General features: G+C 38.9%; 1 protein-coding gene and 2 non-coding genes across 3 annotated transcripts; 1 reads left to right on the top strand and 2 right to left on the bottom strand.

Moving 5' to 3' along the window:
* Nucleotides 1-34,573: 34,573 nt before the first annotated feature.
* LOC126010563 (U6 spliceosomal RNA) lies at nt 34,574-34,680 on the bottom strand. The gene has a single exon (XR_007496586.1). It is a non-coding gene; the product is annotated as a U6 spliceosomal RNA (small nuclear RNA).
* A 1,858-nt stretch (nt 34,681-36,538) lies between these two features.
* Nucleotides 36,539-127,971, bottom strand: EIF3H (eukaryotic translation initiation factor 3 subunit H). Its single transcript, XM_049773549.1, has 8 exons — nt 127,809-127,971; nt 105,773-105,929; nt 53,612-53,779; nt 51,968-52,067; nt 50,217-50,366; nt 40,671-40,791; nt 38,496-38,628; nt 36,539-36,761 (listed from the first exon to the last, which is right to left on the bottom strand). The coding sequence occupies exons 1-8, from the start codon at nt 127,941-127,943 to the stop codon at nt 36,664-36,666; spliced, it is 1,062 nt and encodes a 353-aa protein (XP_049629506.1). The 5' UTR covers nt 127,944-127,971; the 3' UTR covers nt 36,539-36,663.
* Nucleotides 100,944-101,047, top strand: LOC126009774 (U6 spliceosomal RNA). The gene has a single exon (XR_007495981.1). It is a non-coding gene; the product is annotated as a U6 spliceosomal RNA (small nuclear RNA).
* Nucleotides 127,972-137,332: the final 9,361 nt, after the last annotated feature.

The following is a 137,332-nucleotide window of genomic DNA, read 5'->3' as shown; positions in this document are numbered from 1 at the left end:
AGAAATCGCCCCTGGCATGCACGGGGGACCATATAGGATGCCGGGATTTAAACCACTGTCCTTTTGGATGTAAGGCAAATGCTCTACCTCCATACTATCTCTCCGGCCCCGGTGATGAGATTTAAAACAAGGTTTATAAAGTATCCACTGCATGTTTGGCTCATAAGTGCTCAATAAAGACTAATATAATTCTGGTCTCCGCTGGTAATAGACATTTCCAAAGAGTAAAAATTCATTTTCTTTTTGTTTGTGTCTCTTTAAAAAAAAAAGGGGGGGGGGCGGCGTGGTGGCGCCAGAGGTAAGGTATCTTGGGTATCTTGGTAGCCTTGCCAGCGCTAGGACAGACCGTGGTTCAATCCCCTGGCGTCCCATATGGTCCCCCAAGCCAGGAGCGACTTCTGAGCGCATAGCCAGGAGTAACCCCTGAGCGTTACCGGGTGTGACCCCCCCAAAAAAAAGAAAAAAGAAAGAATCATAGCACTTCAAAACATTCTTCGATTTAAATTTTTAGTTATGGGAAAAAAAGAAGAAAAAAACTAACAACAAAAAAAAAAAAACTAGTTGTGTTTCATGTAACATCCTTAAAGCCACATGTAGAAATTATAGTTAATAAAATACAAACCAATTTGCAGGAACCTGTGAACATCCTAACTCATTTGTTTGATTCAATATTTATTTGGGGACAAAGCAGCACAGATACCAATAAAATGGAGACAGCTTTGCATTCTAGCTGGCTAATCTCAAAGGAGGCATGGAGGAAATAAATCATGATATATAATTAAAACTATCAAAAAGAAAATTAGGCAGTGTGGTAGGACTCAGAGGAAGGGCCAAGGTAACTAGAAGGTTGGAGTCTCACAAAATATTTCATTTCCGTTGGTGGGCTTTATTATTTTGAGGGAGACTCCCAAATGATGCTCAGGTCACTCCAGTAACTCTCGGCCAATGGGAGGTGTCTCTGCTATATGTAAGGCTCTGAGGATGTGGTGCTATGTAAAACCTATAGCATTAGGGATTACATAGGTGACTTAGGCAGTGCTCCAGGGTAAATAGTATTTGTGGGGATAAATGGAACTTTACTAATTGGAAAAAGAGGAATGAGGAATGAGAACTTCAAGAGTACTAGATATAGAAATCACAAAGAATCAAAAAGAAAATTTTGGGACTAGTATAAAGAGAAAAACCTCAATAAAGTACTTTTTTAATTAGAAAAGTATGAGAGAGGCTGGAGAGATAATATAGGGGTAGTGCTTGCCTTATATATGGCCTACCCTGGTTTTATTCTTTTTTAAAAATGAATTACTTTATTTAAACATCATGGTTATAAGATTGTTCATAATACTGTAGTATTTTTCCACGGATACAAAATTATTTATGATTAAATTTCAGTCATACAATATACAACACCTTTCACCATTTTCACATTTCTTGCCACCAATGCCCCAGTTTCCCTCCTCTCCCTCACCTGCCTATGAGGTAGACTTTTTTCTCTTCTTCTATTTTTCTCCTCCTTCTTCTTTCTTCTTCTTCTTCTTCTTCTTCTTCTTCTTCTTCTTCTTCTTCTTCTTCTTCTTCTTCTTCTTCTTCTTCTTCTTCTTTCTCTTCTTCTTCTTCTTTTTCTTCTTCTTCTTCTTCTTCTTCTTCTTCTTCCTCTTCTTCTTCTTCTTCTTCTTCTTCTTCCTCTTCTCTTCTTTTTATGTTTTTGTTTTTTGTTTTAGTTTTTGTGTCACACCCAGCATCACTCAGGGGTTATTTATGGCTCTATGCTCAGAAATTACCCTGGCAGGCTCAGGGGATCATATGGGATGCTGGGATTTGAACCACTGTCCTTCTGCATGCAAGACAAACGTCCTACCTCCATGCTATCTCTCTGGACCCTCTTTTTCTTCTTTTCTAATCATTCTTCTTTTTCTTCTTTTCTTCTTATACTTCTTTTCTTCTCTCTCCCTCTCCTCTCACTTCCTTTTCTTGTACCCCCTTTTAACCACAATGATTTGCAATATTGTTACTGAGAAGTATCATGCCTATAACTTTATTTCATTTTAGCATCCAATTCTTGTCCAGAGTAAATATTTCCAACTACCATTATCACAGTAGTTCCTTTTCAGCCCTATCTGCACTCTCCAGATATTTACAGGAAGTTTCCTGCCATGGAATGGTCCTTCGGGCCCTCATCTCTATTGTCTCTGGATATTTGTCCTGGTTTTATTTTATTTATTTTTTATTAATAATTTTTATTTTGACCAAACTGGATTACAAATTATTCACAGTAGTATTTTAGGTACATAGTGACATTGAATTGGGGGCATTCCCACCACCAATGTTGTCCTCCCTCCACCCCTGTTCCCAGCATGAATCCCATATCACCCCTCCTTTGCCCCCTGGGCTGCTAGTATAAGTGGTCCCTTCTGTGTCTAGCTTGTTGTAGATTGGGTATTGATTTTGTTTTAGTTAGCTTTGAATTTGGAGTTTAAGTCTGATCATTTTTTATTTCAATTCAATGTTCATACAACTATTTGGTCTTGGTGCCCTCCATTATTTCCCCCTCAATTTGTGAGGCAGAACAAGATGGTTCAAGTTATGTAGTTCTGTTTGAAGATAAGAAAAAGAAAGGACCTGCTGCCTTTTGAGGTTTTTTTGCTTAATTTTTTTCTTTTATTTTATTTATCTATTTATTTTTTGTATTCTTGTTATGTTTTTCTTCCTTCTCCCATCCTGCTCTTAAACTGATAGATATAGCCTCTAGATTTAAAGAACTCCTCTCATTTTTATTTTGCTTATTTGATTTTTGCCCCATTTTATTTTTTTTTCTCTTTCCTTCAAACAGAACCACACAACTTGAACCATTTTGTTTTGCCCCACTAATGGAGGGGAAATAATGGAGGATGAGACCAAATAGTCAGAAAAACATTAAGTAGAAATAAAAAAGGAGGCCCAGGAGAGATAGCACAGCAGTGTTTGCCTTGCAAGTAGCCGATCCAAGACCTAAGGTAGTTGGTTCGAATCCCGGTGTCCCATATGGTCCCCTGTGCCTGCCAGGAGCTATTTCTGAGCAGACAGCCCGGAGTAACCCCTGAGCACCGCCGGGTGTGGCCCAAAAACCAAAAAAAAAAAGAAAAAAGAAAAAACATAAATATAAAAGGATCAAAATTAAGCACCAAATTAAGCATCAAATTAAGCATCAAATCCAAAGCCAATGACAACAGAATTGACATTACAACATACTAGACACAGAGCGAACCATCTATTCTAGCAATCTGGGGGATAAAAGAGGGGGATTTGGGGTATATGCTGGGAACAGGGGTGGAGGGAAGACAATATTGGTGGTGGAAATGCCCCTGATTTGATTTCACTATGTACCTAAAATATTACTGTGAAATATTTGTAAATAAAAATAAAAAATTGTATAGGCTTGGTAATATGTAAATTAAGAATATTAATGAATATTTTCTAGGTAATTTGAGGATTCACTATGTTTGAGCATTTGTGCCATGCCAGACAATATTGTAATACTAATTCAGATGATCTGGGGGAAAAAAGAATGAAAAAAGGGGGGGCAAAAATTCAAACAAGCAAAAAACGGGATTTTTAACAATATATTTGTCCCCCTGAACACCACCAAGAATAAACACTGAGCAGAGCAGGAGTAAGCCCTGATCATAGTAAGGTGTGACCCAAAAACAAAAAAAGGAGAGAAGGGAGTATATAAATGGATATTGTAGTTACACACACACACACACACACACACACACACACACACACACACACACACACCACTTCATGATTCTGAATGGTGATGCTGGTAATTTTCCTCTCACTTTTAAACAGTATAATGCCCTAGTCAGAACAGAAGACTATGTGAAAATTCTCATAAATGTCTTAAAAGGCATTTTCCCCAGTAAATTATAAAAGCAACTTAAGGAAGTAGGGATGTTTCTGTAAGGATTAGGATATAAGATAGAGTAATTTTAAAGACTCTAGAACTCTGAAATGGACATAAAGTCTCTAAAACTATCTATATGTGGTGAATACAATACAAACTGTATCAACTTGAGATTTCAACATTTTGGGAATCTAAATGTTCACATACCTGAAATAGAATGGAAAGTAGGATAATAGAAGACAGGAGATGGAGAAAGGTAGAGGAGAGGAGAGGATAAGAGAGGATAGGAGAGGGGAGAAGATAAGAGAGGGGAGGGCAGGGCAGGGAAGGGGAGGAGAGAGGAGAAGGGAGAGAAGGAGAGGAGAGGGCCAAGAAAGAAGAGATGCATTCCTTCAATGTCTCAGGCTTAGCCACCCTAAGGATGGGGGAAATGCAGCTAAAAAATGGGTTCAAAGTACAATGTCAGGATATGCATCACTCTTTGTTTCTTTGGATAGGTGTAAGAAAACTATGAGTTTCTCCAATCTCATAGGGAGAGCCAAGCCTGCAGTTGCAGAGAGCTAAACACTCCAGAGAAAATGAAGCTGCCACATCTCTAGAAACTGGAGAAGAATTGGAGCAGAGAAAGGTAGCTGAAAAATGTAGAGTTGGGCAAAGAGCCTTTGCCTCCTTCACCATGATCTCCAGGAGTTTTTGGAAACTATAAAGCTTCTGTTCATGTGTTCACAATTTAAATACACAGAGACCATCTCCAAATGAATGTTGGAGATGTGAACCCTATGCATCTGGCTGAGTCAGCTTAGCTCCGGTTCCTTATAAATGATGCCTGTGAGTAAGTTAGCATTCATCTTACACTGGTGAGTTTATTTTATCACAGACTCACTGAAAAAGAAAAAAACAGCACAACTTCCCACAATAAAGTAAATATCACAAGATAAATGACAATGTTGGATGGAAACCACTTAGGGACAAAGAATGATCAGACGCAAACAGTTTCTAGGCTATTAGCTGTTAAAGGTTATGCCTTATGTCACCCAAAAGGCTTTTTCCTGAGATTTATAGCATGATCTAGAGAAAGATTTATTGCCATCTTAATTTTTTCTCCTCCTTTTAACTCTATGAACCTCCAGCATGAATTCCTCCTAAGCCATTTAGGAATAAAAAGTCGCTGGTTTCTAAAGAAATGCTTGTGATAGATTTTCTTCAATGTTAATGTCCTTATTATGAATCATATGTAGTGTCCTTAAGCAGAAACTAAGTAATCTTGCATTTGCCTCTCCAGATTCTTTCTCTTCTATCTTCAGTCCTACCATGTAAGGACATGGAATAAACGCTTTTGCTTTGGATTTCAAATAGGCACACACACAGGGATAATTGACCAGAGCAGAGAAACCCTGCCTTTTCTATTCCCATCTCTCCTGAACTTTTTAGCTGGCTACATACTTGATGCAAAGGTCCTATCCTGCACCCCTTTATCCAGCAGCCCCTTCCTCACAGTTTTGTCACCTCTGTTCCATAACTATTCTCTCCCAGTGTTAGATGGAGTCATGTGTACTCATCTTCCTCTCTCAAGGTCTGGTCAAGATTTTTTTCCTCACCCCACTAATTTTGATCTTATGTTTCAGCTGGAAAGAAGTTACTTTATATTTTAAAACACACAAAAATTAATAAGTAGTATTTTGGGAGCCAGAGCAATAGAACAGCAATAAGGCATTTTCCTTGCATGTAGCCAACACAGGACCCCCGATTTGAGTCCTGGCATCCCATATGGTCCCCAGAGCCTGCCAAGAGCAACTTCTGAGCACAGAGACAGTAGTAACGTTTGAGTGCCACCAGGTGTGACCCAAAAACCAATAAATAAATAGTATTAAAAAACTTAATAAATAAATAGCCTTTTTATTTATATAAGGCAATTACAACTTTTATAAAGCAAAATCTAAGCAGCCTTGGCCATTGGCAGATGTGTGCATGGAGGTGAACTTAAAGTGGTCCTGGCACATTTCCATAAAACACATTTTATGCCCAATCAGCATTTGACATGGTTCCTTGTCATCCTTCGTGGCAGTCCATCTTACAATCAAAGAAGTTCTTGAAAGGGCAAAACAGCACTCAGAAATGCTTTGTTAATACAGTTCCCCTAATTTTGATCTTGACGGAATTGCTCTGGTCACTGGAACATAGGTAGATGACATTCATCCCACCAGCACAGAAGCAATATATGAGCTCCTGGATGGCTTTGTTCTGCCCTTTGTAGTGAAAATAGCCCATGTCTGAGAGCTAACTGTCAGCCTGGGTTCTCAGATGAGAAGACATCTGATCCCAATCAAACCAGCCACACTGAGCTAGAGACTGGTAAGCCCACCACAGCCCAGCTGAGGAGAGATAAAGAGAAATTTTCTCAACAAATGATTACAAACAGCCAAAAGGAATATAAACAAATGCTCAGTATCACTAATCATTGAGAAGATGCAAATCAAGACAACAGATGACAAAGACAGTCATTCATCAAAAAGAATAGCAGGGCCTGGAGAGCTAGCACAGCAGTAAGGCATTTGCCTTGCATGCAGCTGATACATTATGGATGATGGTTTGAATCCCAGCATCCTATATGGTACCCCGTGCCTGCCAGGAGCAATTTCTGAGCACAGAGCCAGGTGTAACCCCTCGAGCACAGCCGGCTGTGATCCAAAAACAAAACAAGCAAACAAAAAGGACAGAGAGATAACACAGAGGAAGGACATTTGCCTTGCATTCTGCCGACCTGAACAGAACTGGGTTCGATCTCAGGCATCCCAAATGGTCCCTCAAGCCTCCCAGGAGTAATTTCTTAGTGCAGAGCTAGGAGTAACCGCCGATCACTACCAGGTGTGGCCCCAAATCAAAACAAAACAATAAGAATAATAAGGAGTGTGGGCATGGATGCCAAAGAACTAGGAACTGAGTTTCCATTTGACTCAGAAATTCCACTTTCGGAACATACCCCAAGAGCCCATTTACTATCTTAACTCTAGCTCACAGCTCAATTTTCCTTCCCTCATTGTTTTAATTATTATTTATTAATTTATTTTTAATTATGGGTTTGGGGGTCCACTGCCAACTGTGTCCAGCATTTAATCCTGCCTCTGTACTCAGGGATCACTACTGGTAAGCTCAGGAAACCCTAAGGGAGGGCTGGCAATTAAATCTGGGTAATGGCCATATGAAAGTTAAGTGCCCCATCTACTGTCCTTTCTCTCAAGCCCAGACTCACAATTTTAGATCCTGAGAAAACTGCTGTGTACATGTTGAAAATGAAGTTCTCTATCCTCAGCAAATTTGCAGTTTTTTTTATTTTTTTTCTTTTTATTTATTTAAATTGGCAGTTTTAAATATTAAACTTCTGTGCCCAATTTGTGATTTTAGGGGGGGTTTGGGCCACACCCAGAAGTGCTCAGGGGTTACTCCTGGATCTGCTCTCAGAAATCACCCCTAGCAGGCTCGTGGGACCACATGGGATGCCAGGAACCCAGGCCCAACCCAGGTTGTCCATGTGTAAGGCAAATGCCTCATGCTGTACTATCACTCCAGTCCCAATTCATAATATTTTTAATATAACAAAATTAGAAAAAAAAACTCCTTCAGTAAGCCAAATATTTTCTTAAAAATGCAATGCACTAATCTTCCGAGTCCCTAATATTCAATTATAATACATACTTAATTTCTGAAGTTCATCAAAGTTAGGGAGGCATAATTTTCTAGATTAGTAAACATGACACAAACCTCTCAACACCATGCAAGAGACAGCAACCCCATCAAACAAGTTCCAGTAAGCCCTGAGGCCAGTTGACCAAATCCCAGGGATCCAATATACAAATCTAGGGTGTGTAGTGAGTAAAGGGGTCCTCAAGGAGGTTGCTCTAGAAGCCTTCAGAGGATCCTCTGGGATCATCAACCCGGAGAAATGATTTACTGAAGTCTCCACTTTAAAAATATAGCATTTTAAAAAATGCATCCTTGCCAACAACTCTGGGGACAAAGTAGGACAAAGGGTTCTTGCACTCAAGAAGTCTATCCTCAGAGAAGATACACAGGGAAGTAAACCCTGCAGTGTTGAGGAAACTCCTCCTGGTGGAGGAAAGTCTCAGCAAGGTCAGTTGCATACAAAGCAAGTCCCTTAATCCTTATGTACAGTGAAGAGAGGCAGAGACAGATCACATGACCAGTAAGTGCATAATACAGGATCTTATGAAAATTAATTCATTCTTTGTAGAAGCAACCAGTCATGAAATCAGTATCCCCAGGACATTGATACCTGCTGCTCCTCTGTCTGGAACATGCTTCTCCTAGCTCCCAGAGACTGAATTTCCTGTGACAGTGGTGGCATGTTCAGATAGACTTCCATCTGCTGCTTCCATTTAGCTGTTTCCATGCTGGTGCTGGAAGTTAAAAAAAAAAAAAAAAACTACAACTGAAGAGGTGGTAGAGCTGTTTTCCTTCTGGGAGCCCCCAGAGAAGACTAGCTTGGACCTCACCCAGCTCTCAGAAGCCATCTTTGTTCCACTCCATCATCACCAATGTTTTATCTGGGGCAGAAGCGTTAATACAGTGCACAGGGTGCTTGCCTTGCATATAGCTGACTAGGGTTCAATCCCTGGTACCCCGTAGGGTCCTGTGAGCATGGTCAGGAGTGATTCCTGAGTGTAGAGCCTGGAGTAAATCCTAAGCACTGTTCAGGTGTGTCCCCAAAACAAAACAAAACAAAACAAAACACTTTCTTTCCTGTCTCATAATCTCTCCTATTGCTGGCTCGAGACTGCCAAAGAGCTAGCAAAAAGCAAAAGGGATGTCAGCAAAGAAACCTGAACAAGGATTGTGGTTCATTCTAGAAAGAGATTTGATCACACTGTTGAGGGCACTGTTGACTTTTCCACTATACCTACTGCAATAAACAAGCCCGATCTAAAACATAAGCCTACCCACAACACATATACATGCATGCACGCACACACACACACACACACACACACACACACCTGCTTTACATTTTATCAACAGGACTGAGCCTTGTGCTTCTCAGATTTCCATGGCTGCATGGGTTTGGTCCATGGGTTTGCTGGTGGGCCATACAAGCATGATATAGCCTGATCTGTGTCTGCTCAAAAATCATCTAGCCCCAATTTGTACACAGAGTATTTGATTTGAGGTAAAACTTGCCATGAAAGGAATCAAAATGACATTGTTTTTATCTCCGTATGGAAGACACAGGGGCCACAGGTATGGTTCTTTGGCACTGACAGTGTGTACCTTGCTTATGTGAGGTACTATCAGATTTTATTGTGTAGATATAGTCTAAGATTTCTCTTTCCAATGGGGTTGTTGTGGGATGTACTGCTAAGATGAGTAGAAGGTGAGATCACACCTTCAACCTTTCTGGAAGTAGGCCTGCTGTCTCCTTGATCATCCAAATAAAGTATGACATGGGAGGGTAGGGAATGGGGGGGTACCCACTAACACCCTTGTTCCCTTTGCAAATCCACCATCCTTGTGCATAAAAACCAAGAACAGTGGTGGCTGAGAAATTGCAAGCCAGTATCCCCCCAGTCAGCACTTTGAAGATAGAATTTATCGGCTCCAAAAAGGGTGTCATCTGGGTGATACAGTGATGCCAGCTGGTGGCTGTAACTCAAAGGACCAGCATCTTGGTCTGGACTATCAATCATTTAGAGCGAGCAGCAGCTGATCAGCTCTTTGTCATTCTTCAACAAAATCCCTCTCTCTTTCTCTCTCTGCTTTTGCTTTCTCCCTCTTTTCACTTCCTTTTCTTTTTTACTCTTCTACTTCTTTTTTATATATATATATTCTTGGAAGCACTTTTCTGCCAATCACTGTCAGCGGCTACTCAGGCCTGGTAGAACAACAGCAGATGCACAATGAGATGTACAGACTTGGAAATGAGCTGCGTAGGGTGCGTGGGAGGGTGCAGATAAAACGTGCACTGCTCACAGCCCCGGACCAAGCTCTAATCTAATCAGCATCTGTCTACAGGTGCACAGACAGGCAGAAAACAGAATAGAAGGCTTCATTATGCAGCACCGATTTCTTTTAAGGAATATTTGAAATGCCCCCTCATCAGAGAGAAAAAGGTTGAAACGCAGACCTACCGCTTGCTGAGGAATCTGCAGCGAAATGCTGGAGCTCTTCATCCCCAGAACATAAGGGGAACAAACGGGGCGGGACTGATAGCACAGTGTTAGGGTGTTTGCCGATCCAGAACAGACCTGGATTTGATTCCTGGCATTCCATATGGTTCCCTGAGCCTACCAGGAGCGATTTCTGAGCGCAGAACCAGGAGTAACCCCTGAGGCCCAAAAACAAAACAAAACAAACAAACAAAAACAAATAACAACAAACAAGGGGAACAGACGATGTAAGTGCCAAATGACCAAGGTCCCAAGAGACCAAGAGTCCTTGTTTGTTCTTCTGATTAGAAAGGTTGAAGAGGGGCAGGCTGGGCCTGAGGAACTCAGGGTCTATTTTATTTTATTTTATTTTATTTTATTTTATTGGTGCGCCCACACACAGTAGTACTCAAGGCTTACTCTTAGTTCTGTGCTCAGGGATCACTCCTGGCTATGATCAGGGTACCATATCAGATGCTTAGGATTAAACCTGGGTTGGTTACATTCAAGGCAAACAATTGTCCACTGTACTGTACAGTGGGTGTCAGCCCCACTTTCTATATTGAAGAAATGATATTGATTTCAGACAACGGCCCATAAAATTTTTAGATTTTGCTCTCACTCTCTCCTGGCCTCTCTTACTCAACTCTGAGTTACCCTCTTGGCATCTCTAGGACAGAATCAGGCTCACTCAACAAGACTCAGTGCCTCCTGAGGTAGCTGGAGCTGGGTGTAGATGGAAAGTCCCGACCTTATGCATGGATGCTGGCTGTCAGTCTTTAAATATGCACTTGGTACACGGCATCTCAAGATACACCTGAACAATTTGCTTTACAATTTCTTTTGGCATTGCACCATTTTTTTTATTACATGGAGGTATTAAACAGAGGGGTCTCTGATCATCACCTGGAGACAGTTGATACTAATGACTGAATCAAGAAAAACTTCATAAATATAAGCTGCATGTCCCTTTGTTTCTTCAAGAACAGATGCAGTCAGAAATCTTTGCACTTTATGTCCAGGGACGCACCTGAGTCATCTCAAAGAACATGCTAGGAGCTTGCCTTTTTCATTGGACCTTAGAACATGAATCAACTTGTTTTGCCTCATATTTTTATGTCTTCCTATAAATTGAGAAAACAAAGCAAAACAAAACAAAACAAAAAGTGGATGGGACCCAGGACCAAGTGGTCCCAGGTGCACTGAATGGAAAAAGAAGGTCAGATTTAAATACCCAAATCAAAGTCAATGACAATAGAATCAAGAGACCCAAAGTATAACAAGCTAGACACAAAATGGACCTGTTATACTGGTAGAGAACTGAGGGCCAAGGGTATAGGTAGGGGATGCATGTGGGGAACTCTGGTGGAGGGAAGTCAACACTGGTGGTGGGAATGAGCCAAATTCACTGTCACTATATATTCCTGAAATACAACTGTGAAAGACTTGTAATTCACAGTGATCTCAATTTAAAAAATTAAAGAAAAAAAAAAAGAGTATACTGGGAGCTAAGTAGGTGGAGGTAGGGTCACTCATTATCCAGACAAAAAAATGTAATCATGAAATGAGTCCCAAAGGAAAGAACATTAGAAAAAAAAAAGATCTTAATTTCTTTCTTTTCTTTTTTTTTTTTTTTTTGTTTTGTTTGTTTAAGTGGGGCTATACCCAGAGATGCTATGGGGCTATTTCTGGTTCTGGCACAGAAGTGATCCCTGGTGGTGCTCAAAGGATAAAGCACAGCACCAGGATTGGCTGCACACAGGACAAGCACTTTACCTCTTGTACTCTCTGGTCCAGAGTAATCTTTTTTTTTTTTTTTTTTAACCACCATATGACAGTTGTCAGGCTCCTTCTCTACTAACTCCCCATCTCTTTGCAAAGCTCATGGTCTGAATCTCTCACATTTTCTGGAAGTCTTGACACCTTCCCTTCTCCACATTCTTTGTATCTTTGTCATCTCAGTGCCAGGAAACCTCTTCCTCCAGGAAACCTTCAAACCTTGCAGAACTGCTGTCTGTCTATAATAGTACACCAATGGACTCTCCCCTCTTTTCCCTCCCAGGAACCCATACAACTGCAAATATCTGAGGGTTTATGTGATGATAAACATATAGATATGTTGTTTGTCTGTGCCCTGACATATTTTGAACACCTAAAAGCAACATGAGAGGCCAAATGATGTGCCCTTTCTTTCAGATTCCAAGCTGAAGGTTCACTTCCCATGGGCTCTTCTAAGATGCTGCGCAGTCCTAAATGCAGGAACTTCCTGCCAGGCCAGAAAGCCTTCACCAGTCTACTTGGCCTCTAGCACTCCCTATTCCAGGGGCCAATCATACTTCCTTAGAACTGGGCTGTCCCTGAGCCTCCATGCTCCCTGCTCTCCTTCCATCACACAGCAATCACCACTGCTCCTTCCCTCTTTCCCCTTTTTCTCTTGCAGATTTGTGCCTCCCAAGGACAAGAACCCCAGCCCCACTGGTACTCCTTCCTCCTGAGCTACACCGTTTCCCCAGTGACATGGTGTGTAGAGGGATATATGTAAAATAAGTGGATGGTCACAGAAGATCAGTGAGAACAGGGTGGCTGAGTCAGACCAAAGCTCATTCTTCGGGAAACTAACTCCTAGAGCACTCGCCAGAGAACTGGTAGGAATAGCACCTTCCTCATACCTTTTGTATGTCAAGACTCAACCATACAGGAGCAAAAAGCTAATTCACTTATGATCAGAGAGAAGTGCAAGGGGCTTGCTTGAATGCAGCCAAATTGGATTCAATACCCTGCATCTTATATCATTCCCTGAATACTGTCAGAAGTAATTATTGAGCACAGAACCAGAAGTAACGTTCTACTTTTTATCATTTTCATTGAGACCAATGTGAATTACAAGTCTTTCACAGTTGTATTTCAGATACATAGTGAGAGTGAATTAGGGCCATACTCACCACCAGTGTTGACCTTTCTCCACCAGAGTTCCCAGCATGCATCCCATACCTACACCCTTAGCCCATTGGACTGCTAGTGTAACATGTCCCCTTTGTGTATAGCTTGTAGTAGTTTGGGTCTTTTGAGTCTACTGTCGTAGACCATTTTTTATTTCCACTAAGTGCTCCTGAGACAACTTGGCCCCTGGGTCCCATTCTTTTTTTCTTTCTCAGTTTGTAGAAAGACAGAAATATGAGGCAAAACAAGATGATTCATTGAATCAGAAGTAACTTTGGAGCACTGCTGGGTATGAAGCCACCACACTCCGCAAAAGATGAGATGGGTCATATAGCTATTAAGAGGCATTCTCCATAACCAATATTCAACATTTTCAGTCTTCTCATACCAGCAGTAGAGAACCATGGCCCTCCATTTTCATGCATGAAGGCTCAGCAAATCAGAGAACCCCTCAAGGTTTTTTTCTAATTAATTATTCTATTTAAACACAGTTGTTCATAATACAGTCTGGTTTTTTAACAGATACAAATTTATTCAAGATTGAGTTTCTGTCAAACAATGTGCAACACCCTTCACCAGTGCACATTTCCCTCCACCAATGGTCCCAGTTTCTCCTGACCTTCCCCCTATCTGCCTCTTCTAGGGCAAAAATCTCTCTCTTTCTCTTTCTTCCTCTTCTCTCCTTTTTTGCCCCCTTTTAGGCACTGTGGTTTGGTTGTATTTTTTTTTATAATTTCTTTATTTAAGCACAATGGTTACAAACATGTTTGTAATTGGGTTTCAGCCATAAAAATGCATATAACTACATAAAATGTAGTTATTTCTCTAGCTGCACTTACCATTCTTTCTGATAAGCTTGTTATTATGGGCTGGTCCTTCCATCCCTCATCTTTATTGTCTCTGGGTATTATACTATCTTTTATTTTTCTTAAATCCTACATGTCTCTGGGTATTATACTATCTTTTATTTTTCTTAGATCCCACGTATGAGTGAGACTATTCTGTACTTATCTCTCTCCCTATGACTTATTTCACTCAACATAATAGCCTCCAAATCATCCAAGTATAAGCAAATTTTGTAACTTCATTTCTTCTAACAGCTGCCTGAGAAGCTATGAGAGCTCAATTTCCAGTTTTTTTGAAGAATATCCAAATTGTTTTCCAGAAAGGCTGGACTAGATGGCATTCTCACCAGCAGTGAATGAGAGTTTCTTTCTCCCCACATCCACACCAGCAGCGGTTGTTCTTGTTCTTTGTGATATCCTTTTAGACATTGTGGTTAGTAATAGTTACTGAGGGGTATCATGCTTATCACTTTATCTCCTTTCAGCATCCAATTCTTGTCCAGCATGATCATTCCCAACTATCAAAGGGCCATGAGGCCTTTCAAGGTTTTGCTCTGGTGGCAAACCCCAATTTGAGTGGTTTAACACAAACTGTGACTCACATATGTGCAGAAAGAATACTTGACAAGCCCATGTTTGCAAATATGTAAATAGATATGCCCATCTGAACTTCCCCGAGCATCACTGGGGCTAACAAGCTTCAGAACAGTACCAGGTGCTAGTTGATGCTTCCTTTGGCTGCAGGCTGGTAGGTGCATCTGGGAGACATTTAATGGCACCAGACTTCAATGTCCCATTATCATAGGGATACTCCTGGATCCCCTAAGACAAACTGTGCAAAACCCACCTGCCAGATGTTCTTGATCCTGAAGAAAGCTGGCGTGAGCCCTTCTTCAGAGGTAGCATTTTATTACTTTTCAGTTTTCACACCATGGAAGACCTGGTGCCCCACTCTGAACTGCTGTTTCAGATAGGCAACAACAACCAAAAAATGCTTATTTTCAGCTCTTGTTTTCTGTTTGTTTTAAAACCAAGGGACCACATTTATTATTACTAAAAACCTCCCTGGTTTGGGGCTGGAACAATAATACAGCAGATAGGACTTTTGCCTTGCATGTGGAGGATAGGGCTTTTATCCACAGCATCCCAATATGGTCCCCTGAGTCTGCTAGGAATAACCCCTGAGCACTGCCAGGGGTTATGACCCCAAAACAACAACATTAAAAAAAAGTCTTCCTGGATCCCTAGCAAAGAGTAAAAGGGTTAAAGCATTTGCCTCACTTGTGGCCAATTTAGGTTGGAGGGTCCAGTGATTATTACTGAGTGTAGCCCGAGGCCCCTAAGTACCACAGAGTGACCTCATCATCGCCCAAACCAGATAATGACCCAAAAAGCTCTGACACAATAGAGTGACCCTACAATCCCCAATATTGCAGGTTGTTAGTTGCTTCGCCTAGTCAAGCAGTGGTTAGCTGACTTTTGTCAGGGTCTTCCCTCGGGAAGCCCAGCAGAAGTGTGTGTGTGGAAATCCAGGATGCCCCACAAGTTTCATTATTGGTTGCCTCCAACTGTCCAAGAAAATGTAATAGAACTGTTTTTGCCCAAATGTCTTCACTTTTAACAAATGCCCACATGCATGTTATAGAACCAGCATATTTTTCATCTCCACAGTGCAAAAGAAAACCATGTCCAATAAGAGGCTTCACACTAGACTTCACACTCTCATTTCCCACATCCACAGAGGCCACTTTCATAGGGTCTGACATGCCCTTTGGTTGGGTTGTTGGTCACTGCCTTAGATCAAGACAAAAGGACAACTCAGAAGTGCTGAACAGATCTGAGAGTGATCAAATACAACCATCTAGACAAGAATTTGATTCGGTTCCAGGATACCTGCTCTGTGAAGGGACAAAATCAGCCTGAGCTACATGAGGGGCAGAATAATTCACCTCAGGAGAGGAAGAGGAGAGACCCCATTTCTATCCTGTCCCCCTTCTTTCTCTGGCTGTGGCCTCTGGACTTGTTACTCCCCTCCTTCCCACCAATGCTGCCAAAGTTCTTTCTCCTTGAAGCAGCACCTGGTTTCCTGATTCAAGCCTCTCCTGCGTCCGGATGAGTTCTCTCCAGCAGGGTCTCAAGTCCCACAAATATATCTTAAGCCTAATTGAAGTCAGGGGTCTTTGAAGCCTCAGCTGTTCTTGAGATCCAGCTAGTCTCAGCGAGGGAGACCGGGTCGCCTAACTAGGACCCACCAGTTGTGTTGGCCAGAGTACTACATCCAGCAACTTGTGATCAGAGCCAACCCTATAACTACTACTTCAGTTCCTCAGTTTCCCTGCCCATAAAACTCAGCTCTGGGACTTTGGGGCTGGGGGTTGGGAGGTCCTTAATGAGCATGGGTCTTTTCTGGATAAATTAACCAGGTGCCGGAAACATCTGTAGCTGGAAGCAGTCTGCTGTATAAACAAAAGACAGTTTTGTTATACACAAGGCTGTAGCTAAAGCCCAAATACCAGCTAAACCTGACTTCATTCTGAGTCCTTTTCAGAAAGGATCTTAGGAAAAGTCCATCTCTACACCTCTAAACTGGGTTTTATTTGAAGGAGTCACCTTTTTCATATCCTTTATTCAACTTAAAACAGACTTTTCTTTATAAAAAAAAATAGGAGAGAAAGAGAGAGAGAAAGAGAGAGAATAGAGAGGAGTGAGGAAAGAGAGAGAGAGAGCCTAAGTGATAAAAGGGTAAGTCTTTTTTTCCTTGAATGTAGCTAACCTGACCTTGAGTCCTACTAGGAGTTCAGAACCAGAAATAAATCCTGAGCAACACCAGGTGCGGCCCAAACCCCTTACCCCTCCCCCAAAAGAAAAATGGAGGCCTCACTCAGTCCAAAGTACCTCCAAAGTACTGTCCACAAAGGTTACTAAAAAAGAGCTTGCTGAGTGAGTGAGTGAGTGAGTGAGTGAATGAATAAATGAATACATAAACAGATAACAGAGCTTGAAAAGTAACATGGAGAATTGAGGATGTACTTCTGCAGTAGAATCCTTGCAATTGTGAGGCTCTGGGTTCAATCCCTAGCACAGAAAAACAAAATCCCTGCGTACATAGATCTTAAGAAAGCATTTCTGATATCACCTTCCATGTCATCTGTGTAGCAGGGAAGAAAATGCTAGACCTCTAGATCAACCAGTTCAAGTCTCAAAGAAATCAGCTGTGGGGATGGGAAGAGAGCTCAAAAAACACTTATTTTGCATGCAGAAGTTCTGGGTTCAATTCCCACCTTCACATGGTGACCACCCCCTGCCCACTTCAATCCCCCCCATATACATTCAAGTGTCCAGAGTTAGTTTCAGAATTGGAAACAAAGCCCAGCTCCCCAAATACCCAATTTTGCCATTTTGCTTTTACAACCAATGGCTTTCTTTGTCTGAAGTGAAGCTCCAAAGATCCCAGGCAGGGTTTGGGCCACCAGCTGACATTTATAAAGCAAGGGGTGTTGGTTGGCACACCACCTAGGACACTCCCCTGCATAATGCTCTGGCTCCTTTTCCACTCCAAGAGCAGCACTTAGTTGCCATGGATACCATATGGGCCATGAAACCCCAAACCTTTACCATCTACTTCTCAGAGAAAAGGGGTGAATGGCTGTTTTCTGGCATCCTTCCCATGAAATGCTGCATCTATCATAGAATTCATGGGAGACAGGCCCCGTGGTTCTATGACCTTGCTTCCTGACCTCACCATCACCCCTTTATGGGTACTTGCTGTTTAGAGACCAACAATGAACCCACCTCGTTTTATTTTATTCTCCCCATAATACTCTTAATGAGCCTGTGCTCATGACTTAGGCTGAGTCACATAAAATAGTCATTTGGGGAGTCCGTTCCAATGGAGGCAATTTCTGAGTATAATCTAATGTTTGTATCTGTATTTTAAAGATGGGAAAACAAGGACTACAGAGATAGTGCAGTGAGTAGGGCACTTGTCTTGCATACAGTTGACTGCGTTTGACACCCAGCATCCCATAAGGCCCTGCCAGGAGGAAGGACAAAGCAGGAATAAGCACCACCAGGAGTGGCCCAAATGTTGAGTAAATGTATCCCAAATACCAATCAGTTCATGTGTAGAGGACAGTGCTGGCTTTACTACTGCTTTTGGAAATTATCTGTTCCATGTCTCAGAGGCTGTTCTACTCTTGAAATCAAGCATCAGCCTTTATGCCAATTTTTCTAAAAATATATGACCAGAAAAATTGGGTCCCCAGCTTGTAGTTCTGATTATTCCACAGACTTGAACACATGAGGCAACACCTCCCCTTCGTCCAGCCCCTCACCCCCAAGCAGTGCCTGCCACATTTCAGGACACCACCTTCCCTGGCTACAGTTTTCTCCTGCTTTCTGGAACACCCCTCACAACTGCTTCTGGGCACACCCAATTGGAGATACAAAGCACCTTGCTTAAACTATCCAGAGCCTCCCACTTGGAATGCAAATCAACTGTATCTTCCATCAGAAAAGCTTCCTCTTCAAGCACAGTCTCGGGTTTATGTGCCGAATCAGTGACAGGCTCTTTTCCAATGGCAGGAGCTAAAATCTGAAGCTGTCTTTCAGACGAGGTCAATTAAGCAACATAGTACATGTTTAATGTGTTTAGTCCTAGGGCCTTATGCATGCAAGGCAATTGCTCTGCTACTAAGCTACATTCTTGATACTGTTTGGTCCCTTTTTTGAGAGAGAGAGAAAGACAGAGAGAGAGAGAGGGAGAGGAAGAGGGAGAGAGAGAGAGAGAGAGAGAGAGAGAGAGAGAGAGAGAGAGAGAGAGAGAGAGAGAGAGAGAGAGAGAGAGAGAACCTGCCAGTGCATATGAATTTTATAATCAGACCCATTTATTACAAATTTTCTTTAGGGGATGGTATCAGCCATCCTTTCCCAGAAGTCTCCTCCCCTACCCCTTCCTAATACACAAACTTAGTAGCTGTCAGGAGAGATGAAGTCATAAAATTTTCCTATACGTGGATGTACATGGAATCTATTATGCTGAGTGAAATAAGTCAGAGAGAGAGAGAAAGATGCAGAATGGTCTCACTCATCTATGGGTTTTAAGAAAAATGAAAGACATTCTTGCAATAATAACTTTCAGACACAAAAGAGAAAAGAGCTAGAAGTTACAGCTCACCTCATGAAGCTCAGCACAAACAGGGATGAGTTTAGTTAGATAAATAACTACGTTTTGAACTATCCTAATAATGAGAATGTACAAGGGAAATAGAAAGCCTGTCTAGAGTACAGGCTGGGGTTGGGTGGGGAGGAGGGAGATTTAGGACATTGGTGATGGGAATGTTGCACTGGTGATGGGTGGTGTTCTTTACATGACTGAAACCCAAACACAATCATGTATGTAATAAAGTTGTTTAAATTAAAAAAAAAAGAAATCTATTATAACCAATGACAGACATCCAGGCACAAAAATAGCAAGCCTCAAGTTTAATATTTTATTGCCATATTTTGAAACAACTGGTTAGGCAGCTGCTACTGTTATCTTCCAATTACTTCCCATTTCCCCAGAGTTTTAAATGCAAACTGTAACAAATTAAAACTAAATTTCTATATGCTAAAATTTTTTAAAGACAATTTGAGAAATCACTGCAAAAGAAAAGTTGGAAGTAGAGAGGAAGGGCTCTGCTAGCAACAAGAAATGAGAATTCTGTTCTCTGTGCAGCCCAGATTTGTTTCCATTGCCTCAAGGGATACAGAAACACCTTCTGCCAGAAGCCTGTGCAGTCTTCACTCTGCAGAGGCTCTCAGTTGGGCAGTCAGAGTTGAAAATGCAGCTAGCTCCATGCCTAGCCAATTCACATAAGTGTCCAGAAGAAATCCCTGCACCAAATATTGGACTGTAATGTCTGCTTTCGAGTGCTAAAATTCACAAGAAATCCCTGCAAAGATTTCACATGCTGTATCTTAGGGCTCTCAGCCCAACCAGTAGTGCACTTGGGATTTTCATTTCAGAAATGGAAGTTTCTAGTTATCTAGATGCTCACTCAGAATGACTCCTCCTTCCCCTGTCCCCTTCAACACGTCTTTCACTATAAACTCTGAAGCTCGTGTTTAGTGAATACATTTTTGTTAGGGGAAAAAAAAGTCATTCTAGTCTTGTTTGTTTTTGCTTTTGTTTTCTCCCTCTCCCCCAACCCTCCCACTTAATTCCATGATCATAATTATGGAAGAGTTGAGCAGGATGTGGCTTAGGGATGATAAAGCACCTGCTGCAAAAGCAGGAGATCTGGGTATCATCCCGGGCAGTGCAGATTTTTAAAAAATGAACTTACAGGAAGGAAGCAGACTGTCAAGTCTCTGTTCCCTCCTGCTGCAGGGATGGATTTCAGCTGGAGCTCCTGTCACTGCTGCTTTGCTTGGTGCATGCAGACAAGCGGCCCAGGCTTCCCACTTGCAGAGTATGTCTGCTGCTCTCTAAGTGGTTATCAGTGCATACTCAGGTACACAAAACTCTACTTTCATTGCAGACTCTCTAGGCTGCAGCTTTTGGAATCAAAGAAAAGACTCCTGACAAGGCTGACAAGAAACTTGTGTCCCTAAATCTTATGAGCCTGTGGTCGTCTTCTTACTTCCATAGCCTCCTCTCTCAGCCTCCCTTTTCCCTCTCAGTACAAGTTCTGGTTGAGCAGTTCCCAAGCCCAGTTTCTGTTTTCATTGTCTGGAATCCCTTTCCTTTTCCAGATGTAGACCCTCTACTAGAGATACAGAGCTGCTCTACAAGGAGCTGAGGCATTGTCTTCCCCCAAACATCTCTTGTTACTTGGAAAAAATAAGCTCAACTCCCCCCAAAACTTAAATCAAGCCTTATGTCAAACCCATTTTGGGGGAGGATACCTGGCAGTGCTCAGGGGTTACTCCTGGCTCTGCCTTCAAAAATGACCCCTGGCATGTTCGGAGACCATATGGGATGCTGGGAATTGAGCCTGGGTAGACTGCAATAAAGACAAATAAATGCCCTGTCCACTGTGCTATCACTCCAGTCTTTCAGACCCATTTTTTTTTAATTTTTATTGTGATAACTGTGCATTACAAGTCCATCATAGTTGTATTTCAGGCATATAGTGGCAGTGAATTAGGGCAGCATTTTTCAACCTCAAAAGAAAGCAAAGGTGGTTAGCTCAAGAAAATTCTCTGATACAAGGCAATATAGCAAAAACTATATTTTATTTGGATTCACTTTCACCGAAGATGCAAAGAAACGAACTCCACTGTGTATGGTGTGTGGTGAAAAGCTATCTAACAGAGCTATGGTCCCAAGTAAACTTAAATGCCATCTCCAAACAAAACACTCTTCACTTCAAAACAAGAATCGAACTCTGGTTCGCCTGTGTGGAAACACAGAGAAAAAGGCAATTTTCATGAGAAAAACCACAAAGGTGAATGAAAGAGCTCTTAAATCTAGCTATCAAGTTGCACAACTTATAGCCAAAACAAAAAAGTTGCACACTGTGGCAGAAACATTAATACTTCCCGCCTGCAAAGCTATTGTAAAGGAGATGCTTGGACCTGAAGCAGCTAAGGAAAGAGCCAACGTCCTTCTCTCAGACAACACAACTTCCAGGCGTATTAATGACATGTCTGCAGACATTGAAAGCGTAGTTTTAATTAAATCCTATGACAATCATTTGCCTCAATTTAAATGACTAAATGCACCAATTAAGAGACAAAGAGTGGCAAAATGGATCAAAAAGATGAACCCAACCTTCTGCTGCCTTCAAGAAACACAACTAAATAGTCAGAACAAACATAGACTCAATCAAAGGCTGGAGGAAAATCATCCAAGCAAACAACACCCTTAAAAACACAGGGATGGCCATGTTCATATCTGATGATACCAAATTTAGAATGAGAAAAGTTGTAAGGGACAAAGATGGACACTTTGTACTAATCAAAGGATATGTGCAACAGGAAGAAATCAGACTACTAAACATATATGCACCCAATGAGAGACCAGAAAATTATCTAATAAAATTATTGACAAATTTGAAAAAAGACAATAATAACACAATAATTGTGGGAGACCTCAACATAGCCCTTTCAACAACTGATAGAGGAACCAGACTGAAATCCAACAAAAATATACTAGACCTGAAAAGAGACATAGAAGAAAGAGGACTAGTAGATATATATAGGACACTCCATCCCCAGAAACCTGGATATACATTCTTCTCCAATGTACATGGGTCATTCTCCAGGATAGACCACATGCTGGCACATAAAACATACCTCCACAACATCAAGAGGATAGAAATTTTGCAGGCTACCTTTGCTGAACACAAGACTCTGAAATTAGATGTGAACTACAAAGGGACACAAAAGAAATACTTTAGCAACTGGAAATTAAACAGCCTGCTACTGAACAACCAGTGGGTCCAAGATGAAATCAAAGAGGAAATCAAAACTTTCCTGGAAACAAATGAAAATGAAGACACAAACTATAAGAATCTATGGGGCATAGCAAAAGTGGTCCTGAAAGGAAAATTTATAGCTTTGCAAGCACACATCAGGAAAGAAGAAGGGGCATACCTGAACAGCTTAATGATGCAGCTTATAAAATTAGAAAATGATCAACAAAAGGAATTAAAAAGAGGGAGACAAAAGGAAATAACAAAGCTGAGAGCATAGATCAATGAAGTGGAAACCAAAAAAAAAAAAAAAAATCCGAAAGATCAATAAAAGTAGAAGTTGGTTTTTTGAAAAAAATAAGCAAGATTGATAGACTATTGGCAAAATTCACACACACACACACACACACACACACACACACACACACACACACAGAGAGAGAGAGAGAGAGAGAGAAACTTGATAACCCGTATGAGAAATGATGTCGCAGAAATTCAAAGGGTAATCAGAGACTACTTTAAGAAATTCTCTGCCACTAAACATGAGAACCTGAAAGATATAGATAAATTCTTGGGCTCTTCTAACCTTCCACGGTAGAGTAAGGAGGATGTAACATATCTAAACACCCCCATCACTATTGAGGAAATTATAATGGTAATAAAATGTCTGCCCAAAAAGAAAAGCCCAGGCCCAGATGGATTCACTAATAAATTCTTTCAAACCTTTCACAAGGAACTACTAACAATCCTAGCCAGATTCTCATGAAATTGAAAAAAAGGAAACACTTCCTAACAGCTTTTATGAAGCCAACATCACCCTGATACCAAAACCAGACAGAGATGCTGCCAAAAAAGAAAATTACAGACCAATATCCCTGATGAACACAGATACATAGATCCTTAACAAAATGCTGGCAAATAGGATCCAATGTCTCATCAAGAAGATCATTCGGGCCCGGAGAGATAGCAGAGCGGTGTTTGCCTTGCAAGCAGCTGATCCAGGACCAAAAGTGGTTGGTTCGAATCCCAGTGTCCCATATGGTCCCCCGTGACTGCCAGGAGCTATTTCTGAGCAGACAACCAGAAGTAACCCCTGAGCACCGCCAGGTGTGGCCCAAAAACCAAAAAAAAAAAAAAAAAAAAAGAAGATCATTCACTACGATCAAGTAGGTTTCATCCCAGGAATACAAGGATGATTTAACATTCGTAAATCTACCAACATAATACACAACATCAACAACAAGAAAAATAAAAATCACATGATCATATCAATAGATGCAGAGAAAGCATTTGATAAGGTACAACACACATTCTTTTTTTTTTTTTTTAACACATTCTTGATAAAAACTTCCAGCAAGATGGGAATGAAAGGAACCTTTCTCAATACAGTCAAGGCCATCTACCACAAGCCAATGGCAAATATTATCTTCAATAAAGAAAAACTAAAAGCCTTCCCTCTAAATTCTAGTACAAGACAAGGCTGTCCGTTCTCACCACTCCTCTTCAACATAGTACTGAAAACACTTGGTATAGCGATTAGGCAAGAAAAAGATATCAAGGACATCCAGGTAGAAAAAGAAGTCAAGCTCTCACTGTTTGCAGATGACATGATACACTACTTAGAAAACCCTAAAGACTCTACTAAAAAGCTTTTAGAAACAATAGATTCATATAGCAATGTGGCAGGCTACAAAATTAACACACAGAAATCAATGGCCTTTTTATACACCAATAATGATAGGGAAGAAATGGACATTAAGAAACCAACCCCATTTACATTAGTGCCACACAAACTCAAATAACTTGGAGTCAACTTGACCAAAGACGTGAAGGACCTATTCAAAGAAAACTATAAAAATCCTTCTCCAAGAAATAAGAGAAGACACACAGAAATGAAAACACATATGCTGCTCATGGATTGGCAGGATTAACATCATTAAAATGGCAATACTCCCAAAGCATTGTACAGATTTAATGTGATCCCTCTAAAGATACCCATGACATTTTTCAAAGACATAAATCAAACACTTTTGAAATTTGTTTGAAACAATAAACACCCTCGAATAGTTAAAGCAATCCTTGGGGAAAAGATTATGGGAGGCATTACTTTCCCCAACTTTAAACTGTATTACAAAGCAATAGTTATCAAAACAGCATGGTATTGGAATAAAGACAGACCCTCAGATAAGTCGAATAGGCTTGAGTACTCAGAGAATGTTCCCCAGACATACAATCATCTTATTTTTTGCAAAAGAACATGAAATCCTAAATGGAGCAAGGAAAGCCTCTTCAACAAGTGGTGTTGGCACAACTGGCTAGCCACTTGCAAAACATTGAACTTAGACCCCCAACTAACATCATGTACAAAGGTAAAATCCAAATGGATTAAAGACCTTGATATCAGACCTGATACCATAAGGTATATAGAACAACACATAGGTAAAACACTCCATGACATTGAGATTAAAGGTATCTTCAAGGAGGAAACTGCACTCTCCAAACACATGCAAGCAGAGATTAACAGATGGGAATATATTAAGCTGAGAAGCTTCTACACCTCAAAGGAAATAGTGCCCAGGATACAAGAGCCACCCACTGAGTGGGAGAAACTATTCACCCAATACCCATCAGATAAGGGACTAATATCCAAAATATACAAGGCACTGACAGAACTTTACAAGAAAAACACATCTAATCCCATCAAAAAATGTGGAGAATAAATGAACAGACAATTTGACAAAAAAGAAATACAAATGGCCAAAAGGCACATGAAAAAATGCTCCACATTAGTAATCATCAGGGAGATGCAAATGAAAACAACTATGAAAACAACCTTACATCACAGAGATTGGCATACATCACAAAGAATGAGAACAAGTAGTATTGGTGTGGATGTGGAGAGAAAGAAACTCTTATTCACTGCTGGTGGGAATGTCATCTAGTCCAACCTTTATGGAAAGCAATATGGAGATTCCAAAAAACTGGATATTGAGCTCCCATTAGATCCAGCTATACCACTCCTAGGAATATACCCAAGGAACACAAAAATACAATAGAAAAATCCCTTCCTGACACATATATTCATTGCAGCACTATTAACCATAGCAAGACTCTGGAAACAACCAAGATGCCCTTCAACAAATAAATGGCTAAAGAAACTGTGGTACATATACACAATGGAATATTATGCAGCCGTCAGGAGAGATAAAGTCATGAAATTTTCCTATACATGGATGTACATGGAATCTATTATGCTGAGTGAAATAAGTCAGAGGGAGAGAGATAAACTCAGAATAGTCTCACTCATCTATGAGATTTAAGAAAAACAAAAGACATTCTTGCAATAATTTTCAGAGACAAAAGAGAGGAGGGCTGGAAGTTCCAGCTCACTTCATGAAGCTCACCACAAAGAGTGATGAGTGTAGTTAGAGAAAGAACTATATTGAGAACTATCCTAACAGTGAGAATGAATGAGAGAAGTAGAAAGCCTGTCTAGAGTAAAGGCGTGGGTGGGGTGGGGAGGAGGGAGATTTGGGACATTGGGGGTGGGAATGTTGCACTGGTGAAGAGGGGTGTTCTTTACATGACTGAAACTAACCATAATCATGTTTGTAATCAAGGTGTTTAATAAAGATATTAAATAAAAAGAAAGTGTTGTTTTGGGGCCGGGCGGTGGCGCTAGAGGTAAGGTGCCTGCCTTGCCTGCGCTAGCCTAGGACAGACCGCGGTTCGATCCCCCGGCGTCCCATATGGTCCCCCAAGCCAGGAGTGACTTCTGAGCGCATAGCCAGGAGTAACCCCTGAGCGTCACCGGGTGTGGCCCAAAAACCAAAAAAAAAAAAAAAAAGAAAGTGTAGTTTTAGAAAAGATCCATATCAGTGAGAAATTTGCATTGCAACTTGACAAGTCTACTGATATCAGTGGACATGCTCAACTCTTGGCCAATGTGTGTTTTGTGGATGTTGATGCAATTAGAGAAAACTTTTTTTTGCAAGGTATTGCCAGAAAAAAAAACAACAGAAGAAATTTTTCAGGTCACATCAGAATACCTTGAACAAGGAGGATTTAATTGGGAAAACTGCAGCTATGGTCAGGTGCACCAAAAGCTTTGTAAGCAGTGTGAAGGAAAGAAATCCAGATGTGATTGTTACGCGTTGTTTTTCACACCATGAGGCCCTGATAGTCAAGACTTTACCAGCAGACCTAGTTCCTGTGTTGGATGATGTTGTGTGCATGGTAAACTTTGTAAAGTCACAACCCATGAAAAGTTGCATGTTTGAAGCTTTGTGTGAGGAGATGGGAGTGAAGCATAAAACCTTGATGTTTCATAGGGAGGTTGTCATGTGCAAGGTGTTGGTTCATTTGTATGAGCTGCGGGAGGAACTTAAAGTGTTTCTGACAAATGAGAGGTCAGATTACTCAAGTTGTTTACAAATGATGAGTGGTGTAAGGCTGGCATACCTGGCAGATAGTTTTCATCATCTGAATGAACTGAACACACACAAATGCAAAACAGAAATGAAAACCTGCTTACAGGTACAGATAAAATAAATGGATTCCGTTCGAAAGTGCAACTCTTGCATCAACACGTGGAAAGTGGCAATCTTGAAATGTTCACAAGCAATAACAAGGTGTTCACACTGCTGAACTGTGTGAGATAACAGTTAAGCATTTAAAAACTCTCGAGGAGAAGTTGTCATTTTCTTTCTCTTCAGTCTCCACTGAATGCCTTGACTGGTTTAGGGACCCTTATAGTTCAGCATCAGTTGGTGGAAAGGACATGACTTTTCAGGAGCAGGAGGAACTAACTGAACTGAGACAAAATCGTGGTTTCAAGCTAAGATTTGCTGATCTACCTTGGGACAGTTTTTGGTTGGATACTGCCAAGGAGTTCCCTGTTCTGGCAAGCAAAGCTATTTTGACATTGCTCCCATTTCCCACTCCATATCTGTGTGAGATGAGCTTTTCAAGCCTGATTGCTATAAAAACGAAAGACAGCCTGAGAGCTGTTGATAAAGAGCAATGTGTGTGTCTTTCTTCGATTCTTGCCAGAATGTCAGCTTTGCGTTCAGCCAAACAGGCCCAGGTTTCACACTGAGTAAGTGAACAGAAATATGAACAATTACAAATGCTTTATTTCATAATAAAGTTATTATAAAATAATTTCTTTGTGTTTGATTCTATTCAAGAGAATTACTTTATATATAGTCAATATAGGCACAGAGTTAATTTTTTTTAACATTTTCTAATGGTGGTGTGCCTCATGATTTTTTTCTTTTCAAGAAAAGTGTGCCTTTGCACAAAAAAGTTTAAAAAACACTGATTTAGGGCCATTCCCACCACCAGTGTTGACCTCCCTCCATCAGATTTCCCAGCATGCACCCCATACCTCCACCCTTAGCCACCTAGACTATCAGTGTAACAGGTCCATTTTGTGTTTATATTGTTGTAGTTTGGGTCAGACTCAATTTAAAAAAAAATAATAACTCCTCAGGCAACAAGGCAACCGGATTCAGGAACCAATGTTCCAGAGCCATCTCCAGAGAACACTCACATTAGCTATGCAGCTTCTTGTCAAGGCAAAGTTGTTAGATTCCATCATAGGCTTCCACTAAAATGGAAGCCAGAGATTTAGCATTTCTGACTAACTCCCTTGGATGTTTTCCCCAGAAACCACCTTAGAGAGCCACTATCCTTGAGCAAATCCTTAAAGATTAGAACTTTCTTCTCCCTTCACTCCAGTATTAACCCTGCATTTAGGTATGTCTGTTTACTAAATAATCAAGGCAGTGTCCCAGTGTTAATACAGCTCAGAGAAGACCCCCACAACTGGCACCAATGTAAATTGTGATGCCACTTTTATCTCATGGTGATGCGGCATTTGCAAAGCTTCTTGCTACTTGCCAAGTTGGAGAGTGGCTCAAACGTGCTGAGCTGACAAGGTTCAATGCTCAGTCCTGTTTGAAGAAAAAGGACACTCTTACTGGTAGGCAAGGTGTTTTCTCCATAGAAGTAAAGAGAGGCAAGCTCTTGCATATAAGAGCATTAGTAGAAGCTCATCTTTTTTGTCTAACCATGCTCTAAATAGGAGCAATAATTACTGCCTAATAACACTGAATATATTCAGAATCCATAAAGGATTTGCATGGCCAGCCTCTAGTCACTGGAAGGATAGCAGCCCACAATTTCTACAGCTCACTGATACCCGATGAAAAATTGTCATCTGAAACTTGCCACATCAGGGCTTCATCAAAATGCAAAATCAACACCTTCCTTTTCTCCCTCTCTTACCCCAGATGATTTCTGAATTTGTGTACATTTGTGAATTCACAGAAGCATGAACAGAATGACATGAACATCACAAATGCAAATGTCTTTGTTTCGAACAAATTGCTTCATTTTTCCTTCTTGCCTCAGTTTCAGAATGAGAGGGAATGAATGCCACCTGACCACATCCTGGTGAGTGTAGGTGGCAGAGGCAGAGAATGGCTTGAGTTTTCCAAAGTATGTTAGTAGTTCTTGAACAAAGCACAAGTATTCCTTTCTCAGGCTGATTTGTACTTTAATAAAACTGACATCTGCATTTCTAAAGAAATACTTCACTGTCAAAATAAGTCTAGTTTTAATTTTGTTTGCTTGAAATGTTTTCGCATCAGACCAAATTTAGAATACCCACCACCTGTTTACAACACTGATCTCCAGCAAAGCATCAAAAGCTCACCTCTTCCATCCACTTCCCATCTGGGAACAGTCAGGACTAAAAGATGCGAAGTTTTTTTGGTTTTCCTTTTTTAATTAGCCCCTAACTCTGTTCCTTTTGTAACAGAAGTGTGCAACCTTTGTGCTCTAACATGGTAGAGGGCACAGCTCAGTGCCACAGCACATTTCACAAACAGAAAGTTCAGTGGAGAAGGGATAATACTTGAGCTCTGTCCTGACATAAAAAAATCCAAGAGGGAATATCTAGGCTCTTTTGAAAACAGTATTTCAAGCTCTTGGTGCCTATTTCCACTTCTGCCAATGGGAGTGTTGATGGTGGCCAAGAGACCAAGTATGCTCACTGTCCAGCTCTCAAATTCTATTAATATATTTGCACAATAACTTGTTATATTGCCTCGAAAGGTTGCCGCATCTCAAGTCTTATGACACTTAAAAGCAAATAAACTGCGGCATAAACAGGAATTGGGTAGATATTTTTGAGGTGGAAAGGAACAAAAATCAACTCAGGGTTACTTAAGGTGTGGGGGGATGGGGGAAGAAGTGCTATTAAGAAGATTCAAATGTCTTCTTGTGAGATCCAAGGGCAAGAATAAAAATGGGCCTCAGAAAAAGGGGCTAAAAAGAGAAAATTCAAGCATTATGAACTTAACAACGTTCTTTCAGCTGTTTCTTTTTTTCCTTATGCCTTTTTTTTTTTTTTGTTCCTTAGCTCTATATATACTGTGGTCAAGAAAGGAGCCCATATGGACAATGGAATCCCTTAGCCTCAATTTTCTGGTAATCAAAAAGGATCACCGATTCGATGAGCTGTATATACTGTATATACATGTATATAACTGTATATGTATATACATGTATATAACTGATCCAGTTATATACATGGACATTGGATAGGTCCATTGGGATCTAATGTATAGGGGATCTTACACATAAATTACCAGATGAAACAGTTCCAGGAAACTTGGAGAGAGGGGTGTGGGGGAGTGGCTCACTGGTAGTAAAAAGGGAGTTACCTTGACAGAACTATTTCCTTCAAGGCAGTTGTTCTAAATACCGATAAGCACCAGACCCCAACCCTGTTCTTGCCACCTAGGAGTGAGTTAGTTAATCATACCTGCTTGAAACTTAGTTTGACCATTTCTGAGCAAGAATTCATTCCCACTGAGTTCATAATGCATTTATACTTCTTTCCAAATGAAAGAATATATGAGCAAGTACTTTGTGGTTCTTAAAGCTATTTCTAGTGTGTCTAATCAGTCTATTCTCTTAGTTCTCTAAGGTCTTTTGCCTTTATAATGGTGAAGGCTAGGGGGAAGGGAGGGCAGGGGATCTTAGTCAGGTATGGAATATTACCAGTCTAGTCTATAAGCCAAACAATACCACCCATCCTGTCAGACTATTTTATGTAGGTATCACATGCATTTTATATTTTTTGGCCCATTGATTCCTGAGAGCAATTCTGTTATAGTACACTGGGCTAGAAGTGGAAATCATCAGCTACAATTCCTCTCTGTACCTCATTCGAGGCCTAGTTTTCCCTTAATGCACCTAAAGACCTTTCATTAGCTGTAATGGAGCTGCACGCATCATAGAGAAAAACAGACCCTTTGACCTAGGTGACGAGGTGACTGGAACCCTTGCCTGTCTGGAGAATGATGACATTAAGAGAAACATGATTAGATCAGGTGAAAATGAAAACCTCTACAAATGAAATGAAAGTAATCTAAAGAAACTCAAAATGAAGAAGGGCAAGAACCAGAGCTAAAGACTCTTAGGCAGATCTAAGAATCTAGGAATGAGTTAAGTGAAAACCAAATGACAAGATAAACAAAGGTGAGGAAAGATTACCCAAGGGATCTGACAAAATAAGAACCATTTCCAATACATACAAAGTAAAACATTGGCAAGAGAGACTACAGCTCAAGAAGAAAAGGCAAGGACTATTTACCATCAGGAACAGTAAACACTGCTGAAAGTTAAACAAATCCTCTGCCTCCATGTCCACAAAGAAAGATGGACAATGCTAGGATTGGCTGTGCCCTGGAGAACGGTCAACGAAAAAAATTACTGCTGAAGAAAGAAGTGACACCTGAGTTTGTGCCATAATGCTGGCACAAATGCCAAAAGCAATAAGAATATTTTCCTACTGTAATCAATTCAACTTTAAATAAGCCACTCTTGGAAATGAGGCCACCCTGAATTAACAGTCTGAGGAAAAAGCACTGGATTTCTTCATCAAACTAAATTTCTGGGTTAAAAAAGAGCAAACTGTCTTTACTTGTCTTTTCAATACAGTATTAATACACTAAAATTTTATTATATGTTTTTAGATGGCACAAAGAGGCTACACACAGAAAAAAAAAACTAAATTCCTATCTACAATTTATTGAAAGACTTCCAGTACATTCTGGATAAAGCTTGGATTCAGTATGTTTCAATCATCCCCTTAAATTATGAATTCCAGATAATATGTAAAACTCTTGAGGCAGAATTAATATCAAGTAGACTGCTAGCAAAAAAAATGTTGCCTAACTCCTAGTTTGAAAATTCCAGTTGTAAGAAAATGCAATTCACAGCAACATAAATCCTACAGAATCATACTGTGACTCTAATAAGCTGATTATATGACAACTGATACAAAGGATTTTACCTGGGAACAAGGAAGATGCAAGAATTCAGAGCAAGGGATGCCTGGGATTAAGATTACCAAAACAATCCAAGCTAAGGGGAAAGGGAACGGCCCTTGAAAGTGATGTAAATGATTGCAGAGTTTTCATCACAGCCAGATTCTACCAGGAATTGTGGGGCCAAGTCGACTGATGGTGTACAAAAAGGAGGCTCAAGGCAGTTGGTTCTGGATCATTTAGTTGTCCCAGTAAATTCTAACTCTTTAGTTCTGGCTCCCCACCTAATTCCCAGTTCCAGCTATCACTACCCAATAAGTAGGTTCCAACACTCTCAGGCACGGAAAAGCAATTACCTACTGTATTTTCCCCTCATCTTTTCAATATTTAATACATCTAGATCTTTCTCCTTCCACTGGTCACCCCTTTCAAACATGGCGAAAATGTGAGCATCTGTTAAAATGGATGCAAGGGACAATTTAATTATGTTTTAGACAGGCAATCATAAGTTCTATAACCACTGGGGAACTTACCTGAAAGTTCTGGCAGGGGAGTGCAGCATGACCTCAACTGAAGAATAGTCTGTCACAATTCGGGGAAGGTTGTCCTCTGTGACCAAGCATCAGGAGGGATGTATATGGAGCGGTGAGGAATGAGACACCAAATTAACCAGTCCCAGCCAGTCAGATCAGCAGAATCAATGGGGTGACATGTCACAGCCAGGTTGCCCTCAAATCTCTGTAGCCATTTGGAATTGTCCCTGGCTTAGTGCTGGATAGTCAACAAACACCCTTGAGCCATTTCCAAGACTGAATATCATAGAAAAAGTTGCCCAAGGCAAAAAAAAATATTTTAAAAACTGGTTCGAGTAATGTTTACTATAAAAATGGAGGTTACAAAAGATTCAGTGGACACCTTTAAGTCAAAGTATAATGTTCCAACTCTTGCTTAAACTTTTAGATCCACATTGAATTTCAGTGTCAGTTTGATTTGGAAGTGAAGCTTTCCTAATGTTACAAAGAGGCCCAGCGATAGTTTCTCTTCACAGGCTTGACCTGGGTTTAATACCCAACACCACCGAGTCCTCCAAGCAGTCAAGAGTAATCCCTGAGAACACTGGGTGTGGCCCCACAACAAAAAGGGAAACTATCTGTAAGTAGTTGTGTTAAGTATAGGGATTCTTCTTGGGCAGAAAGTCCCTCAAATCTGCCAAGCATAATCCCTGAGCACAGAGCCAGGAGTAAGGAGTAAACACTGGTGTGGCTCCAATGCAAAAACAAAAACCACAGGGCCACAGTGGCTAAGGTGCTCGCCCTGCATGCTGCTGGTATGGGTCCAATCGGAGCACTCCATGAGGAACCCCCCCTCCTTGAAATGAGCCACAAGCAGTCAGGAGTAAACTGAGCATAATGCGTGTTACAAATCAAGTATGAATAATTATCATACTTGAAGACACTAAAATTAATTAGCCACTAAGAGAAACCAAATAAAAGTCACAGTTAGGTTAGAATAAGATTATGCACATCTCAGGGCCGGGGCAGTGGCGCAAGCGATAAGGAATCTGTCTTGCCCATGCTAGCCTAGGACAGACCTTGGCTCGATTCCCCGGTGTCCCATAGGGTCCCCCAAGCCAGGAGTGATTTCTGAGTGCATAGCCAGGAGCAATCTCTGAGCGTCACCGGGTGTGGTCAAAAAAATTATGTACATCTCTATTTCCAAGTTTCCCCCACCCCCCAAAAAATACCCAGAAATAGTATTTTAGTTTATACTGAAGGTATTGAATATTGAAGGCAGGGTGAAGAAACATTAGTTCTGGTACTTTCAATCGGTATTCTGTTTCTAAAGTCATATAAGGATGATCGATTTTAGGGTTAATGTCAAAAGCTTAATTTTCCATTCGATTAACACACTAGCATTTTGTCTTTTTGCTCTGGGTAAGTAATTTATTAAACCTGGTGTTCAGTTTATGTGCTTTTTTTTTTCATTTCAACTTGAAGAAATTGCAAATATTTATAGAAGATGAACCACATGTATTTATTCCTGAAAATGTCAGAATATAGCACTAAAATCAAATGCTAACAGAAGCTATTCCCTAACACTACATACTGTGGGAATTTAATTTTCAGTGACATGTTTTCCTAAACAGTTTTTCCCACTACAGTAATTCCTAACTCCAAAACTACAAAAATAATCCTTTTGAGTACCGAAACTTATAGAATTTAATATTAGATCTTTAAAAAATATAACTGAACTGTTTAATAAATACCATACTGAAGAAAAACTATAATTAAAATTATTTTATACTTATTTTCCTTCCTTTTATATTGTTCTTTGCTATGCTATGGGCGATTTGACTCTACATAAAGTCCAGATCTAGATGACCAAGATGGAATCCAGACATGAAAGTATCATAATACGTTTCTCAATATATGCCCTCTGAATAAATATTATGGGGCTAGAGCGATGGTGCAAGGCATCTTGCCCACGATAACCTAGGGATGGACTGCCTTTTGATCCCCCAGCATCCCATATGGTCCTCCAAACCAGGAGTGATTTCTGAGTGCATAACCAGGAGTAACCCCTGAGTGTCACTGGATGTGGTCCAAAAAACAAATATATATATTGAGGGCCTGGGGAGATAGTACAGTGAGTAGGGCATTAAACTTGCATGAAGTGGACCCAGGTTCAATCTCCAGCATCCCAAATGATCCCCTGAGCCTCCAGGACTAATTCCTGAGTATAGTACCAGAAGAAACCATAGTACAGCTGAGTGTGGTACCAAAACAAAGACAAAACCAACTGAAATTAATTGAACCAATAAAAGAATCATCATGTGACTGTAGTCTTTTAGGAAAGCAATTTGGGAACACAGGTAAGAAGGCTTATCATTTTATATTGTCTTTGACTAGATCTACTTCTAAAAATATATCCTGGGGAAGAAATTACGTATCTGAACAACTATTTCCATTATAGAATGTCCAAGATCCTAGTTTTTTTGTTTTTAAATATGGAACGCTTCACAAATGTGCGTGTCATCCTTGTGTAGGGGCCATGCTAATCTTCTCTGTATCATTCCAATTTTAGTATATGTGCTGCTGAGGCGAGCACCCTAGTTTTAAGCAAAAACCTGCCAACAACTAACTATCCAGAAGTACTAGTCAATCAATGTTCTATGTCTAGACAAGAATTTAAGAATTAACCAAAGAGAATGTTATTATTCCTCTCCCTTATCAACCTTCACCTAGGGATGGCACTGGAATATAGAGGCAAGGACTTGGGTGCAAATGGAAGCATTTTCTGTTTATTTACTTAAAGCAAAATGTTAACAAGACAATAGGGATCAAATAGTTTAGGAATCACTGTTGTTGACCTTAATCCCCAGCCTTGAATCTGATATTCAAGCCATCTTTAATGAAACTTCCACTCGTTGTCCTCTCATCTGAATGAGAAAATGATACAACTTTTCTAAAGGACCAGATTCCAATGTGGTTGACTGACCCCAACACTCAGGTGATACCTTCAAAATGTCAGAACTTTCTTTTTCTTTCCCAGTACTCTATACTCTATATATTCAATGTTTCTAGAAGTCAAGTCTTTAAGATACAAATCCACCGCACCCCACCATGAGTCTCTTAGATACATATTCATCAAGTGAGCAGATCTCACTCATTTTGTGTTACATAAAAGCCAGGATCTTAGGTAATCAAAGATTAACAAATTGTCAGAAGAGTAATTCACAATAGGCTCACTCTCTCATATACTAATGTATGCCTAGATGGACTTAGGATCAGGTTTGATTAACAAAGAACAAATAATTCTCAAGTTTGAAGATGTCGGGAGTAGCAAGTGTGAACCAGTCATTGAGTCAACAGAATAATCCAGCCTTAAATACTGCAGCAAACAACTTCCTTCCTGAGCCACAGAGCAGAAGAGGGTGAGCCTATCACACCGAGGACCGTTTTCCCCCTTTTAACAGAAAAAGCCTAATACTGAACTTAGTTTTATGGCAAATTCTTCCCCATAGGTGGAGTTCCTTCTCCTTTCTCTTCCACTTTCCAAAAAAACTTCCTGCCTTCTAAAAAAGAAAAACCCCAATACTTTGTTATTGTACAAATGAAGACTGTGTTATGCAGCTCTAAAAGTATATATGTGTGTGTTTAAGAAAAAGAGGACATTTCCTTTGCCATACTTCTGAACAGCTTATCTATTTTACAAATTAATCATAAAGCATAATGTCCTATTCCTAATTAGCCAGAGCTAATAACTGATATCTGGCAGGTTTGTGGCTCTTTGTGGAACTACATGACTTCATCAGATGATAAAATCTCATTCCCACCTTTCAATAATCACAGGGCTTGCCTAATGGCTATGGCAAGTACTTCCAGTACTACAATGATCTAAGTAACAAAATAGGCAAACTTGTATAGTACCTGATCTTAGAGGAACGCTGCCTCAGTTCCCATTTTGTTGAATTTTTATCACGAATGGAATATGTCAAATACATTTTCTACATTTTTTATGTGATCACATTTTTTTTTCTTTTATTGATAAAGTGTATTATGCGACCTAACTTGTGGATGTTAAACCATCTCTGTGTCCCTGGAATGAATCCACTTGGTCATGTTAATGAGTTGTTGAGTTTTATTTACTAGTCTTTTGTTGACAATCTTTGCATCTAGTTCATCAGCAATACTGGTTTGTTTAAAAAAAAAAAAAAAGAGGAATTGACAGGAATTCATACTGAAAGTCTCTGGCGCTGAGGGAAATAGGCAATAGTAGACTGGACTGGCTGGCCGAAATGTGATACTATATGAGAAACAAAGGTGATGGAGCCTATAGTCAGTCTTTCTTGTCAAACCGGTTTTGTCTTTTCGAAATAAATAGGTATAAAAAAAAAAAACAATTGAGGGTGGTGGTGGTGGTTGTGGAAGTACTTAAGATATGTCAAAAAGCAAAAAGCAAACAGTTAAGATGGTTTATTTTTACTTTATTATTGGCTAGAAAGATCTTTTAATATACAAATGTTATTTCTTCCAATAGTTGCCCAAATGTAATTTCAAAAATCCATAACTACTTCTGGAAACAATCTTCTTAGCTGTTGTATTCTTGAAGAGCCTGGGCCATGAAGAGTTTGCCTAAATTCTGGGCAGTGAATTCCTTGATATTCTGACAGTAAGTATTAATTTGACCTGTGCATTTAGGAAAGAAAGAGAATCATAATGCACCACAATTATAAACTACACAGAAAATTAGTCCAAGAACAAAATCACAATTGAGAATTACTAGTGTTTTGAATCAAGTTTATAATGATTAGTTCCTTTTTTCCACCAAAGATAATCAAGAACGGGTATGTTTGTTTTCTAAAATAAGCTATCTTACATTCTTGTTACACGAAGAATATTGAAACATTACAATTTTTAAAATGTTTTATGAAGTACATATTGGCTGTATTTTATTCCAATAAGGCCAACGTTGTGCAAAAACCAGTGAGAAAGCAGCACTGGTTGTCCCTAACCAGGTATGATGGAAATACTTCATTGCAAAGCCAACCCAGTCCACCTGACCTAAAAGTGAAATCTGGAAATACGAAAGATTTGTAATCTGTATATATGAGGGATTTGTTTGTAATCTATAAACATGAAGGGTTTTTCCCCTTCCCTGTTACAAATGAAAGAGTTCATTTGAAATTTGTAAATATGAATGGTTTTTCCCTTGTTTCAAATAAAACTCAGCCTGACATGGATTTTTTTGTTTGTTTGTTTGTTTTTGGGTCACACCCAGCAGCGCTCAGGGGTTGCTTCTGGCTCTACGCTCAGAAATAGCCCCTGGTCAGCACAGGGGACCATGTGGGATGCCAGGATTCGAACCACTGTCCTTTTGCATGCAAGGCAAATGCCCTACCTCCATGCTATATCTCCGGCATCTGAAGTGGCTCTTTAAAGAACATGTCTCCATTTAGCAAAATTTAACTGACATGTGTGTTAGACAATCTTCAAGGAGTTTGGATCCACACACATCTGTCCCCACATAGATGGTAACCAAAAAACCTGAGAAACTGTCAAAGGTCAGATTTTATTTGCATAGGATTTTTACTCTAATAGCTTTCTCACTGGCTACCTGAATTAAATTATTTAACAACATTTAAGGAAAAATAATTGTTATAGATAAATGAGGGTGGGAAAGTTATATATTAAAAACCTCAAAATGACCCAGCATTGGGGCTGGAGCAGTGGCGCAAGCAGTAGAGCATTTGCCTTGCACAAGCTAACTTAGGATGGACCATGACTCAATCCCCTGGTGTCCCATATGGTCCCCTAAGGCAGGAGCGATTTCTGAGCGCATAGCCAGGAGTAACCCTGAGCATCCCCAGGTGTGCCCTCCCCCACCAAAAATGACCCAGCATAGGACATAAGATCTTTACTACTTATATAGACAGTGTCAAATGATAAACAAAGCCCACAAAAAGTTCATCCTGAAGTATAATCATGTTGCAACAATTTCCCAATAAAAGTGAGGGAAATACTTTCAGTCATGTCAGAAAATTCAACTCAATTCAAATACTACAGACTTGGGGCTCAATGATAATTTAGAATTTGAATGGGGCTTGAGCAAAGTGACTATTTGCATTATGAAACTAAACATTTACTCTTGGTTTCCATCAAAGATAACTCAAACAAAACCTTTCCACATTAGACTGCTTCTAACGCTATCTCAGAAATGTTTACATAAACAGAGAGAGGCGCTAAGACACCTTCAGAAATAACAAGGCAAATTCTTAAATTTCAGAAATTATAACTGTGAGATTTAAATTCATCATTCAACTACTTGAAATATGCCAGTTTTGACATTTTTTTTTTTGTTTGTAAATCTCTCTCTCCTGTTTCTAAGGGCAGAAACAATGGTTTTATACTGGCTAACCATACCTGCAATGAGCAGCGAGTCCATCCTGGGTGGGGGCTGAGGTGGCTTAAAAAGCTTGGATAAGTCCTCCTCAGGGAGTGGAGGTTCCCCTCGACTTTGTCGCTGCATATTCTCTTGCTGGCGACGCTGCTGATACTGAAATTGAGAGGGAAAATAATTTATTTGTGTGTGTGTGTGTGTGTGTGTGTGTGTGTGTGTGTGTGTGTGTGTGTGTGTGTGTGTGTGTGTGTGGTGATTGCCTTCTCTTAGGCAAAGTTCCATTGTTCAGAATTCTAATCCTAGTTTCATAAATGAGAATATTTAGTAATTCCTGCTTCAAAAAAAAGTAGGGTAAGAATAGAAGAAAATGTCTCTATTGCAGACCCTGGTGTCACTTTGAGATCTGAGTCTGGAATGACTAAATATAAAGAAACTGTTGATGTGAGAAATGTGGTTTATAAAGCAAAGAAGCTCTGAGTAGTGAGTGAAAGAGATAACTTTCTTTTGTATGTAACAGCAGTCTTCAAGCATTATTCATCTTATTTTGTGGGGAAGGGAAGAGTCTTGGTTTTTAGGCCATACCTAGTGATGCTTAAGGATAACTCCTGTCTCAGCTCTGAGGTTATTTCTAGTAGTACCAGGAGAAGATATGTGGTAACAAGGATCAAAGCAGATTATATCATATGCAAGGCAAGCACTTTAACCTCTATACCATCTCTCTCCAGTCCTCATCTTATGTATTTTATCTTAAGTTTAGTCTTTATTCATCTTAACAAATACACTACCACACAGGTTAACAATCTAAAATAACAATACTTCTAATATTTTTATTTAATATCACTATTGCTATTACCATTATAAGAAAAATCAGTTTAAAACAAATAATTATCTGTGTTTTAAGTTGTGCAACTAAAAGTAACTAGTGAGATAATTTGTCAAAAACTTTCAAACTCTGGACTTGCATTCTTGTGATAATTAAGGGAAATGATAGCTCTTCCTAAAGAAGGATTTGCTGTGCAGATTCCTAAATTCAGTATAGTGTGCAAGAGAAGTGAAACAAACCTAAAATGAACATCAAGTTCTGATAAGAAAGTGCAAACACCAATTGCAAGATTTAAAAACCTATTTGAATGCTGGAAACAAATGTTAAAACTGATTTCAAATTAATAGCTAAAAAAGTTAAAGGTTTGGTCTGATAACCAAGATTGAGACCTTTAATTAAAGGAAGATTCAGTAGGAATCAAGCTGGGTTTTCCTCCGACCTTGTCAGATTTTCAGCATATTTTTTTTGTTGAAAGGGATTTTGATGGATTCATTTATATATGTTTTAAAAATTCTAAATATGATAGGAACAAGTAATAAATTTCACCAAATGTATAAAAGTGGGTAGAAATTAAAACATTACGTAATAAGTACAACTCAAAAATCACTTCATCATGCTTAGAATTCTCTAATAACATCAAGGGTAAAATATACTTTAACGAACAGTAGTCATATATATCTTCATAGATAAACATTATATAAACACTTTCACATATAAATATGCTGAAATTAAACTTTATCAATCAATCAAATACTAAGAACATTTCAAAGTAATGTAGCCCAAAATCAGTACTTCAGGAACTCTGGAGACCATGTGGCCTCTGGCAAAACTAAAAAAAAAAATATGAAACAGCCATAACAGTATATATGTGCATATAAGAACATTCAGGTAATTCTAGGGTTTTATCTGTATTTTACTATCTATTTCACCCCAGTTGGTCTCTTATTCCCTATCAAAATTGATCGTTCTTAATCACGATTGCTCAGTTTTTTTAAATGAACTGAAGATTGGTAACTATGCTGCAATGAGCCACTACCAAACCAATTATAGTTAAACAAGAAATGAGCTGTGACACTCTAGATCTATTTGCCTCTGATTTTCTCAATAAATGTACCTCTTATTTGCATAACCTTGGCATTACAATTTAAGCTTAACATACCAGGCCCTCTTCAAGACAAAAAGTTTTAAGTACAACTTGTAAATAATACATTAGGAACGTACTCTGCAAAAAAATAAATAATCACTGTCATATGACAAAGTTACTAGCAAGCAGTCAGTGCTTTATCGAAGATAATTTAGTTCATTCTTAAGACGACTTCTGAAGTGTCATACAGAAAACAAATTCTAGTTTGATGAATTCTTCCATAATACCAACCTGATGTTTCTGCTGCTGCTGCTTACTCGTGTTTCTCATGTATGTGTTATATTTAACTATATCTTGGCTCATATCATCCACTCTGTCCATCAGCAGCTGTAGATTTTTCCCCAAATGATTGCTGAAATATAAAGCAAATATGCTGACATGTCATACTTTAAAGTTATAGCTTTGGCACTGCTGAGTTCTGAGGTATCAAACTGATTTGACATTTGCTAAATGAACAACTGCATGCATATCCCCCCACCAAAACAAGGGCAGAGAGACTCTGAACTTCCTAAGCATTCCATGCAACCCCGTAAGTATAACCACAGAGCTATGAGAAATAGTTTGCTTAAGGTGGGAGCACACAGATGGCAGGGTAAGAATTTCTTAAATACATCTACTCGATATATTTTCTGAACATCAAAGTTCAATGGAAATCCAATGTTCCTGGCCTCTTTTCCTCATCAGAGTTCTCTTCTCTCTCCACAATTTGTTGTCTGGCCCCCACCCCCACCCCACACCAGGGATTAAATCTATGGCCTCACAGAGCAAGGCAAGTGGTTTGACCACTGATCCACATCCAGACATTGCATCTAAACAGCAGTCACAGGGAAGAACCATGCAAACATGGTACACGACTCCTCTCAGTTCAAAAAGAATAGCAGTAGTCTTTATTCCAAAAGCCGGTTAAAGACAAAGAACTCCTTTTCTAGTGTCCTTCTAAAAATCTGTCGCGTTGTCTTTCATACTTCTTTCCTCTTCAGAAACTTTTACTGCAGGTCACTTGCAAAAATCAGCTTATATTCTACTATTGGCTAGTATGATGACCACCACTGTTCATTGGTCTTTCTCTGCAACTACCTCCTACCTTGGTGGAGCTGGTTACTATAAATATATGCTTAAGAACTAATTAGCTGACACACAGTACCCAATCATTCATTTTGAATAATCGTTAAACACCTACTGTGTTTCAGGCTCAGTGTTAGCAAACAGTGGAAAGAACAGTGAATGAAGAACATTAAGGGCTGTTATATTAACTAAGCTAACAACAGGTGGGAGGCAAAGAGAAAGTAGGGATACAGACAGCTCCACCTCAGCTGTGCTAAATCATGACCGAGATGAGTGAGACTAGGTAGGTTAAAAGAGGCCCAGCACTGCTGAAGAATAGTGACAGCTTAGGGAGGTCAAGCATGTATGGTGTTTCCAACTGGGCTCATTCCATAGATAAGCCTCACTCATTTCTCGAACGAGATGTAAACTGAGCAGTGAAAGATTATGGCTACACTGGTCCACACAGCAGGGAGCTGGCCATCTCGAGAAGAGAATACGGGCCAAGCCCCAACCTGCTAAAGCCACACTTGCTGCCTCCATCACCCAAAATCACCATTTCCAAGATGACCCTGCCTCATCACTGACCCTCTATGATTCCCTTCAAAGATTCTGATCTGACCACACATCTGTTGCGCCAGTTTGGGGGCTGATATCACCTTGACCTTTCGAGTGAGTACGGGTATCCTCTTCCCATATCTTCCTTCTTCCGGAGGCCTGGGAGCGGGTTACATGCCCCTAAATGTTGCAGTATCAGTAATAAAACTTTGAATTTCTAGACAACTTCATTTGTTTGAGGCTGTCATCCCTAAAAAACACCCCATTTGTCCATTTTAGAATGGACAGCTAACAACAAGAGCTTACTAAACCTTCTGCCACTGTATTGATACATCATTGGAGATACAATAAGTTTCACAAATGTACTTGCTACTAGTTTTTCTTTTTTTCTTTCTTCTCTTCCATGATTTTTCATTTTTCTTTTTTTCCCCTAAAACCTTGCTCTTTCACTTATCTGGAAACAAATATTATAATCAACTATGACACCAATGTGATATATTTTGTTTAAATTTTTTTTCAAGTTTTTTTAAGTGAAGCTGCAGAGATGGCACATCAGGATAAACAGCGGCTTTGCAGGTGGAGAGCTACTTTAATCCCCAATATTGCATGGTATCCTGAGCATAGCCAGGAGTGGCCAGGAGTGGCCAGGCTGCCCTGAGCACAGAACTGGGAGTAGATTCCCTCAGACCTTCTCCCAAAACAAAACAATGTCTACTGTGTGGGGCTACAAGGACAGGACTGAAGACAAAAAACACTTTAGTAGCTCTGACCCTGGTTAGAATCCCTGGTCCCCAACTACAATCGTGCTTATAATCATGGTGCTTAAATAAAGATTTTATATTAAAAAGAGAGAGAGAGGAGAGAGGAGAGAGAGAGAGAGAGAGAGAGAGAGAGAGAGAGAGAGAGAGAGAGAGAGAGAGAGAGAGAGAAGAGAAGAGAGATACACCTTAAACCAGCGATGGCGAACCTATGGCACATGTGCCAGCTGTGGCACGCAAAGGCCTTGCAGCTAGCACGCGGGAAGGACCCCCCCCCCAAAAAAAAGATATGCGGCACTGCGGGAGGCGAGTGTGTCAGTGTCCACTTTGCAGCTCACCTGGCAACAGGGTCGGAGTAGCCATTGGGAGGACGTGCTGGCACTTTGAGTAAATTCTTGGGTTTTGTGCAGCAGTTTGGGCACTCGGGCTCAAAAAGGTTAGCCATCACTGCCTTAAACCCTCTATTTCCTCCCTAGGCCCCAAAATGAAAACTTTTCAAGTGTGTGGGAAGGTGGGAGAACAATGACGAATGTCCATCAAAGGATGAAAGAGCTGAGATAGTCATACAATAGATTATTACTGTATCATAAGAAAGAACAAAGTCCCAATACATGGTGACACAGAAGCACTATGCTAAGTGGAGTTGGGAGGGTGTGTCTCAGTGGCAGATTATATGCTTTGCCTGTGTGAGACCGAGTGCATGATCCTTAGCATGGTAAAAGATAAATAAATTGAAATAAAAGAAACCGGTAATAACAACAAAAATTAGTGTGAATGAAGACAGATACAAAAGGCCATTTGCTATGTTGTTCAATTTACATGAAATATTAAAATATTCAGAACAGGAAAATTCATTTGGACAAAAATTAATTAGTGACTGCCAGATAACAGAATTATGATGAGTATAGGGTTTTTGTTTTAGTGATGGAAATAATCTGTGATTAACAGCAATGATTGTACAGGATTGTGAATATATTAAAACCCGCTTAATTGTGTTCTTTAAAATGATGAGTTTTCTCAAACATGGGTTACACAGAACTACACAGAAGAGCCCACAGTGTGTTCTCCTTGTTAGAAACAGTGCCACTACAATAGCTGCAGTGAGCATGGAGAGAAGCAAGCACAGCTGAGAGAGGAATATAAGGTGGGTACCCTGTTTCCTGCCTTGAAAATTGCCTGGTTATATCATTTACAAAGATGAGGAGGAAATGAATTGGGACTGGGAATGAAAGACGATCCAGTTCTATAAGTAAACTTTGTACAGGTTCCATCTGTAAGCCAAATTTAAAAATGGGGTGGGTGAGCGCCTTTCCTTCAATATGGAAATAGATAAAAGCTTATGCTATCATGTGGGTGTGGCTTTTATGTAAATACACCTTGAATTTGGGGCTTGAATTTAAGTCTGGATGACCTACATAACCTTGTCAAATGACTCAGTCTAATGATTCAATCTGTCTAGGAATTAAGTTTTTCTTTTATACTAAACTTTTTTTTGGGGGGGGGGGCCCCCACACACGGTGATGCTCAGGAGTTACTCCTGGTTATACGTTCAGAAATTGCCCCTGGCTTGGGGGGTCATATGGGACGCCTGAGGAATCAAACTGAGGTCCGTCCTAGGCTAGCACATGCAAGGCAGACAGATGCCTATGCCCTGTGCCACTGCTCCATCCCCTCTTTTATATTAAGCTTTAATTCTTATTTACTTTTATTCTATTGTAATCTTGTGAATCACATTCAGTTTAAAATATCTCTTCTCTGGAAACCAGATTAACTCTACTTCTGTTTCCTCCTAATTTCTTAACAGTCTGCATTTAATTTGCCTGCAGTTAGTATCTGGACAAAAAAACACAAGGTAAAAGATCCAAATTCATAAATTATACGATTGTGTAACTTTAGGATTGAACTGTAACAATACATTATCTTCTCACATATATTCTTTCTACATACATTCATGAGTATATATCTACTGTGTCATGAGTATATATCTACTGTGTCAGTCACTCTCTTGATTACTAACGATATTCAACTGAAACATTTTAGTTAAAAGAATGGATGTAAATAAACACAAAAGTGGTATAATAGTTGCTATAATAGGCACTCTATGAAAAGACAGTTTGGGAAGATCAGAAGATCTGGACAATATGTTCACCAATTCTGGCACTGAGCATATGACACATCCAGAGAAATACACAGTACTCAGTACACCAAGAGCAAGGAAGAACAAGACCAAGAAAAAAGAATTACAAAACCAAAGTCACAGACACAGACAATAGGTCCGGAGTGGTACCACAGTGGTAGGGCATTTGCCTTGCATGCAGCTGACCCAGGATGGGCGCGGGTTCGATCCCAGTATCCCATATGATCCCCGAGCCAGGAGCAATCCTCTGCTGGGTGTGGCCACAGCCACCACTACCACCCCCCACAAGCCCCACAGACAATAGCTACAATGCAGACTCTTGGAAGGTAGAACTGGATAGATATACATGGATTCCATTCTAAGGACAATGGAGGACCAGCCAAATATTAAGCAAAGGCGTAATATGATCATACAATTTTCATTCAGAGTAAGCTCTACAAGGAAAGGCTAAAAGCAGGAATTTCAGAGACTGTGAAAGTAATCAGGAATAGGGATAATGAGGTCCAAGCCTAAACTAGCCAAATACGTTAAAGTGAGATGTCATTTCCAGGAATGTACATACGAGGAGGAAGAGAGATTCTGAAAACACTAAGATGAAGGGTGAGCAGAAATGGTTTACTGTGGAAAAGGAAGCCAAGAAGACTTGCAGTATGATAGTCTCCCCAAACGAAAAGAATTTCAGGAATAACAGCACTAAATGCTTAAGAATCTAGAGCATTCTGAGATAGAAAGCTAATACAATATTCTATGAGTTGAATGAAAACTGTAATAATATAGAAGGTCAGAATAGTTAGGACAGGTTAGCACAGCGGTTACGGTGCTTGCCTGGCAGGTGGCCAGTCCTGCCCGATCCCATTACCAGGATCAACCCCTGAACAAAGAGCCAGGTGTGGCTCCAAACCCCCCAAAAGAGAATAGTACAAAAAGTTAAGGATATGTGGGAAATAAACAATGACATAAAAAAAATTGACCAAAAAGTTCAGCTATAAGTAAAGAAAAAGAAAGGAGGAAGGGAGGAAGGGAGAGAGGAAGGGCAGGAAGAAAGGGAGGGAGAGGGGAGGGAGGGAAGGAGGGAGGGAGGGAGGGAGGGAGGGAGGGAGGGAGGGAGGGAGGGAGGGAGGGAGGGAGGGAGGGAGGGAGAAGAGGTAATAAGAGCATGAGTGCTTACTAGTTTTATAGCATAAAGGTATGCTTGCTATAATTTTACTTTTGTTTCAGTAGTAAAATAAGTTTACATGACCACTATGACAATAATAGTTGGAAATGATCACTCTGAATAAGAACAGGGAATTGAAAAGAAGTAAAGTGATATGCATGATGCTCTCTCAGCAAACCAGTGGGTCAAGGGAAAGGGAGGGAGAGGGGAAGAGGGGGCAGACTGGGAGTGAGGAAAATGAACACTGGTAAAGGGATGGGTATAGCTACACGGTATGACCAAAACTCAACTATCAACAACTTTTTAACCCTGTATCTCTCAGTAATTTAATTTAAACAAAAAAAAAAGTTGTCATGTCTTTATACTTAGGACTGCTAAGTATTTAAGGGTTAAAAATTATGTCTTCTAAATTCCTTTCAAATGTTTCAGGGTTCCCTCCGAAAAAGTGTAAAATTATGTATAGACATAGAATAAGTACAAAAGTAGCAACTCACACAACTGGTGACTCTAAATAAAACAGATTAATTAGGTGTTTAGTATGTTGTTTTATACCATTTTTCAAAAGTGCTGAACACTGGGAATTATTTTTTTCTATTGAGAAAAGTGAACGAAAAAAAAAAGGTCAATAAAAGGGAAGAACCAAAACATTAAAATAAAGCACAAGAATAAAAATAGAGGGGCCGGGCGGTGGCGCTGGAGGTAAGGTGCCTGCCTTGCCTGCGCTAGCCTAGGACAGACCGCGGTTCGATCCCCCGGCATCCCATATGGTCCCCCAAGAAGCCAGGAGCAACTTCTGAGCGCATAGCCAGGAGTAACCCCTGAGCGTCACAGGGTGTGGCCCAAAAACCAAAAAAAAAAAAAAAAAAAAGAATAAAAATAGAACTACAAATGTCTAAAGAAGGTAGACACCTCCTAAACTCCAGTCAGATCTTACAGAGGCAGAAGGGTAGGGGGTGGAAGTTTGCCTAAAAGAAATATCCATTCTTTCATTTCATCCATCGGGAGATTTGAGGCTTAGAGTTGGTCAAATATAAAAAAAAAAATATATCACAGTTACATGATTGTTAAATAGATCATTTATGCTCTTAAATGGGAAAGGAATTTATTGAAGGTAAAATAGCACCAATTCTATGACTCGGTGACTAGAGGGGTGGAAGAGGGGAGTGGCTGTCACAATTGAGAAAAAGAAAAAGGAACTTAAAAAAAGTTAGTATGAAAGAAAGAGCTTCAAAGGAAGGGCGAATATCCAGACCTAAAACTTTGGAGATGACTGCACTGGTTTTAGCAATGAAAAAAGTCACCTAGGACAAACTTCAAAAAAAACTACCTTCGACATAAAGTTCTATTATTGTTTGTTGGAAGTGTGACTACAGTAATGTGGACTTTAAATATTTCATAACATTTACATTATTAAAAGCTCATCAGAACCATCTAATGAGAATAAATTTTTCAAACATATAACTCAAAAATCTGTAGAAGGGCAAATAAAATTAAGAAAAACACCCAACTACTTCACAAATATCAGTCACAGGAAATCATTATCAAAAGCAATTTTATGGAGGATCTTTTCCGTAGCAGTTCAATGTGAATACTGAAGCAGAATTATTATTAGGAGTTTCAATAATATAGGATTTTTCTATTGCCAAGGAAACAACTGAAAATAGATAACTTAAACAGATGTGAGCTGAGACATACAGTGATATGTCTGTTCTAGCTAAACTATCAATTTTCCCTTATTATCTTTAACGTATAAGATGCCTACCCATTATTTATTTATAGGAAATAAAAACAAATTTATACGAGTAAATACTGAAAGTTTATAGAGAACAATTTCAAAATTAACAAGATGCTATGAAATAATCTTTACTAGATTTTCCAGTTAGTAAAATTAAAATTCAGAAATTTCTGAAATGAGGCCAGAGTGACAGTACAGAAAGTAAGGTGCTTGTTGGATTAAATCGCTGACATCCCATACGGATCCTAAGCCCATCAGGAGTGATTTCTAAATGCAGAGCCAGAAGTAACCCCAGAGCATCTCCAGGTATAACCCAAAGAAAAAAATATAATCTAAAATGAAGGAATATGTAGTATGTTTATAGAGCATAAATAAATGTATCAAGTATAAAAACTAGCACTATACATAGATTACAAAAAAAGGAAAAATAAAGTATTTAAAAAGTTGCTTAAAATGTTTTGATTCTTCTTCTTACAAGCATAATCATAATCTTTTTATGGCAAGTCATTCAATTACCACCATCACTACTAAAGTTAAAAATTAAAATTTGTACAAAGGTCTCCTAAATAGTAGTATCCATATGGGTCCAAGTTAAGTCTATTAAAATAAGCTGCAAGTTTGCTTCATTCTTTTCTCTAAACAGCAACACAAATTTACCTTTTAAATAATTTCACATGAAAAGCAAAGGGCCTTCCTAGTTCACATAAAATATAGAAGATAACCATTAATATTTGTCTAGATCTTAGTTGCCATGGCAAATGGGGAACATTTTCTTGGCTATTATAAATGCTGCTTTGGACAGACATTACAGACCAGCTCACTGGTCTGTATTTGTTTTGTACGCTCAATAAAAGCAGCTTGGGAAAAGGTAAAGACATAAATTATATAAGCAGAAGCTTTCACATAGTACATTTAAAATGATTATTGAACTATATATTTTAATACATCAAATTTTAACCTTTCGTGCTGAAAAGGTTCTTAGCTCAAAGCTTTCAATAAAGACAGGTGTGCTGAGTTGTGTTTCTTAAAGCAGTGAAGAAAAATGTGGCCTTCTAAAAGAGACAAATTAAAGGACTGCTAGAATGCATGTTTGCAGTCAAACAAGACTCTCTTTACTGCCAAACACACCTTACAGCCTGGCTATATCACTTACTGCCCTGCTCTACTTTCCGGCTCCTCCTCTGAAAACTTCCCAAATGCTGTGTGAGACATATACACTAGAAGGCCAGGCCAGTCTTCACAAAGCAGAGAGGAGTTTCCAGCTTGTCTTATATCAAAGAAGTATAGTGGCCAGAGTGATAGTATAACAGGTAGAGAGTTGCCCTGCACATGGCCAACCCAAATTTGGTCCCTGACACCCTATATGGTCCAGTGAGCGCCGAGCACTGGGTATAGCGATTGAGTAAAAGCGATTGAGAGAAGCTCTGTATATGATTCTATCCATAACTCTGGTAAGTGTAATGTGTAGACAAAAGAAATAATAATTGCATTAAGAAAACAAACTTGGTCCGCCCCTCTCCCCTGCCTCTCAGGCCCTCTCAGCCTTCTTTCTCCCCTCCCTGCCCCATCCTAACTCCTGCCTCCGGGCTTCTCTCCATAGTCTCTCCCTAGCCTCCCCCACTCCTTACCCTTGCCTCCCCACCCCTTTCTCCTACCCTTCTCCCTTGCCTCCAGCCTCTGTTCATCTTGACTCTCTCCCCTGCCTCCCCATCCCTCTTCCCTGCAGCCCCACCCTTATCCTTACCCCTTATCTCCCATATCCTTCTCCAACACACACACACACACACACACACACATACACACACACACACAACTTGCTTTGAAATACCTCTGTCAGCATTTTACCAACAAAAGAAATAATTTACCTTAGTAACAAAATAGCTAAAGTAGATGGGCTAAAGAAAATTAAGTCACCAGTGTTTAAGACAGTAAAATCAGTGTCAGATTCAGAAAATTCTAATGTTTGTCCCAAACCACTTATAGAGTCTGTATGTGAGCAAAGGTATTCACCACCAGTAAGAAAAGCATTTTTGTTTTTCTCCCAAGTACTATTAAGTATTAAATACAATGCCATAAGCCTCTAAAGACAATGTACTGTAAAAGAAGCAAAGCGCAAAACCATCCCTACGGGCACTAACCATATCAAAGCAAAAATGATACTGCAAACAGCAATGGATTCTCATCATAAGAGCTATTAATATTCAAACAGTTTTATCACTTGATTAGCTTGTTGGAGCCTTTATTTCCTGAGAGCTTAGCAGAGCCAGATAAGGACTCCATGCTGTTGCGTATGTCTTGGTCACCTCAAAATGGACTTAAAACTATCTTGTCATTTGTTTCACTGGTTTAAGAAAAATAACCTTTTACAAAAAGAGTTTTTTTCACTTACCTGCTAGCAAGACTGAGTAATTCATGTTTATCTGCTACAGCCGACTTCTTCTCCAGCTCCCACATTAGGACATTGATCAAATGTGAATTTTTAATTATAATTGGAACTTCTTCAAACATGTATTCAAAGGTGATGCTTGCCTTTTTCAATCTGTGAAGCATGTTAAAATCACGTTAGTATGGTGGTCAAATAAAGTGTTTAACTATTTTACTCGTTTTCCTTAAACACAGGTCATTTACAGGGTATCTTTGTTTCACAAGCATTCATTAAAAAGGGAAGACAAGGGCCCGGAGAGATAGCACAGCCTTGCAAGCAGCTGATCCAGGACCAAAGGTGGTTGGTTCAAATCCCGGTGTTCCATATGGTCCCCCGTGCCTGCCAGGAGCTATTTCTAAGCAGACAGCCAGGAGTAAAACCTGAACACTGCCGGGTGTGGCCCAAAAACCAAAAAATAAAATAAATAAAAATAAAAAGGAAGACAAACTAGAGTTACAGAATCAAGCAAGCATACGCCATGGGGTCTAAATAATTAAAAACGATAAAATGGAACAATAAGCCTACAGAAGTTAGATTCTTGGTCAAAACTCAAAAAAAAAAAAAAAAAAAAAAACTACTCTTTATAATCAGGTATCTTCAAAACTTCGCTGCTACTAAAATGAAAATATCATAAAAGTTATCCTAGATAATCCACGGCTAAAATATTTCAAATAAACCAAGTAGCTAAAAACAAAAAATATACTAGTTTCTCAAAAGTATGCATTTTAATAGCTTACTAACAAGATTAATGAGTAGAACATTCATAGTATTTTCTGATTTCAAAAATTCAAACACAGCAAGAATGTAACTTTTAATCATTTCGTTAGAACTGCCATACCCATAACAGTTCATAAATTAGCTCTTTTTTAAATTCACTATACCTTAAGTGCTTTAGAAACCAAATGGAAAAATAGTTATGAACAGCCTGTGACAAATAAAGTCAAAGCCACTAATTTTAATTTAAAAAGAATAACTTAAACTCTTATCATTAACAGAAAATAAAAGAATCCTAAATATTTAAAACAAAAATTTCAATGCAAATATTCTAATGCTATTACACAGGATCAGAAAATGACTTTATTGCTTAATTCTCTTGTCACCCATAAAATATCAAATAGGGCACATTCCTTAATGACTCCTTAAAATATTCCCACCCTACCGTCCATCCCTCAGGAACTCAAGGTACAGAAAGTAAGATATAGAGCTGGCAAACATTCGACATAGCACTTACGGTGGCTAATCATTTATGCTATCTCCCTTTATACAGTCACTTATTTCTTTAATCCCATGGGAACTAATAGTAGCCACCCTGTCTGAATTCACCCTTGGCACGAACAAACAAGACATTCAGTGAAGAACAGTTCAATGTGGAAAGAGAAAGATCAAGTGGTCCTCGTCTACACAGAAAACCTTTCCTGCCCACATGCAAAAGCACCATCCTACCACCACAGAGGATTCAATAAACATAAGGGAGCTTCTTTTTTTTTTTTGGGGGGGGGGGGCACACCCAGCGATGCTCAGGGGTTACTCCTGGCTGTCTGCTCAGAAATAGTTCCTGGCAGGCACGGGGGACCATATGGGACACCGGGATTCGAACCAACCACCTTTGGTCCTGGATCGGCTGCTTGCAAGGCAAACGCCGCTGTGGTATCTCTCCGGGCCCATAAAGGAGCTTCTTAAAAGAGAAACATATACAGCAGCTTCCAAACACTTACGCTTCAGGAGAAAAATCCTTCTCTTTGCAAACTTCCATCAGTTTAGGAGTTAGTCTGTAAGCCTTCAACGAGAGAGACCCTTGGGCAGTTTTGATGGGATCTTAAATAAAGGAAAGAAAAACAAATACTAAGAATTTTGTTGCAAGCAATTCTTGAATGACACTGATTCTTCGCACATTCTAGTATCATACAATCTTTGCAAAATGAATCAAAAGAAAGAAGGGGGGAAAAGGACACTATTTGAAGCAGATCCAAACCAGTATGGCAAACAGTAAAGAAGGAGTAGGAACATATTATATTACTTGTAATACAGAATAGTTTCTTTCTTGTAAGTAAAAATAAAATTTAAAATACAGCAATTTTCAAATCTTTCCTCAGTTAAAGCTAGCAACCTTGATGAAAATTAAATGTATAGCATGCTCTACACATCAGACATTTTGATCAGTAGTAGGAATATTCCATAGGAAAGTTCACAACATATATGTATCTAGTTCTGTAGTTAAACTAGGATAAAATTAAGAGCCCTATAGACTAAATTTAGTCGTCCTAATAATCACTGTTCAAACTTTTCTTCAGTTAAAACAGATTCTAAAAAACATAACCACTGAAATCAAAGTGCTATCACAAAAGTGTCTTTTTAGTTTTGGGAAACTAATTTTGTCAAAACTGAACACTCCACAAGGAAGGGAGCTTAGCACTTGCCACATGATAACTGCTCCAGCATGCCAATATTCTCCTAAAACCTGTGTTAACATTCATGTTGTCTGAAACTTAACACAGTGAAACTTTTAGCAATAGGTGATAAAATGAAAACCAAAATAGACTGAAACAAGTGGAAAATTCATCAAGGTCTGATGATGCAATGTTTCCAGCCAATATAAGTACACTTTAACAACTTGTTCTTTACTGTAATCCAATTGTTAACATACTGAAACAATTTTGGGGCAGCTCATAAGATTGATCGTATTCATTAGTATTTTTTCTGACAGATACTCAGGACGTTACATTTACTTCTCAGCTGGAAACTATATGCAAGTCTGCCAGATATGGCAAACTGTGAGTGTTTGGGGAGGAGGGGGAGGCTATAAAGCTGTTAAATTGCCTACAGTTCTGATACAGCACAGAACATCTGGTCTGGAGAGCTTGAGGAAACACCATTAAATAGGCTGAAAAGAAAAAAATCTTTGTGCTCAGAAACAGTCCAGGTTTTGTATGCTGCTGTCAGTGTATTTAAAAAAAAAAAAGAACTTGGCACACTGTGTTGTGATTGGTCAGTCACGTACAGAACCAGACACTCTAGCAATCGGGGTTTGTTAGACATCTGGTCTAGCTCCACCAGCCCCCTGAAATGTGAAATGAAGGAGGGGAGATGGGGGAAGCAGCTACTCCAGCATTCCAAAATGTACACATCAGGGCTCTGATAGCAAGAAAAATAAACAGAAAGAAGGAAACCTTGTCTAGACTTAGCTGCTGCTGAGGCTGCTGCAGAAACAGGGTTGGTATTTACTTGAGAAGGTTTGCCAAGCTGCTATTAGAGGCCAAAGACAGAGAGCCAAAATAGCAGTAATAATAAGAAGGGAAAAAGAAATGGAGGGAGGGATGGGTAAATCAATCAATCAATAAATCACGGAACCTCCCACTAACCATAAATGAGAACGACAGATTCTTCAATAGCATGCTGATAACTGAACTGGGAATCCAACAGTGCCCGGGTAACAAATGAGCCATAGTATGTGGATTGGTACCAGCCCACGTGCAGGTGATCGATGTTTACATGGCGAAGGCTCCGCATCATTTCCATCTGATACTGGACTAAATAGAAAGGAGGGACATAAAAGAAGAACTATTTAATGATACCATCAACACTTCCGAAAACAAATTTTTTTACTTATTAGCTAAAAAGAACAGCTTTCTACATTTTTTCAATGCATTTTACTCACCACCTATGAAGAAAATAAAACAGCTTTCAAATCACTGGGTGTTCTTTTTGTTATCACTAATGAAAACACATTTTGTGAGAAGGAATTAAAAACACAATGATTACAAAAACAAGTAATCCGTTACAAAATGTGGTTTCTACTCTTTTTAAACCTCTAAAAAAATAACAAAGAAAATACTTAAGAAAAGTCAGTGTGATCATTAAACTGGTTAGTTTTCTTAAAGCTTCATTTGAATTAGGAAGTGAGAACAGTGATCAATGTCTTTTTTGATGGCAAGAAGTATGAAGTTAAAACTAGCAAAAGAGCTAGTGGAGAAATGATTAACAACCACAGTATTTAAGTGTGAACAGGATATAGGCTGTAACTGGTTTAAAATATAAAAATTCATTTTCCCCTTCATCTGGTGCCCCCTGCTGCATAAGCTAAATTTAAATGATTTTTTTCTGTGTTCTTTTGTATTAAATAACACACTCTTTTTTTCATTAGGATAGATTTTAATTACTATATATGGGATGAAAGAATTGGATGACTTTTACTTTCGTTAAAACTAATGACTAAATACATAGTATTAACTTAAAGCAATATTATTAGAAAAAGAATGCAAATTAACAATATATCAAATATTTGAAAAACCAATGTAGTCCAATAATGAGTAGCAAATATTTAGAGTATTACAGTCAACATAATATCCCAACTATTTCTATTATACTTGAGTTGAATAAACTCAGAATCTATTTCATTAAAAGCAAACAACCAAACCAAAACATTCTTAATTAGGTTTAAACTGAAGTTCTGTTATTTTCTTGGCTATAGCACTGTGGTTTTCCAAAGCAAACAATACTTTGATCATAAGGTATAGAAAACCTGCTTCCTTAAATGAATATATGGACACTTATTTTTAGACAAAGAAATTATAAATCTATCTGAAAGGTTTCCTTTCTCAATGACACCTGTGACAATTAATTGAAGGGGGAAAATCTTTTAAATAAATTAATATAAAAGGGCCAGGAAAAAGACAGGGATTATCAAGTAATTGCTAGTGCAAAAGTGAGTTTACATAAAAGTTTTGTAAAAATTAGTCCTTTCAAAGCATCTGCAAATGTGCGATTTATCTATAATATAAATTTGCAGTAGCAGAAAAGGAAGAACAATACAGAATCACAACAGCACAGATATTTCTCCTATGGAATATAGTCTTGCTAGTTCTTCTCGAATGGTTTATTTGCCCATCTCCAAAAGAATCTTAAGAGTTCGTTGCAATATCAAATGCTATGACTGATGCTACTCACTGGGCATGCACAGTAGTGAAGATATACGCATTATACACTAAATAAAACAGACTTCCAGCATGCATTAATACTTAAAAAGCACATCGCTGTGAAAAACAACCTTACAAGTCTCCCCTCACAAAGTGTGAACACATAATGGTATTTTCAGAATTCACGAGGGAAAAACGCTTTAAGAATAGTGGCAAACCTCTAAATTCCTTCCTGATCCAGAATCTTACCCACTGCACAGTCCTTCGGATTAGGATAAAAATGAAAACAAGCACTTCTTTCTCAGAGACTCATGGATATGGTGAGATCTGACGCCCTGTTGAGCTGCCATCATTTCTGGGCATCTCTGGGGCTGTCGAGTCAAGAAATGAACTTCTCAATTACTGGAGCTGGGGGGGAGAGTATGTGGGAAAACATCCTGGCTCCTCGTCTGCAGCTTAGAATACCAGGACACAAGATTTTAGATGGCTTTACTAGACATTTTAAAAGTCATAACTTTCCACGTGATCTAAGTGTTACTACAGATGAATATAAAAACATAAGGGTTACAACATGACAAGAGACAAGGAAAGTGCTTTTGAAAACCTACAATGCACTGGAACTGGGACTATTTATTACATTTAAAAAGTGCAAACCTAGTCTCTGTGTAACTCATATAAATTATTTTCATTGAGACTTACTACTTAATTAAAAAAAACTAACTAAAATGAATAATCTCTTGGAGGTATCAGACAAAGAAAGGAAGGATCTGAAAGAACTGAAGGAGAAGCTCTTGAAAAGCAGAAGACTGGGGCACTAATGTGGAAATGGGGCCTTCTGGGGCACAATCCTCATCACCACTATTCATATGAAGTTCCAATAGATGCCCAGGTTAAAAAGATCTCTCTGAGTTAATTAAAAAATATATATGCCAAAGTGATAGCACAATGGTAGGGTGTTTGCCCTGCATGTGGCTACCCTGGAATCCACCCCTGGCATCCCATATAGTCCTGAGCCTGCCAGGAGTGATTTCTGAGCCAGGAGTAACCCCTGAATGCTGCCAGGTGTGGCCCAAAAACCAAACCAAATAAAAAGTATATATAAACCAGGGGGAAAGAGATAACTACAGGGCCCGGAGAGATAGCAGCCGATCCAGGACCAAAGGTGGTTGGTTCGAATCCCGGTGTCCCATATGGTTCCCCCGTGCCTGCCAGGAGCTATTTCTGAGCAGACAGCCAGGAGTAACCTCTGAGCAATACTGGGTGTGGCCACAAAACAAAAAACAACAACAACAACAAAAAAAAAATACACACACACACACACACACACACACACACACAAAAACAAGAGATAACTAGCAGTGAAAAGAAATGCTTCATCTTTCGTATTTTTAGGTCAGTCCTTATTTTAACTCTGGAACAGACATGATACTTGTCCCCCTGTATCCACCTAGGTTGCCTAGCCTTCCAACCCAGCCTCTCACAAAGTGAAGCCCAAACCTAGACAAGCTACCTACAAGCCATGAAGGATCCAAGATGCAGAACAGACTTTCCTATTAAACTATTACACTGCCCTGTGCAAACATCCACGATCCATCAACTGATCCAAGCAATGTATCCAGCTGACACCTGTTTAGCCCTCTGACCTAGGGGAGAGATAAGGAGAAAACTCATAAAATGGTGACATGCAAGTGTATTTTCACAGGAAATCAGGAACAATCATTCCAGACTCAAATCTTCCAGGCAAAGTTCAATGATTTAAACTTTCGGGCTGTGTGCACACATCAGACACAATTTAACCTACACACAGAGGAACCAGGAGAGGGGAGGAGATGCCTTTGGCAGAAGTGACTGTGGCAATGCTGCTGTAGCCCTGGTCCTCCGTTTCAGGAGAGTGGGAGGTGATGTTGCCCCAGTCTAAGCGGGACCTTACTTTTGTGGACAGCACAGAGGGTTGGACCACACCCAACAGTGTTAGGGATCACTCTGGTGAGCTGAGAGACCTATGGGGTACTGGGGGTTGAACTAGCCATATGCAAAAGAAAAATACTACTGTAGTATATATTGCTCTAGCCTCCTGAGCTGTGTTTTATTTAACAGATGGGTAAAAATGATGTAGCCAGGTAGATATAAAATTCATTTTAAGTAGAAAGTGAACTCACATTCTCAGAGTGAACAAAATAACTGCAAAAAGAAAGAAAAAGACACACACACAAACATGCATGCACCCACTCCTTGATATAAAGTGTCCCTATTACAATTTCACAAGGTCAACTAGAGTTAAGAAATGCTTTCTTTCATTTTGTTCTAAAACTCTCAACTTCATAGAAGCTCAAGCAGCTCTTGCAACCTATGATACTTCCAAGGTAATGGCCAAATTATTTCTTGGGTAGATATAAAAAGATGAATAACAAGGGGAAATTTTTGAGGATTATTTTCATTCAATATATGACAATATTCACAGAAGGACTCAGAACTATGTAGCGAAACATTTAGGAAAGAACATTCTTCGCTTGCAAAGCAAATATGCTGTGACTGGGGAAAGCAGTGCAGCAAAAATAAATTTCAAAGACAAATTGGTAATTACTACTAAGCCAAATCAAATTACTAATACAAAAGCTACACTTAGATGCGATGAGGCAGTGCTACACATTTTGGAAGGATTATAGAAATGAACTGAAGTTTTAGAGATCTTTTAAACTCTACAATTGTCTTAATTGGTTAAGCCTCTCCCAAGCAAAGGCAAGCCTGGTTTACAACACAAATAGCTGTTCAAAGTTTGGCACCCGTGTATTTATATTCACTTTTTCCAGATATCCTCCTTGCAAAACAGTCCATTTTAAATTGCCTACAGCTAAAACTGCCTTAACTGAGGCAGTCTGCCCAATAACTATTCCTTTCAAAAAACCAACCACATTTGTTGGGCTTTCTCTTGTTTTATCTCCAAATACAAAAACACTGAAAATAATATGTTGTCTTCTATTTAAACGTTCTATCTGTGGTAACAACTGGCAAACAACCAAGTGCGAGTTGGAGAGTTGAATTCTCCTGAAAAAAATCACTGGGAAGGGCACCAGCTTAGAAGCTTTTCCCCTTCAAGTCTTTATCTCACCCTCCCAAACCCCGCCCTTCTTCTAAATTATCTTTTGTATTGTAATAAAGGTTGTTCTTTTCAAATAATTTCTTATTGGGGAAAAAAAAGGGAAGAAAACCAACTGCCACAGTTGGTTAAGCTGGGATGCACTAAGGAAAAGTTAAAGCTGTAACAGACTCCTAATATTTGAAATCTGCCTGGCAGATAAAGGGAGTAGTGGGGGAAAAGAATATTTTACTCATGTAAAAGCCTTAAAGAGCAGAGCAACTTAATTTAAATTTAGAAAATAAAAGATAATTTAAGGATGTGCTTAGCTGATGACTTAATAATGTGTCAAATAAACCCGATTATTTTAAAGTACAGCATAACGAACTTATATTTTAAAACACAGCTATTACCCAAAAGGGATAAACAGAGCTAATCAGCAAGAAAGAAACCATCATTTATTGAGCACTTATTATGCTGGACATCCTGTTAAAATTTTAGGCCCACAGACATTATCTGATTTTACTCCTCAAAACAATTCTAAGGAGCCAATCACAATGGCTGTAAGCCTTCAAGAAAAGTTGCTGGCCCTGATAAAGTGGTAGGTTCCAGTGGTTTCAGAACCGACATCAAAGCCCAGGCAACCAACCACCTGGGTACATTTTCTCTCTTATTCGGGATATATAATGATTTATAGTTATACACCCATATATACATATATTTTCTCTTCTTCTGGGTACATAATAATTTATAATTATAAATATTTCTAAACCTGTAAGGCACAACAAATAGAACTACACAATTTTTGGGTGTTCAGGAGCCAAGGCATGTCCGATAATGATGTTAACTGATAATTTAGCACTACCTGTAAGATGTAGTGTTATAAATGTTGAGATTTCTTTTTTTATATAATAATTTTTATTTTGACAAAAGTGCATTACATATCTTTTACAATAATATTTTGGGTACATACTGACATTGAATCAGGAGAATTCCCAACACCAAAGTTGTCCTCCCTTCCCTCCCATCCCCCACCCAGTTCCCAGCTCCCAGCTTGCAACCATATCCTTATCCCATATCCATTACCCCCTGGGCTACTAGTATAAGTGGTTCCCTCTGTGTCTAGCTTGTTGTAGACTGGATATCAATTCTGTTGTCGTTGGCTTTGGATTTTGTGTTTAAGTCCAATAATTTTTATTACTACTTAGTGATCATATATTACTGTTTGGTCTTGGTACCCTCCATTACTTTCCCCTCAATTTGTGAGGTGAAACATGATGGTTCAAGTTATGTGGTTCTGTTTGAAGAAAAAATATATAAAATGGGACAAAAATCAAGCAAGCAAAAAATGGGCGAAGTCCTTCTAGAGGCTATAAATATCAATTTGAGAGAAGAAAGAGAAAAAGAAGAGAAACACAACAACACAAAAAGAAAAATCAAACAAAAAATCCAAAAAGCACCACAATAAAGACAACCACCATACAATAACCATAGTCCTGAAATAAAAACAAAACAAAGCACAAAAATGTGGGAAAAAACCCGACAACAAAATAACAAATAGCAAAAACCAAAATAACAAAACCAAAAAAAAAAAAAAAGTATTTTGTGCTGCTGCTTTTTTTTTTTCCTGCACCAGGAGTTTCAAACTCAATTTACCTGGGAGCCGCAGAAGGCAAAGTCGGGGTGATCCTTGAGTGCAAAGTCAGTAGTAAGCCTTGAACATTGGGGTGTGTGACCCAAACAACTAAAACAAAACAAAACAAAAAAGATTCCTCTAGGGCAGGGCCACAAAATGTTGTATGGAGGGCCATTTGCGGCCCTCGGGCATAGGCACAGTAAATATTGGGGAGATTAGAAAGGGGATTCCCTTGGCCTAAGAGATACAGGGTTTCTCCGCCCTTGAAGTATACTGTCATGGGAATAACTACAGACTCCATACATGTTCATTTACTCTTCCCTAGGCCCTTTTGTGGTGCATGGAAACCTTCTGCTCCGTCATGGATGACAAAATCAGACCTCTGTATCTAGAGACCTTGGTATCTGCACAGGTTAAAGGATAGAGGCTAGGATGGAGTCTTTCTTTATGGTTTTTAGAAGTTCTGTTCCATCACTGTTGTTTTAATCAGTCTTCTGTAGTTGCACTGATCCTAGGATGAAGCCTAGCATAATCATTCATTATGTTTTCAGAAAACTTGCTCAGTTGCAGTTGGTCTCAGTCAGACCTCTGGAATTAGAGATCTTGGTTGTTGTACAGATCCTAGACCAAAGCCCAGATCCTAGACTGTTAACTTTTTTTTTTTTGGGGGGGGCGCGCACCTGGCAGTGCTCAGGGGTTACTCAGAAATAGCTCCTGGCCGGCACGGGGGACCATATGGGACGCCGGGATTCGAACCAACCACCTTTGGTCCTGGTTTTTTATAATCATCTTTTTTTTTGGGGGGAGCCACACCCAGCGATGCTCAGGGGTTACTCCTGGCTGTCTGCTCAGAAATAGCTCCTGGCAGGCTCGGGGGACCATATGGGACACCGGGATTCGAACCAACCACCTTGGGTCCTGGATCGGCTGCTTGCAAGGCAAATGCCGCTGTGCTATCTCTCCGGGCCCCCAGATCCTAGACTGAAGCCTAGATTAGGGTCTTTTTTTTTTTTTTGGTCCCAGGATAAATTCTGCCCAGTCATGGTGTCACAGTCAGTCTTCTATCGATAGTGATTTTCGCATTTACACAGCTCAAAAGATGACAAGTCTTCTGATTTCATTTTATCATTAGATGGTGAGGTAAGACAACCGGCTCTTCAATCAAGTTGTTGCCATTTCCTCATTGTTAGGATGTCATATCAAAACTGGCGCATGTTGGTGTCAGAACAGTATTAAGAATGTCCCAGAGTGAGTTTGGTTCCTGGACCTGTTGCAGAGAACTGTGTTGGTTCTATGTCTGAGATCTAGGCTTCGCGGTTGGACGGTCGCTGTCTAATCACCTGGAGTTTAAGTTGGGTCCACAAGACATATGTTCAAGGTGGGAGATGCCCCTGTATTGTAAAATAGTATGAGTTCTTATCCCTTGTAGATAAGAGCTTGTTTCTATACATAAAATTTCCCCTTTTTTAGTATGCCTTTGCAGGAAGAAATGGTGCTATGTTATATTGCTGGTGTATTTGGGGGTGGGAGTGTCAGGCTCCATCATCTCTGTGCCCTGGTTTTGACTTGAGCTATTATCCCAGGCAAGACTTTTTCTTATAAGTTTTTGTACCAAGCAGAACCAAAAGAGGTGAAGTTAAGAGAAGAAAACAGAAACAAGACAAAAAATATATAAATGTATGTATATTTATATATATATATTCACATATATATGAAAAAAAACTTCTTTTAATGTCAAAATAGACAATAATCACCAATGTCATCAAAATCCTAAAACACTGCATTCTACAGAGCTATGTGACACTTAGCTGAGAGGATTTTCTAAGTGCAGGTTCAGCTGACAGAAGGCCGGCACAAACACAGCGAATAACATTAACTAGGAACAACTCTAGGACATGCTCTTGCAGCAAAGCAACAAAGAAGCTAGAGAAAGAGATCCAAGTGATTTTAAAGTCAAGCAAGCAAACAAACCAGCTATTTCCATCCAACAAATCAATAAATGCAACAAACATGATGAGAGAGAACATATGAAAACCTCTCAGGTCTAAGGCTAAGTGTTAACCTATATAGGGACTTTAAGAAAATAATCATGGATCCTCTTCCAAGTAGAACTCTGGGACACTTGTGGGTACAGATAAGCTATGAATTGTGAAAGCTCTGCCCCATTATTTAACAAGACAAACTATTCTGTGCTTTCTTCTTCATAGCACATTTTCTGCCAAGCCTCACATACGTTTCAGGCAATATTCAAAAGTTAGTAGCAGATGTAGGTTTAAGCAAACAAAATGTGCATTTGAGAAAAATAATTAAATAAAAGCCTTCTTTGGGATAGAGATTACACACAATAGAAGTTCCATATTGTGGATCAGAGATAGCTTCGCATGGACTAGGACATGAGTTCAAATTCTGACATGGCATAGTGCTGTGACACATCCCCCGGAATCCTCCAAAATGAGGGTGACCCTGGAGGTCCTAGTGAGTACCACAGAGTCAGAGCAGAGCCATATATCCTTGAATCCTGCCTAGCACAAAACCACCGCAAGTAGTTAGGTCAGAATTTCAGGAGGACCTCCCAGGGCACTCACTGCTTAGGGGGACTGCTGCTTCTGTCCTATAAAATAAAACTTCCACACTTTCTTCACCCTCTCGAGCACCCAAGGCATCTCTTTTACTTCTTCCCAATTAACATGTTATTGGTTATCCTGTAAAATTTTAATATTTGGAATAATAGTTCAACTGTTCACAATGACATATCCATTAGAAATACCATGCTATCTAAAACCGATCTGTTCTATTTTTAAAAAAAGTGAAAAAAAAAAAAAAGGTAACAAAAAACAGAAAGCTATGCTCTTTAGAAAAACTGTTTCAGAGACAAAAGCAAAAGCAGGGGCCAGAAAAATAATAGTGAACAGAAAGCTTGTTTTACACGCGCCCACTAGGGTTCAATCTGGTTCAATCTCCAGGGCCCCTGTGGTCCCAAGCCCCAGTAGAAATGTTCTTGGCAGGATTAAGTCCTGAGCACTGCCAGGTGTGCCACCAAACCAAACATTATATGCATATACATATATATTATATGTCTTTTTTAAGAACAAAGGGGAAAGTATGTGGTCAGCAAAAATCCCCTCTTATGGGAATGGAAGAGCACTTGTCTTGCATGCAGCCTACCTGTGTTCCATTCCAGACATCCATATGGTCCCCAAAATCCACCCAGAGTGATCCCCTAAGACTAAGCACCACCAGATATGGGGGTGGGGATTGTCTGTATAGCATAACCAGGAATCAACTATGATCACAGGAAACCCAGGAAAATCACAGGATCACAGGACAATCAGGTCATTGTCCACGTTCCCTGAGAGAACAATGCATCTGTCCTCGGCACACTCTGATGAGATTTGAGTTTGGTGGTTCTGGTGGCTCACAGACCAACAGTCATCATGCTGTTAGCGAACCTAATTCTGTTGGAAAGGCAAGAGATTCTAGTTCAAAAAAAAAAAAAATCAATGAACTTCCTGATGTGGGGGTAAAGAGAGAAAAAAAGATTGCACTGCTGGTAGAATCTAAGCAATGGAGCCCAAAATTGAGTTTGTCTTAAGCTAGGAGTGGAGGATAATGGGCTGTACCTTGCCCATAGGGAAGTGACCACTAGATGAGGGATCTGACTACAATCCAGAAAAAGAGAAACAGAGTCAGGACTTTGTAGACAGTTGGTGTAAAATTGGATGAATACTGCCACCGAACTATTTCACACATAGAATGTTCAGGCACACATGTGCACATTCACCCCAAACTAGGATCTACAGTAATTTTCAGTCTTTAGCCTTAATTTATTAGTCTAGATCATGTTGAATTTAACTTGAAATAAATGACAACTTTTCTAAAGAACCTCCAGCACAGGTGGCTTTTAGTAAGTATTTTAAGGCTAGATTTGTTAAGTGTTGCATACATACTCTGATGATACAGACTTTATCCATCCCACCCTCCAGGCCTATAATGCTTCCTGGACCCTCAGTGAGGAGCATTAAGTAGTTAATCCTGATAGATACCACACATGGCTCAGATAAGCCTCTACCTTCTGGGAACTCCCAATATTCTCTTCTCTAAAGCAAAAACCATTCAGAATATTTCTAAACAATTGAAATAAGGTGGGAAATGTTCACTAGACAGATACTACCAGGGTAGAAAAAGAATATAAAACTATGAACTGTATAAAAGCCAATATGTACATAACTTGGGGGGGGGGGAGACTGGAAAGAAATATGCTAAAATGACCAAGTTGTCCAGGAAATGAGATCAGAGATGGCACTGATTACAGGCAGAATTTTCTATTGTTGGCCAACGTGCTTAACTTATCGGGATTACCAAAAGAGACTAGGTAGTAGATAGATATAAACTGGGAAGTCAAAGTCTCTTAGAATGAAAATTAAGGATCAACCTTAACTGAACCAGTGATGAATTGGATTATAACCTAAAATTCTTAAAACCCTTATACCTAATGTATCAGTAGTTATTAGAGATGGGTAGGCTTTGAGAAAGTAATGAAGGTAAGTCCAAAAGTGAGGTCCTCATAAAGAGATGAGCAATACTCAGTACTCAGGTCATGTGATACCACAAAATGAGAACTGTGGCCATTTGCAGGCTCTGGAGACAGTCTTCACTAGACATCAACCCTACTGACAACTTGATCTGGGTTTCCAGTCTTCAAAACAAAAAGATATCACTTCCTGTTGTTAATCTACCCAGTATTTTGTTATGACAGCACAAGCAAACCAAGACAGGTTATATAATTTAGGAACAATTATCTTATGTTTCTTCTGTTATAAAACGGGAGGAAACGATACCTAATTCAAAAGTAGTAAAAAGGACTAAAATAATTTTAAAAAGCCTAGTATAACTATAATCATATTTGTAATCATGGTGTTTAAATAAAGATAATTATAAAAAAATAAAAAATAAAAAAGCCTAGTATACTAATTCAAGCAGAATTCAACAGGTTTTACTACCACCAACTAAATGGAAATGTTATCTATTTAGCATTCAGAGGTTATAGTGCTTAATTGGGTCAAAAAATGGTTTTTAAACAACTGGGTTTAATTATCTGACTAACAAGTGTTGATCTTATCATATTAAGAAATCTGAAAAATGGGAGGGAAGTAGAAATTATATAGTTAATACAAAAAAAGCGAGAAAGCAAGCCTATGAATCTGAAACTCCATGAGACATCTTATGTACAAATGAGTATAATCAAAAGCAATTCCATGAAAAAGGATTATGAAAGAGAAAAATATATCTAAGATACTAAAACTATAAGCTAATTATAGTCAGTACATAAAGAACAGACTCAATAAAAAAGAGACAAGCTACAAAAATTAGATTTCACGTACAAAAAAATTAGATTTCAAGGAAAGGTAATGTTGGATGTTCTATTATTACTGTGTATGAGATGAAATAAATGCATTGTATAATATCAGTTTCTATTTCCTGGTTCTATTTATAACTCTTCAAAAGAAAGAAAATAAGCTTCCTGACCTCTCCCCAACAGCTACCAATGAGAACAACATGGAGGATGGAGTGGGCATGGAGTGCTACTGCAGTGGCAGCTTATGCAAGGAACTAGTAAGAGTTAGTGGAAATTCTGGGTCCCAACCGAAGCGGCTAATCTCAGATAGCAAACTGTTTTTCAACACCTTGTCTACAGTTTAGCAGCCTTAATAGTCCAAAGACTGTTTCCTTTATCTTCAAACATCAGGTCAGCTAGAATCAGAAAATCAGTATTCAAGAGTCAAGATTCTGGGCCTTAGCAATAGTACCTACTGTAGGTTGTTTGCCTTGCATGTGGCCAGACTATATTCAGTCCCCAGTTTCTCATATGGTTCCTCCATCCTGCCAGAAGTGATTTCAAAGAGCCAGGAATATTACCTATGCACTGTGGAGTGTGACCCAAAGCCCCCTACCCCAAAGATATTTAAGATTCTCTAAGAGGGCCTGGAGTATAGTGGGTATGGCACTGCTTTGCATGGAGCCAACCTGGGTTTGACTCCCAGTGTCCTGTATGGTTCCCTGAACCTGGCAGGAATGATTCCTAAGTGTAGAGTCAGGAGTAACCCCTGAGTGCTGCTGTGTGTGGCCCAAAAAAATCAAAATCAAAACAAAACAAACACCCCCCCCAAAAGAAAAGGGTAAATAGCTACAAAATGGCAGTGCAACGGCAGTACAAAATGGCACTGACCTTTCCCCAAGACTTAAGTTTACTTTTCTATAATTTTTCTACATACAAAAAATTAAAGTTATGGGAGTCCTGTTACAAGACTTTCTTTTTATCAAGTTTGAAAAAAGTTGTTATATTCTTTTAAATCAGATGATGTTTTAGTAATAGAAACCAAAAATATGTTTGTACAAAGACAATTCATATCTATCCTAGGTTTAAGTATATAGTCTGAAATCAGATTAGATTATAAACTGCATACGCAGGTATTTCTTTTCTCATTGTATTTCTAAATTAGACATTACAAATGAAAGAAAAACAGCAAATACCTTACTATTATCCTATAATCACACATGAAAGAAACTCTAGAGTTATAGAAAATTTCCATGAAATCTCAATCCAAGAAACATACAACACTAATAGCCATTAAGGCTAAGTTTAAGGAATAGATTTTATTGAATAGTTTTGGTTTGGTTTGGTTTGGTTTGGTTTGGTTTGAGGGGTCACACCCGGCAATACTCTGTATTTACTCCTGCTCTGCACTCAGGAATTCCTCCTGAAAAGTTCATATATCATAAATACATTGTGTATATTTACATATATATCATATATATTCATGTATCAGAAAGCATTGAAAATGTAACCCTGTCTCTTGTGCTAAAGACTCAAGGCAACTTCCACCTCCCATGAAATATGAAAAACCGAGTCAAATTTATGCTCAATCAAAACATTATTTTATCCAAGCATAGGAAAGAATAAATAAGCCATTTTTAATTACGAAGCACTAGGATTAAAAACTTTGCACACCAAATTCACACTTAGATAGGTGCCAAAAAGGTGAGGAGATTCTAGAAGCAATAAAGTTGTTTTCTACAAATAAAGCAGCACATGAACATCATTTTACATTTATTAATTTGCAAAAGAAAGTCACTGTGGAGAGAGGGATTTATTTTAAAGTTGCGCAAATGTTATGATGGCATTATACCGCCACTTAAAATTTCATAAATAACCAAAAGAATTGAGCTCTAAGGGCAAATCACTTGAGAAGTCTGAAATCTATTCTCAGAACTGTGTCACTGTAATTCCTATTCAGATTTTTATTTTTTAATTGCTGTACAAATCATCATTCCCACAACATGCAGACTCATGTATCATTTATGGCATCATTCCCCAATCTTGAGAACCACTGACACTTGGGCCACAATATTTTCTTTTTGGAGAACCATTTCTGCATTGTAAAAGCCCAGGTCATTTCCCTATCTGATCCAGTAGCTTACCCCCAAGTAGAGACAACAATCAAAAATGTTTCCCAAGGACTGGAGAAAGAATACATATGGTAAAGCATCTGCTTTGCATACAGCCAAGCTGGGTTTATTCCCTGGCACTCAATGTGGTTCCCAGAGGCCCTGGAGTGATCTCTGAGTGCAAAGGCAGGAGTAATCCCTAAGCACTGCTAGATGTGGGCCAAGAGTTTCCAAACACATGGTCAGGAATATGTTTCGCTTGTACAGTACCTTGGTTCAAATCCAAGCACTGCAAGTTGTGGCTGTGGAAGCCCCCAGGCACCAAAGGGTGCATGTTCTTTTACCAGCCTGTCCGGGAACTGGGTTCCTTGGGCATTACTTGAGAATCTTTCACTCTCTAAAAGGTTTTCAAACACAAACCTTCTCTTCCTTCCTGTACAAATTCTAACTCCCAATTCCCCTAGAGATGAGCCCAGTTAAGTCACACAGTATCATGAACCTAATGATTATATTAGCAATTTTTAGGATTAAATGAAACCACTCTCCTCTTACTTCTGAGAAAGGATTACAATACAATAACTTAAAAACTCAATAATAGTACAAAATATAAAAATGGTAGACTAAAACTACACTGTAACTACTCACTGAGAACACTGACCACTATCTCACTGCTCTTCAGAGTTTATTTCTAAGAGAAAAAATCAGTTCAGAGCAATACTACAGTGGGTAGGGCACTTGCCTTGCATGAAGCTAACCAGGGATTCAACCCTAACACCCTACATGGTCACCCCGACCCATGCCAGGAGTGATCGCTGTGTGTAAAATCAGGAGTAAGCCCTAAGCACTGTCAGGTATGGTCAAAATCCAAAACAAAAAGAATATAGAAAAATCTTTTAGGAATACTATAACCCTACAGCCCAATACAAATATTTTAATGTCTTTTCCTCAGAAAAACTCAAAAACTGGGAGACAGAAAAGGGCAAGTCAAACTTGTTTTCAAAGTTAATCTTTTTTATAATATCTTTATTTAAACACCTTGATTACAACATGATTGTGATTAGGTTTCAGTCATGCAAAGAACACCCCCCTTCACCAGTGCAACATTCCCACCACCAATGGCCCAAATCTCCCTCTACACCACCCCAACCCCACCTGTACTTTAGACAAGCTTTCCAGTTTCCTCATCATTCACATGGTTATGATAGTTCTTAGTGTAGTCATTTCTCTAATTGCACTCACCACTTTTTGTAGTGAGCTTCATAAAGTGAGCTGGAAGTTCCAGCCCTCCTCTCTTGCCTCTAAGGATTTTTTGCAAAAATGTCTTTCATTTTTCTTAAAACCCAGAGATGAGTGAAACTATTCTGCATCTATCTCTCTCCCTCTGACTTATTTCACTCAGCATGATAGATTCCATGTACACATCCACATATAGGAAAATTTCAAGACTTCATCTCTCCTGACTGCTGCATAATATTCCATTGTGTATATGTACCACAGTTTCTGTAGCCATTTAACTGTTGAAGGGAATCTTGGTTGTTTCCAGAGTCTGGCTATTGTGAATACTGCGGCAGTAAATATAGGTGTGAAGAAGAAATTTTTGTACTGTATTCTTGTGTTCCTAGGGTATATCCCTAGGAGTGGTATAGCTGGACCGATGGGAGCTCAATTTCCAGTTTTTTGAGGAATCTCCATATCGCTTTTCATAAACGTTGGACTAGACCAGTGGTGGGCAACCGTTTTTTTCCAACTGAGCCAAATCTCGCCAAAACCACGATTGAAATTTATTTTGAGAGCCACATTTTTAAAACCAAAAAAACATAAGATGGTACACTGTTTTTAGTTTCAGCAAATTTTTATTGAGAATATTCTGCATGCAACTATCCACATAGGTCGGGAGGATACAAATAACACAACTAATAAAACAAAAACTTTAGAATGATATTATTTATCGATAACATTAAATTCCGTAAAATTTGCCTTACAATATAAAGAAAATTACATCCTGACAATGACTGACTCACAAACACTAATGTGAACATGGGCCTTGCATTTCTTTGGATAGTTTGAGTAAGTCAGGTTTCTATGTTGTTTTTAATTCTAGGCATGATTCCAGGTTCTCATCGATGAGACAATTTCTCAATTTACTCTTGATAAGATTCATGCTTGAAAATGATTGTTCGCATAAATATGTAGACCCGAACAAGGAAAGAACAGCAAACGCTAGCTTTTTTAGTTGATTATATGAGTCAGGAATCCTATTCAAGGTGTTAAAAAATCAACATATCTTCCTTCTCCAGGTCTTTCAAAGCAGACCACTTGTGCTTTGAACTAAATTCACATTTGTGTTTCTCCAATCTTTCTAAATTAGCACAAAGACATTCAAATTTGGAGCTCCACAGTTCTTTGTTTTTTAAACCTAGCAATTGCATTTCAAAGTTGCCAATGTGGGATTTCAAAGGGAAAAAAAGTTAATTCCCTTACAGTGGCATCCAGAGGTTTTTTAACAAAGGCCAGCATAGCTTTGCTGTTTCTGAAATCCTGAAACCTCTTGAGAAAAGCTTTCCTCCTATTTAAAAGTGCTCTTTTAAAATAGGTAATGTCAATATCAGAATTACTTTCTTGGCGATATTTCAACAGGCTTGGAAAGTGAATCAAAGTTTCTCTGTCAAAATCTTGAGCAAAAACAAGATAATTTGTTTTCAAACGAAATAACTTCTTCTAACATTGAAAAAATTGTGTTTCCTTTCCCCTGTAGTTTATGATTAAGCTGATTTAGATGTGAAGTAACATCCACCATGAAATATAGTTTTGAATCCACTGATTGTTTGTTAATTCTGGATAGTAAACACCCTTCTGAGGAAAAATGCTTTGATTTCTGATAATAAGGAAGCAAAACGTTTCAAAACGTTTCCTCTTGATAGCCAAAATGTGCTGAAAATTTGAAATCCTACGATATGGAGATGAAACAGGTAAAAGAGAAAAACCTTTTCACGATCTTTAAAAGCAAGAACAGTGTTCCAGAGAATAGTAGTGATTTCACTGAAAGGAAAAAAAAATCTATTGACACTTTAGTGTGTGCTGCAAGAAACCAAACTAAAATACACACAAAAACAAAAATGGCACTTTGTTAAAGGCACATGATACCATATCATAAAGAAATTATGACAGAGTGCCTGAAACATTTTTAAAATAATTTTTTATTTAAGCATATCTGTTACAAAATTATTCATACTTGCCTTTCAATCATAGAATGTACATCAACCTTCACCAGTGCACTTTCCCCACCACCAGTGTCCCTTGTTTCCTTCCCCTTCATCCTCCTCTGCCTATGTCAGGGGCAGGCATTTTGCTTTTTTCTCTCTATCTCTCTTTTCCTTTATTACACTGAGGTTTGCAAATTTTCCTTTATGACACCGTGGTTTGCAATATTGTTAATTAAAGTTTACCATGCATGTCACTGATCCATTTTCAGCATCCATTCTTGTCCAGAGTGATAAGCTCCAACTATCAGTGTCATAATGTACCTTTCTCTTTTCTAACTGAACTCACCACTTTTTATGGCAAGCTTCCTATCATGGACTAGTCCTCCTGTCCCTCATCCCTATTTTCTCTAGATATTATTACCATATTGCCATTTATTATTCTTATATGCCACAAATGATTATTTTGTGTCTACACCTCTCCTTCTGACTCATTTCACTCAGAATAATAATCTGATGTGTTGATGTTTGTGCAGATGATGCACTGTGCATGGCTCAGTGTTTTTGTGTTGTCACAAGAAACAAAAGTTGCACATCCATACATTGCATCCACTCATTGTATGATAGACTGGATTTAAAAAAAAAAATGCCCTGCTGAACTAAACTGTGACAGATGACATTGTAAAGATAATTTGTGAAATTCACAATTGTGATCAAATCCAGGCTATTCACCACCTTGGGTAAGAGTATGGATGTGGCTCAAAAACCAAGTCAAAACAAACAAACAAACAAACAAAACCTCAGAATTTCATACATGAGATCATATCAGTTTTTTCATTTGTCACAGGAGTGAACTCAACCAGCAGGTAAGTGATGATCATGATTCAAGGCTAGGCTCCCACCCCCAGCTACCGCACCTACATCCTCTTACAGTTCAAGTCTTTAACTTGGATTCCTCAGCTAGAAATTAGGAGGTGAGCTGTAAATTTATAATGTGGGTTCAAGGAAGTGGATACAACCAAACCTTTAACAATAATAGTAAATATTACTATAAATAATAATGATTATTATTTTAAAATTTAGAGGCTGGAAAAATAATACAGTAGTTAGGATGCATGAAGCTGATCTGAGTTGAATCCCCAGCATCCCAAGTGGTTCTGAGAACTACCAGAAGTGATTTCTGCTGCACAGCCATGTGTTACCCCTAAGCATCACCAGGTGCTGCCAATAACTATAACTATATATAATATATATACACACATTTAGAGATATATGCACAGACACATAGTTTTATATAAAATTTAAATGAAGTTAAAGAATTTAAAGCATACTTAAAGCAGGGCAGGTAGGGCAACTGCTTTGTACACAGCCAGCACTGATTTGATCCCTGATACCCGTATGATTCCCCAAGTCTTGCCAGGAGTGATTCCTGAGAGCAGAACCATAAGTAAGTCCTGAGCACAACTGGATGTGGCCCCCAAACAACAACAAAAATAAGACAACAATAAAGCAGACTTAAATCACTTAGGAAAATATATCAAAATATTAACCTCACTATGTGAAAGATATAAGAGATTATTTTTCATCTAAATCTCTATCTTGTAATTTCCTATTTGCAGGGGATGGGGGGAAATCACAAATCTGTAGCTTTCATGGGTTTTTTATTGCAAAAAAAGAAGCAATTATGTTAAAAAAAAAAAAAAACTACTGGAGGGAACCAGAATGAAACTGGAAGAATCAAGTTCTTTCCAAACGTAAGTACTGTAGACATGAGGCTGGTGGGGAGTTCACTATAAAGTTGTTCTTGGTGCACCTGTCCACTGAAGTGAAAATGTAGAACGAATGAAAAGTTTCTAGAAGATATTATAAGTCTCCTCCTTATTCAACTAGCATTTCATTCCCATTTCTCAAAGAATCACGCAATTCTCCCTAAGTACTACTGCTACATTTTTTGCAAAACAATACACCTTAATGTTACATAAAAGTACTGAACTATTATTAATGGGAAGGAAAAACGCAGAAATTTAGAAGTATCATAAAATCTTTTCCAGACACAGAATTATGGCTAGTGCTAAAATCCAAAGATTGAAGGAAATAGATAAGTAAATAATGCTTTTGAACTGTAAGCATACACTACAGGAAGTGTGCATAATATGAAAACAGCATTTTACAGTGTTTGTAAGTCAACATCCTACAGATGTTATGATTCAGACTATCCACAATTTGGGCAATTATAAAACGTTTTAGATTGTCAAGTTAACCATACTCATAGCTCCTTCAAAAGCTCTTGAAAGAGCTACATAAATCATAAATAATCTGTTAATAAAGACTAAAAAACTCTAACTCTTTCTTAAGGGGCTCTTCATGAAATACCTACTTCCCACATTCATACATAATACAGATGAAAATCAACTGGAATTATTTTATAAACCTTATAAGATGCAACACCAACTCATGATACTGTGCAAAATACCCAGTCTTTCAGACAAGCCTGTGTCCTTTTCTTTTCTTATCTATAAACAAGCATGTATGTCTAAAATAAGCTTCAAGTTCTGATTTCTTTTAGTATTTGATACAAGAAACTAACCAGAAGTTTACCCTAAAGAGAAGTGAAACATCAGAAATGTGTAACAGGTTTCTGGAACACATCTGCTGCACAGGTTAGTATTCCAATGTGATCTCTACAATCTCCATGCTAAATGCTAAAAAACATGTAAGAGAATAAAATGGCACTAAAGAAGTATCTTCTTGAGCTCAAACTGTTAACTTATCCATAATGTGCTAACAACTGGGCCTCTCAGAATACTTGAAGTATTTCTGTAGCCAGTACATACTTTGGTTCAAAATATAGACCTGTGCAACATATAGACTACTTTACTTTTAGGACTGTGGTTCCTGATTGCATATCTATCTCTCTTGAAGCATATTACCCTAGGCATTAATCAAGCAGGTTGTATGTGATTTGTATGTATGGTTGTATGTGATTTCTTGTCTATGAATTCATCAATCTATTCTGCTTTTATTTTTCAAGTCACCAATAAAAGAACCTGAAATAGAAGACAAAAACTGAAAGAAAAACAGAAAATCCAGATGATCAGAAGAGATGGCATTATTATCTCAAAAAGCACTACTTTGACAAACATACCAGCCTTTCTCCTCGGTTTACTTTTCAGCTTTCAGTTTCCTGCCATACACAGCAACAACAAAATTCTACACTCACTGCAGTATAAACTGCCTTACATTTGTGATCTTTAAGAAGCCCCAACTGTGCCATGACAAGTTCCCAAACATGGCAAGAGCTGCAGATTGGGAGTGGAACCCACTTGTATCTCTAACAGCTGTAAAGTAACAGAAATCAACTGAGAAGTGTTTAGAAATAAAGTGTTTCCATCATCTTACACTATCAGTTGTTCCCATTAGTACTCATGAAGGAGACACTGGATTTCACCCAGTACTTTAATACAACAAACTTTACTGGCAGTAAGAAAGAGATACAATTAATCACAGGCTAATTCCACTATTAAACAAAGGAAATCATCAATGAAGAGAATAAATAGGACTCCCCATTTCTGCCTCCTCAAAAAACTCAACTACACAACTAATCACTAAAGTCTTAGGAATTCGTTTAAAAGTGCTATTTATTATGTTTGTTTTGGGTTTCAGATTCTCAATTAAAACCATATTGCTTTATATAATAAATATTTAGCATCCCAGCAGGAACTGATTTTATATTAAGTTCAAAGTCAATGATAAGCCTGATGGAATGAATTTTGTCTCTTCAAGGGAGTTCTGTGGATGTCTTGATTAGTTAGTAATCAAGAAGGATAAAATCTACACATCCTGGAAAATAAAAATGGGTGACCAAATGAGCTCAAATCCCCCATATTAGATTCAAAATGGCAGAATGAGAAAGGACACTGAAAGCCATTACAAAGTTCCAACTAGAGATGCAGACAACTGCCAACATAATCTCTTATGTCTATGATATATGGAAGAGCTGACAACCATGCTCCAAGATCCGGCAGTGCAGAGTAGGTGAGAAAGCCACATTAACAAAACCATACAATAAATTTTGTACAAATAATAGATCAAGAAATAATGTCAAGAGGGCTGTATGGGGGCCGGCGAGGTGGCGCTAGAGGTAAGGTGTCTGCCTTGCAAGCGCTAGCCAAGAAAAGATCACGACCAAGGTTCGATCCCCAGGCGTCCCACATGGTCCCCCCAAGCCAGGGGCAATTTCTGAGTGCTTAGCCAGGAGTAACCCCTGAGCATCAAACGAGTGTGGCCCGAAAAAAAAAAGGGGGGGGGGGACGACTATATGAACAGGGCTATTGGGAGAGGGTCTGTGGAATATGCCATGAAACAAAAGGTGAGGGGCAATCTTCTGACCCAAAGACATGACTATGAGGGCTACCAAAGAATGAGAAGAATTCAAAATTTTAGGAAACTATCCAATCTTACAGAATGTGCATAGAAGAAGGAACGAGACATAGGCACCAACACTGGTCTAAGTCCTATTTCGAAGAGCCACAGGAAATTTGGACTTTCCTACAGCCAAGGAAACTTGGGTTTTACTGTGAAATTTTTAAGTAAGAGAGAGACTCTCAAGACTTCTGTTTTAACACATCATTTAGGAGAGAAGGATGAACAAAAAAGAAAAAGCACTGGGTAAGGAAAACAATGACAGGACTCTCAATGATTCAAGAACGATAATAAAAGCCTAGAGTTAGGTACCAGGAACATTCTGAACAATCAACATGGTGAACATCTCCTCATTAACTTTACATGTTACTTTAAAGGGGCCTCATCAAAAAAAGCATCAAAATCACAAAAGACACTTTCGGTGGAATAAGGAATTATACTAATACTACAAAACAATTTCAAGTAGCAAAAATCAACAAACTTTATAAAATCAAGTGAGGCAGCAGTCCATCTTTGTGCGCCCACAAAAAAGACACATCATAAACTGGTAACAAAATTTATAAATCAAAAGTGCAAAGTGTTATGTTTTCAAATAAACAACTGTCACAATTTGTAATCACATTATTTCATAATCATCTAAAGGCAAATAAATGTAGCGATTCAAGAGAAAATGATTAGGGCACTTTGATAGACTTGATGAAATGACTCAACTTGGTTCCAATTTTCCTCAAGTTAGGAGGGTCAGGAGACATATTTAATGGGGCATTTTATGGGGTTATAAAACTACATTTTCATGCTGTTTTTCTTATGGCTGTTTTCATTTCTGGAATAATTTTCAAATCGACTGAAAATCTCCCAATTTTAAAAAAGCCTACCATGATGGAGGTAAGGCTATTTATATATTCCATGAATCCTTTTAAAGATACTTACAATAGATACTTGTATATAAAAAGCAATCATTCATTCATGGTAAAAAAAAAAAAAATAAAATAAAATGCCCAAAATAAAACGAATCAAATCTGACTACTGCCCACATATACACAAACTAAGGACAGTTAAAAATACAGTTATTCTAAAGGTCAAGAGACATCCTGTATTGAATGCAATACAAACTGTTGCTGCCAATGCAAAATAGTTAAAAAGAATAAAAGTACTTTTTTTTTGGGGGGGGCCACACCCAGCGATGCTCAGGGGTTACTCCTGGCTGTCTGCTCAGAAATAGCTCCTGGCAGGCACGGGGGACCATATGGGACACCGGGATTTGAACCAACCACCTTTGGTCCTGGATTGGCTGCTTGCAAGGAAAACACCGCTGTGCTATCTCTCCGGGCCATAAAAGTACATTTTGTCTTCAAAGTTAACTCATAATTTACCCCCTTGCTTTCAGGTTTATAGAATATTCATGTGCTTAGAAAAACTGGAAAAACTATCTGAATGCCAAAAGTTCCAAAACCTTTACAAGCAACAGCTGTCAAACTCTACAAACCTATTTGTTCTGAATATGCTGATGTATTTATTGATCTTAAATATACAGTGATATCTGATTATTTTTGGTATTTACAGTTTAAATGAGGGCTAAAAATCTCTAACCTCATTATCAAAATGTTTTGTCATGTGCAGTACTTTCTAAAAAAAGATTTGTAAATTTAAATAAAAATAAAACCTAAAGCCCAAATACCCATTGAGTTTTTTGGTGTATGGAATATATAAAAACTCAAATACCCAACCATATATAAAATGTTATATGATCACAGAATTGAATGCAGTGATTAAATAATAAACTACATATGATGAAACATAACAATCCTGAAGTGGAGTAAAAGAAGGCATAAAAATAAACAGCCAAAGAGAGAGTACAGTGGCTAAGGTACTTTCTTGCCTCGGCATACAACCAGAAGTGCTCCCTCAGAAGAGAGCCAGGAAAAAGCACAACTGGATATGCCCCTTCCCCCCCCCAAAAAAAACCCACCCTGTGGGACTTGTGCAATACTTCAGTGGGTAGGGTGCTGCCGTGTATGTGGTTAACCCAGGTTCAATCCCCAGCTTCTCATATGGTCTCCTGAGCACTGACAAGAATGATCCACAAGCAGAGTCAAGAATAAGCACTCTGCATAGCTGGGTGTGAGCCTAAAGCAAAACAAAAAATCAGGGGCTGGAGCGACAGCACAGAGCATTTGCCTTGCATTCGGCCGACCCGAGTTTGATCCCTGGCATCCCACATGGCCCACTGAGCCTGCCAGGAGTGATTTCTAAGCAGAGCCAGGACTAACCCAAGTTCTACCAGGTATGGCCCCAAACCCCAAAACTCAAAACCCAACCCCCCATAAAAAGGAAAAGAGAAAAACCTACATTAACATTACAAAGTTCAGAAACAAAGTCATAACATATACAAATATAAAGTAAAAACATGAAAGTTTGAATTTCATAAAAGGCAGTAAGTTAGTCACTCCTAGGAGAAAGTAAGAGATTGTGATAACTGAGAAAAATAGAGGGAGAGTCGGTGCACTACCCATATTCTATCACTTTTCTTTGTGTTGTTAATATATGGCTGAGCCAAAGAGGCTAGAGCTGGGGTAGGGGAAGTGATAGGACTGAATTAAGGGCCTCACCTGTGCTAGGCATGCATCCTATTGCTTGAGCTATGTTCTCAGCCGGGTGTTCCAAATTCTTAACCAAAGTAGTGGTTATGTGGATATTTGTTTTTGAATTACTCACCAAGTGCTATATCTGCTTTTTGTACCTTGTAATAAATATATCATGCAATAGTAACTGTTTTTTTTGGGGGGGGACCACAAACCCCAGGCGATGCTCAAGCGTTACTCCTGATGGGATCAGGGACCACCACATGGGATGCTGGCGATAAAACCCTAGTCAGCCACATGCAAGGAGAGTGCCCTACAGCTTTGTTATCACTCCAGCCCATGCAATAACGAATTTTATGATAAAAGGGAAAAAAAATGTTTAGTTATGCAAAAAGCCCCAAATTAACAGTGATTTTTTTAATGTGTAAAAATTATAAAGTCATTTTGGAAAATTCTGGCAATGCCTCAAACAATTGCGTATTAAATTACCACATGACCCAGGAATTCTCTGGAGAAATAAAAATGCAATGTTCATACGGAAACTTGCAAACCAAAGTTTACAGAATTGTATAAGTATGATTATATATAATAGTCAAATTAATTAAGGGGAAAATGTGAAGAATTGCTCAGCCATAAAGAGAGTACCGTATCTGATATATGCCACAAGGTAGATGAAAACAAAAAACAGGCTGGAGCAATAGAACAGCAGTAGGGCACTTTCCTTGCACACAGTTAACCCAGGACAGACCCGAGTTCAATCCCCAGCATCCATATGGTCTCTTGAGCCTGCCAGGAGCGATTTCTAAGTGCAGAGCTAGGAGTAACCCCTGAGCACAGCCGGGTGTGACCTAAAGCCCCCCCCCCAAAAGAAATGGTTAAGAGTTAAGATGGCAAAAGTGAGTCAAGTATATTTTATCACGATAAGACTGTAAATGAAAAAAGTAATGCAGGGGTAGAGAAATACCACAATCTTTAAGGACGCCTGCCTTAAAATATGGCAAACAAGGTTTGATCCCCCAACACGCCAGTCCCTAGAATCAACCAACTGTGATCCCAGCCAGAGCACAGAGCCAGGAATAGCCCTGAGCACAACCAAGTGTGTCCCTGACTCCCCCCAAAAGTCAATAAATCAGGAATGCAGTATTGATAGATGCCACATAGGATGAACCTTGAAAATACATTTTGTTAAGTCAGGGAAGTTCATTTCAAAACAACATACAATGTATTTATTCCACTCATAAAATATGCAAAAAAGGGACATTCCCAGAAATAAAAAAAAGTGGATTTGCGGTTGCATGATTTTAAGTATGGAGAGTGGAAAGAAACACTAGCATTTTAGGGTTTCTTTGAGGTAATTAACATGCTCAAAGATTAAAAAGTATATAAATAAAAATAAATGCTCAAAGATTGATTGTAGTGATGCCAGCATATACCTGTGCATATTCATGAAAGCAATAAATTACAATTAAAGAAGGTAAACTGTATGAATTAAGAATACCTGGACAGGGCTACTTTTTAAACAATGTAAAAACAATACAAGATTTTTCTAGCCTCAACTGTTTATAAATAATAATGTAGATTATTAAACAATTTAATTCTATGTTTAAATGACTAAATTTCTATATTAAAGCACGTCTGTGAGCCAAATAAAAAAGTTTTATTTCTTTCATTCAGTAACTTAATCACAATGAGTATTTTTAAAATAAAGAACTAGTGTGAAATAAAGTGTAATATGAAAGAAAACCATAATGTTGCATACATGTGTTCTTCACTAAATGGTACTAAAATAACATATAGGTATTACAGAAATTAAGAATTCTGCAAGCAGTATAGAAACAAATGTAGTAAGTCTTTATCATATTGAAATTCATGCTGCCTTATTTTAATCACACTATACTGAAAGGCACAAACAGGTAAGTTTATGTAACATGAAAGTTTATCAAAAAATAAAAACCAAAGGGTCTGTCATCTGTGAAATACCAGATCTACAACTCCCACTTTGGGATATCTTCACCCATAATAATCAACATCCACTTTAGCAGTTAAACTACTTTCTACCTACAAAAATATTACTAAAGGTTATCAAACCTGGTCTTAAATGATACCAAGACCCTGACTCTTCTCAGTACTGCCATTTATATCAAGGTTTAGTCTTCTACTACTATTTGGCCTTCCAGAAAAAAAACCAAAAAGCTGGACTTAAATTTGAGCTAATAAACCTCTGGTGTGCTGAAGTCATTTGCTTCATGACTGATAACACATCAATCTAAAATAATCTGAGCATTAATTCAATTAAAAAGAAAACAGCTCCTTTTTTCACTCACAGGGCAACTAACAATGTCACTTGCTGAAAATACCCTGAGAGGGGTCTGAGAGATAGCACAGCAGTAGATAATGCTGACCCAGGATGGACCAGGGTTCGGTTCCCTCATCCCATATGGTCCCCAGAGCCTGCCAGGAGCAGTTTCTGAGCACAGAGCCAGGAGTAAACACTGAGCACCACCAGTGTAGCCCAAACACAAACAAACAAACAAACAAACAAAAAAATCTCGGGAGACAAAAAGTTTAAAAAGTTCTAACTAAGCTGAGGCAGCTTATTCAAAGGCTGCTATAGAGAGGACATAGTCATTTTCATCAAAAGTTGTGACAGGTGTGTGGTAACAGTGTTTGGGTAATTTCTGTTCTTGTCCAGTATTCTTAGCTTTATCAAAGGGACATTGAAGAAAAATAGTGCAACTTAGTTTACTATATTATCAAACGAGATACCAACTTCTATTAAAGGCAAATGCAGATTAAAGACTTACATTAGAAAAAGAACGATTTCCAATTTCAGCTTAAGAGTAGCACTCCTATAGCATGGAGGTAAGGCGTTTGCCTTTCATGCAGAAGGACAGTGGTTCGAATCCCGGCATCCCATATGGTCCCCTGTGCTTGCCAGGGGCGATTTCTGAGCATAAAGCCAGGAGTAACCCCTGAGCGGTGCCCGGTGTGACCCAAAAACCAAAAAAAAAGAGTAGCACTCCTTCATAAACATACAAACATACTTTGAACAAAGCTCAAAGTACTGCTGCTATAATAGAGCATAGTTAACAGTTCAGGGCTGCTGGTTTTTACTTTCTCACCCAGACACAACAAATCAGACTTTTGATAAGTGGGCAGTGGGGATTTTTAAAATCCACAGAAAGGTTAAGTCACTTGCCTACCAAAAGGCCAATCCCCAGCACCACCAAGTGCAGCCTCTAAGTATTGCTGCCACTATCACTGACATCCCTGCCACATATGGCCCAGTTGAACCAAGTAATCCAGCACTTAGGACCCAAGTAATACCACACCACAGGCCCAAGCACTGAAAAAGCAGCCTAGCTGGCTAAGATTTGTCAGGAGGGGCCTCTCTGGGCCTCCCTAACATACTTGTGAGATAGATACCTCACAAACAAGCCCTCTCCTGCACAACAACAAACACTCAAGGCCACAACAAAGCAAGTGTTCTTGCTTCCACTTATTTTTTTCATTTGCCATATATTCTTCAGTCTCAAGACACTTAACTTCAAAACATAACCATGAGACATAATAATATGTAATAAAAATACACTACAAAAGAAATTCCCTTTTAATTAAAAAAAAACAGGCTAGAGAGATAGCCCAGTGATGGGGCATTTGTCTTGCACGCAGCTGATCCAGAAAGAGGTAGTTCGAATCCCGGAATCCCGTATGGTCCCCCAAATCTGCCAGGAGCGATTTCTAAGTGCAGAACCGAAGTAACCCCTGATTAGATGTTTGGGGCCGGAGTGACAGTGCAGCAGTCACATGGGCATTTACCTTGCACGCAGCTGACCCAGGACGGACCTTGGTTAGATCCCTGGAGTCCCATATGATCCCCCAAATAGTGATTTCTGAGAGCAGAGCCAGGAGTAACCACTGAGTGCCACCAGGTATGGCCCAAAAGCCAAAAATAATTAAAAAAATAAAAAATAAAAATAAAATACTAGGTATTTTTATTCTTTGAGTTTTGAACCTTGTGCCTTCTAAATTCTTTTACATACATACACCAAATGTGAGGCAGCCAATTACTCATGTTTTCTTAGTTCTTGCAAGTCTTCATTTTCTCAGAGTGAAATTTTTGCCATGTAAATTATTCTTGAGAAGTACTGTGTTCAGATGGGATACACATACAGATATGATGTAGATTAATGTAATTCCTCAAAGACGGTGATAAAGAGCTCAAATTGACTCATAAACATTCATTGCCATAGTAAACAGAAAATGAGAAAATAAAAATTTTCCTTTATCTCTTCTGATGGCCGCATAATATTCCATTGTATATATATACACCATAGTTTCTTTAGCCATTCATTTATTGAGGGGCATCTGGCTATTGTAAACAATGCTGCAATGAATATAGGTGTGAGGAAGGGATTTTTGTATTGTATTTTTGGTTTCCTAGGATATATCCCTAGGAGTGGTATGGCTGGATCATACGGGAGCTCAACTTCCAGCTTTGGAGAAATCTCCATATCGCTTTCCAAAAAGGTTGGACGGCATTTCCACCAGAGTGAATAATCATCCCCACCAGCACAGTCATGAAATTTTCCTATACATGGATGTATATGGAATCTATTATGCTGAGTGAAATAAGTCAGAGGGAGAGAGATAAACACAGAATGGTCTCACTCATCTATGAGTTTTGAGAAAAATGAAAAATATTTGTGTAATGATTCTCAGAGATAAAATAGAGGAGGACTGGAGGGTCCAGCTCCCAACATGAAGCTCACTACAGAGATTGTTGGGTGCAGTCACAGAAATAATTACACTGAGAACTATCATAACAAAATATGACTGAATGAGAGAAGTAGAAAGCCTGTCTAGAGGCTGGTGTGGGGTGTGGAGGAGGGACACTTGGGATATTGGTGATGGGAATGGTGCACTGGTGAAGGGTGAGAGAGAGGAGAAGAGAGAGGGAGAGGGAGAGAGAGGGCAAGAGAGAGAGAGAAATAAAGTGAACAAAAAGAAAAAAGAAATTAGAGAAGTCATAAAGAAGAAAGAGGTTGGTCTAGGGAAAATTTGTTTTTCTGTTTTGTGTCCACACCAGTGGTGTTCACAATTTACCCTGATTCTGTGCTCAGGGATAAGTCCTGGCAGGGCTCAGGAGACTGTATGTAGTGCTGGGAATCAAATTGGGTCAGTCTAGTGCAAGGCATTCATCCTAACTACTATACTATTGCTCTGGTCTAAGACCGGGGGGGGGGGGGGGGGGGAGTTGGTTTGTACATACTTGTGGTTACTGAGAGACTACTCCTGGCTCTGCACTCAGGATGACTCCTGGCAGTCCCTTAGTGGATCATATGGGATGCCAGAGATCAAACCCAAGTTGGCTATGTGCAAGGAAAACAAACACCCCCTCCACTGCACTATCATTCTAGCCCCTCAAGACAGTATTTTCATAAATAAATAGAACATGTTCCTCCCATTTAACTTTTCAAGATTTGTTTTCTGCTGATGTGTAACAAAAAGAGAAATTATATACGGGTGAGGATAGGAGGATCAGCCCTATTTTAGAATTAAATAGGGTTTTGTTTTTGTTTTGCTTTTGGGCCACACCCAGTGACACTCAGGGGTTACTCCTGGTTATGCACTCAGAAATCACTCCTGGCTTGGGGGACCATATGGGATGCCCAGGATTGAACAGAGGTCCATCCTGGGTCAGCCACATGCAAGGCAAATGCCTTACTGCTGTGCTATTGCTCCGGTCCCTGAATTAAATAGCTCTTAATCATCAAATTATGAAGCAAGTTTTAGGAAACTGCTTTCCAGAATTAGAATCATAATCATAGCTATAAATACCTCTTTAAAAATTTTTTTTCCTTTAAAGCTTTCTCTACTCCAATATCATAATTCTAAAGTCAAAGTAGGAATTTAAAAAAAATCGTATCTCTTACAAATCTAGGGTCAACCTCTAAAATTCATGTGATTAACTTGAATGTAGTATTTTTTTTTTCTAGAGAAAAAGATACCGATTATAGGAAACATACAAAGCCCAGAACAAAGTGTCAGAGAGCAAGTAGATAAGGAGTGTGTCCAGGCCTGAAAAGAGAAAGGAAGGTTGATTAAGGAGAACGGCATGTGGGATCAGAGACAAAGGCAAAGAATGGTGGTATGGGCTGCAAAGCAGCACAGCAGAGACAGTACACGAGGGCAAATTAAGAGACAAACCCAGTGAGTGACACATGGTCTGGCACAGGACATCACTAATCAAGGGAGATGAAGGAGAATTTGTGGATATGAACAAAATAAATGGGACAAAAGTCTTGAGAAAGATGGGGACAGTTGTAGAGCTTTGTTGCATAGAGAAGACATTAACCATATTTTTCAAAAGTATTAAGAATAACATGTACGGGTTGTACATTCAATGACTGAAACTCAACTAGGAACATTTTTGTAACCACAGTGCTTTAAAAAAAAAAAAAAAAAAGGAAAGAAAAACATGGAGGCCTCCACCATATAAATGGCCCAGCTTCACAATTACTTGACTATCTCAGAAGAGAGAGCAAAGCCAAGCTGACACAGGCTTTCAGTCTTCAAACTGGAGCCTTCTCAGAGTGGGGGCCAGTAGGGCCCCTGCCCTGCTGCTGTAAGTCCCAGCAGTCACCTCCACATCCCAGAGCCTCTGCCCTAAAAAGGGCCCAACACACAACTAATCTTGGACAGGGCTAAGCCAAGCCAATGAAACTCACAAGTACACACTTCGGGCTAAAAACTTTGGATTTCCTCTTTCTTTGTGGGGAGGAAAAGGGGTAGGCCAAGAATGGTCTCAGTACTCTATGACAGCATTACATCTCCAAATTCCACGATACCCAAAGTTCAATAGAAGGACAACAAATAAGATGGGAAAATAGCACAGAAGTCAATGAAGTTTAGCTGGAAGTAAAAAAATGATGACAAAGGACAAAGGCTCAACTAGTAACAAATAGCTCACAACAAATAGACTGATAATAGAACACTGAATATGAAACAACTATATTACAAGTGACTATAAACCATGGTTAAAGTTTTTTAAAAGGTGGAAGGGTAAAAAAAGAATAACATGTATCAATGTTTTCACTATCTAGAAAGGAAATTACAAATACAGAAAAAGGAAAAAAATTAATTTTGCTCCATCAAGTTTTCAAATATATATTTTTCAACATAAAGAAAAGATGCCCAGAAGTGATACCCTACTGTCAATGAGCAGACTTGGTGCCCAGTTCCCAGTTGTCATTTTCTAGATATTGTTCTATTCTAGAAGAGTATGGGGTTCTTCTCAGAAAATATTCGAGAATACTCTTCTCAGAAAATGAGAGAGAGAGAGAGAGAGAGAGAGAGAGAGAGAGAGAGAGAGAGAGAGAGAGAGAGAGAGAGAGAGAGAGAGAGAGAGAGAGAGAGAGAGAGAGAGAGAGAGCGAGCTGGGTTTGGGACTCAGTGTTATGCCAAAGAGCATATTTAGGGAATATTTAACTAACAGTCAAAAAAAGTGTCCAGTACTAGATCCCATGTAAATATGACAGCACTGATGATCGGGAAGAAAATGCAGGGAGGGGTCCAGTGAGGTGGTGCTAGAGGTAAGGTGTCTGCCTTACAAGCGCTAGCCAAGGAAGGACCGCAGCTTAATCTCCTGGCGTCCCATATGGTCCCCCCAAGCCAGGGGCAATTTCTGAGCGCTTAGCCAGAAACATCAAACAGAAGCATCAAACAGGTGTGGCCCGAAAAACCAAAAAAAATAAAAAATAAAAAATAAAATAGAAGGAGGAGGAAGAGGAGGAGGAGAAGAAAAGAAAATGCAGGGAGGGAGGGAGGGAGGGAAGGAGGGAGGGAGGGAGGGAGGGAGGGAGGGAGGGAGGGAGGGAGGGAGGGAGGGAAGGAAGGAAGGAAGGAAGGAAGGAAGGAAGGAAGGAAGGAAGGAAGGAAGGAAGGAAGGAAGGAAGGAAGGAAGGAAGGAAGGAAGGAAGGAAGGAAGGAAGGAAGGAAGGAAGGAAGGAAGGAAGGAAGGAAGGAATCCTCAGTACAAGCAAACAAATATGATTAAAATTTTACAACAGGATACTTGTAAACTCAAAATTTCCCAAATGAAGTATAAAACTCAACTATAAACAACTTTTGAACTTTGTATTTCACTATAATTCAATTTAAAAAAAAGAATAGTCATTTGGATGTGTTAAAACATAAGTACATTTCTCAACATCATCAAGGACTGTTATCTAAATTGTTCTTTACATAATTGATTTCTGCCTAAAACAGTGCTCAGTGACTAAGGCTCACAAATGCTTAACAACAAAGTAATGGCTCATTAGCATATGGACTCTTAATGATGTATTTATTTCATCCTAGTATCACAGTCATCTTTAAAAACAAACCTGTGGGGCCAGAGCAACAGCACAGCAATAGGGCATTTGGCTTGCACACAGCTGCCCAGAAAGGACCTGGGTAAGGACCTGGTATCCTATAAGGTCCCCCAAGCCAATAGTGACTTCTGAGCGCATAGCCAAGAGTAATCCCTGAGCGTCACCAGGTGTGGCCCAAAACCCAAAACAAAACTGTGGGTGTGGATCGATAGCACAGTGGGTAGGGTCATATCACCTACCCAGGTTTGATCCCCAGCATCCCAGATGGTGGTCTCCCAAGCCTGCAAGGAGTGACTTCTGAGCGCAGAGCCAGGAATAACATCTGAGCATCACTGCTCGTGGCCGAAGCAAGAGAACAGTGTGAGAGCATATGCCTTGCACACGGTCAACCTGGGCTCAATCCCTGCTATTCCAAGAACCACCAGAAATTATCCCTGAGTTATCCAGGAGTTATCCCTGAGCACCACCTGATGTGGCCCCCAGCCAAAAGTAAGGTATAGAGTTTATATCTAATGGAAGGTAAATCTGATCACAGGATGCATAAAAAACCATCCAAAAATATGTAAGATGAAAAATAGCAAAGAATCTAAAACCTTGAAGAAGAAAAAAAAAACAACAAACTAAGGCACTACATGCAGACAAACAAAAAAATAAATTAAAAAATAAAAATCTACAATATCAAGCTTCATGAACATGATATAATGTCAAAAGGCTTAACTGCTCCATTTTCATATACCAAATTTCAAAGAACTGGAACAAAGTGGAATTCACTCCTTTCTCTAGTGAGCTTGCGAATTTAAAGTACAATTATACAAATGATCACAATTTTTTCCCTTTTTTCCTTTATCTTTTGGGGTGGGTGGGAAGGAGTTTGTTTTGCAGGCAACATCTGGCAGTGTTCTGGCCTTCTCACTGGTGGTACCAGGTAGGAGGAGAGAATGCAGGGTCAAACCCAGGTTTGTCATGTCAAGCATCCTGTCCACTGCACTCTCTGGCCCCACAAGTTTTTTCTCTAACTACTACTCTATTCCTTAAAACCCGTACAAGGAGTTAAGGTTCCAGCTGCATTGTTAAAAACTTTTCCAACTTCTTTACTAGAAACCTCTGAGCCTGTTCAACCTCACAAGGAACAAGTAACGGCTTGTTTTTCTTCCTTCAGGGTTCAAATCCTTGTTCCTATTAAATAGCACATTAAAAAAAAGCCCTCAATTTCAACGTGCCCCGATTACTTTGTATTATACAATGCAAATGAGTAATAAGGCTTGATCATGAAATTTGATAAGCATAATCTCAACTGATTAAGTTAAATTATGCTATGGTGGAAGATAGACCCTAAACATTGCATATGCCTCCAAGTGTACAATGAACCCAAAATAGTGCTTTTGTAAAATAAAAAGATAATAATTAACAAAAGCTTCCACTCATTAAGTGCTTACTATGAGCTGGACACTGCTTTAATGTTTTACATGCATTCTTACTTAATCTCAGAACAACCCTAAAGGGAGTAGATGGTATTATCATGCTCAAGATCAGATCAGACTTACATGCAGCAAGTCATGTTAGCTCCAGAGCCTATGTGCCTTGACTATTTATTTCACTATTTTTTTAATCATGACTTCTAAGTAACTATGATTTCTCATGCAAAAGAACAGCAGCTATTTTTACCCTAGCTTTAACAAGCTGATCAATTGAACATAAAATAAATTTGACAAGGCTGATTATTCAAAGAAATAAGCCATATACATTTCATTCTAAATGAGTTTAGGCTACAATTTTCCAGATTCTCAAAAGCCTAGCCCATAGTCAACTGTCACTCACTTTGCAAATTACCCCTTGATTCGGAAGACAATCCCTTTTCTTCATCCTCCCCCACCCCTAATGCTCTAGCTAGCTGGTCTTCCCACAGCCTAGTATTTTCCACATATTTATATATATATATAAATATATATATATTTATATATATTACATATATATTATATTACATATATATTATATATTACATATATATTATATTACATATATATTATATATATATTACATAATATATATATTACACACATATTACTAACCAAAAATCAGTTTATGATTACTACTGTTAGTGGTAGAAAGACCAAAAAAGATGGAGGGTAGGAACTTCTGCAAGTGTTGCCGAGTGGGGGCCCCAATGTCCAGGATTTCGAGGGTCACTTTATGCAGTGATCAGAAACCTTGTGGGGTATACATGGTAATGCTCAAAGAACTAAGTGGTGCCAGGGTCAGCAGCAGGCAAAGTGTACATTTTAACATCTAAAAAATGTCTCCAGCCTCTAAAGATCAAATTTTTATCATGTCTGGGCCACACCGAGCTGTGCTCAGAGCTTACATTCAGGTTCAACATTCAGGGATCACTCCTGTAAAGAGTCAAGAGACCATATAGACTGCCAAGGATCAAGCCCAGGTCAATGGAAAACAAGCAAGCACCAAACTGACTGTATTCTCTTTCCAGCCCCTAAAGATCTATTCTTAAATTAGTCACGGACAAACATACCCTGTGTTGTAGGTATCAATTGTCTCAGTTTTGCTAATGAAAAAATTTAAAATAAGGGATTAAATTTCAACATGCTCTGCACTTCTAAGTACCTATGGTGGGGAGGTATAGAATGGGGAAAAGGAGTTGATGAGAGAAGGGGAGAGAAGGATTAAATATTAGTTGGAAGAGACTCCAGAAAGGCATCTACGAAAAACTCTGACCTACAATATGGAAGTTAAATTTAGCATGGTTGAGATTCAGAGAGTCCATTTATAATGCAAACACTGGGTTACACATAACACTTGTTCTTTTAAACGACTTTTTGAGAAATGGGAATTAATTTTTCTATTATTGCTAATTTACTTAGAAATTATATGCTTTTTCAAGATAAGTCCACCCTTCTCAATATAGGGTAGGTCAAAAACATTCAACCAGCTATCTGTGAATATAAAATAGGACTTCTGATCTAAATTTTTGTTAAATTGCTTCATTCTTGTCAATACATTTAAAGAGCTAAGGGGAAAAAAATTTTTTTCCAGTACTAAAATAAGGCAAGAAAGTCAGGGACCTAACTTAAGGGGGCAAACACTTCTTAAAGTCTGATAGCATCCAAAAAATTTTTTCACAGTACTTAGCATGACTTATAATTCTTTTATTTGGTTAACATCTAATTTCTCTCTTCAGGTTTTCACTATGTTATTCTTCAACATCTGGCAAAGTTCCTGAGTTAGCTGGCACTCAGCAAATGACTATTAAATGAACGAATCCAACATGTTGCAAAAATTATCTTCAAGAAGGCACAAGTTTAGTAAAGGAATCACCTATCATAAATGGACTGTTTAGTATGAAAGACCATACTAAATTTATTTCCGTTTCTATTTTTAGTCAGTCTATCCTTTGGAGCTTCACAATGAGAGCTTGCTCCTTTGGAGTTCTCAAGACAGCCCTAAAAATACCAGTCCAAATCTATGACAACTATTCCAGTGTAAGTCTGTACTTTCAAATATGTACAATTTGAAAAATATTTGATTTGAAAAATATTTAGTATGTTAGTAAAGCTGGTATTTAGTCAAGACACCTCAAAATTGCACAGCTCACGAGAAAATAAGGAAGGACTCTGAGAAGCAGTTTTAGACCTGAAATAACTAAGGAGAGATGAACAAATACTCCTAGATTAGATCTTCAAAAAACCAAAAGCAATGGGGGGAAAAGTGAAATCAGTAAATCTGGAATTTAACAGTAATGCAGCAATAATGAATTCAAATAGTAATTAATATTAGCTGGTTTCTTCTAGTAAGAAAGAAGGGTAGGAATTCCCCTGCTAATCATCAAGCTTCTATTTACTGTCCCCATCTGCTGTATCATACACGACACAGTATTATATCAGACCAGGTGCTTTTTTCCCCCTCCCAAACCATTCAATAGGGAAAGGAATGTATAATAGAAACATAATTTTTCTAAAATCGTAACAACCCTTGAACTCAATCTTCTGCCATTTCTTCTTCCTCTCACTCTAAGTTCTTCCTCTTCACTCTAAGTACCCTAACTTCCAAAACCATCATTCACCCTTTTTGCCTTTTCCTGGCTACAAAATATTGATTTCATGCTACTACAGTTTTGCTGGGTAACCTACAATCACAACTCAAGTCTACGCTTCTTTTCCACAAATATTCAAAATCTCCCTTAATCTTACTGCTACCTTTTGTTATTTCAGATTATTGCTCCAAACTAAGTCTGCTGATTGGCAGATTTCATTTGAGTCTACATCATATATCTATGCCATTTACACCATTCTTCCTAAATCAATATATCATTTGTCTCTAAAACTCAAGGAAACCACCCAAATTTACAAAAATAAAGGCTGTTACAAATTCTGATGTTGTTTTGGGACCACACCTAGCAGTGTGCAGGGCTTACTCCTGGTGGGTTCAGGGTGTCAGAGATCAAAGTCAGGTCTGCCGTGTATGCAAGGCAGCACCTTACACACTGTATTATCACTCCAGTCCCAAAATATTATAAAATCTTTATATGCTATTTCTCCAGTGTCAAGTTTTTCCTGCTTCTAATACTTTTCTCAAAACAAAAAGTGCTGTTGCTTGTCACTTAAAACTCCATGTACTATCAGAAGCAAATTAGGTGTATTAAAACCATTACATTCCTAAGTGCCCTTAATCAGGCTTGTAGGTTACTCTGGCACATAGGAATTTCTAGCTAGATTATAATTTATAATGACAGTATTCAAAGTATCAAAAATGAAAATATAAGAACAGAGAAATAAATGCACACAGTATTTTACATAATAAAATTTAAAAGTAACACTAAATAACCATCACTATTTATTATGCAAAGAACAATACCTTAAGTTGTTAAATCTGTTTCCCCCAGCCTTTAATTAAAATGATTATTTTCCCAAGTCAAAAATTTTACTTAAAGACATAAAGAGGGTACCATTAATTACCTGTGAAAGATTATATCTATAGGGAAGAAAATTGGTGGAAAGAAATCTGGTTTTTCCCCACCCTAGAAGTCTTTTTATGGCTAAAAATTTCATTCATCTATAGGAATAGGCTAACTAAAGTTTAAAATTTCAAGTTCAAAGACAAAAGTGAGGCCATTTATCAAACAAGTTAAATTCTGATTAGTGTAATTCATTCATTATGGATGAAGCAGTTAAAAATCTTTTCCATAAATTCTCAAAGAAGGTCATCTAAACCACTTAATACCAGATGAAGGAAAACTGAGATGTACTACTTTCTCAAAACATAAAAGATATGCTTTCAAGTATATCGTTATATGAAAAATCAATTGAATTATATCAAGCATTCACATACTACTCCACTTGCCATATAGTAAATAGAAGTAACTATAATCTAAGCCAAAAAACAAAAGGGAAAAAAAACTAAAACGAAGCAAAGTCAAGTAACCCTGATATTCAACTGTTGGACTTTCAAGCTTTTACTTTTATATTCAGTAAGTTTTCTTGGTCTAAGGTTCCTTTAGCTGTTGAACTTACACCTCCCCTAGAACTCTGCTTTGGCCAGGGCTTTTCTTTAAAAAAAAAAACATCTTTGCAGTGAAATAAATTATAGTCTAAGTCACAAAGATGACAAGAAACCTTAGCAATTTAAATAGACAAGCCTTGAAATAATATTGTGATCAAAGTATCAAGCATCCTAATAAAACCCAGGTGGCTCAAACTTATCATATATGGTACTCATTACCACAATTGCACCATTTAGTCTACTTCCTGGTGTCAACAAAAACTTTCTGTTATTAATTCCCCCCAGGTATGGATCTGCTTAAGTTACAGCAGTTTTCTGATAAGCCAACTCTTTGTCCAAAAAAGTATAGAAAGAGGACGCAGGTCTCATTTTAAATGTTTTCAAACTGGAGCCATGGTTGGTAAAAACCACAAAAACCACAGTGGCTTTGTATTATTAGTCATCTATATAAAGTTATGTTCATTCCTTCAGGGGTACCGGATGACTCAGGGTTAACATAGTTTTATATGGCTTCGTGTGTTTACATTGAACCGGTAACCATATGCACACACAAAAACACTACTTTATAGATTATAAACCTCAGGTTCAAGTAAGAGATTTTTCCATGGACAGGGGCATATAGGATAGATTCTGCCAATCAATTCCTCTCACCTACCATGATTTCTTCATCATTTATATGATTCCCTGTTGGTTACAACTTATAAAATTTTGAAGCAATTTCCCACCTATAGCTCTTACTATTACACTTTTTACTTAAAGAACATTAAGTCTCAGAAAGTGTTTTAGAATATAATTTCTTCCTCCAAAAGACTCCATGTAGACAAAGTAAAAATGCTAAGATTACTAAAAGTAAAAATGCTAAGATTACTAAATCTACCTCCATAGTGATGCCAAACCCTGAAGCAATAAATAGCATTTCAAAAAATAGAAAACAAGGGTATCATGAACACAGTTACTATCCCTGGATTGCCTAGCTTCTGAGAGTTGTGCCTGTAATGTACACCCATTTCCAATTGTGTAGATGTGTAGATGCTGCTAGTTATACTGGTTACAAAAGGAGATCACTAGCTGCTGAGTGTTTCATGAGTGGCACCCAGTGTTCATACAGAATCCTGACGACTAACTGATCCATTTCCTTTTGTCACAGATGGCAGCCACAACAGATTGGAAGCATTGCACAACATACCACTTAACCATACTGTGTACTGAGTAAAGGAGGAAATTCACATGACAGTCTTTATCAGTACTGTCTAAGTCATCTGCAAAGCAATGCATTCTAGAAAGTCTTCCTGTTGTTTCCAAAGTCAAATTAAACCATCTATCCCAAGTATTGTTCTTGGTAATTACGTTCAGTGACATTTAATAAGAATATATTTCCCTCCCTTAACCTACCAAGATCAATCTATTCCGTTAGTTTTTCCATCCTATACTATGTAGCAGACTTGAAGCTATGCTAATTTTAGCATTTATATAATTATAGAGAATATCTCTGATCAGCGTATGTATATTAAACCACTACTAAATTTCTGCTGACATAAAGGTTAGACTTGCCCTCCTTTCCATCAATGTTTACTGAATTTAGTATAAACCGAACACTTGAGAAACCTGAAATTTGGTGTGAGATTCAACAATCATTTTTATTTCTAACTGTACTGATAGCAAATGACAACACCAAGAAGGGGGTCTTTAAATATATTATGCCTTACAAGTCACAACTGCAATGATCTATTATCTCATTCAGTTTTTTTCTCAAAATAGAATAAAGTGACAACCTCCTACACTGTGGAAAAGTACAGATTAGACGGGCACTTTGAGTTTACTGTTTTTCACTGACCACTAATTTTAAACATGGTCTTTCTGGGCCCAACTTTCTCTTTGCTTGAAAAGTAATGAAAGTTATGTGATCCACTCTGCAAATGTGAAAACTGAGGATGGAGAGTCCCACTGTGGATAAGAATATGCCAGAACTTGGGCCCGAGAGATAGCACAGCGGTGTTTGCCTTGCAAGCAGCCGATCCAGGACCAAAGGTGGTTGGCTCGAATCCCGTTGTCCCATATGGTCCCCCGTGCCTGCCAGTAGCTATTTCTGAGCAGACAGCCAGGAGTATCCCCTGAGCACTGCCGGGTGTGGCCCCCAAACCAAAACAAAACAAAACAAGAATAAGCCAGAACTAGATTAGAATTTTAGCCAATAAGCAATATAAACTTTCTTCCTTTTAGGACTTCCAGAAAGTTTTAAGATCTCTCCAACAGGGGCCGAAGAGATAGCACAGTGGTAGGACATTTGCCTTGCTAGCAGCAGACCCAGGACCAACAGTGGTTCAAATCCTAGCATCCCATATGGTCTCCAGAGCCTGCCAGGAGCAATTTCTGAGCACAGAGCCTGAAGTAAACCTGGCAAGTACTGGATTTGACCCAAAAAACAAACAAACAAAAAGATCTATCCAACAATGACTAAGAATTTTCCCAACTAAAAGCTGGGGCGGGGAGTGGGGGGGGTGAGACCCTAGAGCAGTAGTAAAAAAAGATAGGTATTTGCTTTGTACACAGGCAGCCCACATTTGGTCCCTAGCACCATATAAGGTCCCCAGAGCAGTCAAGAGTGACAGAGCTAAGAACAACCCGAGCACTGGAGGCTATAAGCTCCACCAAGGAAGTTAAAGCTATCCATACATCATTTATTGCCATATAATGAATTTATCAGATTGAAGGGATAAGAAAACATTTAAAAACACAAGTCTAGAGCCTAAGAATCAGAATATCATAATTAATTAAGTGAAATATCTCAAAGAGCCAGAAGTAAAAAGATAGCTGGCTTACAATGAACTTAGTATTTCACATTATCCCTATACCTTCCCACCTCATTTGATCCTCAAAGAAAATAACTTCTATCTACCAAGGTATTATTTAACACCATTACTCTTGAAACGAAGTGCACTCAACTTCTCATATTGAATCTTACGAATGTTTTATTTATCAATGCTTTCAAGTTGGGAAATGTGATGGGAGTAATAAGAAAGGAGGAAATTTTTTTTGTTAAGGAGAATTAAAACCTCTGCTGGAGCAACAGCACAGGATGCGGGGAATTTTGCCTTGCACGCAGCTAACTCAGGTTCCATCCCCAGCCCCCTACTTGGCCTTCTGAGCCTACCAAGAGTGAACCTTGGGCACAGAGGCAGAAATAAACTCTGAACACCACCAGGTGTGCCCCCACCCCTAAAAAAAAGCAAAACCAAAAATTTGTTGAGTGTCTTGGTTGAAAACCTTAAAACTATTTGATTTTTTATTTACTGTAAAGTATTGCAAGTTGCAACCAATTAATAGTTAAGATTAAAATTCCTACAGTATAGGAGACTGAAGGAAGCCCAGGCTCAATTTCCCAATTCCAATTTATCCCTATCCCCTTTAACACCGGGGGGGGGGGGGGGTATATGCAGCATGTGCTCACTCCCTAAATGAAAATTCCTAATATAAACTGAAAAATATAAAAGTTATGCTTTTAAAAGTAAAGTTACTGCATTGTATATCGTCCTGAACCACCAAGCATTGCCTGGAATAATCCCTGAGCACTGTGTGATGTCCCCCTGCCCACTCAGCACCCTCCAAATAACAAAAACTAAGCATCTGAGTTAACTGACAAAAAAAATTCCTTCACACTTAGATCAAATACATTATTTTAAAGCTGTACTTTAAAAAAGTTAAATTATTTAAATAATAAATGTTTCAATAAACCACCAGCATGCTCTGGCCACCAGAAACACCTGACATGGTTTCCCACAAAATTCCTGGCTCATGGGGCCGGAGCGATAGCACAGCAGTAAGACTAGGACATTTACCTTGCACGCAGTCAACCTGGGAGGATGGCGGTTTCAATCCCAGGCATCCTGTATAGTTACTTCCCCCCTGCCTGCCAGGAGCAACTTCTGAGTGCAGTCAGGAGTGACTGCTGCTGGGGGTGTGGCCAAAAAATAAATGAAAAAACAAAAACCAAAAAGAATTCCTTACTCAATGAATAAATAAGGAGGAAGCTGGGAGTGTGGGGGGAGGATATGAAGAAAAAACCTAAATGGATTAAATAGCATTTAAAGCTACAGTGGCTTGGGGACAACGAATTTGCGATGCAGCTATAGCACTGACTGCTAGGATTACCAGCAACCACAAATCTAAGGAAGTCCAGTTAGAGTGCCCACTGCACCCTCTTACCCAAAACTCTCCACATGGCCATCTCATTTTTACAACTGTGGACTGGTCCCAGTCTATGGACCTGTAGCTGATGGCCATTTATTATTTTTATATTATTTTATTTATTATTATTATAAAATATTAACTATATTTGTGGAAAGGCAACTGCCAAGATTTTATAAGAGAGAGAGAGAGAGAGAGTGATTTCCTTACCAATCAAAGGGCATCTGTGTATTAAAATGTTTTTATGTTAAATGTTACTGAAAAAAAAGGGGAAATGTGTATGAAAGTGAGAAAGATGACAAGTTGCTTAATAAACCAAACTATTATTATATTGTTAATGGCCAAAATAACTATTGCCATTGCTTTCAAATCTGCTGGAATCATCTAAATTGTACTAAGGGAAGAAAAAAACAACTATGATTTTATTAAAAGGCAACAAATAAATCTTAGATAATTTATTATATAAGTCCATGTGAATATCACTCTGAAACCATAATTTCAAAGGAACCACAAAAACTTCACCCAGAGATATGGATTTAAAATGAAACAGCACAGGGATAGTACAGTGGGTGTTTGCTTTGACACATTCAACCTGGGTGCAATCAAAGCATCCCATATGGTTTCCCCCAAATCCACCAGGAGTAATTCCTAGTACATAGAACCAGGAATAAGCCCCTGAACACTACTGGGAGTGGCCCGCAAAACAGTTTTAAAAAGAAAAACCAAATTTACTGTATGACTAAGATGGACACTTTATAAAAAGGAGAGTTTGAAAAAACACAATATCATGGGTCTGGAGCAGAGGTGCAAGCTGTAGGGTGTCTGCCTTGCAAGTGCTAACCTAGAACAGACCACAGTTCAATCCCCGGCATCCCATATGGTCCCCCAAGCCAGGAGCGATTTCTGGGAGCATAGCCAGGTGCGTAACCAGGAGTGGCCCAACCCCCCCCCAATAAAAACAAAACCTAGAAAACCCAATATCAGAACCAAAACATTAGAGTTAATTATAATTAATTATATGCCAATTCATAAAATTTGGTGATGATTTATTTAACTGTGGGATGAAATTGAGTGCTGCTTTTTCTCAAGGAAGATAGGAAGCAAGCTGTAAATATAAAGGGTAAGATTAATTTTATAAAAATAAACAGCATGGATATTTGATTACATACAATAACTGTGGCTTTTTGACATTTTAATTAGTGTCAAAATAGTTCATTTTTAATGGTTATTACCTAAATATGTAGTAATAAATTCAAATACCTATACCTAAAGTTGTGGTTCAAAAATAAGAAAATTCTTGCTTAATTAAAATTTAAACCACTGGGTATAGTAATTTAAGGATTACATTTTTAGACTTGGTAAACAGGAATTTTAAATACTATTTAAGTATGGTATCCACCTGTAATTTTCAAATCTGAAAGTATTACTTTAAGTCTGCACAAAATTTGAACAGGTTTTACTTGGCTTTTTTCCAAACCAGAGTACTTGCACTTTGGGGACCAAGGGAGGGCACAGTGGAAAGCTCTCATTTCTTTAGGCAGAAAAATCATGACCACATTTCTTACCTAGAAGACATTTCAACAGTGTATCCTCCCCTTGCACAAGTCTCTCAACTAATTTAAAAGGGGAACACGGGAAACCTAAAATTTTAAAACATAACCTAAACACAAATATATTTTTCAAGATTCTAAAATATGTAAATTCTTGATATCCACATTATAAACAAAAGAGGGCACAAAACAATGGACTCATGCTCAAGTTTCCATTTACAAAACTTTCAAAGTTTAAGAGAGAGGGGGTAAGGAGAGGGGAGGGGAGGGGAGAGAGAGTAGAGAAAGAGAGTACTGAGAGGGAATGAAATCCAGATATTAGTTAAGCAAAGCGAGTAATCTACCAGTGACCTACATCAACAGCTGTCACTTTTAGTTTTTTTGTTTTTTTTTTTAACTGGGATCTTTTTGGAGGGTGTTGTTTCAATTTGGGGGGTCACACCCATAGTGCACAAGGCTTATTCCTGGCAGAGCACAGACAACCATATAGGGACTGAACATGGGCCAGCCATGTACCAGGCAAGTGGCCTACAGTTTGTATTATACTTCTGGCTCCCAGGTTTAGATTTTTAAGTTCCAAATCACAAATTACAAGGGCCAGAGATATAGTACAACAGGCAGGGTGCTTGCCTTGCATGAGAGCAATTCAAATTCAATCCGCTGCACCCCATCTAGTTCATCTAGCACCACCAGGAGTAATGCCAGAGTGCAAAGGACCTCCTTGAGCACTGACAGGTGTGGCCCAAAACAAAAATAAAAGCAAATAATTTTACATGAGCAATAATCTTAAGTTCATTGCCCGAATATTCAGCAATAGATCATTAAGCATGAATGATTTAACATGTTAAATTATAATGAATAACAACAATGAGATCAATATCTGGAAAACTAAAATTAAAGAGTACATATTCTCATTATTTACTTGACTTTAAAATATTTCATTTAATGAAATATATATTTAGCAAATATTTAAAATTTGTTAAACATTTCAAGTGAATAAAAGTAAGCAATGGGGTTTTAGTTTCTATAAATAGAGAACTAAACTAACTGTCCAAGTTTTTTTTTTTGGTCATTGGGCCACACCCGGCGGTGCTCAGGGGTTTCTCCTGGCTATCTGCTCAGAAATAGCTCCTGGAAGGCACAGGGGACCATACGGGATCCCGGGATTCGAACCAGCCACCTTGGGTCCTGGATTGGCGGCTTGCAAGGCAAACACCGCTGTGCTATCTCTCCGGCCCCATCTGTCCAAGTTTTTAATGCAGCAAAAGAACCTAGCAATCAAAAACAATTTCTCTGCCTAAAAGCAAATGCAGCAACATAACGTAAAGAATATTGTCAAGAAACAGAAATTAGCTCTGAACATTAAAGAGGGTGGGAGAGACAGCTTGAAGAGCAAAGTGAATTCTTTGTATGAGGGGGTCAGTCCTTAGCACCAAATGGTCCTGAGCACTGAAAGGAGACCTCTGAGTTCTGAAAAAAGAGTAGCTTCCCCCTGCATTTCGAAGTGTGCCCCCAAAGTAAATAAATATACAGTATTTTCCACATATAAGACGACGTTTGAAACAAACAAACAAAAAAAGTCAACCGAAAATCGGGGGTCGTCTTATAAACCGAGTATATCCCGAAAATTGTTTCAATATGCCCCTAACGATACAAACAAACAAAAAATCAGGCCCCAGAGTTTCCAAATCTCTTTCTTGGGGGCTCCCAAACAGTACTCAGGAGATCTGGGATCACTTTTGGCAAAACCCAGCTAACCGTGTTGGTGGTTCAGTGCAAGGGTTCGAGGATGGGGTGTTGTTTGGTTCATGTAGTGGGGGAGATTAACTGACGCCACCAGAGAATTGCCAGAAAAGGTGCCTATGATCAGGGACCAATCACTGCAAGGCTGCTCGGACTGCCTCTCTAACTCAGCCAATCCAAGCAGGCTTTTCATGCATGCAAATTAGACAGTGTTCTGGACCCGAATCTACACTGTAAAAAGCCTGCTCTGATTGGCCAGAGTCAGAGAGGAAGTCTATTACAGTATAACCTTTGAATCTTTGCTTGTTGTAATTGGCTCACTGTGGCACATACAGTTGCAGCACAGGAACGTTCTGTCTGATACAGCGAATATAGGCCTAAACCTATGTTTTAACTGCAAAATTAGGGGGTCGTCTTACATGCCCAGTCGTCTTATACGCCGGCAAATATGGTACATTAAAGGGACAAACTGGCTATATAGTAAATTAATTTGCCCTTTATTTCTAGTGATGGCTTATGTTATTTGTGAGGGTCTGTAAATCTGAATTGAAACAAACTCACAAAACATTCTAAAATATTACCACATACAAAATCAAACTTCATCTCCTCTCTGAATAGGCTCAGTCAGCTGTGGATTTGAGAAAATAAAAGACAGTATGGTAATAATACCCAGAGACAATAGAGATGAGGGCCGAAGGGACCAACCGGATATGAAGTTGACCACAAAGAGTGGTAGTGGTGAGAGCAGTTAGAGAAATAACTACAGTAACAACTATCATGACAAGGGTAGTGAATGAGAAATACAAGGCCTGTCTAGAATAGAGGCAGGGGGTGGCAGAGAAGAAAGATAGGGACACTGGTGGCAGGAAAGTTACACTGGTGAAGGGAGGGTGGGTATATATATGGTTTTTGGGCCACGCCCAGCAGTGCTCAGGGTCACTCCTGGCTGTCTGCTCAGAAATAGCTCCTGGCAGGCACGGGGGACCATATGGGACACCGGGATTCGAACCAACCATCTTTGGTCCTGATCAGCTGCTTGCAAGGCAAACACCACTGTGCTATCTCTCCAGGCCCGGGAGGGTATATTTTTGATGACTGAAACCCAACTACAAACATGTTTGTAATCATGGTGCTTAAATAAAGTTATTATTATAATCAAAAGAACAAGAAAAAAAGGAATTAACTAGTAGGTCACATATGGCCATTCTGATCTGTTTCCTCCCTCACTCTAAAATTATATAAAATTCTGTTTGACAATTCTTTATTTATACATTTCTCTCAACTTAGAAATCTTTCAAAACTAGGATTTTCTATCTTTGACTCTTTTAACCATTCAATATAATTTACTTGACAAAAGCTAAATTATTGAAAATCAATTTTTGATATATAAGATGTTTTATACCTCCATGTAATGATCTGCAAAAAACATCATCCTTCTGCATGCGAGGCAAACGCCTTATCTCCATGCTATCTCCCCGGCCCCAATATTGACTAATTTTTCAATAATTCTACCAAGAAAACACTCCTAGGAAAACACTAAACAGCATTTTTTTTTGTTTGTTTTCTGGGGGCCATACCTGGCTATGTGCTTAGAAATCACTCCTGGCTTGGGGGACCATATGGGACGTCGGGGAGAATTGAACTGCGGTCCTTCCTAGGCTAGTGCCGGCAAGGCAGACGCCTTACCGCTTAGCACTCTGGCCCCATTTTCTAAAGCAAGCATCTTATCATTTATCTTATCATCTTATCATTATAATGATCACTATGTGATCAGACAGAAGATAAACGTAAGTAAACATATGCTTCTTTTAGAAAATGCCCTCACCTATTTAAAAAATTATAAAAAGTATTTCTCTATTAAGTCTCAACTCTCAAAAAGGCAGCAACCAAAGATGAAATAGCAAACATTGGCTAGGTTGAAGAAATTTTGCCCTAAGTTACAGGCTGCAAGCAACCCAAGAGGGGAAGGAAAGTGAGATTTCAGGAAGCCATTAGGCAGAGATTTTTCTCCACTATAAACCGTGTGGCTTGCTTATGTTGAAAGTGGCTGGTGTGCCCGTTTTGGCAGCACATATACTAAAATTGGAATGATACAGAGATTAGCATGGGCCCTGCGCAAGGATGAGACACAAATTCGTGAAGCTTTCCATAAAATTGAAAGAAAGAAAGAAAGAAAGAAAGAAAGAAAGAAAGAAAGAAAGAAAGAGAGAGAGAGAGAGAGAGAGAGAGAGAGAGAGAAAGAAAGAAAGAAAGAAAGAAAGAAAGAAAGAAAGAAAGGAAAGAAAGGAAGAGAAGGAAGGAAGGAAGGAAGAAGAAGGAAGGAAGGAAGGAAGGAAGGAAGGAAGGAAGGAAGGAAGGAAGGAAGGAAGGAAAGGAAAGAAAGAAGAAGAAAGAAAGGAAAGAAAGAAAGAAAGAAAGAAAGAAAGAAAGAAAGAAAGAAAGAAAGAAAGAAAGAAAGAAAGAAAGAAAGAAAGAAAGAAAGAAAGAAAGAAAGAAAGAAAGAAAGAAAGAAAGAAAGAAAGGAAAGGAAGGAAAGGGAAGGAAGGAAGGAAGGAAGGAAGGAAGGAAGGAAGGAAGGAAGGAAGGAAGGAAGGAAGGAAGGAAGGAAGGAAGGAAGGAAGGAAGGAAGGAAGGAAGGAAGGAAGGAAGGAAGGAAGGAAGGAAGAGAAAGAAAGTGGCCGGCTTACATAGAAAGTATTGCAAATAACAGAATACTACAGTTAATCAAACCCCTGCAATAAAAATAAAGACACCTATAACATGAAAAAACTACCTAATACATTTCTGCCCATTCTACCTTAAGACCACTGTTTTTACTTTAAAAAACTCCATCAAAAAATAATTTTACTTATGTCTTGCTTTAATAAAACAAGAGAAAAAAAGAAACAAAAAAAATCGAATAATATGGCCCTATCACTTTATATAACTACCTCAGTAATGACCACCTCAGTATGTTAATACTGTCTGTTTCATAAGCAAGATATCACTTCACTCCCCTAACTGCATTTTAGCACTACAATATAGTCTCCATACGCTTTATTTTTCAAAGATTTATTTTGAACTCCAAGAATCATCTATTGTAACTGACTTAAAGAGAGAAAACTAAAAAATTTGTTGACTCCGACTATGAAAATTATGGATTTGGCTTGAGTTATACAATAAAGCAAGCTTCTTATATCACCTGCAATATTAAATTGATTTAGTCTGTTGGAAATAAAAAGGCAGTGAGTTATTGGATCTGTGTTCAATTCAGTTCACTTTATAACATATTTAAGGAATTTAGCTGTAGAAAACAGTATCTGAATTTTATCAGATGAAAACATTTTTCCCTTTTACTAAGCCTCGGGTTGCATGTTTGAGAAAACAAATTAGTTTTCAATTCTCCTAAGCTTGATAATAGTGCCCCCTAATGGGAATTTGAATGAGGTTTTCTAACCAATTTTTTAAAGCATATATTCTGTAGTTAGTAAGTTACTTCAAAACAAGCAATAAATTTTGTAATATAAAGGTCCATCATGACTTAAGTCATTCAAGGAGATAATCAAGTAAAAAAAAGTAATAATTCACAGACAGAAACAAACAAGAGAAACTATGCCAGTTTCATGCATTTTCAATCATCTATCCAACTGTAACATAGTCCAAAATAATACCACTTAGAAAGTTAATCTCGTAAGGAAATTGACCTTCAACTATGATTTGAGTATTCAATAAGAAAACTGAAATGTACTGAGTTTTTACTGAGTCAGAAAAAAACAGACTTAAGAGTTATTCAGCATAATATGAACACTAAGACTAGAGACGAGATAAGATTTCTGCGTGAACTTTGTGGTCTCATATCTTTACCTTTCCACATTATCTGGTGGTCTCAAGTATGCAACCACAAACCTAAATGCCTTTATTCCCTATAAAGTTCAACTATCCAACATTTTAAATTATTTTAATGGAAGCAAAAACTATCCATTTATTCTAATACTTTCCTGGTGCAGCAGTGAAAAGAACATTAATAGTAATATTTATTACAATGCCTAGCACAGGGTGAATGTTAAAAGAAACACCTAGAAAAAAGAAACAGTAAACAAAAAGTCAAAAATTTATTATGGAGGGAACAAAAAAATAGTACAGCTGGTAAGGCACTTGCCTTGAATGTGGCTGACCTGGGTTTGATTCCCAGCATCCCACTTAATCCCCCAGCATCACCAGCATTCCTGAGTGCAGAACCACAAATAACATTTAGAGCATTGTTGGGTGTTGAAATAAAAAAATTTTTGATGCAAAGACAGAACTGTGATCTTATTCTTAGGCCTTCTGACAGGGAAAAAAAAAATCAAGAAAAATTCATATATGAAAAATGAATAGTCAACATTTTATCTAAGAAATCAGGTAGTAAAAACAATTCAAGCCTGGTATTTATATGGTATTTCTGTTACAATCACAAAATTATGCACCTATAGCAGGAACATAACCACAAAAAAACATGTAAAAACAGGTATAGTAATTTTCTAAAATATACTTCACATAAAAATGCAGGATCACATGCTAACCCAATTAAAACCTCATATTTTGACCACAGATGAGAAAGCTGTACATTACATATATTTTTTAAGGAGAGATAGCACACGGCGTTTGCCTTGCAAGCAGCTGACCCAGGACCTAAGGTGGTTGGTTTGAATCCCGGCATCCCATATGGTCCCTGGTGCCTGCCAGGTGCTATTTCTGAACAGATAGCCAGGAGCAACAAACCCTGAATGCCGCCGGGTGTGGCCCAAAAACAAAACAAATCAAAACAAAAAACATAGATTTTTTAAGAAGCAAAATCCCTAGAATTACAGAATATTTGACAACTGTTTTATTTCCAGAGGTAGAGGGCAGATCACAAGATTCTTCCCCGAAAAGTATTAGTTTGAAGAGGCATAAAATAATAGAAAAGCAAATAATCTTAGGCATGATTTAAAATAATATGTAGAACTATTCTTTTCTGATATATACCTATCTAATGAAAAATTTAGCCACTGTTTAGGTTTCATAAAACTTAACATGACCATGTACTAATGTCCTTTAAAGAAAATTGAGAATCTAAAATTCAATAACATTACATGCAACTAAGAAGAAATGCCTATTAACATTCTTAAATTTTCACTTGTGTGAGAAAAAAAGCAAATCCTATTTGCTTTTAAAAGCAAAGAAAATGTAGGTTTTAGATAGGAAACAATGGCTTACTATCTACACGTAACCATCCTTTTATTACTGGCTTCACTATTTAAAAAGAATATTATATACTAGGAAAATGATGGGACTTCAAACTCATTCACCAATTCCTAGTTGAAAGGATTCTGGACAAGATGTTTACTTTAATAAGCATCAGTTTCCTAATAAGACAATAAAAGCTTTATCTATACAGATAACTTTTTTGTGTATAAACATGTTTTGTTTTTTTGTATAAATATGTTTATATATAGCATACATAAAAAAAACATAAGGCCCAGGGCTGGAGCAACAGTCAGGGGATGGAGCAATAGCTAGCGTCTGCCTTGCACTTGGCAGGCCTGGATTCAAACCCCAGAATCTCATATGGTCCACAGACCCTGCCAGGACTGATTTCTAAACGCAGAGCCAGGAGTATCCCCTAAGAACACCAGGTGTGGCTCAAAAACAAACAACAACAACAAAAAAAAAACAGTAGGTAAGCTGTTTGCCTTGCATGCAGCCAAATTGGGTTAGATCTTCAGCACCTGGGCTGCAAAAGGATTGATCTGTGAGTGCAGGGCCAAGAGTAAGTCCTGCACACCGCTGAGTCTGACCCAAATCTACCCCTAAAAAAAGATGAGACACAAAAGGTTTTCTAAAATTGTGCAATATTAAACTGAAATTTCCCGATTTTTATAACATTTTTAAATAAGGTTCATTTTAATAATTAGATTATTTGGGGGGGCCACACCCAATAAACATGTTAGTGAGGTAACATTTGGTCATTATCTCAAGCCTATAAAAGGAGTTAGCTTCCAAAAAACCAAGATTTAAAATCAGGAGCTGTAGAGATAGTACAGAAATTAAGGCCTTGCATATGGTGGAACCTAATTCAAATCCCTGGCGTCACAATGGTTCCTGAGCACTGCGAGGGGTGTCTTCTGGGCAGAACCAGGAATAGCCACTCTGCTAGATATGATCTCTCCACAAAAAGAGGCAAAAGTAAAACCTAAAATCATGAATATCTTTTGCTGTAAATCCATCATAATTGCCCTGAACATTGTTTCTTGCTAATAATTTTAATCGAGAATTTTATGAAACAAAATTAACTACTTGAGAAAAGTATGAAGTTAGCTGTTCAGAACAGATTCTGCTCAAATTCAATCCCCAGCATTCTGTATAGTTCCTCAAGCACCATCAAGGATAATTCATGAGTACAGAGACATGAATAATCCGAGTTTCAACAAGGGTGGCCACAAAAAAAAAACAAAAACAAACAAACAAAAAACAGAAAAAATCAGATTCTACTCCTAACTAAGCTACTAGCGTAGTAACAAGTCTGTCAAAGAAAATACTCAGGCTCCTTCTTGCTTGTTAAAGAAATTGTGTTAGGGGCCGGGCAGTGGCGCTAGAGGTAAGGTGCCTGCCTTGCCAGCGCTAGCCTTGACGGACCGTGGACAGCGGTTCAATCCCTCAGTGTCCCATCTGGTCCCCCAAGCCAGGAGTGACTTCTGAGCGCATAGCCAGGAGTAACCCCTGAGCGTCACCAGGTGTGGCCCAAAAACCAAAAAGAAAAAAAGAAATTGTGTTAAAAGTTTCTTGTCTGGGAGCCGGAGTAATAGTGACACATTATCAAAAGTTATGAGAATAATTTTACGTATATACTTCAAAGATATATTTTAAATCATGGCCCTTACCTTCATCAAAGTCCGCATCTTCTTCAGTGTGCTGAGGGAAAGGGAAGCAATTGGTAATTTCAAGTCGATCTTCCACAACCAGGCCCAAAAGCACACCTTGAACCACCTCTGTTCCTTGACCTTCTTCTTGATAATGTTTGATTATCTTTAATACCACCTAGAAGGAAGTAGGGAAGGCAATTTAAGAACCTTTTTTATCATTTATATTTTCTTTATATCAAAGACAAAACAAGTCATATAGTTTATAACATCACCATCACCACCACCCCCCAAAAAAGATCCTATTACATAGGTCTTTCTTTGGAATAACTTTTCACCCTTATATTGAAATAAAGCACTCACAAAGTGTAGTGAAACTCCTGGAGTTTAAAGACACCAAAAATCTCTAATAGGAGCCTGGTATAAGCCCTGAATTGTATTACAAAGCAAGAGGCATCAAAATAGCTTGGTACTGGAATAAAGACAGACCCTCAGATCAGTGGAATAGATTTGAATATTAAGAAAATAGGGCCCGGAAAAAAAAAAAAAAAAAAAAAAAAAAAAAGAAAATAGGGCCCGGAGAGATAGCACAGCGGCGTTTGCCTTGCAAGCAGCCGATCCAGGACCAAAGGTGGTTGGTTCGAATCTCGGTGTCCCATATGGTCCCCCGTGCCTGCCAGGAGCTATTTCTGAGCAGACAGCCAGGAGTAACCCCTGAGCACCACCGGGTGTGGCCCAAAAAACAAAAAAAAAAAAAAAAAAGAAAAGAAAATAAAGGGCCGGCGAGGTGGCGCTAGAGGTAAGGTGTATATGCCTTACAAGCGCTAGCCAAGGAAAGGACCACGGTTCGATCCCCCGGTGTCCCATATGGTCCCCCCAAGCCAGGGGCAATTTCTGAGTGCGTAGCCAGGAGTAACCCCTGAGCATCTAACAGGTGTGGCCCGAAAAACAAAAACAAAATAAAAAGAAAGAAAATAAACCTCAGACACACAATCCATAAATCTTTGGTAAAGAGGGGAAAAAAAGCAAAATAAAGCAAGGAAATCTTCTTCAACAAGTGGTATTGGAACAACTGGTCAACCATATGCAAAAAAAAGTGAACTCAGACCTCTAATACCATGCACAAAGGTCAAATCAAAATGAATTAAAGACCTTGATATCAGACCTGAAACTACAAGGTATATAGAAGAAAACATAAGCAAAACACTCCATGGCATTGAGACTAAAGGCATCTTCAAGGTGGCAATACCACTGTTCAAACAAGTAGAAGCAGAGATAAACAGATAGATGGGACTACATTAAATTGAGAAGCTCCTGTACTTCAAAAGAAATAGTGACTAAAGTACAAAATCCACCCACAGAATGGGAGAAACTATTCACCCAATATCCATCAGATAAGGGGCTAACACCTAAGATATACAAGGTACTGTATAGAATTATATTTCTTAGAACTTAAGAAAAAAAAAGCACCTAACCCCATCAAAAAATGGTGAGAAGAGCTGGCATTCCCTCAAAGAATACACACACACACACACACACACACACACACACACACACAAAAGAAATACAAATGGCCAAAAGGCACATGAAAAATTGCTCTCCACATCACTCCTAATCACCAGGGAAATACATATTAAAACAACAATGAGGTATCTATCACTCACGCCAATAAGAATGGCACACAACACAAAAAGCAAGAACAACCACCACCACTGCTGGCAGGAATGGGGAGAGAAAGGAATTCTAATCCACTGCTGGTGGGAATGCCATCTAGTCCAGTATTTCTGAAAAACTATATGGATATTCCTAAAAAACTGAAAATTCAGCTCACTTATGATTCAGCAATGCCACTCCTAGGGATAGACCCTAGAAACACAAAACGCAATACAAAAAAAATGTCCTCTGCACCCTTCTGTTTATCACAGCACTATTTACAATAGCCAGTATCTGGAAACAACCCATGTGCCCAACAACTGATGAGTACAGATGAGTGGCTAAAGAAACTGTGGTACACTTCCACAATGGAATACTGCGCAGTTATATGGAAAAATGAATTCATAATATTTGCCTATGCATGGATGGACATGGAGACTATTATGCTAAGTGAAATGAACCAGAGGGAGAGAGATAGACATAGAATAGTTTCACTTATCTGTGGGATATAAGAAAAATAAAAGACAGAATGGCAGTAATATCCAGCTGTATTTTGGGAGGATCAGTTCATGACATGAATGAAGCTTGCCACAATGACAGTGAGGGAGAGAGGCAGAATGCCTGTCTCCAAGACAGGTGGGATGTTAGGCTGGGAAGAGAAATGGGCACTGGTGAAGGGTGGTGTACATTCTATGACTGAAACTCCAGCATGAAAATTTTTGTAAACACAGTGATTAAATGAAATGAATAAATAAACTAACCCTAAACCTTCAACAAACCCTATCCTTACCACTAACCCTAACACTAAACCTACCCTCTACCCTAGCCATACCCCTAGCCCTAACTCTATCCCTACCCCTACTCCTAATCTAACCCTAACCATACTTCTCCTCCTTCTCCTACACCTACCACTAACCATACACCTAACCCAATACCTACCCTAACCCCCACCCCCCAAAAAGCCATTTCTAATTACAGCCCTAATGAACTTCAGGTTAAGGCTCCTCACAGTCTAGCACCCAGGAGATCCTCCTGAAATCAAACACTCTCAGTTCAATGTGAGGTGAGTGGAAGACATGATCTTATTAACCTTGGCTAACAGGAAGATAATTTCCTAACACTGAGTATAAAATCATCATTGAGATACAGAGATAAAGACCTCAATTATCTGGACATGCAAGAGCAAAATCCACTGACAAATTTTACACATGTCAAGACAGTTCTTGAAAAAAGCATCTCATTAGTCAGAGGAAGCAACAACGAAAAAAGGGAGAGAGAATCTCAACTCCAGCATAATCTCATTTTCCCCAACCAGAAGACTACATCAAATAGCCTCTCATGAAATGATCAACTCTCAAATTACTCACACCTTTAATATTTTCCATAAAGATAAAGTAACACTACTTGGCTAAACAAGCAATTAATTTTAGAGTTCAAAGAACTTGTACTCGTTAAGAACAGTGGTTGGGACCAGGGAGATTCTCTGGGAGCTGGTGTGAGTGCATGCACTGAACCCCATCTCACCCATGCCATCACATGCCTCTCCCCCAGCAACAGCCAGAGATAGCCCTAGTGGCTCACAAACATCTCTGGGGTGGCCCTCAGAGTTGGTGGACTTAAGCAGCAAATCATTGCCAGGCCTAAGCACTGACCTTGACCATTTTCAGGCCCACATAGTTAGGCTGAGTAGAATAGCCCCCACAGGATTCCTGAGCATCCCCCATAAAACAGTAACTGCAATAATGTGAGCTCAATAATATATGTAAAGTGCTCTGCACAAGTACTTGGCACATAGTACTAACAGTAAAAGTAGTATTACTTAATATAGGCCCATGGCTTAAAGGCTAAAAGGCAAAGGTCGAAGATACAAATCAAATGTTTTGAGCAAAATATGTTAAATATCAAAATGATCATTAGTATTTTATTGATCAATGTTCCAATTGAAACATTATTATTGAGATAAAGCCAATAACCAAATCACAGGTTACAATTATTGTACACTGCATGCTAGGCAAAGATCTATTTCACATGTATTACCTATCAAGTTGTAATTACAACTATGGTTTAAAAAAAAAGATTATACTTATTTGATCAATAAAATTGAAACAGACTAAGTCAATGCCTGCCAATCAGATTGACAAAATAAAGAGAGTGAAAATGTAAGGCAGGTCAAATATTCCAGAGTTAGGAGATACTTTATTATTAACATGGAGAGGACTTCCATACCAGTAACTACATCAATTAAAACAATAGTAATAGACATGAAGTCAAGACTGTGATAAAAAAGAAGTGAGTTCACACCAATAAAACCCAGGCCTCCTAAGTAGAGCAAGCATTAGTATGGAAAATAACAATGCAGAACACCAACAAGTTAGGTTGGCAATCTTCAAAAAGTGAAATGTACAAAGTGCACAAACTTCACCATTCCTATGTAAAAAGCCTCTCTGCTATTAAAAGACACAAATTAGGTTTTTAAGAGTCATTCAGGTATGAGCATGAGTTCCAGTCCCAGCATTTACTAGCTGCAACTTTAGAAAAGTATGCAATCTTCTAAATCTTAGATTACTAATCTGCAAAATGGAGCTGTTTCACAAGTAACTAACTTTCATGGCATTATTATAACTATTAAATATGAGGAAATGTAAAAGGCACTGGTAGAACTTTACAAGAAAAAGTCCTACCCCAGCAAAAACTGGGAAGAGATGAAGAGAAATTTAATCTGTTCAAGAAATACAAATGGCCAAAAGTCACAAGAAACAATGTTCCATATCACTAAAGATGCAAATCAAAATGAAAATATCACCTCACACCAGAATTAGAACATTCAAAACAATAACAACAACCAGTACTCCACATCCACAGCAGATGTGGAGAAAGAGACCCTCAATCACTGCTGGTGGGAATGTTGAGTGGACTAGACTTTTTTGAGAGTAAGGGCAGTCCTCAAAAAACTGGAAAATGGGGGCCGGAGAGATAGCATGGAGGTAGGGCATTTGCCTTGCATGTAGAAGGAGGTGGTTCAAATCCCAGCACCCTGTATGGTCCCCCAAGCCTGCCAGGAGCGATTTCTAAGCGTAGTGACAAGAGTAACCCCTGAGCGCTGCCGGGTGTGACAAAAAAAAACAAAAAACTGGAAAATGAGTTTCCCTATGAGACTGCAATAGCACTCCTGAAAATATACTTTATACTCTAGAGGCCCAAAACAAATCAGAAAGAGTATCTACACTCCTATGTTCGTTGCAGCACTATTCACGATAGCCAAAAATCAGGAATTAACTCAAGTATAGTATAGATGAATGGCTAAAAAAACTATGGAATACTATAAACCGTTATGATGAAGTCATCAAATTTTTTAATACATAGGATAACTGGTATTACGCTGAAGGAGATGAACATAAAATGATCACATTCATTTAATCATACCAAAAGACAATAGTGATGAAGGCCAAAAGGACTGATCCATGGTAGGAAGCTTGTCACAGACAGAGAGACAGAGAGTGTGTAAGAGGACAAAGGGTCCAACCTGACAATGACAGTTGGAAATAATTACCCTGAACAAAAATTGGGTGCTGAAACGAGGTAAAGTGATATGCTTGATGCCACTTCAGTAACTATATTGCAAACCACAGAGCTTAACAGGAAAAAGAGGAGAGGGAAAGAGAGAGAGGAAGGAGGGGAGAGCAAGGGGAGAAAGAAGGGGAAAGGAGGGAGTGAGAGGGGAATTGAGGGGGGAATGGGATAGGAGGGAGAGGGGAGAAAGAGTGAGCGAGTAAGAGAGAGAGATGTGTCTGAGACAGGCTGGGGGCATGGTAAGAAAACAGGGATCACTGGTGGTTAGAAATGTGCATGGGAGAAAAAAAGGATGTACTGGAACAAGGTAAGGGTACTGGAATGTTGTATGACTGAAATACAATCACGAACAACTTTGTAACTGTAATGCATGCATAAAAAGCCTGCTTGGATTGGCTGAGTTAGAGAGGGGGTCCGAGCAGCCTTGCAGTGATTGGTGCAGAATCGAGTTGGAAAATTCGTTTCGTGGCAATATCCAGACGATTTTCGTTTAGCAGCATACAGAAACGTTTTTTGGGATATACTCGTCTTATAAGACGACACTGATTTTCGGTTAACCTTTTTTTTTTTTTTTTCGTTTCAAAAGTCGCCTTATACACCAGAAAATACGGTAGTTCAAAACATAATGTAATGGAATTGCATTTAAATTTAAGAGTAGGAAACATTTAGTAGTTATTCCTATCTGAAATAACTGGCATACATTATACATAAATAACTGAAGATTTGAATGTAAATTAAAAATATCCTAGAAAGGCCCTAAAAAGGTAGGACAAGGGTGCCATGCATGCCACCAACCCAGTACTTCCAATTATTCATTTAATCCTCATACCCACTACATTAAGTCAGAGTTACACTCCCATTTTAGAGGAAAGGAAACAACCTAACATAAGATTATTAAATCAGGTGAACTCTGACTTCTAACTCCAGGGGTTGAAAGAGCAAGAGATCAAGGGGCTCAAGCTTTACATGCAGGAGCCTGAGCGCCAACCCAATGAACCACATGGTTCCCCTCTCCCCAAGCAAATCAGGGACAACAAAAAAAAAAAGCAATTGACTCCAAAGAACTTTTAATTACATCACAAAAAGTAATTGAATCTGGATGGCCTGATAAGTGCTCTATTTATGATTACAAAGCTGGAACAGACTGGACACAATGGCAAAGACTCTAGAAGACATCCCAGCAAGGTTTTGTGCATAAAATAAAGTCCAATGTGGTATGACAAGGTAAAAAGCAGCGAAAGAGTGAGAAATAGAAGTGATGGCCACAATTTCTGTGCTCCATCACTAGAAGTAATAGTGTCTGAGCTAGAACACATCATCTGCTGCAAGAACCACATTAATGTTAGCGGCACTATCTCACAAATCAAAAATCCTGCAACTCAAATCTTAACGTTTTCTCGCCCTCTAACCAACCATAAGTTTTCAATTAATACTTTCTACTGATTATAAAATGAATACATTTAAACAAAACTCAAGAGTTCTGAAGAGCAAAACCAAACGTACTACATTTGGTTCATAAGTGTCACAATTTCATAAGTGTCATGCTTGGAAGCTCCTGAACTTATTGTTTTTAATGACCCAAGGAGCTTTGGAGATTGGGGGAAAGGGGACAGGAGAAAATGGTCTTTATCATGGCTAATAGAAGAGCTATCAATAATTTTAAAAATCACTGGGCCAAAGAGTTGCACAGCAGGTAGGGTGTTTGCCTTGCACGCAGCCAGCCATGGTTCCATATAAAGTTAGTACCATATAAAGTTCCCAAACACCACAAGTGATCTCTGAGCAAAGAGCCAGGAGGAAGCCCTGAGGACTATCAGTAATGGCCAAAAAAAAATATCCAAAGTAAATTAATCAATCATTGCTGCCTGGGCCAGTACTTACGTACATACTTTAAAACTATAATAAATATATTACAAGCAAACAAAATTAAATTTTAAGAAAAAATTGTTTTCCAAAACAAATATTCAATAAGGGTAAAGAAAGCCATTTCTTTAACACTTCTTTAAAAATATTTATATTTTCAAAAATAATGAGAATATAGTAATTATGTAGCTATACTCTTTTTGGGAGAGGATACTCCTGGTTGGTGCTTAGGCAACAATTTCAGTGGTGCTCAAGGCACCAAGCTTCCTGCATGTAGGAATGAGCTAAGTCCATTAAGCTATCTCTTTGACTCATTTTGCATTTTGATACCTTTCATTAATGTCCTGTCAACAGTCAAATTTTCATATCTGTTTCTGCATTCAATTTTACTTTAGATAACATGTAGCATCTTGGAAGCCTTCATTAAATCATCAAAAGAATAAAAATGACGCCATTTTATCATTTTTCTGAAAACATCAGATCAGAGATCCACAAAAACATGTTAAGTAGTGTTCCACTACTATAAAATAATGACTTTAATATTATTGCATATTATAATAGCCTAATTTTAAAAAAGTCTAATATAAGTGTTATGGGACCCTTACATTTTAAGAACCACTTTGCTAGAATGACAAAAGAAAATATTATAACAGACTGTGAAAAATGAAAAATGAAAAAAACAAGGCAATGTAAAGGAGGTAACCTAATATACAAGGACGAATCTTAAAAATGTAACTGAGGGGCCACAGAAACTGTAGCAGTTAGGGTGCTTGCCTTGCAGGTGGTTGAAATGCAGGCTCTATCTCTAGCATCCCACAAGGTCCCCCAAACACCAGCAAGAGTAAGAGCCAGGAATAACCACTGAGTATCACAAGGTGTGTCGCAATATCCCGCCAGTTTATAAATGATGGTATTTATAAACTTTTCATTACACAATACCTGCAACAGTGAGACACTAAAGCATGGTAAGGCATTTGTCTTGAACACAGCATAACTGGCTTCAATTTCTGACACCTAATATGCCCCCATAAAAACAAGCCATGCCAGGAGTGACCCCTTAGCACATAGCCAAGAGAAAGCTCTAGCACAACAAGGTGTGTCCTCACCCCAAATACATTGCAATGAGATTTTATTATTATATAAAGTGCCTTACTTTGAGGGCAGAAGCAGAATAGAGAACTTGCCTTGGACATGGCCTACCCAGGTTGGCCTACTCAGCCAGGTTCAATCCCCAGCATCAAATATGGCTCCCTGAGCACCACCAAGAGTGAGTCAGATATGCAAAGCCAGTAGAAAGCTTGAGCACTGCAAGGTGTGGCTCAAAAACAACATTTTAAAAAAATATTACTTTTAAAAGTATAATAATATAGGAGCTGGATCAATAGTACAATAGGTAAAAGCTTGCCTCATATATGGCTAGCCCTTGTACAATCTCCAGAATCCCATATGCTCTACTGAGCCTGCCAAGAATGATTCCTGAGTAACCATTGAGCATGGCTGGTTGTGGCCCACAAAACTAAAAATGGATAGATAGATAGATAGATAGATAGATAGATAGATAGATAGATAGATAGATAGATTGATTCAGTGGTCCTCAAACTATGGCCCATGGGCCACATACTGTATTTGTATCTGTTTTGTTTCTTCCTTGCAAAATAAGATATATGCAGTGTGCATAAGAATTCATTCATAAGTTTTGTTTTCACTATAATCAGACCCTCCAATGGTCTGAGGGACAGTGAACTGGGCCCCTGTTTAAAAAGTTTGAGAACCCCTGGATTAGATAGATAGATGATAGATAGATAGATAGATAGATAGATAGATAGATAGATAGATAGATAGATAGATAGATAGATAGATGATAGAGACAGACAGACAGACAGACAGGAGTGATTCCTGAGTAACATTATAGATGGATGGATGGATGGATGGATGGATGGATGGATGGATGGGTGGGTGGGTGGGTGGGTGGGTGGGTGGATGGGTGGATGGATGGAGATAGAGATAGATAGATGATAGATAGATAGATAGATAGATAGATAGATAGATAGATAGATAGATAGACAGACAGACAGACAAACAGACAGACCACCAAGAATGATTCCTGAGTAACTATGGATAGATTATGGATGGATGAAAGGATAAATGGATGGATGGATGAATGGATGGATGGATGGATGGATGGATGATAGATAGCCTACCAAGAATGATTCCTGAGTAATGATGGACGGATGGATGGATATAATATTAAATTTTATTTTATATGAATTTTGAAATTTCCCTGAAATAAAATCCAGGGAATTACATTAAAAACCACTACTGTGGGCTGGAGAGATAGCATGGAGGTAAGGTGTTTGCCTTGCATGCAGAAGGATGGTGGTTCAAATCCCAGCATCCCATATGGTCCCCCGAGCCTGCCAGGAGCGATTTCTGAGCGGAGAGTCGAGTTAATCCCTGAGCGCTGCTGGGTGTGACCCCCCTCCAAAGAAAAAGCCACCACTACTGCAGTATAGCTCCCACATTATTATATCCTTTATATTATAAAACATTTTATGTATCTAAATATAACAAGTTTATAATAAATCAAGATAATCAGAAATACATGTTATTAGTTTAAGGCTGAAGATGTACATTTAGAATTTTCCTATTATTTTAAGCACTTGGGGATTTAACTGAGTTAGTTATGTAATAAATTATAATTATGAAAAATAACCATTCTGCTTAAGTAATTTACCAGAAATTGAATGTTTAAATCTTTACCCCCTTCAAAAAAATGAAGTTTATAGTAAATACCCACCCAGACTATTCACAGGTTATAAATTAACAAGTATCATTTCCCAAGTATATAAGCTCTAAAAGCAAATCAGAAAGTCTAAAGGTGAGCTCAGAGATCTAAACCCTCTTCAAATCATAAATGAGGAGCTCGAGCAATAGTATATTGGGTAGGATGTTTGCCTTGAAAGTAGACGACCTGGATTCAAGCTCCGCATGCCACATGGCTCACCAAGCACTGTTAGGAGTAATTCCTGAGTGCAGAGCCATAAATAATCCCTGAGCCATCACCATGTGTGGCCTAAAAATTTATTTTAAAAAATTTCGTTTCGGGCCCAGAGAGATAGCACAGCGGCGTTTGCCTTGCAAGCAGCCGATCCAGGACCAAAGGTGGTTGGTTCGAATCCCGGTGACCCATATGGTCTCCCATGCCTGCCAGGAGCTGTTTCTGAGCAGACAGCCAGGAGTAACCCCTGAGCAACGCCGGGTGTGGCCCAAAAAACCAAAAAAAAAAAAAAAAAAATCGTTTCTAGGGAATGGAGAGATAGCATGGACATAGTACATTTGCCTTGCATGCAGAAGGACAGTGGTTCAAATCCTGGTATCCCATATGGTACCTGGAGCCTGCCAGGAGTGATTTCTGAGAGGAGAGCCAGAGTAACCTGAGCGCTGCCAGGTGTGACCCAAAAGCAAAAGCAAAAACCAAAAAAATTAGTATCTACATCCAAATGGGTATTTTTACATCTTTTTTTTTTCTTTTTTTGGTTTTTGAGTCACACCCAGCAGCGCTCAGGGGTTACTCCTGGCAGGCTCGGGGGACCATATGGGACGCTGGGATTCAAACCAATGACCTTCTGCATGAAAGGCCGAGGTGTGTTTTTAATAACAAAAAAGTTTGTGACATGTTAGAATAGAATCCTAAAATGGCTCTTGATGTGTTAGGTGCTTTTATAAAAAAAAATAGTAATAATAATAATAATAATAATAATAATAACATGTTATATCTTTTTCTATTTTGGGGGTCACACTTGGCAGTGCTCAGGGGTTACTTCTGGCTCTAGGCTCAGAAATCGCCAACAGCAGGCACAGGGGACTATATGGGATGCCGGGATTCGAAACACCGTCCTTCTGCATGAAAGGCAAAAACGCTGTACCTCTTCTGTGCTATCTCCGGCTGTTATATCTTAGTGTGCGTAATCAAGTAGTGTTGAAGAAAATAACTTTTTCTCTCATGAATTTTTGCATTATTTACTTAGTAGTAAGAACATTGTGGCTTTGTTTTTTTGTATGGGATCACACCCAACTGTATTTGACTTAATCCTGGCTCTGTGCTCAAGAATTCCTCCTCACTGGCACAGGGGACCATAATCCAACTAATTTCATATCAAACTATTAAGATTAGATCAACTGCCGTAAATGCCAACATTCTGGCCATCAAGTCCATCCTACCTCTTGTTGCTTCCATCCAAGAGAACAGACTCTTAACTATTCAGTTTATGGTCAAACTACAATTCCATTAGTTGATTCTATTCTAAACATTGTATATTTTTTAAAGAGTTATTCCTCTTTATTATTTCAGCAGCAAGAATTCCCTCTGAATTCAGCAGGCAGAAAATAAAATTATTTGCCAAATAAGTGAGACCAGCTGAATCTACAATATACAAGCTCCAAAAAGTTAGTCGAATCCATTTACTTGTCTAGAAATGTTTCTTGGCCTTTTTTCCATCGTAAAGCCCTTCCAACCTGGTTTCTTTCCTGTACACCCCACCCCTGTCCTAAGGGCTGGATACCTCACCTCATATTGAAGCCCCATTTACACAATTTCCACCTATGGTTCCCTTAGAATTACTCCAGGGCACTACATGACCTCTGGTTAAGAAATCAACACTGGTGGTGGGGAATTGCCCTAATTCACTGTCACTATGTACCTTGATTATAACTGTGAAAGACTTGTAATTCACATGGGTCTCAGTAAAAATTATTTAAAAGAAAGAAAAGAAAGGAAAAGAAAAGAAAAGAAAAAGAAAAGAAAAGAAAAGAAAAGAAAAGAAAAGAAAAGAAAAGAAAAGAAAAGAAAAGATATGGAGAAAGAAAAAAGAAAGAGGGAGGGAGGGAGGGAGGGAGGGAGGGAGGGAGGGAGGGAGGGAGGGAGGGAGGGAGGAGAGGAGAGAGAGAGAGAGAGAGAGAGAGAGAGAGAGAGAGAGAGAGAGAGAGAGAGAGAGAGAAAGAAAGAAAGAAAGAAAGAAAGAAAGAAAGAAAGAAAGAAAGAAAGAAAGAAAGAAAGGAAAGAAAGAAAGAAAGAAAGAAAGAAAGAAAGAAAGAAAGAAAGAAAGAAAGAAAGAAAGAAAGAAAGAAAGAAAGAAAGAAATGCAGCTTTGAGGGCCAGAGTGATAGCACAGTGGACAGAGCATTTGCCTTGCATGCTGCCAAGGACCCTGATCTGATCCCAGACATCCCATGTGGTCACCTAAGCACCACCAGGAATGACCCAAGCACAGAGCCAGACAGGTGTAACCCCTGAGAACCACCAAGTATGGCCCCAAAATGAAAACAAACCAACAAAAGAAATGCAGATATAGTACACAATAACTCTACAACTATTATTAATTTCCCTTGGGGAAAAAATAATGTTCAAGCAAGACAAAATTTCAGGGGCTGCATGAGCCCCCAAATTTTTCAATAAAAATTTAAAAATTGGATCAGAGGGCCCGGAGAGATAGCACAGCAGCATTTGCCTTGCAAGCAGCCGATCTAGGACCAAAGGTGGTTGGTTCGAATCCCGGTGTTCCATATGGTTCCCCGTGCCTGCCAGGAGCTATTTCTGAACAGACAGCCAAGAAGTAACTCCTGAGCACCGCTGGGTATGGTCCAAAAACCAAAAAAAAAAAAAAAAAAAAAATCTGGATCAGAGCAATAGCTCAGCAGTGTTTGACTTGCATGCAGCTGATCCAGGACCCAATTCCGGGTTCAATTCCCAGCATTCCATACATGAGCAATTTCTGAGAGCAGAGCCAGTAATAACTGGAGCGCCACCAGGTGTGCCCCCAAAAAAAAAACAAAAAAAGGAAAAGCTAAAAATTATTTCCCCTCCCCGCAAGTTAACTTCATATGCACAAATGTGAACCACTGATCCATGCAAACATAAAAAATCATCCAGCATAGTTGCTTACTAATAGGGTACTAGTATCCAAAACAGTCTGAGGTCCAGCTGAGTCCTCAAGCAAAAGCTACCTAATCTGTTCCAGATTCCAGCCTCACCTTTCTCTCATGAAAATACACAACTCACAGCACTGTTAAAAATAATAGACCTAAAATTTCCTCAACACAGCACCTAGCAAAACCTCTGTATGTGTTAGCTACTGTTACAACTGCTATGGAAGTATTACAGTTAATCTCATTTAGTCTTCTAACAAATACTGAGAGACTAGAATATGCCAGGTACCATCATGACACTGATCCTTGTCTCCCCAAGAGTTTTCAGAATATTAAGATGTAAGCTCTAATTTACTAAAATCAACCACTTGACATTAAATTCCTTAAGACTTCTCAATTATTTAAACCTAAGCTAGCTCTTATAATAACGAATAGCACAGGGCTGCACAAGACTGATGAGGTCATGGTTATGTTATGCCCAGAACCTCGTAAATGCAAGTTGTATGTCACATCCCTGCCCCTGCAAAAGACTGTTTTCATCTGTATTTAAAAGTCAACTGTGAGACCAAATTGACAAAATATTGTGCATATGTGTATATAAAATATTTTTCTTTTTTTCCTGAACCTACTATTAGTGATTCTTTTTTTTTTTTAAAGACCCTTCATCAGTTCCAACATTCCCATCACCAAAATTTTTTATGAAATTTTTCTTAAATGTACTGTTTTGCTTGCTAAAAATAAAGTGTAGATCCAGGCCATGTTTCTTTCAAGTCTGAAACAAAAAGGCAAAAACTATCTATCAGTTACTATTTTGTTCAGAAAAGGTCAGGCAGGATGTAGAAACTCCTGGTTGGCTTTGTTAGTTTTGTAGATTCTGGGAGGTAAGGCCTATAGTCTGAGTTTCTCACATCCCTCAATGTCAAAAAAAAAAAAAAAGCTAATACTGTAGAAGAATTTAAGTCTCAAAAAAAAAGTGAAATGCCACAGAATCTCCCCTTAGCATTATTTTGTAAAGTCAGTATCAAGCTTTCATTTAATTTTGGCTTCTTTCACAGACTGATCTATGAACTTGGCAATTTTCTTATTTGGTTAAGCCTCAATCATTTTTTTCTAACATTGCATAAAGAAGGTAGTTATTGCCAAAATGTAAATTCCAAAAGCAGAGGAGCATTAGTCTTAAATTTAACACATTTTATGGCTCAAGTGAGATAAAGGTTCCATTTCATAACTGACTGAGTCAAATAATAAATAGGATTTAAGTCACTGCAGTTAAGTCTTGATGTGAAGGAAATTTAAGAAGTTAATAGGGGGAAAAAGATATTTTGCTCCTAACACATAAGGAAATAGTTACAGTGCTCCAATACACTTAATAATGTTACCTCTATAATATTTCAGTTGAAAAAATATATTTCATTATTATTCTCTTGGATTTAATGTTCACTGATTGTCCACATTTTTAAAGTTAAACCAACTAATAACTATCAGGAAAAGGGCAGTATACCTTCAAAAAAAAAATAAGAGAACTGCACTTTTCTCACCCAAAATTAGTCAAGGGAAAGTAAAATGATACAAAGGTCACAATTAAATGTTAACTGATAAAGGTGCTTAATTTAAAACATTAAATCTATACTAATCAACTCAATATATAAAACTAGGCTGCAAACGTATCCACATATACCTAGAGTATAATTTTTCTAAAATAAGTTCTATACTAAGAAAGAAGTCTTAGGTAGAACAAAATTCCTTTCTTCTCACACATCAGAAAGATATAAAGAAAACTTTCTTCACTGTTGAACTATTCATAACACGTAAGATTTAAGTTTATTATAGAAAGTAGAAAGGATCACTGGTTAAAGAGAAGGCCTTTAGGTGAGCAGAGGGCAGTTTAATCAAACTGGTTCCAACTCGTTAGCAAGAGCAATCACTTATTAAAAACAGATACAGAGGGGGCCGGAGTGGTAGCACAGTGGTAGGGCATTTGCCTTGCATACGGCTGACCCAGGATATACGCAGGTTTGATTGCAGGTTTGATTGCCGGCATCCTATATGGTCCCCCAGCCTGCCAGGAGAGATTTCTGAGCACAGAACCAGGAGTAACTCCTGAGTGCCACTGGATGTGACCCAAAAAGCAAAAGCAAAGAAAAAAAAAAAATCCAGAAAGAAACTGGAAAAAGAACAAACATGGATAACAGTGAGTCTGGTTGAGAATGTGGCTCAGTTTCGAATGTAAGATCCGGGTTTGATGCTGACACTGTTTGTTTGTTTGTTTGTTTGTTTGGGAGCCACAAGAGTAATTCCTGCCTCTGCTCAGAAATAATTCCTGGCAGGCTCAAGAGACAATAGGGGATGCCAGGGATGAAACCTGGGTTGGCTGCATGCCAGGCAAATGCCCTACCCACTGTACTTTCGCTCTGGTCCCCCTAAGTAGTAAGGTGGGCTTTTTGGTTTTGGTTTTTAGTTTTTTGAATCATACCCGGCAGCACTCAGGGGATACTCCTGGCTCTACACTGAGAAATCACCCCTGGCAGGCTTGGGGGACCATGTGGGATGCCAGGATTCGAACCACCATCCTTCTGTATGCAAGGCAAATGCCCTACCTCCATACTATCTCTACGGCCCCCAAAATAGTAAGTTTTTATATTCGGTAGCTGGAGTGACTGGACGGTGGGCAGGGCACTTGCCTTGCATGCAGCTGAGTAGGGTTTGATCCCAGCATTCCAAATGGTATCCAGAGCCCAGCCAGGAGTTGATTCCTGAGCAAAATCAGGAGTAAAAGTGAGCACAGCCAGGTGAGGCCCCAAAACAAGTTTGTCCCATCATTAACAGAACTGTAAATCAAAATACCTCACCCAAAATTTAAAATAATAAATGTGGGTTTCTTTTCACTCTCTACTCATTTGCCCTTTGATTTGTATACATATACATGTTACCATATTACCCAATCAATGGCTATCTAATGAAATAGGCTCACTACATCAAAGTGCTTCTATTTTCAACAATGTATATGAGGGACAGAAAAATAGTACAGAAAGTAAGGCATTCACCTGGGCAATGTAGGTTAGATCCCCAACATCCAATATTGTCCCTTCAGTAATCCCTGAATAAGTCAGGAGAAAGCCCTGAGGAGTGTCCCAAAAAACAATGAGGTATATGATAGTTATTGTAAAAGTCTTTACTTTCTCCATAAGGTGGTCTTCAGAGCAAAATTAAAGGTCAGGCATTTCTTGTAAAGCTAAACGGAGGTGGGGGGGGGGAAAGAGGAGAGTGAGAGAGAGAGAGAAAGAGAGAGAGAGAGAGAGAGAGAGAGAGAGAGAGAGAGAGAGAAAGAGAGAGAGAACATGAGAGTGAGAAAGAAAAAGAGCTAGTATGAGCTCAAAGGAGAGCACAGGCTTCTTGTAAGGTAGACAGGGTCACAGTACACATCCCAGCATTAAAGTACCAAGTCCACATCTCAAGAGGGAAAATGAGGGGGCCAGAGTGATAGCACAGCCCAGATTTCGGGGATTGCGGGTTTGATCCCTGGCAATGCCTGCCAATGATCCCCCAAGCCTGCCAGGAGCAATTTCTTTTTTGTTTTGTTTTTGCTTTGTTTTGTTTTGGCAGCACTCAGGGGTTACTCCTGGCTCTGTGCTCAGAAATTGCCCCTGGAAGGCTCAGGGGACCATAGAGGATTCCAGGATTCAAACCAACATCCATCCTGGATTTGGCTACATGCAAGGCAAACGCCCTACCACTGTGCTCTCTCTCCAGCCCCCCAGGAGCAATTTCTGGGCACAGAGCCAGGAATAAGTGGCAAGCATAAAATGCAAAGTTCGGTTTGTCTTCCTAAAAGGCTGATAATTTGGGGCTGGAGTGACAGTCCATTGGGTAAGGCGCTTGCCTTGAACACAGCCAACCTGGGTTTGAGGTTCATTCCTTGACATCCCATAAGATTGCCGAAGCACCACCAGGAATAACTCCAGAGTGTATAGCCAGGAGTAAGTCTTGTACATTGCCAGGTGTGGCCCAAAAGCAAAACCAAGCAAACACAAAAAGGCAATAAACTACCTTAAATATTAAATACAAAGAAACTACAAGTATTACTTACTATACCTGCAAATCTCCTTAACACATTTCCAGATTTCTTCCATATTAATTTCCCAGGATCTTAACCTGTGTGACTAATGGGCTAAAACCTGTCTTTTTCCAAACTTGAAAATATTTACTAAATTAGTGTTTTTAACTACATATCTTCTATAACATAACAGATTAAATAGAAAGGAACTGATATTCAAATTTTCATCAACTTATGATGGGATTAAATCCCTGAAAGCCATAAATACAAAATACTCAAAGTCAAAACTATGTATCAGAGCAAGAAACACCAGCACAGTAGTTCAAGCTCTTGCTTTGCATGTATTGAAACTCAGTCTGATCACCAGCACCACAAAGGTTACCCAAGCACAGCCAGGAGTCATTCCTGCTACAGAGAACCTTCAAGTATAGCCAACTCCCCCTAATCCCCTTCCCCTGCAAATATAAATAAGTAAAAAATAAAGAAAGGTAAAAAATAAAATAATCTAAAACACCTAACTAACCTTAAGCAAACTTGAACATTAGCCAAGAGTTAGACCAAATCATCAAAGTTAATGAGTGTTTTGCATCTCAGGTGATAGACCCAATATTATACTCTGACTGAAGACTACAGGTTTACCCTAGGGACTTTCTTACTAACTGGAAGTTACCAGTCACTACCAGCTGCCCACCATTAGGAGAATAATATGCAGCCTACCAACAGCTGGGGAGATCATCAAATTCAAAGTATAGATTCTACTCAATGTGTATAGCACTCCACTGCAAATTAAAAAAAAAAAATTAACCTGTAACTTAAGCTATAAGGAACTCCTTTTTTGTGTGTGTGTGGAGGAAGGGATGGGTCCACAGTACTCAGGGGTCACTCAGGGTTCTGCGCTCAGAAACTACTCTTGGCGGGCAATGCTGGGGATGGAAAACAAGTCGGCCACGTGCAAAGCAAACACTTTACCCACTGTGCTCTCTCTCCAGCCCCATAAAGGGTCTGTTATGTTTAACTTTCTTATATATCTTAAAGTCATAAGAGAAGTAAATTCTAGAAAAATATACTGCCTGATGCAATGTATATATAAGAATACTGGCTTATTTTATGAGCTGCTTTACTTCCTCATTATCTTGACATGAATCAAGCCACGCAATCTATATGTACCTGAGTTTTCTCATTGTAAAACAAAGGATTCCTATAACAAGAGTTATGTTGCTTCAATGGCTGTATAATCCGTGAGGTATTCTGAACAGTACCTGGCACACATAAAAATGAAAATCTATTTAGTTCTTATATTATGTGAAACGATATAATTCTTCGAGGCATGATAGAATAAGAATAGCAAGATGTAGGTTCCTTAAAATGGCTCAGTGGCAAAGAGCATCTCTAATTTGCAGGCTAAGAGCAGGAATTTGATATCAAATGCTATCCTCATGCCCTGTGTGAAATGAAAATGGGGCTATATTTTGTGGTACCCGATGCTCAGTGGACCAAGCATGCTCAGGATAGAATGAGGCTACCTGGAGGCTAGAGATAGCACAGTGGTAGGAAAGTTGCCTTGCACACACCTAATTAAGGACAGACGGTGGTTCAGTGGTTCAAATCCCAGCATTCCTTATGGTCCCCCGAGCTAGTCAGGAGTGATTTCTGAGCAAAGAGCCAGAAGTAACCCCTGAGCACCACTGGTGTGACCCAAAAAACGAAGGAAAAAAAAAAAAAAAGAATGAGGCTACCTGGCAGTTTCCATCGCTGGCACGACATGGTCCCCATAGCATCAATTGTGGTCTCCTGGAACCACGGGACCTGAGCAGCACCACATCCTTGGGCTCTCAGTCTGAACTGCTCTCCAATTATCTAAGAATGACAAGGAATGGACCCACCCCCCTGAGCAGCACTTAGGATTCCCCATGAAAAAAGAGACAAGGAGACCAGAGCAGTGGCGCAAGCGGTAGGGTATCTGCCTGGCACGTACTAACCTAGGAAGAACCGTGGTTCGATCCCCCAGCATCCCATATGGTCCCCCAAGTCAGGAGCGATTTCTGAGCGTATAGCCAGGAGTAACCCGAGTGTCACCGGGTGTGGTCCAAAACCAACAAAAAAAAGAAGCAAGTATAGCAGGAAAGGTACACGGCCAACTCAGATTGATCCCTGACATCCCATATGAACCTCCAACCATGGGCAAGAATAAGCCCTGAGTGCTGCCAGGTGTAGCCCAAATATTTATTTAAAAAAACAAACAAAAAACAATAAAAAAGGGGCCGGAGAGATAGCACAGCGGTAGGGCGTGTTTGCCTTCCATGCAGCCGACCCAGGAGGGACCTGGTTCGATTCCCAGTATCCCATATGGTACCCCAAGCCTGCCAGGAGTGATTTCTGAGTGCAGAGACAGTATTAACCACTGAGCGCCGCAGGATGTGGCACTCACACCAATCAATCAATCAATAAAGTTAAAAAATAACAATAAAAAGTGGTAAAGAAATATAAAACCAACTAGTTCTTGACATCACTCATTTCTCATCAACAAACCATTCATTTCTACAAAACATTCCTAACCTACTTTCCTTATTATTTCTTTTCAAGACAATGTCTTCAGCATCAGTATGAGTCAGTTCACAAGACTGTTCAATGTGTCAGGCATTATTCTAAACACTTGAAAATAGTGAACTGAACAAACATGAGATGGATCTTCCAGAAAATTAATGTTTGAGAATATTTGAGAAGACAAGCAAGCTAGAAAGTGAACTTTAAAAAATAGCATGGGCTCAAACAAGTAATGGGTCAGTGTACCAACAGTTCCATTTTGGACCAAGCAGAAAATTTCTGTGTAGTGACACATGTGATGGAACAACAAAGAGTATATATAACCTTGGCTTTCTCATTTACTGATAACATCCTCTACACCTCAGTTTTAACTTTTGCACCTGAAAACTAGCAGTTAGTAAGCAGTACAGCAGAAAAGGTTTTCAAACTTTTTTTTGCCTACAACCACTGACTCAAGGACTGACTTTTGAAAACCACTGTTCTCCCTTAATAAAAGATGAATGAAGGAGCTGGAGAGACAGTACAGCAGTAAGGTGTTTCCCAGCATGCAGTGGATCCAAGTTCAAGCCCCAGTAACAGACACTGTTCCTTGGGCAATGACATAAGTAATCCGTGGTCATAGCTGGATGTAGCCCCCCCCCCAAAAAAAAAAGGTATCGGAGGAGGGGAATAAGAATACAAAATTTTAAAGGATTTAATCACTGCCTAGAACTATAAAAGACAAAAATATATGACCAAAAGCGAACAATAAAGATTAAGGAAAAGAAGCATTTACACAGTATTTCAGAAAAGGGAGGAAAAAGCTGAAGCCCAGAAGAAATTAAGAGGTGAGTTTGGAGAAGAGTACCAGTTTTTTTTTTTGTTTTTGTTTTTGTTTTGTTTTGTTTTTTTGGTTTTTGGGCCACACCTGTTTGACGCTCAGGGGTTACTTCTGGCTATGCGCTCCTGGCTTGGGGGGACCGTATGGGACACCAGGGGATCGAACCGTGGTCCATCCTATGCTAGTGCTTGCAAGGCAGACACCTTACCTCTAGCGCCACCTTCCCGGCCCCAGTACCAGTATTTTTAAGAGTATGGTAGGACATCTGTGTTTTAGTCTAAGTGTATACTCATGACAGTATCTCAATTTGATAGATTTTGAAGGTGGAAGCGAATTTGCTGAGATTAGTTCATGCTAAGGTTTTCTAACTTGTTCAAATGGGTACATGGGAGACTGAAGCTAAAAACAACAAGCATTTAATAAGGTAAGATCAACATAGGAAGGCAAAGAAGAGGAAAAACTTCACCATTTTTATTTTTCACCTGTTAAATTTCAGGAGCCTTTGTTTTTAAAACATTCGGACAGGGGCCAGAGAGATAGCACAGCAGTAGTTCAGTTCCATTCCCATCGGATTCCCGGCATCCCATATGGTCCCTGGAGCCTGGCCGGAATGATTTCTGAAGACAGAGCCAAGTGTAACCCTGAGCGCCGAGGGTGTGGCCCAAAAACCAATCAATCAATCAATAAATAAAGTTTAAAAAAATAAAAACATTCAGACAATGAGCAGGCAGTATTCCAGAGTGACATTTAAGATAAAATCTGGAAACCATTTTTAATCTAGGAATTACCAGAATATAAGTAATATCTAAAGCTATAAGGGGTGGTAGATATCTTACTGTACAATACCAAAAAAAAAAAAAAAAAAAAACAGCAGTTGCTGGGGTCAAGTAACTCACAATGTCCCGGACACTTATGTTGATAGTGACACATATGAAGCCAACTGAAATCCTTAAAACAATAGGGAAAATGAAGCAATGTCATTTTAGTTCTTTACAGAACAGAGACCTAAGCCCCAAGAAGAGTGCTGGGGGAGAAGAGGCAGGCTTTAATCAATCGTTTTTGTGGTACTCTATGTTGAATGGAGAGGAGAAACCTTGGCAGGCATAAGGATGAGTCCAACACGTAACATGTTCATTCCAACTTTCTGGATCAAGGTAAATAAATCTCTGCGCCACGGGCTCAAGAGTGACGAGACAGTCGAATCCATTCCATTTGGGAAGCGACAGGTGGCTCATCAGGTCCTGGCAGGGCTGCCATCAAGTTGACTCAGACTCCTGGATCCTCCTCCACATCGGTTTGTTTACCTACCTGCCTCCCAGGAAGGGTCGCTCCCCGCCTGCCCGACCCACCGCAGCTCCAGGCAAGCCCCAAGACGCTCCCCATCCCCCACCTCTCTGACTCATCCCCGAGATCGGCCCTTCATTTCCCGCAGCCAGAAAACAGAGAAGGTGCGGCGTCTACCAACCAGAACAAAAAGACAATACTGGAGGTTTGTTCCCCAGGCCCAATAGAAAGGGAAAAAGAAGGAGGCTCGGCTCCAAGGAAGCGTGTCCGGCAGGCGCAGCAGGAGGAAGCAGCACGGGATCCCCACGTGGAGCTGCGGCCCCGGAACCCCGGCGGCGACTCACCAAGCCATCAATCTGCACTTGCTTCACGGCCGAATCTCCAGGGCCGCCTTTGCCTTTGCCTTTGCCTACCGCGCTGGTGGTGGAGGACGCAGCAGACGCGGCGGCGGAGACGGAGCCTTCCTTGCGGGACGCCATCTTTCAAGCCTCGCCGGAAGAGGGCGGGGACAGGCAGCGCGAGACCGGAAGCGGAAGTGCAAGGCGCAAGGGACGTCAGGCGCACGCAGGCGCGCGTTCGGTGGGCGGGCCGGCGGGAAGCGCGGGAGGGCGCGAGACTTCCGGGGTCCTGCCTAACCCTACTTGCAGGTGTTCTTTGGCAAAGGCTAAGGGGAGTCTTTTCGCCCTTCTTTGCAAGATTGAAGGTGCAAGTTGACATTTGCAATGTTTTTTCTCATTCTGTCTTGTAAACTATGAACTATGAATAGTCTTAATATAAACTATATATATATATATATATATTCATATAATATATACTACAATATAGTCATATAATATATATTTCTATTTATTCATATAAACTATGAATAGTCCTAATTCTCATTTCACAAACTTGGAAACAGATGATTTAACCAATAATTGTCAATTAGTGCCTATTTGCATTTTAACTTGTGTAATTTTTTTTCTTTGGTTTGAATTTTTGTTTGGTTTGGGGCCATATCCAGCGATGCTCAGGGTTTAATCCTTGCTCTGCATTCAGGAATTACTCATAAATAGAATTACATAGGATGACAGGGATTAAACCTGACCACATGCAAGGTAAACACCCTACCAACTGTGGTATCACTCCGACATCTTTCAGATAGTAGCTTTTCACACTTAGCTAATATCGAAATTAATCAAAATATGGGAACAATGATATGATCAGAAATTAACTATTTGTACCCCAACTGGTAAAATACATGCAAAAATGTGTAGCATGAGAGCTACTGGTTTCACACCATAAAAATGATAAAAATAAAACTACCAGAAATAACAGGTTTTTGCTGTTATCGTATAACAGCAGTAAAATAACAAAGAAGTTGTTGCAAGAATTATTGTCATTGTCGTGGAGGAAGGTGTTGGTGATTTTCTGTTTTGGGTTCACAGATAGCTATGCTAAGGTGCCACTCTGGTTAGGGCTTTGAAAACCATGTATGATGCCAGGGATCAAACCCAGGTTGGCTACATGCAAGAGAAGCATCCTACATGATGATGTACTATTGCTCTGGTCACTAACAAAATTAGTTTACTTAAAGGGTAGTGGTATAATGCAAAGTATATCCTCTAAAAACCTATAGTTATGAAAGTCTTTTAAGAGAATGCTTGACAGCTTTAAAAGATCACTTTGGGTAAAGACTTAGAACATTTTTTTTAATTTTTATTGTGACCAATGTGCATTACAAATCTTTCACTGCATCATTTATGGTATATAGTGACAATGAATGAGGGGCATTCCCACCACCAGTGCTGACCTCCCTCTGTCCCTATTCCCAGCATGCATCCCACATCTCCCTCCTCTACCCCCCAGTATGCCGTGCAACTGGTCTCCACTTTACAGTTTGTTGTAGATTGAGCATCCATTCCAACGTCATTGGAAATTAAAAAAAGGATAAGAAAAAGGGGAGAAAAAAATTTGGTGACAACTACCAAAAAAAGAAAGGAGAAAAGAAAAAAAAGACAAATGGAGGAAAAAAGAAAAAAATGGACCCAGCAAATAAAAATAAATCTCTAAATAATAACAACACGTGTGAAAAAGAAAGAGAAAAGTGAAAGAACAAAGAGAAGGAAAACAAAGTCAAAAACTAACAAATCAAAACAAAACAAGAAAAAGTATGGGTGCTGTGGTGGTGGGGTTTGGTGTTCCCCCCACTTTTTTTTTCTTTTTGCATAGGCACAGTAAGTATTGGGGAAGAAAGGGAAATCCCGTGGCCTAAGAAGACTTAGAACATTTTTATTTGCTTCAAGTGCTAGAGATCATTCGAGATTTGGTTCCACTGAACTTGGAGGGTGGATGAAGAAACAATTTAATTGGCAACAAGCTATATGTGGGAAGATCATGAACATGAGGCCTCAAAACAACCAACTTCTCATAGTTTCAAGAAAACATTTTTAAGCAAAAGAGAATAGGGAAGTTACTTCTTTTTATTTATTTATTTTTTGGTTTGGGTCAAACCTGGCAGCACTCAGGGGTTACTCCTGGCTATATGCTCAGAAATCGCTCCTGAAAGGCTCAGGGGACCATATGGGATGCCAGGATTCGAACAACCGACCTTCTGAATGCAAGGCAAACCCTTATCTCCATGCTATCTCTATGGTCCCTACTTCTTTTGATATTTTTAAAAAAGGGTGGACACCATACCAGTGAGTCCCAGAATGAAACTGAAATTCTTTCATAGTTGGATGCTCTTGGCATTCAGTTTTCCCTACAAACCTAGATAAAGGTAAAAGTACCATATGAGGTAAGAATAAACTGAAAACAAGCTATCCTCAAACTCAAATTGGGTGCTTACCCTTACTATCAGAATTTTACAGGACTAATAGACAAAGTTATATGAAATTTTTTTTTGTTGTTTTTGGGCCACACCCAGCGGTGCTCAGGGGTTACTCCTGGCTATCTACTCAGAAATAGCTCCTGGCAGGCACGGGGAGCCATATGGGACACTGGGATTCGAACCAACCACCTTTGGTCCTGGATCGGCTACTTGCAAGACAAACACTGCTGTGCTATCTCTCCAGGAAATTTTTGTTTTGTTTTGTTGTTGTTATTGTTTTTTTCTAGCCATACCCATTTGATGTCAGGGGTTACTCCTGGCTAAGCACTCAGAAATTGCCCCTGGCTTGGGGGACCATATGGGACACCGGGGGATCGAACCGCAGTCGCGATCTTTCCTTGGCTAGCACTTGCAAGGCAGACACCTTACCTCTAGTGCCACCTCGCCGGCCCCTATATGAAATTTATTGTCATAGGCAGGGGAGAAGGGAGTACAGTGCTTAGTGAAATCTTAAAGAATGAAGTTTTCTTTAAAACTTTGAGACAATGTGATTTACTAATCATCATATCTGAGTTCTGCAAGGTACACTTCAAGAGATTCTTCAAAGGTCCTGCTGTTTTGTTTTATATTTTCCTCCATATCAAACTAATAGTGCACAGTTTAAAATTAAAAATGTAATGAGGGATTACCAATTGGAAGAGACAATGCCCTAGAGTGAAAACTGCAGAAAGGCAGGTCCTCTGTCTGTGACATCAGGCTCGAGGAATCTGCCCCTGCTGTGTGATTACTAATTGGGAGAGACTATGCCTGTTGCTTATGCATGTTTCTCTACTCCTCTGTATTCTAAACCTCTCCTGAGTGAGCTGAGAAGAGCCCAGAAGAATGGCTTTCTAGACTTGCTCAGGCCTGAAGGCCAAGGAAGACTGTGTCCTAGAGTGAAAACTGGCTATCAGCGGTAAATTGCAGAAAGGTAGGTCCTCTGTCTGTGATGTCAGGCCAGAGGAACCTACCCCTGCTGTGTTTCTCTACTCTTCTGTATCCTGAACCTCTCCTGAGTGGGCTGAGAAGGTCCCAGCAAAATCGCTCTAGAGGCTCCAGAAGAGCAGGGCCACTCTGCTTCACTTTGCGGTTCTGTACTCTTTATAACAAATGAATCCCACCATAACATGCAGGGAAAAAAATCACACTACAAGTGTGACATGCAAACACAATGCAAAAAGAATGAAGATGATAGCTCTGATGACACAAAAAAAATACCAACCATCTGATTAACCTCTCAGATAAGGAATTTAGAATAGAAATATGGAGGATCCTTAAGGAAATTTAAATATATATTATATATAGCTCTAGTTGAACAGAACAAAAAGACAGAAATCAGAAAACTCCAAACTGAAATAACAGATCAGAAAAACATGGTAGCTAAATTGAAAAACTCAATGGACAGCCTCTCTAGCAGGGTAACAATAGCTGAAGACAAAATCAGTGAACTGGAAGATCAAATGCAGAACAACACCATACAGCAGAAGAGACTGGAAAAGAACCTTAAAGCAAACAATCATACAGTGGAAAAAGTACCCAAAAAATGTGAACAGATGAAAATACAAGTCTTTGATAAACTCAACAGAAACAACATAACAATCATTGGAGTCCCAGAAGCCAAGGAAGAGGATTCCCAGGAAGAAAAAACAAAGACACCATCACAGAGAAACTCCCATTGCATTTGACTGCATGTAGTCAAATTCTGCATGCCCACCCGAAGAGTACCAGTTAAAAGAGACCCAAAGAAAAACATACCAAGACACATCCTATGACAATGACAGATACTACAGATATAGAATACTGAAAGCAGCAAGATCAAAAAGGGAAATTACATTCAAAGGAACATCCATCAGATTTACAGCAGACATGTCACAAGAAACTCTCAAGGCCAGAAGACAGTGGTGGGATATTGTGACAAGATTGAATACAATGGAGGCTTCACCTAGAATACTGTACCCAGTTTGACTCACGTTCATGTTTGAAGGAAGGATACATAGCTTCACGGATAAGCAACAACTCAAAAACATCACAGATGCAAAACCAGCCTTAAAGGAAAAATGAAAGGTCTACTTTAAGACAAAACAAACCAACAAACACACCAAACTTAAACATAAAGATGACATTAAATCCTATGACAATCATCTCCCTCAATGTCAATGGATGAAATGTACCAATAAAGAGGCACAGAGTGGAGAAATGGATCAAAAAGATGAACCCAACCTTCTGTTGCCTATAAGAAACACACCTGAATAATCAGAACAAACATAGACTCAAAATCAAAGGCTGGAGGAAAACCATCCAAGCAAAGAACACCCTTAAAAAAGGTGGGTGGCCATATTCATATCTGATGACAAGAACTTTAGACTCAGAAAAATTGTAAGGGACACAAATGAACACTTCATACTATTCAAAGGATATATGCAACAAAAAGAAATCACACTACTAAACATATAAGCACCCAAATGAGAGATCAGCAAAGTATCTAATACAATTATTGACAAATTTGAAAAAAAGACAAAAATAACACAATAATTGTGGTAGACCTCAATACAGCCCTGTCAACACTTGATAGATCAACTACACTGAAACCCAACAAAAATATACTAGCCCTGAAAAGAGAAATGGAAGAAAGAGGACAAGTATATATATATATACATATATATATATATATATATATATATGATACTCTATCCCCAGAAACCTGGATACACATTAGTCTTTAATGTACATGGGTCATTCTCCAGAATAGACCACATGCTGGCACATAAAACATACTGTCATAAAATCAAGAGGATAGAAATTTTGCAGGCTACTACCTTTGCTGACCACAAAGCTCTGAAATTAGATGTGAACTACAAAGGGAAACAGAATATATATATATATATATATATATATATATATATATATTAACAACTGGAAATTAAACAGCCTTGTATTGAGCAACCAGTGGGTCCGAGATGAAATCAAAGAGAAAATAAAAACTTTCCTGGAAACAAATGACAATGAAGACACAAACTATCAGAATCTATGGGAACAGCAAAAGCGATCCTGAAAGGAAAATTTATAGCTTTACAAGCATACGTCAGGAAGGAAGAAGGGACATACCTGAACAACTTAATGAAGCAGATTATAAAACAAAAAAAATGATCAACGAAAGGAACCATAATAGGGAGACAGAAGAAAATAACAAAGCTGAAAGCAGAAATCAATGAAGTGGAAACCCAAAAAACAATCAGAAAGATCAACGAAAGTAGAAGTTGGTTTTTTGAAAAAATAAACAAGACTGATACTATTGGCAGAACTCAGAAATAAAGAGAGAAAACTTGATAACCCCTATTAGAAATGAAAAGGGGGAGATCACGACAGATATTGCAGAGATTCAATGGGTAATCAGAGACTACTTTGAGAAACTCTATGCCACTAAACATGACAACCTGGAAGATATGGATAAATCCTTGGACTCCTATAACTTTCCATGGTTGAGTAAGGAGGATGTAGCATATCTAACACCCCCATCCCTATTTAGGAAATTACAATGGTAATCAAATGTATGCCCAAAAAGAAAAGTCCAGGCCCAGATGGATTACTATTCTTTCAAACCTTTCCAGAGTATCTACTACAAATCCTAGCAAGACTCTCATGAAATTGAAAAAATGGGAACACTTCCAAACAGCTTTTATGAAGCCACTATCACCCTGATACCAAAACCAGACAGAGATGCTGCCAAAAAAGAAAATTACAGACCAATATCCCTGATGAATACAGATGCAAAGATCCTCAACAAAATCCTGGCAAATAGGATCCAATGCCTCATCAAGAAGATCATTCACTACGATCAAGTAGGTTTCATCCCAGAAATGAAAGGATGGTTTAACATTTGTAAATCTATCAACATAATACACAACATCAACAACAAGAATAAAAATCACATGATCATATCAATAGATGCAGAGAAGGCATTTGATAAGGTCCAACACACATTCTTGATAAAAACTCTCAGCAAGATGGGAATGAAAGGAATCTTTCCTAATATAGTCAAGGCCATCTACCACAACCAATGGCAAATATTATTCTTAATGAAAAAAAAAACTGAAAGCCTTCCCTCTAAGTTCCCGTACAAGACAAGGCTGTCCACTCTCTCCACTCCTCTTCAAAATAGTACTGAAAGTACTTGCTATAGTTATTAGGCAAGGAAAAGATATCAAGGGCATCCAGATAGGAAAGGAAGAAGTCAAACTCTCACTGTTTGTAGATGACATGATACTCTACTTAGAAAACCCTAAAGACTCTAGCAGAAAGCTTCTAGAAACATTAGACTCATATATGGCAGTCTACAAAATTAACACACAGAAATCAATGTCCTTTTTATACACCAATAATGATAGGGAAGAAATGGACATTAGGAAAACAACCCCATTTATATTAGTGCCACACAAACTCAAATATCTTGGAGTCAACTTGACCAAAGATGTGAAGGACCTATACAAAGAAAACTATAAAACCCTGCTCCAAGAAATAAGAGAGGACACACAGAAATGGAAACACATATCCTGCTCATGGATTGGCAGGTTTAATATCATTAAAATGGCAATACTCCCCAAAGCATTATACAGATTTAATGTGGTCCCACTAAAGATACCCATGACATTCTTCAAAGACGTGGATCAAACACTTTTGAAATTCATTCGAGCAATAAAAAACCCTTGAATAGCTAAAGCACTCCTAAGGAAAAAGGAATATGGGAGGCATTACTTTAAACTGTATTATAAAGCAATAGTTATCAAAACAGCATGGTATTGGAATAGGCTTGAGTACTCAGAGAATGTTCCCCAGACATACAATCACCTAATTTTTGATAAAGGGGCAAGAAATCCTAAATGAAGCAAGGAAAGCCTCTTCAACAAGTGGTGTTGGCACAATTGAATAGCCACTTGCAAAAAAAAAAAAAGTGAACTTAGACCCCTAGCTAACACCATGTATGAAGGTAAAATCCAAATGGATTAAAGACCTTGATATCAAATCTGAAACTATAAGATATATAGAACAACACGTAGGTAAAACACTCCATGACATTGAGACTAATGGCATCTTCAAGGAGAAAACTGCACTCTCCAAACAAGTGAAAGCAGAGATTAACAGATGGGAATATATTAAGCTGAGATGTTTCTGCACCTCAAAGGATATAGTGCCCAGAATACAAAAGCCACCCACTGAGTGGGAGAAATTATTCACACAATACCCATCAGATAAGGGGCTAAGATCCAAAATATACAAGGCACTGACAGAACTTTACAAGAAAAAAAATTTAATCAGTGTCAGTGATATAGAATAATCAGTATGGCACTTTTCTTGCAAGTACTCAGATTCAAACCCTGACACCAAGAATGATCCATTAGGCACTGCCAGGAGTGATACAAGAAGTAGAAATGCGGGGCCGGGCAGTGGCGCTAGAGGTAAGGTGCCTGCCTTGCCTGCGCTAGCCTAGGACAGACAGTGGTTCGATCCCCGGCACCCCATATGGTCCCCCAAGCCAGGAGCGACTTCTGAGCGCATAGCCAGGAGTAACCCCTGAGCGTCACCAGGTGTGGCCCAAAAACCTAAAAAAAAAACAACATAGTAATCCCCTAAAATATTTACATACACAACAAAAGTGAAACACTGGAATCAGTGATGAAGTATTTTTAGTTGTGCTCAGGATATGTGGTGGTGTAGGGATTTAAACTATTTTCATAGCTATAACTATATGTGAGGCATACGAGTTGGTCTCTGTACTATATATTTTAGCTCTTTAATATTTAAAGCTTAGGAAAGAGATGAGTCATAAAGGTGACTGAGAAAATAGAAGCAGTCAGTGAGTTAGGCTTGAAACTAAGAATTGCTCTCAGAAATCTCTTCTGGCAGGCTCAGGGGGCCATATGGCATGCTGGGGATTGAACCTGGGTCTGTCCTGGCATTTGCCTTGCACACGGCAGCCAGGTCTAGGAAATTAGAAGTGACATAGATTTCCTAATGCTCCCAACTGAAATGATATACCACCAATACATGCAATATATATATAACAAGTGTGTAAAATATATACACATATACATATGTGTATATCTGTATATATTACATATAAACATGTTATATATTGTATAATTATATATTATTATATAAAATATATAAATATATTATATACATAACTGTTCCACAGTTCAATCATTACACATCTTTGTTTCCTATCTGTACTTCCTGTTATGGCACATTCATCACCTCTCAAGTCTGATAATGATATCCAAATTACTATTTCTACAAACCTTTTCCCTGATTTCCACACTAATGTGCCCATTTGAATTTTTAGCATATCCTGCTAAGTGTTCAATTAGCACCTCTAACTTAAGCTTCCTAAATTAGAGTTCTATGTATACCTTCTCCACAAAAAACATAATTCCAATCTTCTGAATTTCATTTGAAATTCAGCCTCTTTATTGTATTGAATAGGACTGAAATTTCCAGCTTCATCGATGATGCCAGTGTTTCACTTTTTATGTATCTCACTTTGTATTGTAAACTCTTGTAGGCTCTATCTTAAAAATGTATTCAAAGTCCACACTTCAATTTCTTTTTTGTTTTGTTTTGTTTTTGTTTGTTTGTTTTTGGGTCACATCCAGCAGCGCTCAGGGGTTACTCCTGGCTCTACGCTCAGAAATCCCTCCTGGCAGGCTTGGGGGTCTATATGGGATGCCGGGATTCAAACCACCATCCTTCTTCACGCAAGGCAACACCCTACCTCCATGCTATTTCTCCGTCACCCATATTTCAATTTCAGGAAATTAGAAAGAAGAATTAGATTCCCTAATCCTCCCAATAGGTAGAAGTGAATCCCTGAGCATTATTACATATAGAAGAAACATTAAGAGACTGGAGCAACGGTACAGCAGGTAGAGCTGTTGTTTTGAGTGGGGCTGACCCAGTTTAAATCCCTGGCACCCTATCTGGTCCCCTGAACCCTCCAGGAGTAAACCTTGAGCACAGAGC

The sequence above is a fragment of the Suncus etruscus genome, chromosome 5 (assembly GCF_024139225.1).
Source record: "Suncus etruscus isolate mSunEtr1 chromosome 5, mSunEtr1.pri.cur, whole genome shotgun sequence".
Taxonomy (NCBI): domain Eukaryota; kingdom Metazoa; phylum Chordata; class Mammalia; order Eulipotyphla; family Soricidae; genus Suncus; species Suncus etruscus.
The sequence above is the reverse complement of the archived record's forward strand: the minus strand, read 5'-3'. Positions and strand labels throughout refer to the sequence as shown.

Coding starts and splice junctions, on each gene's coding strand:
- EIF3H (XM_049773549.1), bottom strand. CDS start 127,943: ATGGCGTCCCGCAAGGAAGGCTCCGTCTCCGCCGCCGCGTCTGCTGCG. Junction 52,068..53,611: donor ATCTGTCGTTCTCATTTATG/GTTAGTGGGAGG, acceptor CCTTTATTTAAG/ATCCCATCAAAACTGCCCAA. Junction 50,367..51,967: donor AAGGATTTTTCTCCTGAAGC/GTAAGTGTTTGG, acceptor CATGCTTCACAG/ATTGAAAAAGGCAAGCATCA.